Consider the following 144,179-nt stretch of genomic DNA (forward strand, 5'->3'; position numbering starts at 1 on the left):
GAAAAGTCACATGCTACATGGAGACAATCTATCTTATCCCTGGGCTTTGCCACTAACTATCCTCAATGCATTAACTATCTCTGAGCATGTCTTAGGAATAGGAGTCAATTAGATGGTTTGCTTATACTGTGAACTACAAATCCTAAACCAGTGACCCTTGAAATCTCCTATATGTCTGCAGGAGACACAGACAGAGACACATGGCCAAGGATCCCCTGGCTGGTGAAATTAGGTGTGATTTACACTGCACTGGCACCCGATGTCTCCAGATAGAGACAGCTGCTTGGGGACCTGTTGCTGTCACTCTCTTGGCCAGAGGACATAGTCCCTTGGCCTTGTTCCCATCCTGAATGTTGCCACCTGTTATTTTTTTGAGGGGATGGAGGGTGAGGGATAGAGGGGGAGTGACCCATGGCAGGAGGGGGAGGAATGAAAAAAGATGAAAGTCTGTTATGGCCTGAAGGTGGTGATGAAGGCTAACTTGTCCAGGAGAACTAGGCTAGGAGAAGATGCTTTCTTTCTGGAGAGCCTATTGGGTCAAATTTCCTCCTCCTTTTCTATGTCAGGTCTCTCAGTAGCCTGTCCCTGGTCACTGGACTCAAGCTCAGATGGCCCATTTCTTTACTGTCTCCTACTTGGAGGTAACAAATCCCTTCAGAACCTTATCTCTGAAGGAGTCAAAGGTAAGAAGCGTCTACTAATCATATGCTAAGGGTCATTAGTGCCCTAGAGGCCAGCTAAAGATGACACTGAATCACTCAGCCAAACCAATGGGTGAAGGTGGGGAAAAAAAAACAAAACAACTGCAGCAGTCCATTGAAGAGAGCCCAAACATGTCAGTGGGTTTTTTTTTAAACTAGCAGAGACATCAAATCTTGAGAGGAGCCCAATGGGCTGCCTGGTACTGTCTGGCAGCACCTGCCCAGGGGTAGGCCAGCTTATCTGGTGAGTGCAGAAGTGGACAGATCTAATGAGAATCAAGAACAGCACCTGGGTGACCTGCTTGGACCAGTCCAGCAGTAAACTGTTGCATTCATGCCCTTCCATCCCTCACTGATGCTATGCCCTGCAGCACATTTTGTGTGGACTCTTTAGAGAAAGAAAGGACATGGAGACCATGCAGATCCAGAGTTGTCAGGTCCCATGGCCATGGGCATTCCCTACATTTGTAGCTCACACCTTCCCTCTCCCCAGCCCATGTGTATTTGCAGGACAGTGCATCCCTGGTGTTGGGGGAAATGGGAATGCTTTGTAACTTTTGTTCTTGCTGTTATCATTTGAGTAAATGCCTTCACTGAAGAACCCTCTGTCCTGGCTGATTGTTAAGGGGATAGCTGCGAGTTCTTTGTGATAGTGTTACAATAGCCACACATAGGGTTACCTCTAGAACCCCAGAAGTAGAAGCAATTATCCTTCTGAGGACCCAACCTTTCATCCTGAATGGGGATTAGTCCACTGAGCCCAAAGAAGAGTGCTGCATAGGCAAATGGGAAGAGTTTCTATAGACATTGGCCACCATTAATCCCTTCCTCCTTGGAAAAGTACTAATGGCATGGGTTACTCCACAAATAACCATTCTGTCTTGGGATAGGCCAGTTTTTGGTAGTGTTGACCTCTTACCTTATTTACTCTGAAGGTGTCCCCAGAGTGGTACACAGCTTTCAAATCTAGTTCCTGCCAACACATGCTCTTCTGCCGCTTGTGATATGGTAGAAAGAACACTAGATTTGTTGTTAGGAGACCTGTGTTAAATCCTGACTTTGCTACTGACTGTGCATCCCTCTGCCATTTTAAGCAAGTTTTCTTCCCAATTTGGGCCTCAGTTTCCTCATTTTTAAAATGAGGGGGTAAACTCTAGATGTTCTCTAAGGTCCCATCCAGCTCTAAGCCTTAGAATTCTTAAGGTATTAGGGCTCTGAGAATTAAATGCACAACAAACTGCAATACTTTACAATCATAAAATCTTAGAATTCTAGAATTCTAGACCTGGGAAGAACCTTTCAGATAATTTCCAAAGGTGTTAAACTTGCAGCCTGAGGATTGCTTTCAGCCTTAAAAAACTCTGAAAGTTATTGGAAGATGTTTAACAAAATAAAGAAAAATTCAATACAACATAGATAATGTTAATTTGTGGTTTTCTAAGTCAATATGTGGCTCCCAGGGATCTATTTCTATTTGTGTTTGACTCTACTGATTTAGACCAACCTTTCATCCCATTTTAAAAATAAGGAAACTGAAGGCCAAAGAAAGTATTAAATGATTTACTCAAGGTCACATGGTTAGTGGCAGAGTGAGAAGTAGAAATTAGGCTTCTTGACTTTTGGTTTAATGTACTTTTGCCAACTGGGAATTCATGAAAATTGGCCTTGTTACATACACACCTTATCCTAAGTAATCTTGTTTCTCTCCCTGCTTCTGAATGAGATAACCTTCATCTTCTACCTCTATGAAGATGATTTTTACCAGTCTAGGACTCTCTCATTGCAACTTAGAGAGATATGTAATTAGAAGAAGCTAGTCTGAGAAAGTGGATTCTGTTCCAACGAACCCGTGGCCTCGAGGCCACATGTGGCCCTCTAATTCCTCAAGTGTGGTTCTTTGACTGAATTCAAACTTCACAGAACAAATCCCCTTAATCAAAGGATTTGTTCTGTAAAACTTAGACTCATTCAAAAGGCCTCACCCAAGGACTTAGAAGGCCACATGTGGCCTGGAGGCCAAAGGTTCCCACCCCCATCATCTAGGCTATTTCCCAGAGCACAAGTCTAGTATGGCCTCTAATTGCCATCTTCCCTCTCTGTCACACACAATGTCATAGATCCTACCATGCAAATGAGAACTGAATGTGCCCCAAAATAACTGCTCTGTTTGTAGCATATCATAAAGAACATACCCTGTGGTTTTATGATGCTTAATTAATAAGCTTATTATTAATCCCCAAACACATGCCATTATAAAAATCTGCTAAGATGACATTACAGTCATAATCTTGCCAAATAGTCCCTCTCTTATCCCAGCTCAGATTCTGCCCAGATTTCTTAGGGTGGAGGGAACTAGCTGCATTGGTGATTCCTTTATGAACCTTAGTCCCTTCCCTGGGGCCATCTCCAGTTGTCCTGATCTATATCTCACCGCAGGATCCAGATGGCTCCCGAGGAGAAAGTGAGGCTGGTGACCTTGCATAGCCCTCCCTCACTTAAATCCAATTCACTTGCAAGTCATGGCATCACCTTCCTGATGTCATGGTCCTCTTCGAGAATGAAGGACAAACAACAATAGTCCCTTTCCATTCTGTTCCTATTCTTTCGGGACCCCTTGGGGACTGTTGCTAATTCTATATTTTCTGAGGATAATTTGTTTCTGGTTGTGGAAAAATGTGTGTGTGTATGTGTGTGTGTGTGTGACAGAGAGAGAGAGACACACACACACACACATACACACACAGAGACAGAGAGACAGATAGAAAGAGAAAGAGACAGAGACAGAGACAGAAAGAGGAACTTGAGCTAGTGAGTGAATGAGAGAATGAGAGAGCACAAGAATGAAAGCTCTCTTATTCTTCTCCCTTGTCTCTACTGTCTGTAGCAGCTGTTGGGGCAGCCTAGTGTCAGGAATGCTAAAGCTCAGAATGAGCTTGGGCTGTCAAGGAATGCTAAGGACAAAAAAGGTATATATACACACACACACACACACACACACATATATACATACATATACATATATATATTTAAAGAAAGTTATTTGGGGAAGAAGAAAGATCAAAGAAAAGATGAGACTGCTGATTGGGATGGGCCAAAGATAACAAATGGTAGATAGAAGGTAAAACTATTCAACTTTTGTTTCACTTCTGTTTTTTCTGCTAAGGAGAATGACCTTTGTGCTAAAAAAAGTGGCTAATAGGGAGTCAAAACTCAAGATAAATCATGAGACACCTAGCTGCTTTGATGAGTTCAAGTCAGGCCCAGACAGATTGCAGCTCATTGTACTGGTGGGTGCAATTGCTGAGCCATTGGTAATGATGTTGGAAAGACTTTGGAGACTGGGAGAGGTGCCATAGGTCTGGAAATATACAACTGTCCTGGTTTTCAAATAAAGAAGAGAGTGGAGGCTATACATTTTAAGTTGGTGAGCTTGATTTTGATTACTGGAAAAATTCTAGAACACAGTATTATGGGGATGGTTAGTAAACATTTAGAAAAGAAGTGTTAATCTAGAAGATGGGTGATGAGTTAAACTTCATATTCAAGACCCCCACTGCGCATTTGCAGAAATCACTGGGAAAACAGAGAAGACTATAAGTGAACCTTGATTTTGTTTACTTTTTGTTTATGTATGCACACACACATGGAAACTCACATCAGTATTTTCTGCTTGGTCAAGGGTCACTTTGGTTCTAGAAAACATATTCATGTGGAACTGGAGGCTCATTCATCTGTCGAACTCCCAGTAGCTACCTTGGGTTCAGTGTTGGTATTCTGAGTGATTCTTAATTACACAAACATGGCTTGAACCTCTATTTTTGTGCATATTCTATTCAAAGAACATTCAGCAGCCATAAATCAAATAGAAGAGTATTTAATTAAGAGCATCAAGGTAACTCATACAGGAAAATAGACAACAGAATCATTATGATTCTTCCCTCCTCTCTCCTTTCTCCTACTATAAACAAAACAGATATAACTTCCTACTGGCTCCCATGCAGGTAGGGGAATAACTAACTTCTGGGGAAATGAGCAAACATGCTATTGGTGGTAAAATTTAGATTCCAGGGCCATCATTAAAATAGGCTATAGCCCCTTAGGTTCAGGAATTTCCCTTGATTCTGGCACTGTATTAGCTACTCCTTCCACATTGAGTTGATCTCCTGGGTTTCCATCCTTCACAGTTTCTAAGTCTTGAAATCATTAACTGTGGACTATAAAGGCACCATCCTAGACTCACAAATGACATCCTTTGGCTCCATCTCTCCACAATCTTTAGTATTCTTTCCATGGTTAGCAAGAAAGCTGTGTTGCCATCAGCATGTCCCTTTCCTTTGACTGTCTCCTTCTTTGTCAGCTCAACCTGTACCTCCTGACAAAATTCCTATTTCCAGGCATAAGTCCAGTGGGTTTCCTTCCTTCTCTCTCTCTCTCTCTCTCTCTCTCTCTCTCTCTCTCTCTCTCTCTCTCTCTCTCTCTCTCTCTCTCTCTCTCTCTCCCTCTCCCTCTCATTTTCTTTCTTTCTGGCTGTTTCCCATGTGTGAAATTCTGCCTCCCTCCAACTACTGACTTCCCTGGCTTCCTTTAAGTGCCAACTAAAATCCCACCTTTTGCAGGAAGCCTTTCCTAGCCCCTCTTAATTCTAGTGCTTTCCTTCTTTTAATTATTTCCTATTTATCCTGAATATAGCTTGTTTCATATATATTTGTTTGCATGTTCTCTCCCTCATTAGATAGTAAGCTCCTTGAGGGCAGGTACTGTATTTTGCTAACTCTAGTGCTTAGCACAGTGGGCATAAGAGGCACTTAATAAGTATTTATTGATTGATTGAGATGGTATCTCCTTAATATCTCTTTGCTTTAGTTTTCTCAACTGAAAAATGAGGATAGTAATAACATCTGCCTCCCAGGTTGTTGAGAGGATAAAATGAGATAACATTTGTAAAGTAGTACAATTCCTGGCATGTAGTAGATCCTTAATAAATGTTTGTTCTCTTCTGCCTCTTTTTCCCCTATGGAATATCTCTCTTTTTAAATTATTATTTATTTAGTCCAATGGGTTTTTGATACCCTGGGAATTGACATAATGAAAGGTAGTTTCCTTACTTCATACACACAATAAGGTGACATAGAAGTCAGCCAGTATGGACCAGCAATGAGTCCCTATTACATATGCTTTTAACATGAAGTGCCAATGCCTCTACTAGAATACTAGGTTTGGGCAAAACTAGACCTTGCAATTCTGAGAATCTGAGATTAAGCTGTGTCTAATGTACCTTACTTTACCACAGAAGGTTAAGCCATTTAACAATAAAGAACTTCTATATGTTCTTACTGATTCAAATTATATTCTTGAATACCCATCACTGGGTACTATGAAATATAGAAACATAAATAAAACTTAGTTCCTGCTCTCAGCACTTACAAAAAACACTTCCCCATTCTCATCCTCCTTACCAATCTACTATTTAGAATAATAATAATAGCCCCTATTTATTTAACAGTTTAAGGTTTGTAAGTGGATTTTCTCACAACCACCCTGTGGGATAGAAAAAACACCTAGGATGCCACAGGTCATGCTGGAGTCTGCTGATTGGGATGGAAAGATGTGGGCTAGATGACAGTATAGTTACGTGGATTCATAAATGATTAAATGACTGGACTCAAGCAGTAACCATTAATGGGGCAATGCCAACTTGGAAGCAGTTCATGCCTCCCTGACCTGGGCATCATAGGTATAGTCCTTACCTGTTTTAACCTCTGGATATTTCAATTTCATGTACTTCCTTCACTTATCAATAAGCTTTTCTGGGTTTTCATTCTTGGTGTCCTTCTCACCACATCTGGTAAAAAAATATGGTAGACTAATATTTCTAGGAAAAGCACGATGGAAAGGGAGGAGAAATTTAGTAAAAATCAGGTAAAAGCCAATAGGTGATGAAGGTCACAAATTTTCAATTAATGAAAGCCTCATTTGGGAAGTCATATAGGGAATGGAATGTCATATTTGAGGTTGAGTGTGGTTGGCACATAATCCCAGTTACTGGGGGAGGCTGAGGGCAGTATATCACTTGAGCTCAGGAGTTCTGTGCTGTGTAATATGAAAGCCAGTTAGGTATTAGGTAAGTCCAGCATCAATGTGGTGAGCTTCTGAGAATGTGATGAGCTTCAGCTGCTTAAGGTGAGGTAAACCAGCCCAAGTCAGAAATGGAGCTGTTTAAAACTTTTGTGTTGATTAGCAGTGGAGTTGGGTCCATGCCCCTGTATATCCAGCCTGAGCAAGATAGGGAAAGGAGGCAAAAAAGGAAGAGGAGGAGACAGAAGAGGCTGATTGGGATGGAAAGATGTGGCCTAGATGACAGTATAGTTACATGGATTCAGAAATGGTTAAATGACTGGACTCAAGGAGTAGTTATTAATGGGTCGATGCCAACTTGGAAGCAGGCCTCTAGTGGATTTCCTCAATTATCTGCTCTTGGTCCTACACTGTTAAACATTGTTATTAGTGACTTGGATGAAAGAAGGCATAGCTAGTTTACTTATACCTATATGATACAAAACTGTGAGGAGATAGCTAATGCATTGGATGACAGGATTCAAACAGATCTCAGTAGGCTAGAACTATGCAAAACCTAATAAGATGAAATTTCGTAGTGATAAATATCAAATACTTCATTTAGGTTAAAAAAATCAGCTCAAGGAAAGCATGGTAGACAGCAGTTTGTCCGAAAAAGATTTGAGTTCTTAATGGGCAGCAAGTTTAATACAAATCAATAGTTCTATATGGCAATCAAAATAGCTAATGCAATCTTGAGCTACATTGAAAAGCATAATGCCCTGAACAATGGAGCTGTTAGTTCTCATTTACTATGCACTGGGACCTCTCAGTGAGACTTCTCTGATCTGCATACACTTTTTTTTTTTACACATATTCCAGAAATCTAGTAACTTGGTATCTTTTGGCTTGGGCAACAGTGTTTCAGAAGACGATCTAGAATGTATGTTTTCATAAATCTGTCTTTGAAAACGAGAGTAAGTATATTAAAAGTGAATAGAATGAAAGTGCATATAATAATATTGGGGAAATGTTAGCTTCATTGGATCACAGATTTAGAACTGAAAGAGACCTTAAAGGTCATCTAGTCCAATCCCCTCATTTTACAGATGAGGAAAATAAGGCTTAGAGAGGTCAAAATGAAATATTTGCCCAGGACTTACAGGTTGCAAATAGTAGACTTGTAGACCTAGAAACAGGTCCTCTGACTCTAAATTTCAACCTTTTTATTTTTTTGAAAATTTATATATATATCTATCCAATTACATATAAAACAATTTTAACATTTTTTAAAAATTAAGTTTCAAATTCTCTCCCCCCTCCTTGAGAAGCAGTTTCATATAGATTATACATCTATAGTCATGCAAACCATATTTCCATATTAGCCATGTTGCAAAAGAAAACACAGACCAAAAAAACCAAAACCCCTCCCAAACAAGAAAAACAAACAAAAAGAATGCTTCAGTCTGTATTCAGACTCCATCAGTTTTTTCTCCAGAGGTGGACAGCATTCTTTATCATGAGTCCTTCGGAATTGTCTTAGATCATTGTATTTCTGTGAATAGCTAAGTCATTCACAGTTCCTCATCATATAATATTGCTGTTACTCTGTACAACGTTCTCCTGGTTCTGCTCACTTCATTCTGCATTGGTTCATGTAGGTCTTTACAGCTTTTTCTGAAAGCGTACTGCTAGTCATTTCTTATAACACGATAGCATTCAATTACAATCATAATGTCATACTTTTTCATAACAAGATGCTACTTTCTGCATATAACTATGCAAATCATTGTTCATCAAAATAAACACTGACTCAATCAGGTTGTAACAGGTAATCAGCTTTTTATTAGAAACTTAGCTTTAACAACTTCTAATAGTAAATCAATAATCAGGCAAAGAAGATCTATACATACAGGGGAGAAGAACAGGGCTAAGGTTCATGAGAAGGGAAAGACCTCATAGGATGGATCATAGCCTTAGACCTAGAAAAGACCTCAGAGGCCATTTAGTTCAATCATTATTTTTGATGGAGGACCATTCTACAGATGAGAAAGCAGAGGCCTAGAGTCACACATGAGTGACTTCTGAGTCAGTGTCTTGTCCTTGTGTGCCCTTGCTAATATTGGAGAGAGGTGGAGGTTGCAGCATGCAGTGATAACTCCCAAGAAAGAAGAAGAAGAAAAGCCCATGTGACATCTTCTGGCTGTTCTTGGTGACATGTGTTGGATTTCCTGGTTCAGCAGAAAAAGCAAGAAAGTTTCTGAGCCTCTTAAACCTCAGAGAAAATGGGAGTTCTCTGAGAAGAGGCCAGGAAGGGTGAAAGTGACTTCAGAGCTCTTCTTCAATCCAGAGAGAAAGATTAGAAACACACACACACACACACACACACACACACACACACACACACACACACACACACACACACACCCCTCCATCCCTAAAAAGAAGCAAGATAGATAGATAGATAGAGAGAACTATGAGAATATAGAAAACTGCATAATGCCTAGACATCCTTGCTGAAAAGGCGTTTATTAAAGTGTTTTTTGTTTTGATCTATAAGACCATCTTAGTCAATCTCCCTTTCTATTTCAGTTTGTCTTGACTCACAAGCATTTGTTATTTCTTTACATACGCAAGTTAAATCTCTCCACTAAATAACATTAAAGAACAAGTAATGGACTTCTTCAAAGACTGGCCTAATTTATTCTGGAGTTAGGTTGGGACTGTTGGTGAACATACGTGGGGGTCTGAAAATTTTAAGCTAGGGATTTTGTGGGGCTTTTTTGCCCCTGGGTCTAGTTTCTTTTAATATGGTTTTTGTCCTAGGTAAAGTGCTTCCAGAACTATCAATTCATTCAATAGTTCCTCTCAATAATTGGCCTGTGGTCAACCAGATGAAAGCTGCTCCTTTCAAGGGAGGGAAAACAGTGGGATCTTCACCTTTGTGAAATGCCTTCTTGAATCCAGCTCATTGATCCTATGCACCCACCTGGGACTAACTCAGCAGTCAGATGTGCCACATGGACCCATTAACATAGCATCATTATATGATCCATAAGCACTCTAGTAAGTCTGAGACATTGGTCAGACCCTTGGACAGGAATGCTGGGTTTGTTCCTATGTGTCTCATTTTTAGGAAGGGCACATATACAATGATCCAAAGTGCCTAGATGATGACAACCAGTATGGTGAGGAAGGTTCTTGATATCACGTAATATGGTGACTGGTTGAAGAACTGAGAATATTTACCCTGGGTAAGAGAAAGCTTAAAGGGGACCACTGCATTGTATCCCCTTATGGGATGGAATGGAGCCAGGAAGAACATTGTAGGGCTAGGGAAATGATTTGGTGACCACATGAGAAGACTGAGAGACCCAGAAAAATCTCCGTCCTTAAAGGAATTTTGAGGATCTCAGTTCCAGAAGAAGGCTGGAAACCAGAAGCTCCTAGTGATTATAAAGTGCTTTAAAATTGTTTTATTCTATTTTGTTATTTTCTCATCACACTCCCAGGAGATTTGTCGATGGAAAAATTATAGTTCACAGTGAGATGTTCCTTGGCCCAGCACTGAAAGACAGAGCTAGAATTAGAACTCAAGACTTCTGGCTTTTTGAACTGTGATTGTGCCAGCTGTAGGAAGTTGGGACTAATGTGAAAGTGGCAGGTGGGAAGGACTGTGGGCAGAGAAGGTCAGGAAGATCACAGTTCCTAATACCTCCAGTGAGCTGAATATGATAGAGCCTGAGAAAGGCTAGAATGAAAACCCTTTCATCCAATAAGAAAGAGAATGGGAGACAAAGAGGTTGGTACATGGCTCTAATACAGGATATATGTGACAGTAACTACAGTACCTGCTTATAGCCTGCCTTAGCACCTTCCTCTAGCCAGTTTTATTAATACATTACGGAATGCTCAATATGGAACTAGCATCTTTCCTTTCTCATTTGTTACACTAGTGACTTTTCTGTTCAGCTATGTCTTCCTTCCCCACATCTCCAATCTTGGCTTGCCTCCTTTCTTCTCTAATGTCTTCAATGAGCCCTTTCTCCATTCTGCCTTGTTTTTTCCCCTCTGTTGCCAGTTTTCCATTGCCTCTCTTTTTCTTTCATTTTTCAGGAGTTCTTCCAGTCCTCCCCTCATATCCTTTCTCCTTCCCTCTCCTTTCTACCCTACTTTTCATCATCATTGCCCTCCTTATCCCCATAGCAATAGATGTAGGTGTAACATAATAGCACAGTCTGAATTAGTCTATTTGAGACGATTCTTTAAAGAGGTGGCCATGAGATGGGCTACAGTTTCCTTCACTTCCCCCTAGGTCTTGTAAGAATGCTATATCATGACGAGGCAGAAGAATGCCCATTTGGCTTTGGCTATGGAGTTACTAGAGTCTGCAAATGGAGATGAACTGCCATAGAAAAAAGTGAGTCCTATATACAATAACTATAACAATATAAAAGGAAAGAAAAACAACACACCAAAATCAAAAGTAAATGCAACAAAATTATGAAGATCAAGTGGGACTTGAATGAAGAGATGTGAGAGGGTGTCTCCAACATACCCCTTCATTGAGGTGGATGGTCCAAAGGTGTTTTACATTGCATATTATTTTGGACTTTCTCAATATATTGATCAGTTTGCTGACCTCCCTTCTTAAAAAAAAAACCCTGCTATTTCTCAAAAGGGGTAGTTTCTAGGGGAGGGGGAAAAGGAGGGATAATGGGATACTATGGTGATGTAAGAAACAGATGATATCAATAAAGAGTAAATTAAAAAAACTTAAAGAAAAGAAAATATATTCATTGCGAAGAGTGGAGCTTTATCAGAAGTGGGTGTGTGGTATCCATACATGTTAAACTTGTGAGCATCCGCAGATGAATGTATTCACAACTCAGTAAACATGTGTAAGCTGGGCAGATATATGGAGAAGCAAATCACATCTCTGACACTGCAAAGCTATCATGCTTTAGAATGACAACTTTACGTTGTTCTCCATTGGTGTTGCTTTCCACTTTATCTGGTCATTAAATCTGCCTATTTTCAGTGTTTTCTATTGTCTAGTGCAATATTCACTATGGATTGTATGGTTTCCAGCTCTTTTACTAGCTCTTTTAGCCACCTCTACTGGGGCTGTTGTGGTTAATAAGCCTCTCTCCTAGAGAAGAGAGGCTATAGCTCTTTTCATCTACTGACGGCTTTCTCTTTCAGATCTCTTCTGAATCTCAGCTATGCTCCTTAACTAAGCTGCTATCTTCAGTCCCATCTGTACCTTAGTCCTTCATCTAGTGAAGATGCTGTGATGAGTAATTTTCTCCCAAGTAGAGAGTACTATAGCTCTTCTCCACAGTCAGCAATCTCAGCCAATAGCTTTGAAGCTCTCTTTAATTGCCTTGACCAAGATTCTAAATTAATTATTGTGAAGCTCTCTTCTCTTTAGACAGGCTGCACCAAGAGGTATAGATGCCTAGGCTGAGATTGTGTCTTCCCTGTGAACTTTTCTGTTAACTGCTTCTCTGTCCTTATTTTTCTGAACTGAACTGAACTGAACTTCTTTGCCCTCTACTATCTTCCTTGAACCTCCCTGTTCAATTGTCACCTAGCTTATTGTGAAAAACAAACAAACAAACAAACTTTTTAGTTCTTAGGTCTTATCATATCTCTTTACTGAAATAAATCTTACAAGGACTCTTCTTTCTCAGTGGAAAATGGATTGAGAGGCACTGTGGTGATGAAACTGTTTTTACCATCACTACAGCAATCCATCTTTTCTATGTAAATAGCAATGTCTGTGCTGGTTAGAGAATTCTGAAAAGCTATTGATTTTTGTCCCATTTTCTCCCAGCAACACATCACAACTTGGTCTTTCTCAGCCCTCTCTACAACAATTAAAGATATTCCCCAGTAGAATGGAATGCCAAAGGAGACAATGAGTTTCCCTTTACTAAAAGGTCTTCCAGTGAAGGCTGGATTACCACTTTGTCAGTTATTATTATAGAGGGGATTTCCTCGTCGTGAAAGAGTTGGATTAAATGGTCTCTGAGGTAACTTCCAACTCTAACATTCTAAAGTGCTGTGATTCTGTGACCTTGCTTGAGCTTTGGAGTGGGCACCTTTATGTTTTGATCCCCAACTGTTGTTCCATTCTGGGGTCAGACTGCTGCAGTCAGTCAGCCAACGGTATTCACTGTGTCCTTTACATAAAAAGTTCTGTATTGGGAGATATGTAGAAGAAGCATGGACAGCTGACAATGTTGAGGAGAATGATGATGGGAAGGGACTAGAAATCAGGCAGTATGAAGATCAGTTGAAGTAACTATTGATAGCTTGAGAATGAAAAGATTTGTTATGCTATATCATGTTTGCCTTTCAAAATCCTTATCCTTCAAGGCTCAACTGAGGTATCATGTCTTTGGTAAACCTTCCCTGATCCCTAACTCTGTTCTCTTCCTAGCTGAATGTGCTCTCTCTTCCCCCTACCCCCTGCCCCTTTGGGGCCATTTGTCTCATTCTCTCCTTTGTGCCCACTACTCTCTACCTTGTCTTATATTTATCTAAGCAAGTGGAATATATCTCCAGCAGAATCAAGCTTATTGAGATCAGGGACCCTATGTATATATATATATATATATATATATATATATATATATATATATATATATATATATATATATATATATATATATATATATATATATATGTGTGTGTGTGTGTGTGTGTGTGTGTGTGTGTGTACATATGTATGTATATTTTAATCATATATATGTATGTATATATATGGTTAAAATATATACATATATATGTATTTTAACCTTTGTGTCCCCAGGACCCTAAACAATATTTCTACCCTGGTAGGTATTTATTAAATGCATATCAAATTTGAAAAATGTGGTATATAATTCCTGTCCTCAGCAGATTATACTCTAACTAGAGAACTCAAACCGTTTTGGAAGGAAGGTAACATAGTGGATAGCTCTCTGAATCAGGAGTCAGGAAGACCTGATTTCAAATCCAACCTCAGACACTTAACGAGCTCTATGACCCTGGGCAAGTCACTTAACCTATGTTGACCTCAGTTTCTTCATTTGTAAAATGGGAATAATCAAGCACCTACCTTCCAGGGTTCTTTTGAGGACCAAATGAGATAATATTTGTAAAGTATTTTGCAAAACTTAAAGACCTATATAAACGCTAGCTATAACAATAATCATTAATAACAATAAATGATTTATGGACACTCCAGAGAGGCCTGTAACATTTTTCTTGTGACCTTTGTGAAGGGCAATGTTTGCATTTGGCAAGAGGAAAAGGATTGAATATGACTTGAGACTCAAATCTCTGCTTTGTGGTCTATCATCTTGGATTCATTTCAGGTTATCCCATGTTATCTCTTTTTTTCCCCCCCGCATTCCTACCTCTTATTGTCAGAGTAGGAAGCTCTGATCTAGATTCTGTACCTTTTACTCCACTGGTAATAGACCCCAGGTCCAGCTGTACTCCCAGGCCCTCTGACAGATGAGGCAAAGGCAGAGCCCCTCAGAGAAGAACTGGTGGCTTGTGGAGGGTGGTGGGTGGAGGATGGCTTGAATGTTGTCATACCTCTCTCCCACCCCCCAGCCATTAGCTGGCAGGCTATGGAAGAGACGAGTGGGATCCAGAATCCCACAAGTGTAGCATCAGGACTACCAGATTAACAGTGCATGTCATGAGCATGTCAGACTCATCACACCCATGAGTCACAGGCAACTCGTGCTACTGAGTGTGCATCTAAAAGGCCAAGGTGAGAAAGCAGCTAAAGACAATGAGTTGGGATTTCCTCTTACCACATGGCCAATGCACTGTTGTCCCCATTATTCCCAAAGCTTCATCCCTACCCCCAGTAAACTATGCCCCTGTGCAGACACAGACACACACACACACACATACACACACACACATACATACACACACACACACACACACACACACTCTCATTTGCATTTGTGTGTGCACTTTCCCCCCCTCTCTTACTGCTTTTGTCTTTGCATCTCTAGCACACTGACTGGCACATCTATAGGTGTCTAGCAATGCTTGAATTGATAAGTATGACTATGTGTGAGAGTAACACTGAACATGTGAAACCATGTGTTCCCAAATGCATGTGAAATCTGTGGGTACACAATTTTGTGTGTACTGTGTACATGCAAACTTGCTGTCTTTGTCTATCCATGTGTGAGTTTGTATGTGAGAGAATGTGTGAACGGGTCTTGGGTGCGAGCATTTCCTGAGGCTGAGGGCAAATGTTTGTCCTGGACTCTGCCTGGAGGGTGAGTTTGGATCTGTCTTCCTCATTCCAGGTCAATGGCATTGATCCAAGGGGAGGGAAGAATCAATTGTAATTTGGTTGAAGGGCCCCTTGCCAGAGTGTGAGAGAGTAATTAGAGGGACAGGAGCCGATGCCTAGAGCTGGGTGCCCAGCCCTTGTTAGGAAATGGCAGGACGGGACCGGTGGGGCACAAAGGGGAGGCAATGGAGGGGGTAGGGTTGGAGGGGGCTGAAGTTCATTTAAGGAGGCACAAGGAATGCTTTTTTAACCATTGCCCTGAGCTCTCTCCTTCCGCTCCTCTGCTCAGGATAAACCCTTGAAGAGATATGACAACATCTCAGGCCAGAGAAGTGGGAAATTGTAGGGAGAAGCCAGTTCCCAGATCTGTATTACTGGGTTGAATTTTCACTGTGGGGACAGGATGGAGTCAGGTCTTTGGCAGGCTGAAAAAACTATCTCCAAGGCAGGCTGGGAAAATGTGCCTGATACTTAGGTCTCCAGTAGCTGGAAAGGAACAAACATTTATTAAGTACCTGCTATGCGCTAGACACTGTGCTATGCCTAAGAGGCAGATGGAAGTGAAGGACTTGTCCAGTGTCTGAGACCAGATTTGAACTAGGTCTTCCTCATTCCAGGTCTGCTATTCTTTCCATTGCACCACCTAGCTGCAGTTCCAATCCTGTAGAAAAATGCGAGAGGTCAAGGTTACCTTACAAATCACTAAGCAAATGTTGTAGGATCATAGATGAAATACTTAAAGGGATTTAGAGGTCATCTAATCCAACCCCTTCATTTAGATGAGCATGAGGAAGCTGAGGTCCAGACAAGTGACTTGCTCCAGGTAACGTAGGTAATAAGTATCAGAGGCAGCTTTTGAACCCAGGCCCTCTGACTCCAGGCCTGTCTTGCACATTCATCTTGCTCCAGGCAGACTTCATCTATGCCCACCTTATCTCCTTAAGGCTTACCTTGCCTGGGCCCTGCCTTGGAGCTCCAGGCAGGTACCATCTGTGGCCACCTACAGCTCTTCAGAACTTATCTGCCCAGGTACCCTCCACTCAGTCCACCTGGCCCCCTTCCAGTTACACATAGCTGGCTGGTGCCTTGGGACAACTTTAACCAAGGAATAACCTTTGTGGGCAATAATAATCTACTTGAATGCTTTCCTCAATGGTTAACATGCTTCCACCCCATCATAGGCGGCTAGGTGGTGCAGTGGATAGAGCACCCAGCCTAGAGTCAGGAAGATCTGCTTTCATATTTGGCCTCAGGCACTTACTAGCTGGGTTACCCTGGACAAATCACTTAACCCTGTTTGCCTCAGTTTCCTCTTCTGTAAAATGAGCTGGAGAAGGAAATGGCAAACCACTCAAGTAACTTTATCAAGAAAACCCCAAGTGGGGTCATGAAGAGTCGGATAGGACTGAAACTACTGAACAGCAGCAATGCCCTGTCATACCTAGACCATTTAAGGAATTCTGGATGCCAAGGTACCATTGTTCAAACCCCTCTTCCTTGACGGCTCTGTTTTTCCATCCCCCTCAAAGTAACAGTCCTTTCTCTTCCTAATCTCCCACTCTAAAGCTACCATACGGTCTGCTCTCTGGAATGCCTGCTCTATAGCAAACACACTAGATTTTATCTTAAAACTTTTTCTTTCTTCTCCCTCCATTTTCTTATATTCACTGAAACCTGGTTCCCTACTGGAGAATTCCTCTCTGTCTCTCTGGCTACTCTTCCTATCACTGGTTACATTCTCATTTTCCCAGATTCACTGGTCATGGTGGGGGAGTGGATTACTCTTTGCTTCTCATTTCTATTTCCATACATTACCATTACTCAGTAACCTCTCCTCTTTTTAATTTCACTCAATACATATTTATCACCCAATTAAGATTTTGGTAGCTGCATTCTGCAGACCTCCAAAAGCCAGTCAGTCAGTCAGTCAGTCAACAAACATTTGTTAAGCATGTACTATATGCCAGACATTGTGCTAAATGTTGGGGATACAAAAAGAGACGTAAAAGATAGTTTCTGTTCTCAAGGAGCTCACAGAGAAATATAATAAGCAAACAAATATGTACAAACAAACTATATGTAGGATAAATGGGAAATAATGGAAATAATTGAGAGGGAAGACACTAGAATTAAGAGGGGTTGGGACTTTATATAGAAGAGGAATTTTAGTTGGAACCTGAAGGAAGACAGAGGAACCTGGAAGCAGAGATGAGGAGTGAGAGATTTCCAAGAATGAGGGACAGCCAGGAAAAAATACCTAGAGCTGAGAGATGAGTGTTTTCTTAGTGGAACAGCCAGAACGCTGTTGTAACTGGATCAAAGAATATGTGGCAGGGAGTAAGATACAAGAAGACTGGAAATGAATGGGGAAGGCAGGTTATGAAGGGCTTTGAATGCCAAACAGAGGATCTGGTATCTGTTCTTGGAGATGATAGGGAGCCACTTGGAGTTGATTGAGTAGGGAGATGACATGGTCAGACCTTTCCTTTAGAAAAAATCACTTTGGCAACTGAGTGGAGGATGGATTGGAGTGTGGAAAGATTTGTGGCCCACAGACTCACCAGTAGACTATTGCAGTAGTTCCAAGTTTGAAGTGAAGAGGGCTTGTACCAGGGTGGTGGCTATTAATCAGAGAAGGGGGAGTATTTGAGAGATGTTGCAAAGCTGAAATCAAAAGGCCTTGGAAAAAAAATGGATATGGGGGGGGTGAGAGATAGTGAAAAGTCAAGGGTGCTTTCCTCTGAGATCACTCCCAATTGATTCCATATGTATATAGTTGTTTGCATGTTGTCTCCTCTGTTAGACTGAGTGCCTCAAGAATAAGGAATGGTTTTTGCCTTTCTTTTTATCCCCAGTGCCTAGCACAGTGTCTGGCACATAATAGACACTTAATAAAATGCGTGTAGATTGATTAGCTGACTCTAGAATCAGTGTTATTTCAACTGTAGTAGATGCAGGACTCGGGATCATTAATTAGGATCTGGATCTTAGAAGCATTAATTTAGAGCTGGAAGGGACCTCAGGGGTCACCTAACACAACACTTTCATGTTATAGATAAGAAAACTGAGGCTCAGAGAAGTTGCCCAAGGCACACAGGTGGTAGATATCAGAGACAGAATTTGAACCCACGTTTTCTCATTCCAAATTCAGCACCCTTCCAATATGTCATGCTGCCCTTCCAATGGACTGGGAGGGAGAGTATATCTTAGTCTGATGTATGTTCTCTTCACATCCCTCCCCCCCAGTAGTTCTTTCCTTTGTTGTTGTTCAGTTATATCTGACTCTTCGTGGCCCCATTTGGAGTTTTCTTGGCAAAGATGTTGGAGTGGTTTGCCATTTCCTTCTCCAGCTCATTTTATGGATGAAGAAATGGAGGCAAACAGGGTTAAGTGACTTGCCCAGGGTCACACAGCTAGTAAGTGTCTGAGGCCAGATTTGAACTGTACCACCCAGCTGCCTTTCCCTTATACCTCCCATTAGCCTATGAATACTAACTATATTTTACAATGAAATAAATATACCTTACAATCATTTGCATGGGGCTTTTAACTTTTCAATGAACATTCATATTTTTATTTCTTTTCTCATTTAATTCTCAAAACAGCCCTGTGAAATTGGTATAGTGCAGTATCTTCATTTTATAGATGAGGAAATGAAGGCTTAGAGAGTTAAATGACTAGCTCATGTGATGAGCTAGATGCATTCTGGGACTAGAAGGCAAATCTTCTGACTCCTAGTCTAACATTCTCTCCCCTGTGTCACACTACTCCTGCATGTTGGGGTCCACGATAACCTTGGGACTGTAGCTGGGAGAGGGAAGGAGGTAATCACTTTGGCAGAAGTTCCAAGTGGGGGATGGGCAGTGGTAAGCAGGATTGAAGGAATGTGAAGTAAAAAGCATGGAGAGGGGTGAGAAAGAAGTATGTTAGGTTGAGATAGATAGAAGGGATAGAGAAAAGGGGAGTAGGTGACCTTAGTAGGTATGAGTGTGTGTGTGTGTGTGTGTGTGTGATTATGTAGACTCAGGCAGTTCTTATTTAGCTGAAATTCTCTTATGACCTCCCTCCCCAAACATGGATGAATTTTCTTCAAAATTCTGAGCAAGGAACTTGAGGGTGCTACTCAGAAGGTTAGGCAGAAGAATTACTTCCTTTTAAAAGAGTTGATGTGTGTGTATGAGACTGGGGTAATGGAAAAGGGGGCAAATAAAAGGTTGGGGAGGAGTCTTCAGATGCCTTCACTTCACTGCTAATAGTGACAGATGAGCTGAAATTTCTATTAAATGGATGGATTCATTTTGCTGGCTTAAGGGGAGTGTAGAGTGAGTCTTATCCTAATGAATTCATCAAGGCAGAGGGAGAAGGAAAGAGTATAAGTTTGCTATATATACGGAAGGTAAAATGGCTGGCAGTCCTTAGAGAGAGAAGAGGAATTGATAGAAAGCCGGAGGCAGATACAATGCAGTGAGGGCAAAGAAGATCCTCACTTCCTCCTAGGGATCACTCAGTTCCATCCAATAGAGGTATGGGGAAGGAGCTTGAAAATGAGATGATTTCTTTCAAGAGATATGGCCACCACCCACTGGACTGGGAAAAGCCTACCCTTGAAGTCAGGATAACAGCTCTGGTAGGTAGTCTGGCAGGGCACAAGGCCATTTCAGAATAAGTCAGGCCTAGGGATAGTGGGAGTGTCTTATGACCTTGTACATAGAATCCTAAACAGAATTTCCTTATTTGGACCACACACAGTTGGAATTCATACCCTAGTCATCATCTCTTACAGCCTAGACTTGTTCTAGTCCAGACCTTTTATATTGTTTGACTTTATATTGGGGACCTTTTATATTGCTTGACCACCTCCCTAAAGTTTGATGATTATTCCCATAAAACTTGGGTAGTACCCTCAAGTCCCTTGCTCAGAGTTTTGAAGAAAATTCATCCATGTTTGGGGAGGGAGGTAGTGAGAGAATTTCAGCTGAATAGGAACTGCCTGAGTCTACATAATCACATAAAACCCTATCAATCTGTATGCTTCTAAAGAGTCTTCCTTCATATTTGTGGGCAATTCTGTGATTCTCACTAATTGACTGTGTGATGGAGCACTGGATTTGGAGTCAGGGGACAAGCATTCAAATGTCACCTCTGTCACCTACTACTCATATAACCTGGGACAAGTCACTTAACCTCAATGGGCCTCAGTTTTCTCATATAAAAAGTAGGGGAATGAATTAGATGATCTCTTATCATCTCTTCCAACTCAGAATCACAGAATTTCAGCGTTAATAGAGACCTCAGAGGCCATCATTTCCAATGTGTATCTGAAAAACCTTTCCCTCAATGACATGTCTGCTAAACTCTCATTCAGCCCTCACTTAAAGACCTCAGGTGAGGGACAAACTACTCCCTCCCAAAGCATAGTATTCTCATTTCAGACAGCTCTAATTGTTAGGAAGTTTTTCCTCACACAAAGTCCAAATTTCCTCCTTTGCAATTCAGCCCTTTGGGGGCAAGAGAACAAGTATAATCCCTTTTCAGATGACAGCCCTCCAAATACTTGAAGACAGTTATCATGTACCCCATTATATTTTTTTCTTCCCTCGGCTAAGTACCCCCCAGTTTCTTCAACTGAGTCTCTCTAAATCTATGGCACTACGGCCTTAGAATATTTATGACTATGATCTGGATTCATAACCAATGCATTTATGCCATTGCTCTCCATATGAGGGTTTTTTTTTTTTTACTAATTGTCAGAAGAGACTGACTATGCCTTGGGACCAATAAGGTATCATTATGTCAGCCGGCAGATAGAAGTCAGCCAGATTACTAGGAAAAGTATGGAATTCTCTGAATGTGATAACCACCCTGTGTCTCCCCCATAGCTATATGGGCCATGAATGTAATAGGATCCTTCCTAAGGGATGGAGGAAGAATCAACACGATTCTTTAACCATTTCAAGAACATTTGATTTTTGGCTTCTTAATTTCCTCCAAAGCAGAATGTAAGTTTTTTGAGGACAGATAATGTTCTGTTTTCTTTTTCCTTGTCCCTAGAAACTAGCACATTATTGATGCTTAATAAATGTTTGAATTGAAATGAGGGAAGTAGACAAATAATGCAAGAGAGCTCACTGATGTCCTTCCTTTACAGCCCGTCTTCTGACTTTTCCATATGATAATAGTTAACATTTTATAGCACTTTTATCATTCTGTATGTAGCAAAGCACTTTGCATATATGATCTCATTTGAGTCTCACAACCCTCTGAGGTACGTTGTGTAATTATTCTCATTTTACAGAGTGGGACACTGAGGCAGGTTAAGTTACTTCCCCAGGGTCACACAGTTAGTGTGCATTTGAGTCAGGATCCAAATCCAGATCTTCTTAACTTCAATTTCAACACTATCATCTATGCCACCTAGCTGCCACATGCTATACCAGAATCAGACAATATTATTTCCCTATTTTGATTCCTGTGTCTTTTGGCACCCATTTCCTCTCTTTATAACAATCCTTACCCTCAATCCTCATGGAACTGCTCATAACAAGAGCCAAACTAGACTACATACTTAACATTTCTATAGCACTTTAAAATTCCTGCAATTACTTTCACATGTACTAGCTAATTTAATGCTCACAATTCTGTAATGTACACAGAGCAGGTATTACTGTCCCCACTTTACAGTTGAAGAAACTGAGTTTCTTTTGGATCTGGAATTCAGTACTTTACCTAGTCTACCAATGCCTCATTCCCCAAATCAATTGCTGTTCTTGACTCCAGTTGCTCATAACAGGACATAACACTTAGGACTTAGGACACAAGGTAGACATGGAAGACTAAAGGTCCCTTTGAATAGTCAGGTACGTGACCAGTGATTTGTGATAACAACCTGAATTTTCTGCTCTTTCCTGGAATAACTAGTGCCAGAACATTTGGGAACTGTCTTGTGGACTGGCAGCCTCAGGACCTGTTGACCCATTTTGAGGGCATTGTCTCATTCTGGGACAGAGCCAGAAGCTGGGGTGTGAAGCTGAAGTTTTGTCTCTTAAGTGACTGGAATAAAGGAGCTGTCCATGGTTCTTAAGCTACTCAACGAAGTCGTGAGCTCCCCGGCTACTCTATTCACACTCCTGGGAGTAGGAGGAACTTAGAATCCACCAGACTATCTCTTTGCTCACCAATAATCCTCTGGTTCTGCTTCTATTACCCCTGAATTAAAGATAAAAACTATCTTATACTGTGTCCTAGATCTCTCTCTGACTCCATGAGATTCAGAGTTACTGTACTGGATAGCAGACTCTCTTCTTTCTCCAGTTAGCCTCCCTCTCCCTCTCCTGGGGAGTTTGAGGGCATTTACAAGAGAAGTACACAACTTGGGTGTGCATGTGCCAATGTATGTGTCTTTGTTGAATAGATATGTATCGCTGATTCTTCACTGAGCTTGTATATATGTGTGAGAGTGCGTGGGTGTGCAGGTCTGGACTTGGCGGGGAGAGCACCTGCCTGTGTGGGTGGTGTAAGAAAGAGTGTGTGTGTCCCTGGAGTATGTGTGGGAGGAGGCTAATGACTGTGGGCTATGCAGGGCTGATGCTACAGTGGTTGTGAGGAGTCACAGTTCTCCCTCTACTTCATCTTCACTCTCTCAGACACACACACACACACACACACACACACAGATATAGACACACACACATCTTCCCTCAATTTGCATAAATTTGACAATTCTGTATCTGCTGATACACTAGCACTCACTGATATATGCACATATGTACTTATTTCTGAATATGCTGTATCTGCCCACACAAACACATATGCACACAGACAGGCATAAACCCCTGACATATGCCAATGAAGCTAGTCTGACTGGTCATCTCCTTATTTCTTCCTCCTTTGTCATATCCCTATTGGGAACTGCTTGCCTTAGTCTAGAGCTTCTTGAAGATCCATTTCTAGGCATATACCCTTAAAAATTGGGGATAAGCTGTGGGTGTGTGTTGGGGGGGGGGGAAGGCATGGCTGATTTTCCTCTCCAGATTTATTAATTTGTCTTTGTTAATAGAACTCCTGGTTAATAGGCTCCTGCTGGTGCCACCTGCTGGTTGCCGGCATTTAGTGTTAGGAATGGGGGGGTTGCAGAGTGACCTAAGGGTCCCCACTTGAGGAACAGGATTTGGGGTTGGAACCCTGGACAATCCGGACAGTGAGCTCTAGGTTGTTGAGCAAGATCATGATGAAATTCCTGAAGGGTTTCAAATAAGCATCACTTACAAAAGAAAGTGGAGAGCATTCTGGGAACATGCCAGGTAGACAGATGTGTGTATGTGTATCTGTATGCATATACCTGTGGGTTGTGTGCATACATGCATATGTGTTTGTGTGATTTGTGGTGCAAGTACAAGTGGTATATTTATACCCTCATGAAAGAACATGTCCAGTCTATGTGACTATGTATTCTGCATATATTATGACATGCATGAAATATGTGGATGTGAGTGTTATCTGTATATTTGTGGGTACATGTGTATCCTATGTGTCTTTATGTGGATTAGCATTCCCTGTACAAGTGCATTCATATTTTGTGTATGTGTATGTGTGTGTGTCCCTGTGTACATGAACCTTTGTAGAGATGTGGGTGGGGTCTCAGTTATATTGGCAGATGCACATGTAAAAACATATCCATATGGTGAGAGCTTTTGAGTTCTGGACCACACCATTTCTTTCACTAAAGAGATGAGTTGGGGGAGGTGTGAGAAGGTGTCATCTCTCCTCTACAATGGAAAGCCCTGACCTTCCCCCCCCACTTCATTTTCAAGAACTATCAATTTAATATTTATCCCTCAGCCCTCTCAGAAACCTAGATTTCCCTCCTCTTATCTTCCCCTCTCTCCTAATACCCAGAAGCCAGGTGAAAAGTTTCCTGGCAGAAAGTTATTTGCAGAGGTTCCCCTAACTCATTCCACTTTGAGCTTCTAGAGGCCAGACTTCTGTCTCTGTTTCCTGTTTGCTAGGGATGGGCTGTATATTCTGCCATGAAGTCTCTGCCATGAAGTGATGAATGACAAATCTCCTTTTCTGTTCTCCTACCCCCATCTTTATCCCACTACCTCCCCCCTTTTCCAGGGCTCATGCCTCAAAGAACCTCCACAAAAGAGCTGAAGCCTGGAAGAGAGAAAGGGCCCTTCTCCCCACAGAAAATGCTCTTTTCAAATGAGTCTCCCTCCTCTCCAAATGGCACAGAGTCTGCTCGGTGCCCCTCAAATAACCTTGGGAAATTGCCAGGAGAGCAGCAGCCGTGGCAGCTTTCCTCCCCCCACCCCCAACCCATCCTCCTCCCCTCACTTCTTCCTTCTATTGCTTCATTGTCTCCAATCCCTCATGAGATTCTTCTTTCAGTGACTGAACTGATTCCTGCCCTCTGGGCTGGAGCCCTCAAGGGGCTTTTGGGAAGTGGTGGCAGGCAATTTGGCAGCAGTACTCTTGACCAGGCAAGTTTGCCCACTTTCAATCCCACAAACATTTGTCTTTATATGTGGGTTTACTTGGAGGATGGGAAGGGAATTGGGAGAATAGGAAGAGGTTGGGTTCTCAATCTACCTGAAACCAGGGATCCAGAATGGTTCCCCTACTTTTCTTACTGCTAACTCTTTCTGACATGCCCTAGTATCTTCTAGCCATATAAGCTTTCCTGGCCCTTTCCTCTTCCCTCCTCCTCAGTCTCTCATGTAGACAAGTTTTCAAGGTCCTTATTTCTTCATATTGCCCAAATCCTAAGAAGATGAGACTCTGGATAAGCAGGGCTCAGGCTCTTTTGGAATTAGAGAATGAGCATTGAGTCTTGTTTCCTAATTCAGAGACATAGCTGCATCATCTTTATTAGAATATGGAAGCCAGGCTGTGTTCCTTTCTCTGGGTCTCTGGAATAATCTGTGATTCTAAGATTGTAGGAGGTCCTCTAGCCTTGCTATAGGGCCAAACACCATGGAAACCTGCTGCTATGGAATTCCCTAGAGTTGTACCATCCTATCTCCAAGACCAAACTCAGGCTTGTCTCCAAGGTCCTCCTCACTGCTCTAAAAAACTATTAGAAGGAGAAATATCAAGTGACAAAGTCAGAGGAAAGGAAAGAAAACCAAAGAGAAGGGGAGGGAAGAGAAAAGGGAAAGAAAAAAGAAAAAAAGAAATGGGGGGGCAAGGAGAAAAAAAGGAAGAGGAGGAGTGAGAGATGAAAAGAGCCAAGAGAGAAAGAAAAGGAGAAGCAGAGGGTGCACTGACATTTCCATATGACCTCTAACTTCTGCCCCATTCTTTCTCCTCCCCTTCCCACTTCCTGCACCTGGTGGGATGGTACTCATGCCAAGACTCTGGGGAGTTGGTGGGGGGGGGGAGATAGGGACAGAGATGCATTTGGCATCTCTTGGTTTCTTCCTGCACAAGGCCCTTCTGTGTGGAGACCAAGAACTGGGCCTGGATGGGGCCTGGAGACAAGGGGATCTAGAGGCTGGATGTATGCCACAAATAGACCCCATTTCAACTCTTCCAGCTGTGGTCCCAGTGCCTGTCCCCTTCCCCCATCCCCAGCCCCTCCAGCTGTGGACCCTGAAGTTTGGCCTCTTCCTTACACCCTTCCCCTATCTTCTCACTTCTTCCTCTTGTCTCCGCACACCCATGATTCTGCCTCTCTGAGATAGGAATGATCTTTTCTTCTCAGGATCTTCTTAGGAATAGATACCCATATTTCTTGTATCCTCCTGTGCCTCATATGCAACCAACTCCCTGTTCATCTTTATCCCTCTACTTTCACTCAGTTCATTCTATTCTCATTCCTTCTCTTCAACTTTATCCTCCATTACTTCCAAACGTGTATACCCTCCCCCCTTCCCCTTTTGAGAAAGATTTGTCTCTTAATATCACAGAATTTTAGAATTGAAATGGATCTTAGAGGTCATATAGTTCAACCTTTGACCTGGCATATAGATGCCCTCTTCCTTGTCCTATGAAAATGTCACATTCATTCCTATTCCTATCTCTACTTTGCCAACGTTGTTCCCCTTGTGCAGAATGCTTTCCTATCTCCCCTTCACCTACCCTATCCAAATCTATGACATCCTTCAAGGCCTAATTTAAATCTTGCTTCCTCCATGAATCCTTCTGGCATACCTGAGCCCTTCCCTTTGAGAAACTAGGTCTCTTATGGTCTGCACCATGCAATTTATAATTTGAATATAGACTGTCCTGTATTTTTCGATGTTACATATGTTTTTGTCTCCTCTACAAGATTGCAAGCTCCCTGAAGGCAGAGAACATGACTTATGCTTCTCTATCCCTTCAGATGCCTAGTACATTAAACATACAGTGGAAAGAAAGCAGGATTTGGAATCCAAAGACCTATGTTTGAATCAGCTCAGCTGTTACTTCATGTTACTTCAACTCTGTGGGCTTTAGTTTCCTCATCTGTAAAACGAAGGAGTTGGATTAGATGCCTTCTAAGGTTTCTTCCAGCTCTGATCCTACCATCCTATGATACTTGCTGATTAATTGATTTCTACTTTCCTTATCTTTCAGTATCTGGGTCTCATTCTTCCCCTTTTCCCCCTCTCCCACCTGCTGCTTTGAACTTTCACTATGGTTCATACCTCCCTGATTCCTGCTAGGTAGAACACTAGGCCTGGATTCAGGAGACCTAAATTCAAATCTGGCCTCAGACACTTACTAGTTATGTGATGCTGGGTAAAGTCACTTAACCTCTGTTTGCCTCAGTTTCCTCAGTTGCAAAATGGGGATAATAACAGCATCTACCTTATAGGGTTGCTGTGAGAATCAAATGACATAATGTTTGTAAAGCACTTAGTATAATGCCTGGCACATAGTAGCCACTGTGTAAATACTTCTTCCCTTATTTTCTCCCCTGTCCCTACTTCTTTGATTCCATTAACCCCAGGGACAGATATGCTTGTTTCCAACTCCCCAGGGACCTTGGGACAGGGGCTAGGAAGCCCTGCATCCTTTTACTCACCACTGTAAGAACTCTAATCCCAATGGACACCTGCACAGTTTGGCTCTCCAAGAATTTTGTAGTAATGATGTAATTTCTACTCATAGGAAGGGCTAGGCACAAATCTTTCCATTTGAGATGGAGAAATCAAGGTATTGAATGGGGCTATAGCTCACACTAGGCAATTCTGGGAATCTGCTATCATTAAAATTTTCAGCACCATCGCCCCTCCTGCAGATGGGGATACTGAAGCTCAGACAGAAGGGACTTAGTTCTCTCCCTACTGAATTCCTAATCTCCTTTCAAAACCTTCTCAAATGGCCTCTTCTATTTTGTAGCCTTCTCTGATCCCCCTGTTGATAATGGCCTTCTCTCTCCCTTCTCAGATCTCCCATAGCAATTTGTTCCTCACCTCTCACGCAATCATTACTTTGTATTTTAATTATCTGTGTTTATGTCTTGTCCATTGACTTGACTGTAAGCTCCATGAGACACAAGTATCTCTTATTTATACTTTCTCCAGAAGATAGCAATGTTTGGTAAATAGTAGGTTCTGGAAAAATGACTGTTGAATGAATAAAATGTCCACTACCTTCAAGCTTCCCAAGGCTAGAGCTAGGACAGTCTCCTGAAATTCTGTCTTCTGACTTCTTAAATTCCCAAATACCAAGAAAAAGTTCAGCTGAACAAAGGCCGAAGAGTGGCAGGGTGAGGTCATAGCTGTCACTTTACCTCATTTCTGGCCTGACTAGCAATAGTATGTCCTTTACCTAGGGAAAGAGGAACTTAAGGTTCAAATCTCTAGCCAGAGATGCTAGAAGAACCTGAAGTTTGATGTCCCTTTAAGGGACCTTCATGGATGGGGCACCATAAGATGAGGTTTTCATTCAGGCAGCTGAACTCCCCTGGACCTTTAGAGCATGGATTAGAGTAAGGGAGCCATCTCTAAAGCCCCTCCAACTTAAAAAAAATCATGGAAATTTTAAACAAAACAAAAATAACCCTAGATTCTTAAAAAAGACACCTGCTCTGAGCTAGCCTCTACAGAATATATAACAGGAGGGAGGATTAATGTGGTTATCAGACCATAAGATCATAGATTAATATTTGGAAAGGACCTTAGAGGTCATGTAATCCAACCCCTTTATTTTACATGTGAGGAAACTGAGACCCAAAGAGGTTCAGTGTCATATAGACAGCAAGTGTCTAAGGCTAGATATAGACCCAGGTCTTCTTGACTCCAGGTCCGTTGCTGGGATGGGGTGGGGTAGAGTAGTGGTGATGGTGGTTATGTATACATAGGTTCCCAGTGTTTCCTTCCTAAAAGTACCATCCACTTTCTTCCATGAAAGAGAAACCATTTCCCTTTCTAGTCAAGTTCCTGTTCTGGATGGGACTGACACTGGGGGAATCCTTGACAAATTTTCTGGGAAATGGCCTTGGTAATAATAAATATTTCTGAATTCAGATGTCAAAAAAGCATCACTAATGGTGTTACCTTTGGGAAAAGCCTATAAAGAGGAAACTCACTTTGGGCTTAGTGTTGCAAAAATTTCATTCTAAATATATGTGCACTGAAGTAAGCATGTAATCAATATACATAAATGCACATGAACACACACACACACACACACACACACACACCACCACCACCACCACCATTTTAACATTTATTCTTGTTAGTTTTAAGAGGAGCTTCCTCTTCTGCTCAGGGTAGCTCTTCTCTAGCACTTATCTGACCCTCAGGCCTATCTTTCTACAAAAGACACCTCCTCCCTCCAGACCCTCATAACTTAGGGTGAAAATCCAAAGAAGAGAGTCAGCTTTTGTGTCTGTCTTGCTCAGTGTATCTAGAGTGGAGTAATAATGACATTCACATCTATCCCTTGGGCTCCTATCACTCACCTTTTCTCCCTCTTTCAGAGATCCAAAGGCCAGGGTCTCAGCCTCCATTGAAGGGAGGTGGCAAGTGATCCAAAATGATACTACTTTGTTTAGACAAATCTGGAATATTGTGTTACCATGGTTGAACACCTCTATGATGTTAATAAGGTTTTCCCAGGTATTCTTGGGATGAATCCATGAGCTCATTACTTTTGCTGACTTAGTACACAAGGGAGCAACTCATCTTCCTGGCTCTATATGTGGAACCAAAATTCCTGATGCCCCATGTACAGTTGACTCATTGTCCAGTGAAGAGGAGAGTCATTGCTTTGCTTATGTTTTTAGGTGGGAAAACATAAAATAACTCTCTTTGCTACCAATTATGTACCCTTTTCCTACAGGGGTTTGCATATGTCTTGCTTGCTACATGGTTCTGGCCTGGAAGAGATTTTAAAAGGTCATCCAATCCAGTGCCCTCATTTTATAGAGAAGGAAACTGGGGCCCAGAGAAGTTAAATGAATTGCCCGGGGTCAGAGTATCTGAGTCTAGTTTCTATGCCCAGGAGGTGGGGAGAGGAAGATGAGTTCACAAGGAAGATATCTATCATTCTTTCTATTTTCAACTTATCCTACATCTCTTGTTCCTCCTTTCCTCTCTTTATCCATTTCCATATGTGTTCTCTTTACTTCCTGTCTCTATCCTTTTCTAATACTCTCATCCAAGAGATAGTTATCCTCTCTCCCCCAACATAGCCCCTTCTAGCCCTAACACCTTCTAAAACCAAAGCCTCTTCCCACAAAGTCTTCTCCTCCACCCCAACAACTTCATTTCTTAGTGGTGACTACCATCTGGGTAGGATAAAGTGGATGACTAAGCAAACCCAACCAAGATGGATGATAAAAGCCACTTTGTCCCTTCATCACCATTGCTATGTTTTTCTGCTGCCTAGATACCCTCTCAGTCTCGCTGTTTTCTGGCTAAAATAAAGAAAGGGAGTAGTAAGGGTCTGAGGGCAATGTGTGGGTGATCCCTGCATTCCTCTACAAATTACCATCACATCCCTAAGAACTATTGAAAGAGAGGGACCCTGACTGAATCAACACTTTATCAAAGGACTCATTAAATGATTTATAGCCTCCAAACCCTGGGGGTGAGGAGTGGATAGGGTTTGGGAAGGGAGAGTTTGCATAGCCAGGAATTTCTGAGTCTTTGAGATCTGGATGCAGTAATGATTAGCCTGGGGGCCTACAGTTCTGGTGCAACTTAGGGCATCTCTGGTTGTGGGTATGAATTGTGACTGAAAGGGAGATAAATTAAAGCAATGGCTCAGTTTGAGATTTCCCCTCTAAGTTGGTGGAAAGGGATGAACACCCTCCACACAAAAAAATTTCTGTTTTTTTGTGTTTCTATTGCACCTCTAGAATTTGGGCCTTCTCTGGCTGGAAATGAGTTATATCCCACTATCCTCAAAGTCCAAATCATCTTCCACCTCGCTTGTAAGGTGCCCAGCTACTAGTCACCTTGACTGGCTCAACTAGACCCAGAGACTTGGGGGAAGCTATTCCTCTGGGTTTCTAAGTCCACACTGCCCTCCGATTCTATGTTTCTGTCTCTGTCTCTTTCTCAGGAAATCTTTAGCAGAGGATACCCCCCCATCTTTCCTCTCTCTCTGCACCACTGTTCTCCTCTGTCCCCTAGCATTCCATTCTGGTTAGTTGTGAGTCTCTCCCTGCTGCTGCTCCTTAAAAGAGGGAACACATCTTTACTGCAGCCTCAAAATGCCAGCATGAGGTGACTTCTTGCAGTTGATGTTTCCATGACACTCATTTAGTCCTTCTGCAAATATCTTTGTTGGGTGTAGGTGAGGAGTATTGAAGACCCTTCAGTCTACTTAACTGCTTTGCTTGGTGGGGTGATTTCTTCCTTCCCTCCTGCCCACCAAGTGCTCTAGGACTCCCCATCAGGGTTCCAATGCCAAGAAAACCCTTTCTTTCTTCTCTTTCCCCTCTCATTCTCATGCTGACCTGATGAAGCTAGGCTAAGGTGGGTGGAGCAGAATAGGAGTCTTGTACATGCAGCTCCATTTAGGAGGAAAACTTTTTTGTTGCTCAAAGTTAAGATTGAGGAGTAATGTTTAGTGAACATGGTCTGGGGTAAGGGGTGGGGTGTGTGTGTGTGTGTGTGTGTGTGTGTGTGTGTGTGTGTATGTGTGTGTTAGAAGTCAGGGGCCTGTGACACTGACACTCTTAGGTGAGTCAATCTGAATCCTAGGGATCACAGAGGTCATTTTGTCAATTCCCCTGCCTTTGGACTGGATAAAGCCTACCCATTCCAGGCTTCTGGGGACAAGAAGGTGGGATTGGAAAAAGCTAGGTGGGGACAGACTCTCTTCTGTTTGGAAAGCTATCCAGAGAAGGAAATTCCCTTCATCCCTAGGCTGCCTGTTCCTGGGTCTCCCCATTACTGAATCAGCATCCTCCCTCCTCCCGGGAGCTGCTGTCCGCAGAATTGACGACAAAATGTCTGACTCTCTGGGATGGATGGGTGTGGGCCTCTCCCGTTTCACAGTCATCCAGGACAGGTGAGACCGGGGGAGGGGGTCCCAGCAGCAGCCCCGAAGAGCTCCCATCTCTCCTTCCAGAAACTTGCCATGCAGTGTGAGCAAGGAGCAGAGCAGAGACGCTAAAACGCCTTCTCCCTGGCAATGCGCATGATTCTGCGGCTCTGTGCTCTCCACACTTCAACGCACCTTGAAACGGGGCTCGCCTCCTTCGCACGGGGACGGGCAGCATTCTGAGCCAATCACCCTCCACTCCCCCGGGAGACAACCAATGGGCAGGAGATAGGGGCGGCCCTAGCGGCTTGGGGCCCACGCTAGGCTTCACCATAGCATTGGCTCAGCTCTGCCTTTGCTTGTAGTGCAGGTGCTGCTGCCGCTGCCTCGTTAAGGGTAGAGAGAGGGGCTGTGATAGGAAAGGAGGGATGGAGAGAGTGGAGGAAAGGCAGCAAGAAGAAAGGAGCAGGACGTGAGAGAGGGCACCTGTCGGGGCTCCTTGATATCGCTTTGGGGCTGGGGCATGATAAGTCTGCAGAAAGAGGAGCACTTTTGAGATATGATGACGCTCTTTGCTGGCGGGCGGTAGTACTATGATTTGGTATGTGGCCACTTTGATAGCAAGTGTGATCAGCACCAGAGGTCTTGCAGCTCAAGGTGAGTTGAAGTACAGCGTGTCTGCTCTGCCCCCATTCCTGTCACCACCTCTCGGTCCCCTCCCTTCCCCCTCAATCCCCCCCAGCTCGCCGGGCTTCCCTTTCCCTGGGCTCCCCCGTTCTCTGCTTCCCGAGGCTGAGGGAGAGATTTCACTGCTCGCCCGGCATCCGTGACTTGCCGCGGGAGAGAGTCCCCCGACTCTGGTGACTCGCACTCAGACGAACTACCTACCAGGGAAGGGAAGAAAACTTGCTCATCCATCCCATCCATTCTGGCATCTGGAGGGGCTGGAGGCAGCAGGGGGAGAACGTGCTTGAGACCCCCGGGGCTGAACCGGCATCTGAAAGAGAATGCTCCCTATAGATCCGTGGTTATCCCCCTCCTCTCCCCGCAACTCCCCCATCTCCACTTCTCTAGACTTTTCCTTTGGCGAAGATTTGTTCGTAAGACGGAGTGCTTCTCCCCAGCGAAGCGACAACCCAAGGCTTCGAGAGGGCTTGCTCTCAACTCTGGTTAGCGAGGCAGTCAGTTTGCAGGTTATTTAGTGGGGGTGTCCCCTGCATCCCCCATAATGAATCTCTTCGCATCTAGACCACTCATCGGAGCGGGGTACTTGGCTTGCTATCCGAATGGGGAAGAAGGACCCGAGGAGGCCACACACACACACACACACACACACACACACACACACACACACACACACACACACACACTCTGCAGCCACGCAGGCAGTAGACGGCCCCCTCCCCGCAGCTGGCAGCTTAAGGTCAGATCACCTTGCTGTCTCGGCAAGGTGGACACCAAACAGAGGTGCTTGGGCGCTCTCCATCAGGACTCCAGAAGGATCCGGCTTCCATCCTGTGCCTTGAGTGCCCTCGATAGCCTCCCCGATGGCCTTGGGGTGTTTGCCATCCTTGCCCGCAGCTCTCCCCAAGCCGGGCACAAACTTCCCAGGGAAGTACTGAGCAGTGGAGGTAGACTTCCCCCAGGTCCAAAGCAAAGCGGAAAGGGGAAATTCCCTGCGGCTCCTCAGATCGGAACCTCAGCGGGATCCCCTCTTTTTATTTATTTCTCCCCAAACTGGGGATGGGGTGGGGGAAGCATGAAGAAAGGAAGCCCAGTAAAAGCGGGACCGGGGGGTGGGTGCGTGTGCTAGCTCTGGCTTGGGAGGTGGAAAACTGGGGAAAGGGATCTATCTGCTCGGCTCGGTGTGGCACCCCTGACTTGTAAGGAGTCCTTGTAAGGAAGTCAGAGTAGAGGAGGCCAAGTGGGTGCCAGGGCACCGAGCTCATGGTCCCTCGGTCCCAGCCGAAGATCTGGCTGCGGGGCAAGTGCATAAAGGCTGGCAGAGACCGCTGCCAGAAGGGAACGATCGGGCGGGGCTGGGGATTCGTGGATGGATGTCAACCCTAAAGAGAGACGCCCCTCTAACTGAGTGGGGGAAGGGGTGGGCAGGGCAGTCATTCTCCCCCCCCCATCCCCGCGGTGCAAGGGCAGTGCAGATCAGCAGGAGGCGCCCTTAGCAGAGATCGCACAAAATTGGAGGGGGACCTGGAGTGAAGTGGCCACCCTCCCCTCCCCCGCCCTCGGCCTTCTTTGGGGGAGGAGGGGCCCTGGAGGATGATAGGGGGAAGAATAGTATATTGCTAGGGTCTCACAACTCATTTTAGATGGGGAAACTGAGTCACGATGCAAAAACTTGCAGAGAAGGAAGACGTTAGATCTGAGTAGGGTTTGTGTTTGAACATCCTAGGCTTCCTGGCCTCTTCCCTGTCAGTTTTTCTCCCATTTCCTTGCCCACCTTCAATTACCCTTATCGAATTTAGTCTAGTTTACTGCTCTGGGACGGTTAGTGAAAGGGCAAAAGGAATAGCAGAATGAACCCAATTTACCCTAGGAAAGAGAAGCTGAGAGAGAGCTGAGTAATATTCAGATCTTGGAGGGAGGGTGGTGGGGAGAGGTTTTATGAAGGGAAAACTGCTGTTCTACCACTTGGCTAAGGATTGGGTAGGGGAAAGTGAATTTTTCACTGTAGCAAAAGAGAGAATGGTTAGATATTAAGAACTTCTAAATAGGGATTTTTTGTCACGGTACTTGGCTTCCCCAAGAAAGTTATTCATTTTTTTCCTTTAAAATTTGAAGAAATGTCCATCTGTTTTAAATGAGTTAATGTTATCATCTTGCCTGGAAGAAGGGGGCTGATTTTGTTGACCTTTGGGGGTACCTTTATAGCATGCGGTGTCTCTGGGTTCCTGGAGCCCCTATTTGCATTTGCCTTCATTTACTACCTTCTTCCATAGACCATATACTTTGGAATTCAGTGTATATTAATAAAAAAATTTTGGAGAAATTTTGGTGTCACTGTCAAGTGTTGGAAAAGTGCTAAGAACCTCTTCTTAGGTTACAGTAGGCTGGGGAACTTCTTTTGAGACTCTGCTTCCCAGGTATCCATGGGGAACGAGCTTGGGCATTAGCTGTTTAAATTCCATTGGAGGGGCTGAAGAGCCAGAGCCTTGTCAGAGCCCAGAAAGGGTTGTGTGAAGGACACATAGGGCTGCCACTTCACTTGCCCTCTTGGTGGAAAGGAGATGAGAACTGTTCATTGTCTCCTAGCTCTTTAGAGGGAGGGGAGAGGGTTGGATGGGGCTGGGAGAGATCTGCCAGTGTATGAGAATGAGTGAGTCCATGTGTGGGAGTATGTCTGTGTGTCTATGAGTGTGCCTCTATGTGTATGTCTAGGTCTGAGTGTGTCTCTTGTGTGTGAATGTGCTTACAGAATGTTCTCTATTCCATGACTCCCCAAAGGCAGAGATGACTTTTCCAGAATTCTCTGCAAGCTGACATCAGGGATCAAGATCAGATGTGGGATTAAGTTGACTAATACTAGGGATGCTCTAGTTATTAAACTTTAGCAGAAAGGTAGAGGAGGACATGGTCTTAAGGGAGGCAAAGGTTGGTCTCACCCAAAAAGCAACTTGGAATTTGCAAAGGGGAAAGTGTACCTGTGGGTAGAATTTCACCTTTGGAATTTTGCAGGTGGGAGTTGAAGAGATAACCTTAGTAGGCCTATAGGCTTTAGAGCTGGAAGGGATCTTAAAGAACATTTTGGCCAACTTCCCCATTTTATAGAGGACAAAACTAAGACCAAGAAAGATTCAGTGACTTGACTGTGATCCCACAGGTTAATTGAACCAGGTCTTTTGACACCAAATTCATGCTCTTTCCCCTGTGCTATTCAGCCTCTTGTCCCTGTAGCCTTGAAAAGTCTGCTTAGAGGCCTGAAATCCTGGGGATGTGGCCAATTTGCCTTGAAGCGGTTGGATCCAGTCAATGTCAGTCAATAAGCATTTATTAAGCTCTTACTATGTGCCAGGCACTGTGCTAAGCACTATCAAGGACATGTATCATGGTTGCTAAGAATCAGAACATCAGAATTAGAACCTTGGAGGTCTGTAAGTACAACTGCCTACACAAATTGTGAATCTTCACTACAATACCTCAATTCATCCAGCCCCAGATGTATCAGCAGCAACAAGGAACTCATCACCTCATGAGGTATTCTTGGATAGCTTGAATTTTTAAGGTCAGTTCTTACTTGTTTTCTGCCTATATGTGTTTCCCTGCAATTTCTACCTATCAGCCCTAGTTGTCCCCTTGAGCTGTGAAGAATTATTTTAGTCTTTCTTCCATGTAACTGAGGGAAATCATAAATGCTTTTTTTAACATTCATTTTTTAAAATTTTGAGTTCCAAATTCTTTCTCCTTCAGGCCCTTCCCCAACTATGAGTAGGCAAGCATCATGATATCCATATCATGCAAAACATATTTCAGAAATGTTAATGGGAGGAAGAGGCAGCCTCTCATATAAAGAACTATCCTTACTTGCCCAGAAACCATGACTTATGACTCTTACTCAGGGTGGATCCATTAGATTGTGAGCTTCTTGAGGGCAGAGGACTGTCTTTTGCTTGGCACATAATAGGTGCTTCTTAACTGTTTATTGACCGAATGACTATAGCTGCCACTGAAAGAAATGGTGTCTAGGAACAGAGTGAGACACCAAGGACTGGATGAAGCTGTGAGCTGGTGTCCTAGCTGTTATGGGCACTGTTAGGAGCAAGAGGGTTGGGCTAGGGCTTCAGACAGACCTCTTACCTCACCTCCTTGAATAGGGGATTGTGAAGGGCAATGTACTGAGGGTATTGGTCAGCTGTTCTGCAGTGAAGTAGCCTTCTACAACCTAGATTCTATGAGTCTAAACCAGTCTGTGGTTATAGAAAGGTACCTTAAAGAAATGTAGGTCAATAGGTAGGTGTTCTCTTTCTAGGCTTGTGGAACTGGAAGCCTTAATACTTTCCCTCCTGACCCTTCCTATTTTTCCCCTGCCTAGGTTCTTTGGTTATGATCACTGCAGTTCCCTAGCTCTCCATGCCTCCTAGACCCTCATTCTTCCCATCTCCTTGCTTTCACTCAAGTATATTCCTACATGATCTATATCAGATAGTTCTGCTCCTTGCAGAATAAAGAAGGATATTTCTTTCCCTCCCTGCCTCTTCTTTGGGGTGGTTAGAAGGGTCTGGAAGGCTGCAGTACTCCTGCAAGGACCCTGAGCATACTTTCGTGGCAGGACTTGGTTTGGGAAATGGCCAAAGTGGACATGTGCTGCAGAAAGGCATGTCTGTCCACTAGCTTGTGCCCTGAAAGATGTTGGGGAGAAGGAAGACTTGAAATGGGTTGTCCAGGGGCCACTGGGAGGCATCAGCTTTCAGCTGCCAGCATGTTGTGTGACACATGGCTAGTGTGGGGAATCAGTGGGTCCTAGACCCTAGATGGTTTCATGTTTGCAACTCTGAGACAGAAACACTGGATCCAGTTACCCAAGTTGCTATAGCTGCCCAGGCAGGGTGATTCTGAGACTCGGCATCCTCTTGAGTTTCCATCACTGTCCATCCCTTCTCTTTCAGTACTTTTCCTATTCCTTCCTGTTTTGCTTAGGCTTATTTCCCCTGGTTTCCATGCTTGCTCTACAAGGCTCCTCAAGCCCTTCCTTCCTGTTCCCTCCCAATGCCCACTGTCTCCCTATATGAGTTTTCCTAGTGCCATCATGCTAAGCGCTCGCTTCCCTTTTTCCTGTCCTTGCCCTCTTCATGGGTACTTTCTCTCTGTGTTGTCTACATTTGCATTCCCTGCTCCTAATCATAGCTATTCTCCTTTGCCTGGTGAGATGCATGGGAATGGGAAGCTGTGCCTTGAAATTCATCATATTGTTCCTTTCTTTCTCGTCTATCTTCCTGTCCCCCTTCCCATTGGCCTCAGGCTCTTCCATATTCCTACCCTGCTCCAAAAGATATTATCATCATTCATCCCCCTCCCTGGCCCTCCAACCCTCCTCCCCCCAAATCCATGGCTACCACAATGTCTGCACAAGGCCTTGGTGATGGTTGAATAAGGCTTATTCTCCATGTGCTTCTGAGAGTAGTCTGGGCAGCTCATTAGGGCTACTGGATCTGATTAGTGAAAAGAGCTCTAATTGGTGAGAATGCCCAATTGTGTGTGTGTGTGTGTGTGTGTGTGTGTGTGTGTGTGTGTGTGTGTGTGTGTAGAAGGAGGAGGAGGAAGAGAAGGAGGGGTTAGATGAAGGTAGTGGTAGGCAGAGAAATAGGGTGAGGGGAGAGGGGAAAAAATCTGGTTAACCTCAGTTGGAGAGGGTGATCTGAAGGTAGGTTTTAGAGTCCCCCTAAATGCACTCTTTTGGCACTTGGCCTGTGCTCTGTAGAGAGAGCAGCCATGGTTTCAGAGAGTTTGGAAGATGTACTCTAGGGGATGGGACTGGTAGGTAGTGTGGCCAGTGGCTTGACTGAAAGGGTTTAGGGAGTCCGCTTTGTGAAAGGGCAGTAAGGGTGGTCTGGGGGAAGCCAGGGGAGAAGCTCGGAAGGGACACTTTGGAAAAACCTTTTTCCTTCTCCACTGGAACCCAAGGGGAGAGGGTAGATCTTTGGTATGGGTGATGGCAGGGGGTGGAAGGAAGGGAGAAAGGGAGGGTGCAGGGAAGGGAGAGGGAGAAAACTGCTCATGCTCTGGTCTTCTCCAGGGCACTGCCCATGGGCACAGACCCTGCCTTCTAGAGGCAACTGACCTATTTTTTCTTTCTGAATCTTCTGCTCTTTTGCTTTTTCGCATGAACAAGCAGGAGACTGGTGGATAGGGTGGGGGCCAGGGGCCTCCATGAGGAACTCAGGGGAGGAATTCTATGAGTGATAGTGATGGGAGGGAGACACTTGTCAGCCTTCAGAGGAGTGGGTCATGGGAAAAAATTCACTCTGAGATAGTCTTCTCTCATCCTTTCCCCCTCCCCCCAACTCCCTTATTGGTCTCTCCTGGGACGAGAAATATTATATATACATGAGACCATGTTGCATACAAGTTGCAACCCAGCCTCCTCTTCATATACTGCACAAGGTGAGTGATTGCCCTCATTTTCTAGCTTCAAAGTAAAAAAAGAGCCAGAGTTTTATAGGTGAGTAAATACTGTATTTGTATTTCATACTTCCCTAGGGACATGCCATCCATAAGGTCTGCCTCCCTCCTATCAACCTGAGCGTTGAAGAAGGGGGCCATGGCTATACTGTTTTTCCAGGTCCCAGAAGGCACTCCTGTCCCTTTTGTCTTAAATCTGGACCTAGGAATCAGTGTACCCACACTTCTGCATGTGTGTGTGTGTGTGACCATGTGGGGGTTCCAGAACTTGAGTGCACCTTGGAGAGGAGAGGAATTCTTGGGTGTGGGCAGGCGTGGTTTTGCTTTTCTGCTGAGAAGCCATTAACAAAGACTGGAGATTGAATTACTGACTTCCTTCCTGTCAGCGGGTCTTTGGGGGAAAGGGCTCCTGGAGATATAATCTAGTAGAGAGCAAATTAAAGTTGCTAATATATCCCTGCCTCATAGGCTGCAGTGGGGAATCGGGAGCTGGATGAGGGTAAAGACATACCCATTGGCAGAGGAAGGGAGCTTTCTGACTCTCAGCCCTTTGAGTCCCCTGCTGCTCTGTTGGCTAGAAAGTTTCCCCCTTCCTGGGGAAATCTGGTGGGGTTTGGCTGACATAGCCCCAGTCTGAGAGGTTGGAGATGCTGTAGGTCAGGGTAAGAACCAGGAGAGTGAAGGAACACAGAGGATAAGGCCAGGAGGGGTGCCTTACAGCATCCTTTCTCTGAAGCAACATTTTCCCTGAAGGTCTTTTGGAGAAGGAGAGACCACTTGCCTTTGATGTTGGAGGGGTAAGGGGGAGGTTCAGCTTGGAGAGAAACAAAAGATTAAGGTGCCATCCATCACCAGTGCAAGTGTGGGCAGGACACCTGTCTCATTACATGACACAGGTTTTTCTTCCTTCCTTCTATGGCCCCTTTTAGGGTCATATTAACTTTGGTGAGGGGCGGTATTGTTCCTCTCTAGACTTTTGGTTCTTGAAGTGCCTCCCTAGTGGACTAAATTGTGACAAGAAAGGGTAGGCAGAGTCAGCAGGAGTTATATTTAGGGATGAAAGATGGAGGTGGTAGTGGTGGCATCTTGTCCTTTGTATTACTAGGTGTGAGTGCAAATGGGGGATGGATGGTGCTGATGAGGACCACTGCTGGTGAATGTCTCACCCATGCTAGTGACCAGACTGCCTTCTAGGATGCCAGGTAATAGAGCAGAGTGCCTAAGGATTTAGGCCACCATTGCTCCCTCTTCTGCTTGAAAAGCACAGAGTGAAGGCCAATGAACATGTTTCACTGTCCTTAGTGGAAGTTCCATTTTTACTTCTTTTGTTGGTTTCAGGGATTTGGTCATGAACTAGAGAGGTCTTGCCAGTGAGACTGGGAAACAGTGAGCTAAAATGTAGACTCATCTAAGGAAAGATCATATTGTCATAGATTTAGAGTTAGAGGGGACCTTAGAGGTCATTTGGTCCAATCCCCTCACTTGATAGATTTGGAAACAAGCCTAGTGCTTGCCCAAGAGTTGTAGAAGTGAGAAGTGACAGATCAAAGATTTGAATCCCAGCCCTATCATCTTTGTGACCTTGGGCAGATTACTGAAGCCTCTAGGCCATAGTTTTCTTATCTGTAAAATGATGTGATTAGACCTGATGACTTCCAAGGTTACTTCTAACTCTAGAGTTTTTATTTTGTAACTCCAGATCCACTTCCCATCTCACTACCCCTGGGGTATATGAGGTTGTGTGGACCCCTTCTTTCTTCTGTTCCCCAATTTGTAATAAATGATTTTGCCTTTGGTTGGCTAGTCTATGATTCAAGATCATGAGATTGTAGGGAAAGAAAGTTTGAGTAACAATAAAAGGCCCCCATCTGTCCTGATTGCCTTTCCCCATCTATCCTCCTTGATATCTGTGGCATTAGAGGCCAAAGGTGGAGGACCAGGGGACTGGAGAGTCTGTGGCCTCATTCTCTGGGATCCTCCCAACCTCTAATTATATTCTTGGCAGGGAAGCTCCAGGTTGGAGGTGGAGGCTGTGCCAGCCTCTGGTGGGGGTGTGATTATTTTGTGTTGACCAGGGGATGCCAACAACAGTCTTTGACCTAGCTGCCTGCTGATTACCACCTGGCCTTGAGAGTTTGAGATTTGTACCTCATGGGCTACCCAAAAGGTCAGCCAGATCTCAGAGGGGTAGAATGGCCATTTTAAAACTGTCTGGGCAAATCCTATGATGCTGGCTTACTAAGCAAATTGTCCAAGGCCGCTGTTGCTCCCTTCCCCTCAAAAGAAAGAAAGAAGTAAACATAAGTTGCAGTGTTCTTCACTACCACTCTCAACCCTTAAACTTAGGAGTTAGTTATTCAGTAGGGAGGTATGTGAGGGCCCACCAAATTTCCTGACCTCTTTTCCTAGGTTCCTGTGATGGAGGGGACAGTGGTCAGTTTTTTTCTTACACACAAGAGATCTTTCCTCTGATTTACTGGCCATTTCCCATTTCCCTATCAGGCCCAGACAAGAGTTATCTTTCCTAGTTAGCTTTGGCCTCATGATTCCTCTTTAAACTGGTCTACCAATTCAGCCTCACCTTTCTCCGTTAGACTGTAAAGTCCTTGAGGGTAAAGATCATTTTTTCCTAAATTGCATTTCTACAACCTACCACAGCATCTTGTATATAGTAGGCATTTAATAAATGTTTGTTGAATTGAGTCGAATTCTTCCTTTTTCATTCTTGACTTGGGCAGTTGTGTGTGATCCTCTAAAGGTTTTGGTTTCTATGTTTCCATTACTGACTTCTCTTTCTTTTGCATTGTCACTGTCTCTCTGAGTCTCTTAATGGATTCATTCATTCATTCATTCATTCATTCATTCATTCAAAAACCAAACATTTATTAAGTGCCTACTATGAATATTACGATAAGGGTCAGGGGAGATCCGTACAGTGCTGCATGCTTTTACTGGGTCTCTGTCCCCACCACTTCTAAATTCTTTCTTTCATGGTCCACTCCTCCATGACTTTCTTGTTTTTATATCCTCTTTCTAGGCTTCCTAGACAATCTAGAGAATGTGGGGGGTAAGTGCCTTTAGGTCTTACCTCATTGTGTTTAGCTGAGCTGAGGAGAGGCAAGGGAGGCAGGGTATCTAAACCTGGAGCTATCCCTCAACAATTTGGGGAGCAGGAAGAGGTATAGGTAAACAGAGAGATACATTTGGGGTTAAAATTTGCTGAAACATAATTTTTTAGAATAAGTTCCAAAGGAGGAGAATGATAGGCTCCAAGACAGTGGGAGCTATGGGCAAGAGAGAGAGAAAAGACTGTTTCCTCTGTTTGTGTGTGTGTGTGTGTGTGTGTGTGTGTGTGTGTGCATGTCTATGTCTGTGTCTGTATGTATATTTAGTGCTATAAAGGAAAAAAGATAGGTAAATATTTCAGGATACAGGAGGGATTGGAGTGTGAAGGCAGTTCCCCACTGGGACAGGGGCTCTGAATCCCCTACCTAATTTCTAGGCAATTTCATCTCTGTTTTGTTCATTAGCTTTGATCATATACTCTTTCCTCCTCTTCCTCTCTCCCCCAACACACATATGTCCTAATCCCCTCTAAGAACGAGCAAATTGTATGGAAAAAGCACTAAGTGACTTGTAATCAGAAATCATGAGTTGGAGTCTGGACTCTGCTGCTAACTAGCTGTGTGACCTTGGGTAAGCCAATTAAACACTCTGGGACTAGGATGGTTATTAAAGTTCCTTTCAGTTTTGACTCTGATTCTATCAAGTAGAAACACCAGTATTATGAGAACTCATGTCATGGGAGGCATCTGGGGAAAGGAAAAATGGACTAGGAAGTGTGGTGGTGCCTCTCCCCAAACCATATGGAGTGGAGAGAAACACTTGGGGCTCACCCCAAGTACCATCAGTGCCATAAGCTTTGGATACCAGCTATCATATGCAGTAGGATATTCAGGATTGTGAGTTGGATTGTTCTTCCTAGAGGACAAAGAAAAGGTGGTGCTAGAAAGGGAAATTTGAGTGATAACAGAATCTGAACTCAGCCTGGCTTTTTCCTTTCCTGATTATCTATGGCATTAAAAGCCTAAAGCTGAACCATGGGAGGTTCTCTGGCTCCATTCTCAGGGCTCCCCCTCCTAATTTTCCATTTGGTAGATGAGCTCTGGGTTGTGAGTAGGTCAGAGGTGGGATCAGTGCCAGGCTGGTGGCTGAGTGGCTCTTTTCCTATGTGCCAGCAATGCCCAGTGTCAGTTGCTAGAATAAGGAGGATGGTAAAGAAAGAGGTCAAGGAGTGGCTCACTGCTTTCTGGGGGCTGGCTAGGAGGCAGCTGGAAGCCCAGAAGCTTTCTCCAGCCAGAGGAGGTGTGAAACCACCAGCTTCTTTGGTAGATGCAGTGAAAATCAGGCAAAGAGAGGTGCAAATGAGCAGCCAGAGCTGTGAGAACAGCCAAGGCAGGAGTGGGTCCCCAAGCTAAGATACCCCTTTCCCCAATATGTCTTCTGAATGTTTCCTACCCAAAGTCCTACATTCCTGAGTGGGGCTTCACAAAAAGGACTTCAGCATAGAAAGCTAACCATCAGCCCATCATTGTTAAATTGTTTTCTGGGGCCCTTTCTTCATCTCACCATAGGGTAAGAGGCTCCATCCATCCAAAGGATATCTTCCATTCTGGACAAACTACAACATACCCAGCCCCCCCTCTTTGGAGTGGCTCTGTCTCCTTACTCTGCTTTCTCATTGTGGTTTCCTTGCAGATCCACACTCCAGAGATACACACAAACATCTCTGTCTGCATGCATTCACTCTTACTGAGGTTCTACAAATACCCATGCCTCATGTCCCTTGAGATGCTTGCTATCCCTTTACTGGGCTCCCTTCCCCCAATTCCTCACCTTGGGAATCAGGGGGTTGAGGGAGGGAAGAGGGAGATTCTCTAGCCTTCCTGAAATGCCTAGCATTGCCTAAATTCTCTGACTGGGGAGGAGGGAGTCACTGCAACTGCATACCTCCCCGTTCCTTCATAGAGGGGCTAGAGGTGCAACATAGATTGGGATTGGGGGAGGGGGCTGGAGAACCTGCTGGGGCCACTAGCAGGTGAGTGCAGTGCTGTGCTCTGCTCCAAAAATATCCAGTGATCTTAGCTCCTTCTCTAGAAAACAGTGATGTCACCTGCAGCCAATCAGCTTCAAGAAGGGTTTGCCTCCTCCTCCTTCAGCAAGTTGCAGAGAGTCAGGATGCTGCTCTCCTCCTGGGCTCCCTGCTCAGCACCAGGCCCCACAACTGCAGTGGGAGTAGGATGGGAGGGGGGAGCAGAGGGAGGCAGCACTCATATAGCAAAGGGTCAAGCAGCTAATATTTTGGGGCTGCTAGCCTAGTACAGCGAGAAGCCCCATACTTCTTCTGCTTCTTCCTTCATAAGAGTTGGGGGTGGGTGGGTGATAATCTTGGGGTGCTAAGGCAATGTTAGCATGGTAAGGTTGAAGCTTGTGGAGATGTGAGCAATTTGGACTAGTGATGGGGAGCTAGTAGCATTTGGGGAGGGACTTCTTCATTTCCCCCTCTCTTATAAGGACCTCCACTGAACAAGGTGACCTTGTGACCTTGCTAGAAGGAAGTTTAGAATGAAAGAAGAGGTATTTTTTTTTAGAGGGCAGTGGGAATGGAGGTGTTAAAAAGATTTTAGCCTTGCTTGAGGGATTGGGGAGAGTATGGTGGAGTAGCAGGAATCTGTGGTAGTTTGGTAGTGCATGGGTTAATTGAATTCTTTTGCTTTTTCTGTCTTGGTGAGGGGGGTACATAAGAGTATTTGTCCCCTAGCTCTTTGAATAAGGGCTGCCTCACTCTATAACCAGCCATAGTTAGGGGGTCTAAGAATTCAGATGATTGCTTAATTTCCCTTCAGCATTGAAATAATTATTTCTACCAGTAGAACAATAAGGTATAGTGAAGTTAGCCCCATAAATCTCTCTCCCCTTTCCATTTCTCTGCCATCCCAGTGATGGTGCCTGGTAAATCACCAATGGTCAAGGATAGATTCTTAGATTATGAACTTGAATGGAAATTTAAAACATTAAATGTAATTAGTTTCCTTTGTGTATTGTATGCATCTGAAAACATCTGAGAGGGGTTCATAGATTTCACCAGAATGCCAAAGGACTCCATGACACAAAAAGGTTAAGAACCTCTGGATTAGAAACTGGATGATCAGATGACAGTGAGGTCCCTCCCACCAACCAGCCCTCCCCATTCTGCGGCAGCCAGAAAGGAATGGAGGGAGTGGGGGTGGGCAGGGGAGAGACTGGCCAATTAGCTTATTTCACCAGTGGTGCCCCAAACCGCCTCTGCTTTGTCAGGGATTCCCCTAGTGCTTCCCAGAGTCTCCCCCCTCTTTTTTTGGTGCTAGCATCTGTCAGTGCCCAGATGAGGGTGGGAGGGTGGTTGTGTCTGCAGTTTTGGTTCTAAACTCTGATTGTGGAGCCTTAGATGGAAATGTGTGTGTATAATAGCTAGCTACAGCTGGCAAGGGGGCTCCACAGAGAGGGGGCGGGAGTCCTTTTGTGTGTGTGTGTGTGTGTGTGTGTGTGTGTGTGTGTGTGTGTGTGTGTGTGTGTGTCTTATGGAGAGTAGGGCAGACAGGGCAGAGAGGTGCTTATGACCCCAATGCACTTTATCCTGAGAGGGAAATTCTGGCTTTTAGTGAGCTACTCTTTCTTTAGCTCCATCATCTCTCCCTCCCCTTCCTCCCAAGGCTGGGATGTTTTAGGGTTTCCTCAGGCAGAGGGAAGATGCAGCCATCAGGATTAATAGATCTGGGGGATGGAGGAAATCCTTTGCAAAAGGTGGTGCTCTACTGTGGAATAGGGTATTCCTGTGTTCTAGTCTTCTGGGGAAGGAATGATAGTCTGGTGAATGGAGATCAAGTCAGGGATGGTGGTCTATCCCTTCTTGGAAGATAAGATATTTCTGAGGAGTGGGAGTTAACCCTTTGGGGCCAGGAAGACTGTTTCTGAGGTGAGTGGTCTTGGATGAGGGTATGTTAGGGAGGTGAGAGGATCTGTCAGTCAGTCAGCATTGATTAAAACTGGCTGTGTGCCAAACACTGTGCTAAGTAGGTGCTGGGGATGCAAAGAAAGGCAAAAACAGCCCCTGTCCTCCAGGAGTTTACATTCTACTAAGGAAAACAACATGTAAATAACTAAGTACATATAAGATACATACAGACTAGATCAAGTCAGTCTGAGAGGGGAAGGCATTAGCTTCTGGGGGACAAGAAAAGATTTGTAGAAGTTGGGATTTGAGCTAAGTTCTGAAGAAAACCAAGGGAATCCAGAGATGGGACTGAGGGAACAGAGCATTCTGAGCATGAGGGACAGTCAGTACAGACAAGTGAAGAAGAGATGGGAGCCTGTCTCTGGGAGTGGATACCTCTTTCCTACCCTCATTACCTATTTAAACTATACTGTGGCTACTAGGTGCCCACGGCCTTCGGGAGGAGCCTGAGTTTGTGACTGCAAGGGCTGGCGAGGGCGTTATTCTGAGATGCGATGTGATCCACCCTGTGACGGGACAACCTCCCCCCTACGTGGTCGAATGGTTCAAGTTTGGGGTTCCCATCCCCATATTCATCAAGTTTGGCTACTATCCCCCTCACGTGGATCCTGAGTATGCAGGTAAGGTTGGGGTGGTGGTGGTGTTCATGGTGTCCCTTGTACCTTGGTTCAAATCCCAAAGTTACCACCAACTTGCTGAGGGACCTGCCTTTGAATCCCAGCTAAAGTGCCATCTTTCACGGGAAGCCTTTTCCAGCCCCTCTTAATTCTGCTGCTTTTCCTCTGTTAATTATTTCCTATTTATCTGATATGTAGCTTGTTTGTACATATTTATTTGTCGTCTCTCCTATTAGATTGTGAGCTCACTGGGGGCAGAAACTGTCTTTTGCCTCTTTTTGTATCCTCAAAAGCCTCTGACAGCTCCCTGGCCTCCTCAGCTCTCAGGAGTCAGCCAATAAGCATTTATTAAGTGCTTACTATGTTCTAGGTGCTGTGCCTTCTAAACACTGAGGATACAAAAAGAGGCAAAAGATAGTCCCTGCCTCAAGGAGCTTAGAATCCAATGCCTGTCTGAAGTTCCTTCTTGTCCTGTCTTTTTCTCTCCATGTTGGTTTCTATTTATTCTTGTCCTGCTTTTTGTCTCAATGTATTTTTGTGTCTGTCTCTTTCCTCCCTGTTGGCTCTGGTTGGTTTTAATTGAATAGGAGGGAGGGAATGGGAATGGAGGCAGGAGGGGGGTGAGCTACAGATGCTGGGGATATGACATTGTCCTTCTGCCAAGAACAGCCTTTGGATACTGGATGGAGAGATGGAGAAACAATAAGGACTGGAGGTGGGGAGGGAGAGAAAGGGAAAGAAGGGAGACTGATAGCAAAAGGCAGATGTGACACAGAGGGACAGAGCTGAGGCGGGGCAGTGGAGTAGGAGTCAGTTTCTATGTAGGGAGGAAGTTGAGTCAGAAAGGACCCTTTTGATGGAACTCCTCCGCTTCAATTCCAGGTGGCTTTACAGCAGCTGTAGAATTAGTCCTGTCTAGCCTCACCCACTCCCTCCCCCTGGGTTCAGAAGGTGGAGCCTCTCTTCTTTCTGGAGCGCGCGTGCGTGCGTGCGTGAGTGCGTGTGCGTGTGTGTGTGTGTGTGTGTGTGTGTGTGTGTGTGTGTGTGTGTGTGTGTGTGTGTGTGTGTGTATGTGCCAGTGAGTCTACTGTTTGTTTACTGTCCTCCTACCTTCGGGTGCTCTGCCCGAAGGAATATAAATTTTGATAGCTGAAACCTCGAAAGATATCTTGGGGTTTATGGGCTAAATTTCTTTTTTTAAGGACCATGCTTTAAACCCAAATCACTATGGCTCTTATTGATTGGCCAACAGTAGGTCCTGGCCCAAGCCTCATTTGCTCACTCTTTGGACTCTGATGAGTCAGAGTGAGTGTAAATTTTGGCCAGAAACTCTGAGGGTCTTCTCCTCCCAGACGGATTTTTTCTTTTTTTGCACTAGGTAAAAGAGGCCATTCTTTGCCTTATTTCTTACCTGGCCTTAATCACTGAATGGACATTGCCTCAGTCAAACTGAGATGTGGGTAAGACCTTAGTTTAAAAAGGCCAAGGTCTCCCACTGCATCTGGGGCCATATCCAGTTGTCTTGATCTATATCTTGCCATTGGACCCAGATTGCTTCAGAGGAGAGAGTGAGGCTGATGACTTTGCACAGCCCAGCCTTGCTTAAATCCAATTCACTTGCAAGTCATGGCATCACCTTTCTGATGGCATGGTCCTCTTTGAGAACAAAGGACAAACAAAACAGCCCCCTCTGTCTGTACCACCCTGCATCATCAGAGCTGTTGGCAGAGGCCTGGGCTTCCTCTTGAAGCCCCTCCTGATACATCTTCCACTCCTCCTGGCCCCATTTTCATCTTGCTCTGCAATTATTCCTGCCAGCAGTGGCCTCCCTGTCTGTGACTCATTGCCAGTCAGCCACCCGCCTGCCAGGGCTATTTGTGTGTGTGCGTGTGTGTATGCTCGTGCATTTTGGGGAGTTTGGAGGAAAGGAGGCTAGTGGAATAAGAGAAGAGTTTGCCTGGCTACAGTCTTCTGGATTTTTGACTTCTGCATCCTAAATTCCAAAGCCTTTCCCTGAGTATTCCACTTTTTCCAGTTCCCCCTGACTTTTGTCTCTGTTTATTCCATAGGAACCTCTGTAGAGCAGCAGCCCCTATCCCAGGTGACAGTATTAGCTGGCAAGGAGGCAGGGGAAGGAAGCAGAATAAGCTATGGGGTAGCCCTGGAGTTGAGGGATGGATTTGATGGTGGCAGAAATGGAGACCAGAAAGCGTGGGCACCGTTGTGTCATTTTAGTGGCCCAGGACAGGGTGAGACAGCTAGACTGCTCCTGTCCAGCTAGTATATCCCTGCTATCAGGAAAAGGAGTCCAAGGCAGTAGAGAGAGAAAAGCTTCTGAGGGAAAACTGGACCTCCCAATGGGGCCTCTGCTTAGCTCCCCTCTCTTCTCTTTGCTCTGAGTTCAGTAACTATACCTATCTGCACTCATATACATAGATACTTTCATCATCGAGCACCCTTGCTTTTGTAGAGTTAGAAAAGGTGGCAAGGCTGGGAATGGGACCTTAGCATCCAACCAGTGACATTTCTTCTCTCTATTATGGAACCCAGGCAGAAATGGGAGGTTATGGGGGCATAGCAAAGTCCTTTGGACTGAGATGGGCTGGCAGAAAAGAGAGACAGTATGCCATAGTAAAGACAGCAATGGAATCAAAAGATCTGAATTTGAATTCTGGCTACTACCTCTGTGATGATTTTCTTGGGAAAATCATCTAAACTCTTCAGGCCTCAGTTTCCTGATAATAAATGATCAAAAGTTCTAAATTCTATCATAGATTGCAGTTCTAAATTCCATCATAGATTGCTGGGCTGGGACCCCCTCAATCCTGCCTGTTTGTTTCTTTCTGTCTTAGTTTTTTCTTTCATATTTCTTCCAAATTTCTGTTCTGCATCTGTCAAGCCTTTCCTTGCCCCTTGGAACTCTGGGAAAGAGTGGGGATGTAGTCTAGGGAACCAAGGCCCCTTTCTCTGCCAAGCATCTTGAATGATGACTTCCCCCTGAAGTCTGGGGCTAGGCCAGCATGGGTCTAGGGTGGGGGCGGGATGCCTGGAGTTTTTTTTTTTACTTCTTTCTCCACCCGCCACCATCTGCTGTTGGTGGTGTCTGTGTTGGGGGCCTTGGCATAGGGTTTCCCATTTCTTGGCATGGAATGAGAGATGGGTTTCCCATTCTCTCCTTCCTGTATCTTAGCAGGTGGGGGTGGGGGTGGGAAATTACAAGCTGGGCCCATGATATGACTGCCTTTACCTAATGATGTCTGAGAGACCTCCCCTTCTTCTATACTCCGTTCAGGCCGGGCCAGTCTTCACGATAAGGCATCCCTTCGGCTGGAGCAGGTACGCTCAGAAGACCAGGGCTGGTACGAGTGCAAAGTGCTCATGCTGGACCAACAATACGACACCTTCCACAATGGCAGCTGGGTGCATCTCACCATCAATGGTAAATATCTGATATCCCTTCCCCCGTTCCCCCACTGATCAGTTCAGGGATACTGTCTTCAGTGGTTTTGCTTCAAACACTGCAGGTGGATCCTTCTTTTTTCTCCTTTCTCCCTCTCTTGTGGCTTCTTTATTTTGGCCCTCCCCCACAATCCCTGATTCCTTTTGGGGAGGTCTATGTGCCAATCTAGTCTAGGCCTACTTGGCCTCACTGCCTACTCTCCCCAATTCATGATAAGTATTATACCTTGGGAACCAAGGGTATGGGATTTTGGAGCTGGGGTGAGGTCTCTCTTGGGGTGTCTGGTTGTTATAGAAATGAGATGCTAAGACTATTGTTCTGTATAGATAAAGTAAGCAACCCCCTATGTAGCAAGACATCAGGGCCTCCAGGAATTACCTTTTGCTGTCTGATGCCTGAAATTTAAAAAACTTTATTCCTGGAGTTCAAGGTTTTGATCCCATGTTAAAGTGTAAATGTTTGTCAGCAATCAGTTGTACTTTACTCATTCCCCAGACGCCTAGTGTCCTCAGTAAACTAAAGGAGAAACTTACTCATCATTAAACTCACTCAAGAGAAGTGCAGAAAGGGATGACTAGGGGTGCAGGAGAGAAACTTCATTTATTTCACCATTTTTCCCAGGGTAAGTCGTGAGATAGGTTTGTGGATATGAAGCTGACAAGGATTGTATTTGCGTGTGTGTGTGTGTGTGTGTGTGTGTGTGTGTGTGTGTGTGTGTGTGTGAGAGAGAGAGAGAGAGAGAGAGAGAGAGAGAGAGAGAGAGACAGAGACAGAGAGAGACAGAGACAGAGAAGGAGGAAGGTGGGGAGGGAGGGACTAGAGAAGAGGAAGAGAGGGAGAGAGAGGGAAAGGAAGGGGGAGAGATAGAGAGACAGAGAGAGATAGAGAAAAATCTCCTCTTGAGAGGAGTTGCCTTGATTGAGCTAGAAAGAGGATGCTTTACTCTTGGACTATGGGGACAGGTCCTGTGCATACTTTACTGATCCTTGGAGATCTGGGCACTGACTATAGGTGGGAGGAGCTCCTGGGACTGTGATGTGATTTGAGGTTTAGGTTAGGAGTGTCCTGTGAAGAATGGTGACTGTGGGCATCTTACAGGTTGCTCTTTCTAGGGGCATGTCAGCTCTAAGCACTTTGAGTCCCAGCGCTCTGGCCAGGTTGAAGCAGGGGTGAATCTAAGTCTCTAGTTTAGCGGACCAACCTCTAGGGAGTTAATCCTGCAGTCAAAGATGACAACTTGATCCAGGCATCTTGATGCCAGCCTCTAGCACTAATTACATGAGGTTCTCAGTTACTCACATGTGCCTGATTCGCGGCAAATTTTAAATCTGAGCCAGGCTTCCCCTGGCACTCAACATGCTCTTGAGTCATCTCCCCCTGCTACCAGCTGCTGTGTGTTCAGGGAATGAAAATTCATTTTAATATTAGCTCAAGCAAAACATAATTAGGAAGGTAAATCTGCTACTAAAAGAATCATATAATGTATGCCAATGCCAAGAGTACTAAAGCCATTTCATCTGCTATGTGCAACATCTCTTCCCAGTTAGATCATAAATACTCCTTAAAGGCTGGGGCTGGATTTTTTCGGTTTCTTTTGTATCCTCCCTTCAACAGTGTCCAGTCTAGTGCTTTGCAATCAATCATGCAAGCAAGCATTTATTATTATATAATATCATATTATATTAATCGTTTGCATATATTATATTAGATAATATATATATTTATTTATTAAGCACCTACTATGTGCCAGGTACAGTATTAGGTGTTGGCAACGCAAAGACAAAACTGAAATGGCCCCTGCCTTCCAGGAGATTACATTAGACTATAGGTACTGTGTTATAAGGTAGTGTGTTATAGTGGAAACTCACTGTACTCAAAATTGGAACATCTGGGTTCAAATCCAGCTCTTAGTATAGTGCCTGACGCATAGTAGGTGCTTAATAAGTGTTGATTGATTGAAATCCCCATTTTGTGACTTCAATTCCACAAATAAACATTTATTATCTTTTTCATGCAAGGCATAGGAAATGCAAAGACAATAATGAAACAGCTCTTGTCCTCGAAGTGTTTATATTCTGCTGGAACTTACATATTATTTACTACTTGTGTCACTTTGGACAAGTCACTTGATTTTTCTTGTCCTCAGTTTCCTCATTTGTAAAATGAGAGGATGGGTCTACATGAGGAGTTCTGTCAGGTTCTTTGTTATATTTTGGTGGCTTGAGAGTTTCAGTAGGTGGGCTATAAAATTGAAATGTTATGTTATTGTAGATAAAAGAAAACATGTAAATAATTTTAATGTAAGTTTTACTTACCCAGCGTATTTTAGCATGGTGAATGTAGTATTTAGAGAATAAATTACTTATTACTCATACATACCAACCTCAAAACACGTTGGATTTGTTCTGTGAAGTTTGGATTCAGTCAAAGAGCCACACCTGAGGACCTAGAAGGCCACACGTGGCCTCCAGGCCACAGGCTCCCCACCCCTGGTCTAGAATGATCTCCAGGTTCCTTCCACTTATAATTTATGATTTTGTGATGAGCCTCTGCTTGATGAACCTTGACTATACCATGCTTCCTTAACTGCCTTTAAATTTGTTGACTCTTGTTCCCTTCCCCTAAGTAAAGCAAGGAAAAAATAGAATGAAATTGTAAAAGGAAAAATGAGTGTTAGGTTAGACTCAGTGAAGGACTTTCTGATTGGAAGAGACAGAGGAGATATCAATTTCTTTCCTGGTAGGTCTTTTGGAGCCAATTGGTTGACTAATATTAGCCATATTCATGGCCATGTGCTCACTACTATGGAAGACATAGAGTAGTGAAATACCATTAGTGCTTGAAGACAGCTTACACTCTACCTAGAGGAACAGAATAAGTATCTCTCAAGGTGAGGCAATAAACAACCATCCTACCTGAAAACAGGGAGCTGGCTATGACCACCTCAGCCCCTGAAGACTCTTCTCTTCTACTCCTTCCCGTGATTCAAGGAGAAATTTCCAAACCCCTGTATTCCAATTGAAAAAACTAGCTTATCTGACAAAAGGTATTCTTTGATGGAAATCATTTTTCTAAAATGAAAGGCCAGTGAAAAATTACAACGACAGATTCATTCTCCTTTGGCATTTTCTTTGAAGACCAGCTGGTCGGAAACAAACCCAATTATTTCTTTATCAGTCATAAAATACCTGAAAAGCCTCAGCCTTGTTTTAGGTCTGTGAATTACTTCCAAGAGAGGCCAACCTATTACTAACCTGCACTATTAATTATAGGGCACTTGTAGAAAAAGAATTAAGCCAGGAAATGCATCTGCCAAAGTAGTACCTAATTCAGTAAATAATCGAGAGTCAAACCATTATTTTCCTGAAAACTGGAAATTGCTCAAAGTACTTTTCTGATTAGCACCTAAATAATAAAGTAATTGTATAATTAGTAATTAATTTGTCACTTCAGGACATAATTTAATTTATTATCTTTCTTTTGAGCCTGCCACTAGAAGTAATAGATGCTGTAGTTGTATTTCAAAGGGCAGAAATGCTGAGGCTCACTTGGGGACCTGGGAATTAGACTGCATGGGTCCCACTTCTAAAAGATGGGATAATTTTTTTCATTAATACTAGATATATTCTTAAATATTAAACAAGGATTGTTTTCTCATGTAAAAATGTGGCCCAGTTCAGCTTATTTCAACTAGCATTTATTAAGTATTTACTGTATGCAAGGTATTGTGGCAGGCACTGGGAATACAAAGGCAAAAATGAAAGAAAACTTTTCCTTAAGGACATTATGTCCTACTAAGATGTACAAAGATGATACAAAGTAAATATAAAAAATTGTGTGTGTGTGTATGTGTATATGTGTGTACATGTATGTATGGAGACTATTGACAACTGGTGTGTGTGGTGTGTGTGTGTGTGTGTGTGTGTGTGTTTGTGTAGATAGACCAACAACTGGGGTGTGTGTGTGGGGAGAGGAGTGATAATCAGAAAAGGCCTCATGTAGGAGGTGGCCCCTGAGCTGAGTTTTGAAAGGAGCCTGGGATTCTTTTTTTTTTTTTTATTAAACATGTGTTTTTGAAACTTTGGGTTCCAAATTTTCTCCCTTCCTCCACCCCATCCACTCTCATTGAAAAGGCAAGCAAGTCAATACAGGCCATACATGTGCAGTTATGCAAAACATTTCCATAGTAGACATGTTGTGAAAAACTAACTCTTTTTCCCTTAATCCTATCCTGCCCCCCCCATTTATTCTATTCTTTCTTTTGACCCTGTCCCTCCTCAGAAGTACTTCCTTCTGATTACCCCTTTCCCAAACTGCCCTTCTCTCTATCACCTCCCTGCTCTCTTGTCCCCTTCCTCCTCTATTTTCCTGTAGGGTAAGACAGATTTCTATACCCAATTGAATGTGTGTGTTATTCCCTCCTTAAGCCAAATCCTATGAGAATAAGATTCCCTCATTTTTCTCATCTTACCCTGTTTCCCTTCCACTGTAAGAACCCCATTCTACCTCTCCCTTTCTCCTACTAGTATAATCCTTTCACCCCTTAATTTTATTCTCCAGATATCACCCCTTCATCTTCAACTCACCCTGTGACCTCTATCTATCTATCTATCTATCTATCTATCTATCTATCTATCTATCTATTATACATATAATTTTTCCCCTCCCCCTACTTTGTCAATACTGACAAAGATCTCATGAGTTATAAATATCATCTTTCCATGCAGGAATGTAAACAGTTCAGCCTTAATAAGTCTCTTATGATTTCTCTTTCCTGTTTACCTCTTCATGTTCCACTTGAGTCTTGTATTTGAAAGTCAAATTTTCTATTCAGCTCTGGTCTTTTCATCAAGAATGCTTGAAAGTCCTCTATTTCACTGAATATCCATTTTTTCCCCTGAAGGATTATACTCAAGTTTTACCGGGTAGGTGATTCTTGGTTGTAATCCTATCTTCTTTGCCCTCCGGAATATTATATTCCATGCCCTGTGGTCCCTTAATGTAGAAGCTGCTAAATCTTGTGTTATCCTGATTGTGTTTCCACCATACTTGAATTGTTTCTTTCTGGCTGCTTGCAATATTTTCTCCTTGACCTGGGAACTCTGGAATTTGGCTACAATATTCCTAGGAGTTTTCCTTTGGGGATCTCTTTCAGGGGGAGATTGGTGGATGCTTTCAATTTCTGTTTTGCTTCTCTGGTTCTAAAATATCAGGGCACTTTTCCTTGATAATTTCTTTTCTTTTTCTTTTTTCATTTTTTTTCCACGTGCTTTTGAGTTGAAAATTTTTCTCCCTTTTCCTCCCCCCCACCCTCCCCAAGATGGCACACAATCTGATATAGGCTTTACATTTACATACCCATTAAACATATTTTCACATTAGTGAAGTTGTAAGTCAAAATTAAAACCAATAGGAGGAACCATCAGAAAGATGAAACAAAACTCAACAGAAGGTAAAAATAAGTGATAGCGATTTGATTTCCATAGTTCTTTGGATGTGGACAGCATTTTCCATCCCGAGGCCTCTGGAGATGTCTTAGATCCTTGTAATGCTGAAAAGGGTTCAGTTTAACATTCTGAGTCATTGCATAACATGGCTGTTATTGTGTACAAAGTCCTCTTGGTTCTGCTCACTTCACTCAGCATCAGACCATATAAGTCTTTCCAGGTTTTTCTGAAGTCAGCCTGTTCATCATTTCTTATAGCACAATAGTATTCCATTACATTCATATACCACAACTTGCTCAGTCATTCCCCAATTGATGGGCATCCTCTCAATTTCCAATTCTTTGCCACCACAAAAAGAGCTGCTATGAATATTTTTGTACATGTGGGTCCTTTTGATAATTTCTTGAAAGATGATGTCTAGGCTCTTTTTTTGATCATGACTTTCAGATAGTCCAATAATTTTTAAATTCTCTCTCCTGGATCTATTTTCCAGGTCACTTGTTTTTCCAATGAGATATTTCACATTGTTTTCTAATTTTTCATTCTTTGGATTTGTTCTACTGTGTCGTGATTTCTCATAAAGTCACTATCTTCCAATTGCTCTATTCTAATTTTTAAGGAAGTATTTTCTTCGATAAGCTTTTGGAATTCCTTTTCCATTTGGCCAATTTTGCTTTTTAGGGCATTCTTCTCATTGGCTTTTTGGATCTCTTTTGCCATTTGGGTTAGGCTGTTTTTTAAGGTGTTATTTTCTTCAGTATTTTTTTGGGTCTCCTTTAGCAAGCTGTTGACTTGTTTTTCATGATTTTCTTGCATCACTTTCATTTCTCTTCCCAGTTTTTCCTCTACTTCTCTTACTTGCTTCTCAAAATCCCTTTTGAGCTCTTTCAAGGCCTGGGACAGATTCATATTTTTCTTGGAGGCTTTGGATGTGGGAGCTTTGACTTTGTTGTCTTCTTCTGGTTGTGTGTTTTGATCTTCTTTGTCACCAAAGTAAGATAATGTAGTCTGACTCTTTTTGTGAGGTTTGCTCATGATCCCAGCCAACTACTTGAGTTTTAAACTCTTTGTTAAGGTAAAAGTCTGCTTCCAATGTGGAGAATGTACTGTCCCAAGTTTCAGGGGTTTGTATAGCTGTTTTCAGAGATACTTCTAGGGACCTGTAAATTTTCAGTTCTTCCAAGGTGGTGTGATAAGGGTCGAGGTGTTTACTCTTTTCCTAGCCTGAGCTCTGGTCTTTGAGTGATCAGCCACAAGCAGTCTTTTCTCTCTTGGAACTGTGAGGAGGGTTTCCTCTCCACCGCCACTACAAGCTCCACCGTGCCAGTGCTCCTCCTCACCCCAGGACCACCACCCAGAACTGTGACCCAGATCCAAGCATGGGCAAAGCAAGAGATGCCTGTCACAACACCAGCAAAGAGATCCCTGCAGTCCCCTCTGATCAGCCACTTGATTCCCCCTCAGTCTGTGGGCCAGAAGCTCAGGACACAGCCACCGCCCCGGCACCCACGCTCTGCACTCTGGAACTTGCTCTGACCTAGCTCTTCTCTCACCGCAAAAAAAGATCTTTTCCACTGACCTTCTAAGTTGTCTTTGGGGTTTGTGGATTGAGGAGTTTGGAAGGCACCACAGCTGCCTGTGATTTGGTCCTCTGAGGCCTGCTCCAGGTTTGCTGCGGCTTGCGCGCCCATGCCGAACTGCACTCTTCTACCCGCCCAGCACGATATGCCTTTCTGATCAACCATCCAGGCTGTCTTGGGCTGGAAATTTGTTTTACTCTTTCTTTTTGTGGGTTCTGCTGCTTTAGAATTTGTTTAGAGCCATTTTCTTATGGGTATTTGGAGGGGTTTGGGGGAGAGCTCAAGCAAGTCACTGCTTTCATGCTGTCATCTTGGCTCCATCCCCCGAGCCTGGGATTCTAAGAGGCAAAAGGGAAGAAGGGGTAGGTGGGAGGTACTCTAGACATGGAGGGCAGCCTGTGCAAAGTAAAGGAGGTGGGAGATGGAGTTCATGGAGACGTAACAGCAATGATGGCAAAGGGCGCAGGATGGAGAGGAATGTGAAATCAGTCTGCGAAGACAGATGGGCTGGAGACAGACTGTGAAGGACTTTCAGTGCCAAGCAGATCACTAGAAGGTGATAGGGAACCACTGAAGTAGGGGAGTAACATGGTAACATGGTTAGATTGTGCTTTAGAACTATGTATTTGGCCTGTATGAAGAATGGACTAGAGACGGGAGAGCCTAGAGCAGGAGTGGGGAATCTGCGGCTTTGAGGTCACATGTGTCCCTCTAGGTCCTCAAGTGCAGCCTTTTGACTGAATCTAAACTTCTGTTTGCTCTGTGAAGTTTGGCTTCAGTCGAAGGGCCGCACTTGAGGACCTAGAGGGCCACATAGGGCCATATGTGGCCTTGAGGCTGCATGTTCCCACCCCTGACCTAGAGGCAGGGTCCAAATAGGAAGCTATTGCAATAGTCCAGGAAAGGGGTGATAAGGGTCTGAACTAGGTAACAGTGATGTGACTAGAGAGAAGGTGATAAATCAGAGACATACCATAGATGTAGCATTGAAGTGGCCTGGCGGCTTATTGGCTATGAAGGTTGAAGGAGAGCACTAATTAAGTGCTTCCTGTTTACCCAGCATTGTGGCAGGTGCTTTGAGACCTAAAGAAGAACTGGAAACTATGTCCTTTGACTTTGCTTACACAGTTGTGAGTGTAGACAGAATTTCAAGTCCTTAAGAGGCAGTGTTGCATAATGGATAGAGGGGCAGGCCTTAGAGCCAGGAAGATGTGAGCTCATTTTCTATCTCTGACACATCCTGACTGTGTGCAAGTCACTTAGCCTCTTGCTGCCCTAGGCAACTCTTAAGACTTTGTGTGGCAGAGGAGCCAACTGGTGTCTGTTAGAAGAGGGAGTTTCCTCCTTTGGGGGTTCCTTATGCTAGTGAAGTCACAGATGTAGTCCCTCTCCCCACTAAACTCTTTCAGATCAGTGCCTGCTTTATTTTCAACTTTGATTCCCCAGGACCTAGCACAAAGCAGGATGTCTAATAAATGCTTGTTGTTTGATTGAATGTGCATGAGAACATATTCTCTACCTATGGAAGGCCAATGAGGAAAGAATGTTATCATAGATGTCCAGGGAACAGCTTCAGAGGATGCCTAGTAGAGGTCTCTGGGCCTAGTGGATCCTGATTTTAGGCACTGTGGTCTTGACTTTTATGAGTTTGTCCCAAACTGGTGCCACGTGGTTGGCTACCCGTGGGGCCAACTTTTTCTTGTTGGCAAGTTCAGTAGCTGGAGAAATGTGGCCCAAGCACCATTCCCTTGGGGCTGCTAGTCAGGGGTGGCGGCTATGCAGATCTCCTCAGAAAGGGGCTGGTCAGATAGCCTAATGGTTTGCGATTGACTGGATTACTGTTTCAAGCAGCTCAGGCAAATGAGACTGAGTCTCTCAAAAGCGGGATTATCCAAACAGGATGGAGTTTTCATCAAAATTGAAAAGTAAAGGAGGAGGAGGGGATACTGAGAGCAGGATCTGGAGCGATCAGAGAATTTGTAAGGGGCAAAGGGTCATCTTAGACAGTGGAGTCTCTACCTCTGTGGTGGCAGCTAGAGAGGGAAAGAGACATGTGTTGTCTTTTGAACACCATGGTTGGAACGTAGCCCCTCACCTGTGCTTTAAGGAGATGGAGATCTGTTTCAGGGCCTTCCAGATTGGAAGTGTGAGGGTATCATTGATCTAGGGATATCTAGGGGGTGGGTGTGGGTGAGAGGGGTGGCTGGAGTCAGCTTATACCAGCTTAGGAGAGCCGATCATTAAATTTTCAGTGTGATCACTTATACCTCAGACATCAATAAACAGTATACATCAGGGCTTGATTTATTGTTTTGATGTTTGTTCAGACAAGGGAAGGGAGAGAGAACAAGCATTTATTAAATGCCTACTATGTGTTAGACATAGTAGGCATTTAATATATGTAAGTACATACATTAAAATGCATGTAAATGATTTACAAATGTTTTCTCATTTGATTTTCACAATAACCCTGGGAAGTAGATGTTATTATTATCCGCATTTTACAGTTGAGGAAACTGATGTGCCCAGGGTCATCCGGCTAGTAAGTGTCTGAGGCTAGATGTTCACTTAGCTCTTTCTGACTCCAGGCCCAGCGCTCTTTCTTCTGCATTGCTTAGCTGCCTCAAGAAGGTGATGGAGAAAATGTTAATAACGCAGACATTTTCCTTCCCCAGAAAGCTGGTTGTTAAACATTTGCCAGACTATCCCTAGTTATGAATATGTACATATTATGAGATTCAGTTTTAGAGAGGTAGCTGAATTTGAATCCTGCCTCTGCTCTGTGACCTTGGACGTATATGTCACTTACCTTTTCTCAACCTCAACTTCTTTATTTCTAAAATGCATTTTTGTTGTCATTCAGTCACTTTAATCATGTCTGACCCTCCATAACCTAATTTGAGATTTTCTTGGCATTTCCTTCCCCTCCAGACATTCTATAGATGAGGAAACTGAGGCAAACAGGGTTAAGTGACTTGCCCAGGGTCACACAGCTAGTAAGCACCTGAGGCCTGATTTGAATTCAGGAAGATGAGTCCCCCTGACTTCAGGGCCTGCACTCTGTCCACTGCGCCACCTGGCTGACTTTACTGCATTTTGGAAGATCAAATATGATAATATACATAAAACCCTTTGCAAATCTTAAAGCACTATGCAAGTATTAGCTATTCATTATTATAGGGGAAAAGGCTTTTGATTATATGCGACATCTGAATAAAGCATGTCGTAGTAGTCTGGGTGCTTATTACCTTGACTTTGGACAAGACATTTCATATCCTTAGGACTTAGTTTACTCATCTGTAAAATGAGGAGTTAGACTAGATGGCTGCCAAGGCCTTTCCAGTTTTGGATCTATGATTCTTTATATAATTATGGACAGGAATCATGATCTGTGCTAAGCTTCTCTCATGGCATGGGGTTGGAAGGACTCTGCAAGTGTATCTCATTTTGTCCCTCCTTCCTTTGTCTCCCTTTCAGCACCCCCTACCTTCACGGAGACACCCCCTCAGTACATCGAGGCTAAGGAAGGTGGCAGCATCACCTTGACTTGCACAGCCTTTGGGAACCCAAAGCCCATTGTCACTTGGCTCAAGGAAGGGACCCTCCTTGGGGCCAGTGGGAAATTCCAGGTAAGTGGTAACTTCTGGGTTGACAGCTACATGAAACCGCAGCTCTTTTACCACAGTGAACCAACAATCATCCGACTCATTCTGTGTCTGAGTGTGTAACCTTGCAGTCTTTCATTCAAGGACTCAATCAGCCTAGTTCTGAGCTCAAAGCATCTCACTGTACTTCAGACTTCTCAGCAACTATCCCTAGACTTTGAAATTTGTCCCTCTGTGTCTGTCCTAAACCCCAAGTTACAATTGATTTTAGCTAGAATTTTGACTTATCAAAGGATTTTAGGATTTAGAGCTGAAAGGGACCTTAGAGATCATCTCATCCATCCCCCTTATTTTACAGAGAAGGAAACTGAGGCATCTGAAAGTGAAATGAATTGCTCAAAGTCACAGATAATAAGCAACAGAACTGTAATTTGAACCCAGGATCTCTTTCTCCAAATTTCATATTCACAAAGGAGGAATAAAAACTTCTCTTTATTTATTATGTAAATTTATATAAGTTCATGAATTTATAATTCATTTATTATATAAATATATGTGCCATACATATCCATATACCACTATACATGGTTCTTTCTCTCCCTCTGTGTGTATGTACACATACATAATATATGTATATTATATGTACATACACACACACACATATGAACAAAATTCTCAAGAGTACCTTAAGTTTACATAACTAGTAAAACCTTTCTAATTTTTATAGGCTAACTTTCTGTGTTTTGAATTATCTCTGGGACTCAGCCATGGGACCCCAGGACAGGCAGTAACCATTTTGGATGGACATAATCTAGGATAGCTGTCCTCTTTCCATCAGGCAGGCCTCTTTCCAGGCTCTTCTTTCTCTCAGACTCATACATCCCTTTCTCTTCCCCTTCTGACACACCCTTCCCTGGGAAGAACAATCAATGATTGGTTTACATCCTTAATATAATTGGCCTATCCATGAGTCATCAAAGATCTACTGCCCATGTCCTGAGGAAAAAATACAAATCCTGTCCTAATGGGATTTTCCCACTATAAATACTTTTCAAATCTCATTTTATCAGAGATCCAAGTTGGCCAAGTTGAAGTCAGCCTGCCTGCTCTGTGTTTTCCTATGTATTTTTTTGTAGGCAATTGAGGGTTAAGTGACTTATACAGGGTCACACAGCTAGCACATGTCTGAGGCCAGATTTGAACTCAGATCCTCCTGACTCCAGGGCCAGCGCTCTATCCACTGCACCACCTAGCTGCCCTGTTTCCCTATGTATTTTGCTCTCAGAGACAGTCTCTTGTTCTGCCCAATTTAGGTGTAGCTGCTGGAGAATATGCAGATTAAAGAGATGGTCAGTCAGAGAAGGTTCCTGGAGGAGGGGGATTTTAAGCTGGGTTGTAAAGGTAGAGGAGGAATAATGGTTTTCATAGAAGAAAGTGGAGGGCAGCTCTGGAGAGTAAGGAGAAATAAGGAAACTTGCTACTCTGGCCCACAACAATAACTCATGTTCACAGATAATGCTTTAAAACTTCTATAGGAATTACAGGGGCAGTGTGGCACAGAGGGCTGGGAGCTGCCATCAAAGCCAGGAAGACTTGAGTTCAAGTTCCATATCAGACATGTCTGGCTGTGTGACACTGGGCATGTCACTTGACCTCAAAATGTTTTACATAACTCTCTGAGTATAAGTTGCAGAAAAGGAGATGATTTACGTCGTTAGAGGGAATTTCCTCACCCTGCTGTTTCCTATTCTAATAAAATACCAGGATTAGCTTATATCTCTATTCCCTTTACTTACAACAACTTTGTGAACTAATTGAAAATATTACTAAACCCATTTACAGATGTGGATACTGAGGCTCAGGAAGGTTAAATAATTTGCTCAAGGTTGCACAGTTATTAAGTACTGGGGAGTAGATTTGAATCTGGCTCCCTTGGCTCTAAGACTAGAATGCCATGACTGTCACCCTTTGTTGTTGTTCAGTAATTTCAGTCATGCCCTACTCTTTGTGTCCCTATTTGGGGTTTTCTTGGCAGAGATACTGGGAGTGGTTTGCCATTTCCTTCTCTATCTCATTTTACGGATGAGGAAACTGAGGCAAACAGGGTGAAGTGACTTGTCCAGGGTCACACAGCTAGTAAGTGTTTGAGGCTGGGTTTGAACTCAGAAAGATGAGTCTTCCTGACTCCAGGCCTGGTGCTCTGTGCATTGCATCAGCTAGCTGCCCCTCATGTCACCCTGGGACCGCCCAAACTGTAGCCAGCTGATGCTGTGGTCTCTCTATGGGCAGATTCTAAACTCTGTCTGTTCTTTCTCCCTTTCCCCTTTCCCTCCTTCAGGTGAGTGATGGGAGCCTGACAGTGACATCTGTCAGTCGGGATGACAGAGGTGCTTACACCTGTCGAGCATATAGCATACAAGGAGAAGCTGTCCATACCACCCACCTGCTTGTCCAAGGTAAGAGATATTTTTGTAGATATTTTCCCATATCTTCTTCTTGGTCACCCCCAGGGTAAATACTAGCTAGAACATGAGTAGAAAGGCCAGGGTGGAGGGGTGGTGGTAGGTATATGACTCAGGATGAGCTGGGCAGAGGATACCTGGACCCCTAGTCAGAACACTCATAGTGACATATAGGGCAGTATGCCAGCCTCAGACCCCTGTGGGTATCATATAGGTATAGTAATAATAATCATAATAACAATAACAACTAACATATTCCATAGTGCTTACTATGTGCCAGGCACTATGCTAAGTGCTTTACAATTGTTATCTCATTAGATCCTCACAACAACCCTGGGAGGTAGATTTTATTATTATCCCCATTTTACAGATGATAAGATGGAGGCAAAACAGAGATTAAACGACTTGCCCAAGGTTACATAGCTCATAAGTGTCTGAGGTGGGATTTGAACTCAGATCATCCCAGTGCTCTCTCTACTGTGCCTCATGCATGGAAGGAAAGTCTTTGCTGCATCTCTGTCTTAGTCTATGGATAACAGAGTCCCTCCCCAGGAGAGGAGACCTCCTTCAGGCCATCCATTAGTGATGATGTCAATAAATAAAGATAGGAATTTGATCCAAACCCCAGACATTTAAATAACATTAAGGGCATTTGGCCCAGCCGGAGTCTGCAGAGTCAGGACTAGAATTTTCTGTTTCTTCCTGAACAGGGACTGAGGGCACCCCAGTAGGGCGCCTGGCACACAGTAGACACTTAAAAATGCTTGTTGATTGATTGTCCAAGAGGGGTGTGTGTGTGGGGGGGGCAGGGGTAGAAGTGGAGGGTCAGGACAGTTCTCATCTTATCCTCATTAAATGCCCCTGTCTGCCACCACGGTCTGTGCTGCCACAGCAGACCTGGGACTGGGTGAAAGGAACTACCAAGGCTGCTTCTCTTCCTGCTTCATGTCTTAGAGCGGATCTCCTGGGAGATACAATATTGATCTGCGGAGAAGGGTTGGAGGTCCCTTTGCATCTCTGATGAACGTGTCCCCCTTCTCTGGGGAGGAGAAAGTCAGCTAACTGACTGAGGTCTTTGTGCTTACTGAAAGTAGGAAGGTCAGGCAGGGACTTGGCTAGGCTGGAGTTTGATGGGCTTTCTTCTCTCTGATTTTTCTCCCCACCTCCTTCTTTTTAATTTTGCTCCCGCCCCCCCCCCCCACTGAACAGCTGGTTGAAGAGAAGCAAAAGCTTCTTAGTCTTCCAGAAGCAAGCTTATTCCTTGCTCCAGTTTTAAAGAGTGCTTTTTCTCTTTCCCAGCCCTCTCCTCTGACTCTAAGGGCTCAGCTGGGGAGGAGGGACTGTCCAGAAGGGGACTGAGATGCAGATGGTTGTCAAGTCAAGTCAGCATGCATTTATTAAGTGCTTACTACATGCCAGGCAGATTGGTGCAATAGAGACTGCCTACTGGTGAAAAAAAAATAGTCTATTTGGGACTGAGTCATTGGGGTTGGAGTAATTGGGGTAGTCTCCAGGATGCTTCCTGAGCCCTTTCCTTTCTCTGAGACCTGGTGAGGGAGTAAGAGCCTAACCATACAGAAGCATCTTCCAGAATCTCCGTGGCAACCATCAAACTGTGGGATTCTGTCCCTTGGGTATAGGACATCAGTCTCTCATAGAGCTCAGGATAGCCTTTCCTGAGGAGCTGGGCTTCCTCTGTAGCCTCTGTCCCTCGGTCTCTCCCTGAAGGTGAAGTAATTGTTTGTTTCTTCTACTCCCATAGGACCTCCCTTCATTGTTTCCCCTCCAGAGAACATCACTGTCAACATATCCCAGGATGCATTGCTCACCTGCCGGGCTGAGGCGTATCCCGGCAACCTAACCTACACCTGGTACTGGCAGGATGAAAACGTCTACTTCCAGAAGTGAGTGTACCTGACTGGCATTGCCACTGTCCCTGCCTGCCTCCCTGGCCTGCCCACTCTATTTACTCATACAAGGGTTATCCCCTAGGTAGTGAATCACTAGGGTCCCCATGTCGAGTCTGCCTGGCAGTGTCCTGGGAGCTTTGGCTATTCTTCATTCTTTTACTCAGAGAGACTCTGATATTGAGGGGTGGGTACTACCATCCCTGTGAGCTGAAACAAGAGGTGGGGATGTCCAGTGTCTTATGCTGGGGGGAGCAGAGAAGCCTTACTAGAGTTGAAAGAGCATCTATTTTAAGATGCCTTGTATTCCATGCTATGGGATGGTCCTAGGTTTCTTGTTCATGCTTGCTAGGACAGGGTCACTATAACTCTTTTCTGGGTCACATGGAGGCTCCACAAACTCTATGTTCTAACAAGGTTCCCATCTTTCTTTGCTTCCCTACATGTCCCACAGTGACCTAAAGCTCAGAGTACGAATCCTAATTGATGGAACATTGATCATCTTCCGGGTGAAGCCAGAGGATGCGGGAAAGTATACCTGTGTCCCTAGCAACAGTCTGGGCCGTTCCCCCTCAGCCTCAGCTTACCTGACAGTGCAGTGTGAGTAGAGGTGGAAGAAGGGGAGCTGAGGTCGGGGTAAAAAGGATGACTGGGTTTCTTTCTGCCCAGGGATTTTGTGGATGTTTTGGTGATAGATGACAGTCAGACCTGAGGTCAGAAGGATCATAGGATTATAGCTTTAGAGTCTAGCCTCTCATTTTATTTTATTTTATTTTTTTTAGGCAGTTGGGGTTGAGTGACTTGCCCAGGGTCACATAGCTAGTAAGTGTCAAGTGTTTGGTCTGAGGCCGGATTTGAACTCAGGGCCTCCTGACTTCAAGGTCGGTGCTCTATCCACTATATCACCTAGTTGCCTCTAGCCTCTCATTTTACAGATGAGAAAACTGAGTGCTCACTTGAGAGGTGAGTGACTTGAAAAGTTATCAGGGATCAAATTGGAATCTTATGTAGGAATGATAAGGCAGGTCAAGAACTGAGAAATCAGAACTCAAGGAGAGGTAAACTGTCCCTGATCTCTCCTTACACTGGAGTCCTTCACTCAAGTGAGAGGCAACCTCATAGATGGACTTTCCCAAGATCACGAAGGATTTGAACCCAGGTCTTCGTGATTCCAGAGCCAATTAGGACTGTCCTTGGTACTTTACTTACCACTTTTCATTGAGATGAGCCTTTTCCTAGTGCTGGGTGAGCTTCCCCAGGAACCTGGCTGGATAATGGCCAAACCTGAGAAGGACTTAAGGAGAAACAAGGCCCCACTCCACTCCAGCCCACAACCTAGGCCTTGCTGGCATTGAGACAACTTCCCTGGAATTGTGTGCCAACTGGCACCTCTCCACCTTGAACATGTTGCCATTTTGATGCTTCTTACAGAAGGTTTGGCCTCAGGTCTCTGAGGGAGTGTAGGATCAGAACTTAGGACATCTCTTTATTACCTTCTGCCAACCATGTCCTTTGTTTTACCCATGACTGTCAACTAAGATTTCCTTAAGCCAGAAAGTAGGGTGGTGAGGGGAGAAAAATCTTCCCAAAGATGAATCTACCTCAGCTCCTCTCTGTTTTTTCCCCTAGGCTGTTTGTATCTAGGCCATGAGCTGCTCCCCCTCTCCCAGGCCAGAACAGTCTAGTGTTGCTGTTCAGTATTTTTTTTTTCATCAATGACTTGGATATAGATGACATGCTCCAAAACTTCACAGATGAGACAAAGTTGGGAGTCACGGCCAGCAAGCTGGATGATAATCAGTATCTAGAAAGATCTTGACAGTTCTGAACTTTGGGCTAAATCCAATAAATAGAAATTTAATTGGATTAAATATAAAGTATTAAATTTGGGTTCATAAAACCTTTTCCATGAGTAGGAAATTAGGAAGGTACATCTAGATGGTAGTTTGTCTGAAAAAGATGTAGGATTTTTAGTGGACTGAAAGCTCAATGAATCAACAGTGTGATAAAGAGAGGCCTAGTGTCCTTAATGAGGAAGTTAGGTCATAGAGAACTAGAAATGCCCTCAGACTCAATCCATATTAACTTCTCCATTTTACAAATGAGGAGAATGAGGTCCAATGAGGTTAAGTGACTTTCCCAAGGTCAAGCAGGATTTAAACCCAGGTATTTCTTTTTTTTTTTTTTTTTGCTGGGCAATGGGTTTAAGTGACTTGCCCAGGGTCACATGGTTAGTAAGCGTTATGTGTCTGAGGCCTGATTTGAACTCAGGTTCTCCTGAATCCAGGGCCGGTGCTCTATTTACTGTGCTACCTAGCTGCCCCAAACCCAGATGTTCTTGACTCCCCAGGCAGTTAGCTCTATAGTCTCACCATACTCTGCCACGGTCAGATCACAATTGGTCTATTGCCTTCAATTCCTGGCATCACATTTGTTGTCTCTCTGATTAGAATGTGAGCTTCCTGAGGTCAGGGCCTCTTTTCACCTTTCTTTGTATCCCTAGCACTTAGCACAATGCTTGGCTTGTCGTAAGTGCTTAATAAGCATTTATTGACTGACTATATGTTAGGAAGGGCATTGATAAGCTAGAGGGCCCACAAAAAAAAGGTCATTATGATGGAGAATGGCCTCAAGATCATGCTACTTGAGAATGGGTAAAGGAAATAGAACCCTGTTTGGCTTAGAGTAGTTGCTGTTGTTTGTCCTTTGCTCTCAAAGAGGACCAATGACGTCATGGGGGTTATGTCTTCACTCCTGCATGAATTGGATTTAAGAGAGGTAGAGTTGCACAAAGTCATCAGCCTCACTGTCTCTTCTAGAGTCATCAAAGTCCAGTGAAGACACCAGTCAGGATGACTGGGCATGTCTTGGGGTGCAGCGGATGACCAAGCTCTGCTTTGGCCATGCCCTTGGAACAAATTGTTCTCATCTCCCCATGGGGGGAGGGGAGAAGTTGTCACATGCTTGGGTTAGACATCTTCCTAACTCACTGATGGATTTGAGTGCCGTCAATTACCCTCAACCTGGGTTAGCCTGTCTGCCAGGATGGTTTTACATGGGTGTGGCAGCTGCTCACGCTGCAGCTTCTTTGGAGAGGAGCTGGGGAAAAAGGCTGAGTACAATAACTACCTTCAAGTATTTGAAAAGCCCTCATATGGAAGAAGAATAAACTACATGGCTCCAGAGGGTAGAACTAAAACATCGAGGGCAGAGGGAGACAGAATTTAACTCTATGTAAGAAAAGACTTGCTAACAATTAGAGCTATCCAGAAGTGGAATGGACTGCTTTGGGAGGTAGTTAAACCTCACTCAAGGCTTTCAAGTGAAGGTTGGGTGACCCACTTGCTGCAGATGCTATGGAGAAGCTTCTGGCTCAGATGGCTTTTGAGGACTCTTCTCACTCTGAGATTCTCTGCCTCTGTGAGTCCTGTGAGGTGGATGATAACTCAGCATGCTAGTAGGCAATGATTCAGTGGCTTATTGTCATTACCTTCTCCCCCCTCTGGCAAGCTGGGACTGTGAAAAGGGAAGAGAATAATGACTAATGAGGATTAATTCCTTCCTTTTGACTTGTGCAAGTCCCCGTCACAAGACAGGCAACAAAAGCTCTGCCATATTGTTGTCGCTGGTGGCAAAATCTGTTTCTTGCTGACTGTCTTGGGGAATGGCTCACACCTTAGAAAGCCAGATTGGATTGGTGGTGGTGGTGGTGGTGGTGGTGTGGTGTGAAACCGTGATGTTAGGAATGGGATCTGGAGATGGGGAAAACAGGCAGTGACAAAATCTCTGTTCTGCTGGGTGTTCAGTATTCTGTTTTTCCCATTCTATTGTCCTCAGTGGGACTCCCAACTCTCCCTGATAGGATCCCCAACTTGACATTCTAACTGTCTTTAGTTCTGGGATGCTTATGTTGAGGGAGGAGGGGCCCTATTACTCCTTTATCTTTGCTGCATAAGAAAACTTGTGTTACAGTAGCGACTCTGGATTACCGTAGGCATATTAGGAAAGATTCCCAGACTTTAAAAGATCTGAGAGGCTCAGGGGAAAGTAAGTAGTGGTGGAGGTCATCAGAGGTCTTCCACTGAAAATCTATGGTAGACCAAGTCAGGCCAACAAATCATTTATATAAAGTAGTTACTATACGCCCAGCACAGAGGTCCTTTGGAGGATACAATTGAAGTAGAAGACAGGATGTTTCACAGTGCTTACAGTATGGTTGGGGTGATAGAGATACATAATAACAATAATGATAGCTAGTATTTATAGAGTGTTTTGAGTCTTACTGAGTACTTTATAGATATTATTTCACTGTATTCTCACAACAACCTTGGGAGGTAGGTGCTATTATTATCCCCATTTTTATAGAGGAGGAAACTGAGGCAGATAGCTAATAGTTAAGTGATTTACCCAGTTACTCAATGTCTGAGGCTGGATTTGAATTCAGGTCTTCCTGACTCCAGGACTTAGTGCACCTACTTTGCCGCCTAGTTGTATATAAAGAACTAGAAACCTAGAACAGAGTACTGTCATTCCCTAAAATAGTAGAGATTCTTAGACAATTCTAAAGGGGAAAAAAAATGAAACAACTCTGGGAAGTTGGTGCAGCCCAGCCCCCAGAGGTGTTCTTCATTCCTAATGGTCCCACCCCAATTCAATAGGAAATGAATGAATGGGAGTTCTTCATTCAGGAGGAAATTGCTTCCACTCACAACTGAGTGTGTCACCTGGGTGTCCTCTAGGTGATGACCAAGACAGCTATGACCACTTGCCATTAAGGGGATTCCTGTACAGGGTCAGGTTGGACCAATGATCTCTTCCAACCCTGAGTATGTAAGATTTCTCTGAAAAAATGTCTTTTAAAGTCCCCATCCTCCGACCTTCAGGCATTGCTCAACTCAGAGCTAACTTCTTCCTCCCACCTCTCCACTGGCCCCAGTCTTTGCTTGTATTTCTTTCCTCTTCCGGGCTTCAGAGAAAATCTAGGGAATTGAGATTTATGGGTGGGTGAGACAAGGATCTTTATTTCTGCTAAATGGCAGTATTCAGAGTACTTTCCCATTCATAAGTCCTTTTGAAAACCTTGAAGAGAGAAAAAAACCACCTATCATATAAAAGTAGGAATCTACCTCTAAATCTGTAACTTGGCCTGGTATTTATGTAATGCTGCTTGTCTGAAGGGCTCAGAGCACATTGAAGATGCCAGCTCATTGATCTTTACTGCCTACCCAGGAATGAAGGCTTGTTCTTCCCAGCTTTTCTTTTGGGGCACATTAAGAGGGCAGTGACTCACCCTGTACCATAGAGAGTATCAGATTAAATCTCTCTCCCCAAGGATGTAGCTGAATCTCTGTTGTCATCTCATGCTGTCTGTCTTGTGTTTTTTTTCAATAGAAGAGCCATAAAAGCTTATTCTATGCGGGCACCTGCTGTGGCATGGGTAGACTGAGTCACACAGATGTTAGGAAGCTGAGAGGGGTGGAAGAGGAGAAAGCATAGATGAGTTCTTGGGCACTGATACTTTATAGCTAGAATAGGCTTTCCACCTGGGTGTCACTCTTTTTGCTTAGAGGGGAAGATGTGAACTTGGAAAACATTTATGGTCAGGGATAGAGAAGGTCATAGTTAAGTTATGATAAGCTGCAGGGCTCTGAAAGCAAGAGGAGAATCGTCTCGGAAGACCAGTGCTTCTTTCTGGTCGAGGTTATTTCTGGGGGACCCTGGCTGCAATGGAGGTGGGAAGGGAAGAAGGAACAAGAATACCATGATTTTCAGTTATTTGGGTTCCTACCTTTATTGTTTCCCTCCCCTCTCTCTCTCCCTCTCCTTCCTGCCCCTATACAGACCCAGCCCGTGTCCTCAACATGCCACCAGTTATATATGTGCCGGTGGGAATACACGGTTACATCCGCTGCCCCGTAGATGCTGAGCCACCTGCCACCCTGGTCAAATGGAATAAAGATGGCCGTCCCTTGCAGATTGAGAAGGTAACAGGAAGCTTCCCTGGGAAGGGATCCATAAACTTCCATATCGTGCTTGGCTTGGGTCTGTTGGTCTCTGTCTTCCCATCATTCTGCTTTCTGTGGATGAGGACAAGCAGGAAGTATTGATCTCTTCCAGGGCATGGATTCCGTCTTCTGTTTCTCTTTTATCCCCTTATAGATCCTAGGCCAGTAGTCTGGAAACAGCAGACTTTCGATACTTAGTTTGACTGCTCATCTTCTGCCCTTGAGCCAAGGATGAGAACCTGGACAAAGACTTAGGGGGCTGAGTGATTGTTGGCCTGGCTCTCCATTGATCCTCTTGTTTATGCTTTGATAGAACCTGGGTTGGACCCTGATGGAGGATGGCTCTATCCGCATTGAAGAGGCAACGGAGGAGGCTCTCGGCACTTATACCTGTGTGCCTTACAACACCTTGGGGACAATGGGCCAGTCTGCTCCTGCGCGGCTTGTCCTGAAGGTGAGGTACCAGGCAGAGAACTGTATGCAGAACATGTCTTTGCACATATGTGTGCGTTTATATGTAGGAGTATGCTTCTCTGGGTGAATACGTGCTCATGTATATATGCACTTTTCTTCTAAGGATCCCCCCTACTTTACGGTGCTACCAGGCTGGGAATATAGGCAGGAGGCTGGCAGGGAGTTGCTCATTCCCTGTGCTGCAGCAGGAGACCCCTTCCCTGTCATCACCTGGAGAAAGGTACTTCCAGTGTCCAGGGAACCGTATTTGGGGGAGATTGACTTGGCCTTACAGGGAGGCTCAGTATCCTAGCATATAATCTATGAAATTGACAACTCTTAATTACATAGATTCTTAGTTGGAGTGGGCAGGAGACAAGAGGCAGGGGTCCTGGCATGTCTTGTGTCTTGGGTACTCTTGTAGGGAGCAAGGGAGGTATATAGGGTGGGTCTTTAGGTACTAGCCGTTGTGTGCCTTCATGGGCTCCTGAGATGTTGGTGGCTTCTTTCCACCTTCCCTATTTTTCCTCCTCCCTTTGCCCTTCTCCTTGCCCCCTTGTTTGCCCAAGGTAGGGAAACCCAGCAGAAGCAAGCACAATGCCCTGCCCAGTGGGAGTCTTCAATTCCGTGCCCTGAGCAAGGAGGACCATGGAGAGTGGGAGTGCATTGCCACCAATGTGGTCACCAGCATCACTGCCAGTACACACCTCACAGTCATTGGTACGCCTGGGAGATGTGGCAACGGGGCATTGGGGTGGGGCAGGGGTAGAGCAGAAAATAGAAAACAGCCTGAAGAGAAGCCCAAGAGAAGTTTTAACATTTACATTCTCCATTCCTTATTTGCTGTACGGAGCAAGTTACCTAGATCTGATCTCTGCCCTCTGGGGGCCCTGTGATCTAGGTCAGGGCCATACCTTGTGCTGAGGGCTCCGTGCGTTCTGTTGGACTCTGCTGAAGAATGAGGAGAGATTGGATATAGACATTTATGCAGTTCTTCAGGGCTACGTACTTAAGCACTGAAAGGGGAAATTGAAGTGATTGGAATAACTGATATTAGTTTAAAAAGGCACTGGAGGAAAAGAGTGCTCAGTTAAGGTTTGAAGGGTCCAGCCTAAGAGGCAGGTTGAAAAAGAGAAGATGACATGATGGAGAGTGTTGAGGGTGAAGGAATCAGGAAAAGGAGAAGAAGGCAGCAGGTAGCCACTTTTCACCTTGAGTGTTCATATCTGCAGAACCTCGGGTCCCTGCATCAGTGTTGCTCTGACTCTTTGGGGGTTTACTGGGTTAGAGGCTTATATAATGACAGAATGTATCTATTTAGCCCACATGGGAGGCCAGACAACCCCTCCCAGAGGAGTGACATTTTCTTTACAGGTCACCAGCATCTGTGAAATGCAATAGCCCTCTGGCCCTGGCTATAGCCCTGTTTTAAGGGGACGCTTCCTCTATCTTCTCTAACTTAGCTCACAGGGAGTTCATCTGAGAGCTAAGCGTTTTGTTCTGCTCCAACTTGTGATATCCTGTCTCTTGTCTCCATAGTGCCTCCTGCAGGCAATGGATGGTACTTTACTCTTGGGGACCCTCGGTTTGCCCATCCTCTTAGGCTAATCAGTAAGGTTATGAGGCAGGAAGATGTGCTCCGCTCAGCTACTGTACTTTTCAACCTCTTTTGGGTTTTGGGGGGAGCTTCCCTATCTTGAGGGCCAGCCCAATCTGTTTCAGATCATTTCAGCTGTGGGTTTTCTTTTGCATTTTGTCTTCAGGCACCAGCCCTCATGCCCCCAGCAGTGTTCGGGTCCTTGTCTCCATGACGACTGCCAATGTGTCCTGGGAGCCAGGCTATGATGGCGGCTACGATCAGACATTCTCAGTTTGGTACGGCCCTCTGTGAGTCACCCCCGCATGCTTTGCTCTGCTTTTCCCTCCTGACTTCAACCATTACCCTGGGGTGGATAGTGAATAGCAAAACAAGGGGAGGGAATCTTTGGACTGAGAGCCCCCAAGGTGGTGAAGAGGGTGGGGTAAACAAGTGGGATGAATCTTGGGGGCTGAGACAGATACTAAGAGCATCCCTTAAGCTCTACTCTTTGGGGTTGGAGGGACCTTGGGGGGATACATTTAGACTTTAGCATGAATTGCCCAGAAGATCATCTTTGCTGCGAACTCCCTGGCTCATCTTACTACCTATTCTCCCTTCTTGGCTCTCTTTCCTTTCAGGCATCTGTCCCACTGACTGGGGGTGGGTGGGTAGGACATGGCACCACCAGAGATGCTTAGGACTTTGGGGAGATGACCAAGCCCAAGGCATAGAGCCTGATTCCTATTCTGCCCCTTTCTGAGTAGCTCTAGGAGAGGTGACTGTCACCTTCCTGGCTTCAGATTTAGGCCTGTTTTTTTTTTTCTGGGTCCTTGGTATTTCACACCTTTGTTTTTTGTCTCTTCACTGAACTTCACCAGATGCAGGGATGTAGACAACCTAGTTATGGTGGGTGGGTGGGTAGATGGATGGGTAGGGATGGAACGGAGAGCAAAACATCACTAGCAATGGACCTTTTTCTCCCTCATTGACTACCTCCTTTCCACCCTATTCTCCCTTCCACCCATCCTGTGTGAAGAGCCCCAGAAACTTGCATGGATGGTATCTTTGAACAGGAAGAGCAAAGCCTCCCTGCTTTCTTTTGCTTGGACATGTTTCACCTTAGTGAAAACTACCAATGCCTTCTTTTCCATGCCTGGCTTGGATATAGGCAGGAACTGGTGGAGGGGAGTCTGGGTAGGGCAAAGAAAAATCCTTTGATGCTTCCTGGTAAAAAGAGAAAGAGACAGCTGGTAATATGACTTGATGGAAACTCCCCAGACTCTATTTCTATTCGTTTGCAAGGTTGCCTGGTTCTCCAATTCCTCTGCTTCTACCAAGTGGGCCATTGCTATCACCAGTGTATCAAGGACCCACTTACTCCTGATACTGGTTAACAGGCACTGTGTTCTTTTATTTCCTTCCTTCTGATTTGGGTATTCCCTCCACTTGGATTCAAGGTTTGGGATACCAGCACCTTTCATTCTTTGTCACGGTTCCTATCTGTACTTTTGTTTTAAGTGGTGGCAGTGGGGAGAATAGTTAACAGGATAGCATTCCCCCTTCCAACCTCTAGGAGCTTATGAAACCAGTTATATTACAATGGAGGATAAATATTGACATCTGGTGAGCTCAGTGGAGGCCTCCTTCCTGCTGAACCTCACTTGCTAACCTATAACTCTGGCTGCCCAAGAGGGCCCTAGAGGTCTCAGGGAAGGCAGGGGGTACGGACAGGGTCTGTTAATAAACCAAACCCTATTTCTCTGTTCCATACGTCTTCTTGGCCCTAGCTTGTCCCCTGCCCCATTAAGTATTATTTGGAATATGATCAGCTTGGAAGGGCAGGGCCGTTTTGGGATTTTTTTGCTTCCTTGCCTCTTCCACAGCCTGCTGGAGAAACTAAAAGGAATTACAGTAATTGGAGGTAGGTCAAAAGTTAAGGCCGGGACTATTTTGTGTTGTCTTTGTGGTCCCCTGAAATAATGATGATGATAATGATAATAATGCTATTTACATAATGCTTTAGAGTTTGCAAAGCACTTTGCATGTTTACTCAATTGATCTTCACAATAACCCTGAAGGTAGTGGCTTTTAGGGAGGGGGTAAACCATCCTTTGGCGAATATTCTTTTTTTTTTTTTTGGCTAGGCAATGGGGTTAAGTGACTTGCCCAGGGTCACACAGCTAATAAGTGTTATATGTCTGAGGCCAAAGTTGAACTCAGCTCCTCCTGAATCAAGGGCTGGTGCTCTATCCACTGCGCCACCTAGCTGCCCCTATGGTGAATAGTCTTAAAGGGGAAGAAGCAGCAAAGGCTGAATCTTCTGGGAACTGCTTAGTGACATCTGCAAAGTCACAGAACTATTGAGATTGTGGGTCTAGGGAAGAAGCTGTTAGTTGGCCTGGCTTCTGTACCTAGTAATGAAGATACAGGGTGATGGGGGAAACTCTGGGAATGCCTTGGGGGGGGGTCCCCTTGCTGCTTGTAGCTCTGCTCCATGTACTTTCTGCCATTCTAACGTGCTTCGGTGCCCTGGGTGAGCGGGAGGTAGAGCGCACCTCTCCTTTCTCTCTTCCACCCTAGCGTTCCCCTCCTTCTTCCCCACCTTGTGCCATCACCCCCCATTGCTTGTATGCCCTTGTTTGAACACTTAGGGCATCTTTCTTCCTGTCTTTTTTTCAAAATGCCATTGCCCACCTTTGCCAGGAAGGATGGGTAGTAGTTCCTTTGGTCCAGAAGGGCACTCTGATGTAGTTTGCCTTCTACAAGCCAATTTGCAGACAAAACTCAGCCTTTAGTTGAGTGGGACAATGCCTCCTCCTTGTGGTGATATGATCACACCGCACTTTTAGACTTTGAATGTAAACTAGGCAGAGAGACAGCAGAAAGAAGACAAAAGTCCAGAAGAACAGGAGAGAAAGCCAGTCCTCCAACTCCTCCCCCATCCCCTCCTCAGCATCAGCATTTTGTATGCAATCCATGCCTTTTCTCAGAATCAATGCCTCTGTGGGAGAACCCACGGATATCTCTGCCACAGTTGGGGGTGGCGTGAGATGTTGAAGAGTAATCCTTACTTGGGAGCCTTGGTTGGAAACACTAACCCAAGAGTTCTTAACTTTTTCTATGTCATGGAACCCTTTGGCCATCTGGTGAAGTCTATGGACCCCCATCTCAGAATAATGTTCTTCTGTGACAAAAATTAAACACATAGGATTAGAAAGGAAACCAATAATATTGATATAAAGATGTCTTTTTTGGGGTATCTTACCCAAGGCCATGCACCCTTTGACATTTATAGACTATGGAGTCCAGGTTAAGAATTGCTGTAGTCCTTGAGTGAATCTAAGCCTAGGTTTCCCTTCTTTTCCTGTGAGGGAGATTGGCCTGATTGCAAAGGGGCAAGGAACTAGGGTCCCTGGGTCCCCTGGTTCAGTAACTTCTCATCCTTATTGTTCTTTCCTCCACTTAGATGCTTTTCCTGTTCCATATAGCCCACCCTCCTTTCCCTAAAGGCAAAGCCTGAGAAAATCGGTGTTGTTTACTCTTACCACACCCATGATGGGCCACCGTATCACCAGGGTGAAATTGTGTACCCTACTCCTCACCCCACTCCCAGGATCTGGGCCTTTGACCAGTGACTCATGGACCAAATTGCTCTTTGAAATCTTTTCCATTGGAAAGTAGAACATCAATGGCTCTTAACCTCTGGAAGCTGCCTTGTGATCAGACATCATGAGGACTGGCTCAGCTTTCACTGGCCAAATCATCCCACCCTGGCCATTATCTCTTTTTGTGCTTAGGTAATGCAGGCCCACCCACTGCCACTTGCTTGAGAACTCTCCCAGGAGCCACCAGGTCCAGTGTAATCAGCCTTTTCCTTTATCCCCTCCCTATATTTCCTTCCTTTCCTTCTCTTTGACCAGGATGAAGAGGGCCCAGTTTGGGCCTCATGACTGGCTGTCACTACCAGTACCGCCTGGACCAAGCTGGCTACTGGTGGACACTTTGGAACCTGAGACAGCATACCAGTTCAGTGTCCTGGCACAAAACAAGTTGGGCACTAGCTCATTCAGCGAGGTGGTCACTGTGAACACTTTAGGTGAGCAGCTCCTGGAAACTGGGGACAGTGACAAAAACAGCCTGAGCTACAAGGTCTTTATACCATCCTTCAGGTTTTGCATTGTGTGAGTGGCCTGTGGTGCATATAACCAATTTGTGACCCAAAGGCCTATTGCTTCTTAGAAACAAACTTCTGGAGAACCTCATATTAGATGGGAAGGAAAGGGGTGGAGCTTGATTCCTTCCTCTTAGGTCACAGGTCCACGGTCACCTTTGGCTTCAGAGGCGAGAGGAGAAATCTGCCCTTTTTTTTCTTCCTCCTCTCCCAACATAATGCTACTCCTCTGACCATGTTTTTTGGCTCTAGGGACTGCTTGTTGAGTAGCTGGGGCCAGTCCTCTCTTTGGGGTCACCCCAAAAAATGTCAACATGAAGGATGACCCCTTCCCAGGCAGGGCCAGTTGCTGCCTTCTTCCTCCATGCCTGAAATTGGAGGGATGCTTTCTTTCTCTCTCTCTCCCCTGGAAGCCAAAAAGGAGCTGAGAGTGATCCTATTCTCTTCTGCTGGGGGTGGGGCAGGTGGTTCAGATCATTCCGAGAGATGTCCTCACCCCCAGAGGACTTCATTATCCTGCCAGTAGGAAGGACGGAAGCTAAGGGGATAGGATGCTTGCCTATCCTTTACTTGCCTAGAGCTCTGAATAGCTCTTCTCTCTGGGTCTCCTTCTCTCCATCTGTACCAAGAAAGGTCTGAACCCATGAGGCTCACAAGAGAATGTTAGGAACTCTTTTTGTCTCTCTGGGAGAAAACCAAAAAAACAAAACAAAACATTTTCATTAGGACTAGCTCTCTCCCTATTTCTTCTCACAAATGCTGGTTACATTTTTCCTCCTGGTATAATATTTTTTCAAATGGAACCTCCAGAGCAATATGAAAGTGCGATATTTTAAGTTTCAGAACCCTTAAGGTACAGCTGTGGTCCTGACAAGATTCTTCCTTTATATAAAGGAAATATTTGCAGTGAAGTTCCCCTGTTTCCCCAAAACCAATTTATGTAATTTTGGGGACTTTAATATTCAGGGATATTAGAAGTCTTTAGATTTACTTTGATACTATGACCCCTATGGGATATAAACATTGTTGAAAGGTACCGAGAGGAATTCGGGTGAGAGAGCGCTAACCTCTCAGTATTTCCTATGACCCTTTCCCTTGCCTTTCTTTGCCTTCTATTCTAGCATTCCCTATCACAACTCCAGAACCCCTGGTGCTGGTTACCCCACCAAGGTGCCTCACAGCCAATCGGACCCAGCAGGGTGTACTCCTATCCTGGCTCCCACCCGCTAACCACAGCTTTCCCATTGACCACTACATCATGGAGTTCCGAATTGGAGAGCGCTGGGAGATCTTGGATGATGCGATTCTGGGTACTGATGGAGACTTTTTTGCTAAAGACTTGTCACAGGTGAGACTAGTCCAAGGCCTGGCAGTGGGGATGCTAACATAACCTGGAGCTCCTCTTTGTCCATATTCTGGTGGAGTTGACATGTGCTTTCTCAGAAACATTGGTAGCTTTGTTTGACCCAACTTGGAAGCTGTAGTTTCAGGATTACATAGTTACTTTATTCTCTCTGAGTCAGTTCCCTAAATCTTGAACTAAAGAGGTGGCAACTGAAGTTCTGGGCAGTCAACTTTCATCTGGTCCATAGAGGAACTTGGGAGGAGGTTGCCTTGAAGGAAGTTAGTTTAGAGTCTGCTAGAGAGGCCAGCACATATGAATCTGGGGAGTTGTATTCCCAATCTGGTATGGAGTTGGAAATATTCCAAACAATGGAATCCACTTCCTTGCTGTGAGCCTGACCTGGGATGAGCATAGACAACTGGGGGAAGCGCTTTGTACCCTCTTTAATTTATTGAGTTTGCCTTTGGAATCATGCTCATGTAACAAGGTGAAGGGCTGGGAGAACTCTTGAGTCAAACCTTCTGGCCTGTTTCCTTTAAAGCTTTACTTCTCTCTAGCTGAGAAGCAAAGCTTGGCTGTTTGGATACAACTCCCCCCTTTTTCCTTCTCTCCCTCTCTTCTCTCTATCTCTGTTAATCCCAACCCCCTTGTTCCATGACGGGTCAGAGGCAGGGTTAGCAGTGGCCAACCAGCTGACAAGGTATTGTCCTTTGGGGGGGCGCTTTAGGACACTTGGTACGAGTTCCGAGTTCTGGCTGTCATGCAGGATTTGATCAGTGAGCCCAGCAACATTGCCGGCGTCTCCAGCACAGGTAGGTTGAGAGGGGAGTGTCCTTCCCCCACACATACACACAAGGACCTCAGCACCAGAGCAAACTCAGGGGTCACTGAGTACCCAAAACAGTGAGACAGGCTGGGTGGGAGAGTGAGGAAGAGCCCAAAATGAAACAACAAAAACTATTACATCCCCTGAGGCCATTGAAATCCATTTAGCTTCCATCCCGGATTGTACCTTAACACAACCTAAATAGATGGGTGTCTGACTTATTCTTCATGACACCCACAAAAAGAATTGCAACCACTTCCCTCATTACAGAATCTAATAATGTTAATTGGTGTTTAAATTAAGTCTTGCTTGCTTCAATTTAAGTCTCTTTTCCCTTTTAAGACTAATGATGGGGAAAAAGTTTTTCAGCAACTCAAGAAATATTTATTGAGTGCCATATATTGTATGTCTCTTTTTAAGAGATAATTATGCTTGTTTTGCAAGGAAGTGTTCATAATCATTGTTCTCTTCCTCTTTCATTACCCCACTTATCTTCAGGCTAAATAATCCCAATTCTTCAGGTTTTTATTTATGTCTATTGTTTGCCTCTGGCCTGCTTTTGCCCCCCTCTCTGTAACCACGGATCCTGAAACATTGGAATTACCTCGTCCTCACCCTTTCCCTCCCCTAAAATGGAGAGAAAAGACCTTCAAGGTAACCAAACTGAGTACCCAGTACCTTGAACTGTAGTACCATCCCTACAGCTTCCCCTAGGGCTAGATAGGGGAGGGAGCCCAGGCACTGCAATCATTTGTGCATGGGCTGGGATAGAATACAACCCCCCTGTCTCATCTATTACAACTGTCTAATTAAGGCTCCAGCCTTAGCTGTCAGAACACAGCTTACCTCCTTCTTGGCTCAGCCCCAGGGAGAGGAGGCCTAGGGAGATGGGGCAGTGGGGAGTAGGCATGCTGCCAAGGCTGGAATAGATAGATGACTTGAGGTCTGATGGTTGGTCTCAGAATTGCTCTGTACTGAGCGAGCTTAGATGTGGCTCACGGGGCATGAGCCCTTCTGCTCCTCCACACAATGAAGGACCTCTACCTAACCAACCAATATGATTGTTTTTAATATTTTATTGTATGGCCGAGAAGTTTTGTCTAGTAGATCAAATTTCCAATCTCCCCCCTCTAATTTCTAGAGTTCATTAGTATACTTGTCATGCAATCAAGATATGTTATGTCAATAGTAAATGCTTTATACTGCTATAAGGAGAAGCAGGATGTAGCAGACAGAGAGAGACAGCCTTTAAGGCAGGGAGACCTGGGTTCAAGTTCTGTCCTTGGCACATACTGGCTGTTTGGCCATGCCCATCTCACTTAACCTCTCAGTGATCTAGGCAACTCTTTAAGACTATAAATTGCAGAGAAGGTGCCAACCTGCACTGATAGAGGGAGTTTCCTCACCTGGGAGTCCCCTATGTCAATGAAATCTCAGGTCCAGTCCCTTTTCCCATACTGCTATAAACTAATCTGAGTAAAATAATCTGACAACTCCTTGCATTACCACAGTGTTTTTACTCCCAAAGATAGAGGCCCAGGTACATTTATATTTCTTGTCCCCCAAATGCAGGGACAGCTAGGTGGTGCAGCGGATAGAGTGCTGGGCCTAGAGTCAGGAAGACTCATCTTCCTGAGCTCAAATCTGGCCTTGGACATTTACTAGCTATGTGACACTGGGCAAATCACTTAACCCTCTTTGCCTCAGTTTCCTCATCTGTAAAAGGAGGTGGAGAAGGAAATGGCAAACCGCTCTAGTATCTCTGCCAAGAAAACCCCAAATGGGGTCATGAAGAGTTAGACATGACTGAAAAACGACTCAGCATTCATTTGCAGCCATTGGTAAACTTCTATTGGCTATTCATTCTGATCCTTTGGAAACCCACACATTCATTCGCACAGAATAAAGAAGAGAAGACAGGAATCATTTGTTCATTCACTAAACTTATTAAACTCCTACAATGGGCATCAATACTTCCTATATGCAAATGTACCTTACAAGTGGTTAGAGGAGATATAGAGATGATTAAGCACAGCATAGATTCAGAGTTGGAAGGGACCTTTGAGGAAACTGAGATCCAGAGATGTTAAACAATGTTCCCAAGGTTACACTGTTAGTGGTAGAAGCCAAAACTAGAGCCCACATTAGATTTAGTGCTGGCGGGGACATTTTGAAGTCATGGCATCTTACCCCATTATATTACAGACAACTCTCTCATTTTGTAAATGAGAAAACTGATGACCACAGAGGTCAAGTGGTTTGCTTAAGGTCACACAGGTGACTACATGGCAAAGCTGGAATTTGAATCCGGGTAATCTTGGGTTCAAATCTAGCATTCCTGTATCACATGGCTTCCCAGTGCAATACTGTTTGCACTGGACTATAATGTGCCGTGTCCTCATTGTAATAGTGAAAATATAACTAATAGCATGTAGGGGTCCTAGTCTAAAACAATGCCATCATGGCGAATCCTGGTTTTCCCCTTTCTTAAGATACTTGCATACTCAAAGAATCACAAAATTTTAGAGCTGGGAAGGACCTTAAAATGAAAAATCTTCACGTCTGGTGCCCTTATTTTGCATGGTTTCTTTTGAGATTGACATGATTTCTTACAGTACCTGGGCCTATGAGGCCAAAGTGATTTGTATGGCTGTTGGAGTGTGTCAAGTCTATTGTGAAAAAATTTTCACAATGATTAGAAGGAAAATGTTTTGAAACATAAGATTATAATCTAACTATCCTGACTTCTGTGAGGCAGTCTGATATGTTCATTTTGTATCCCTCATCCTTGTTTTTTTCTTTTGTGAGTTAAAGGATTTTTTTCTTCATGAATCCATGCCTTTCCTCTTGTCCCCAGAGTACCTCCCTGCCCCAAAATCCAGAATCCCCTAAAAATGAACAAACAAACAAAACCCATACTCCTCTGATCTTCAGCCTTCTTGGTGTGGACCACAGATCCTCAGAGATCTTGAGGAAGTTGACTTTTAAGATTTTAAGACTATTGTTCTCAAGGAGTATACAGTGTAGTAGAATTCATAAAATAAGTAAACAAATCAGTGCAATTAATACAAGTTATCACAACTCAAGTTAGAATAAATAAATGAGAGAAGTTAAAAGTTCTGTCCCAGAAAGCCTAGCTTCTCAAAAGGCTGAACTAGGAAAAATGCACAGATAAGCAGAGAGGCAGATGACTGCTCCATAAAGGTAAAGACTTCCTAGTGGGTGGAACTGTTGGAATGGGCTACCTTAGGAGAGAGTGAGATGTCCATCCTTGGAAGTAGATGAGTACTTCTTAGGGAAGTTGTGAAGGAAAAAAAATCCTGTGTGGAGACCAAACTAGATAATAGCTGAGGTTTCTTCCAACTCAGATTCTGTTAAGTGCTTTGAGATCAGATGACTAAGAAATCACTTTCAGATAGGAGTGTGAGGAAATGCTTCACATGGAAAGTGTCATTTGACCTGGGCTTTGAAGGATAGATGGGATGGCAATAGATGGAGATGTGGAGAGCATTCCTGATACAGAATATGAGAGCAAAATAGGGTTTGTTTGGATGACAATAAGCAAATGGTCTAATTTGGTTGGAGTATAGTTTATGTGGTGGGAAACGGCATCAGACAAATCTTAACATTCAGCCCTACTGTTATTTCCTGTAAAGGTAGGGAAGATTGACTAACCCTGGCTAGGGGAAGGTGTAGAAGGTTGGAGACTCATGAGTTTCTTCTGTCCCTGGCAGACATCTTCCCACCGCCTGACCTGACGGACGAAGGGCTGGCCCGCCCAGTGTTGGCTGGCATTGTGGCAACAATCTGCTTCCTGGCAGCAGCCATCCTTTTCAGCACGTTGGCCGCCTGCTTTGTCAACAAACAGCGGAAGCGCAAGCTCAAACGCAAAAAAGGTGAGTGCTCTGTTGGCCTCCCAGGCCTGGCACCCCCATTGGGCCTGGTTCAGGGACTCCCCTCCACTATATCTCCTGGGGAGGTTGACCCTTCATCATGGTCTCTATAATGGGCAGGCCTGACTCAGGACAGTACAGCTGTGGTTTAGATATGGGATTGACACAAAATGAGGCACATGGAAGTAATTCAACAATCAATCAATAAACAGTTATTAAGTGCCTACTATGTAGTACACACTGTGCCAGGTGCTAATGAAGTTTACTTAGCTATAAGGCAGAAAAGATATTCAATAAAGATACCTCAGCACTTGGCTTGGGGAGACGTGGCCCTCTTTGCCTCTATATGGAAATGTGTCTGGTGGGCAGGGGAGGATATGGTGACTAGAGTAGTTTTGGGATAACCTTCTTTGGAAAGAGCAGAGTCTATTGAAGTGGAAGGCTTGATAGTAAAGTGTCAGGTAATTTGAAATGTTGGGAATAAGGAAGCAGGGAAGATAGGAAGGGCCAGTAGGGAAAGGGTCAGTGGTGGAAGTGGAGTTAGAGGCGGTGGAGTAAAGTCTTCTTGTGGAGGTAGAGTCAGGTAACCTGGGAAAGAGGCCTACTTCAATTTTCTGGCCTTTCTCTGGTGGGGACTGAGATCTGTAAGCCACAGGAGAGGTGCCAATGATGGCAAGAGCTGCCTCCTTGTACTATGGCTCTCCCTTCTTGAAGTCTCTTTCCCTTTGCCAACAGGAAGTGGAACTGTGGCTTATGGCTTCTGTCTTTTGTGTCTCTCAGACCTCAACATGTTCTCTCATTTCCTTCCAGATCCTCCACTCTCCATCACTCATTGCAGGAAGAGCCTGGAGTCTCCGTGAGTATCTCCATGAAGTATGAAAAGGGTTTGGGGTGGAGGGTACCAGTGAGAAAGTAGTATGTTCCTTCTTGTCCTCACTCTTAGGGCTTAGAAAGTACTACCTTGGAATTTGGGAGCCATTTTAGATATCTTTCCCCCAGCATTTTAGCATCAGGACTCACCTGGCCTCAATGCCCCTAACTCAGTTTCTGAGCTGTTAGCTCTTAATTTATCAACATGATTCTTGTCATGGTTTCCAGTCATCCAGTACCTGGAACATAGTAGGCATTTAGCGTAAATGTTTGTTGAAGGAATGAATGAATGAATAAATGGCTACAGTTAACATTAAGCAACCTACTCTAATGGAACAGAGCAGTGGTTTAGATAATCCAAATTAGCAGATAATCTAAAAACCGTTTCTCTTTGGCCATGGGAATGCATGCATTAGTGTAATTTTAACACCCCCCCCCCCACCTAACAGATGTACTGTTTTGTACCAGTTGACAGTGTGTATGTATATTTGTCTGGAGGGAAAGGGGATAGACCAAAAGCGTATGCCAAGTCTGGGGGCAGAAATTAGCCAATGATTAGACATTTGCAGTTATTATCTAAAAAAAAAATGAGAGTCAGCCTGGTATGGTGGATAGAGAGCTGTAGGTTAGGAAGACCTAGGTTCAAGTCTTGCCTGTGACACATACTGACTGTGTGACCCTGAGCAACTTACTTACCTTCCCAGTGTCACAGGCAACTCTCTAAGACTATGACAAAGTTGTTGTGGTCGAAACTGGTAGAGGGAGTTTCTTTACTGGGAACTGCCCACCTCCATGAATGATAGGTCTGAACTTAAAAAAGTAAAATAAAAAGAACCTAATATTCATACAGAAGGTGGAGATGATGATGGTACCTCCTCCTTTCTCTTTCAGTATCCCTGCCATAGATGCTATTGTGTTGGATGGGACTAGATTAGCTTGAAAAGATAAAATGGTGAATCCTGGACTAAGGATGTCCTATTCTACTTCCTCTCTTCCTCATTGTCTCCTTTGTCTCTTTGCCCAGTTTATCCTCTGGAAAAGCGAGTCCTGAGAGTATCAGGACACTAAGAGCCCCATCAGAATCCTCCGATGACCAGGGCCAGCCAGCAGCTAAGAGGATGCTGAGCCCCAGCCGTGAGAAGGAGCTGTCCTTATACAAGAAGACCAAGCGGGCCATCAGCAGCAAAAAGTACAGCGTAGCCAAAGCTGAGGCTGAGGCTGAGGCCACCACGCCTATCGAGCTTATCAGCCGGGGCCCTGATGGACGGTTCGTGATGGATCCCTCTGAGATGGAGCCCTCGCTTAAGAGCCGGCGCATTGAAGGCTTTCCCTTTGCAGAAGAGACTGACATGTACCCCGAGTTCCGACAATCAGATGAGGAAAATGATGACCCACTAGTAGTGCCCACCTCGGTGGCTGCCCTCAAGTCTCAGCTGACCCCTCTGTCATCTAGCCAAGAGTCCTACCTGCCGCCACCAGCATACAGTCCCCGGTTCCAGCCCCGGGGGCTGGAGGGTCCCAGTGGTCTGGAAGGTCGGCTCCAGGCCACAGGCCAGGCCCGGCCCCCAGGCCCCCGGCCCTTCCACCACGGCCAGTACTACGGTTACCTCAGCAGCAGCAGCCCTGGGGAAGTGGAGCCCCCACCGTTCTACATGCCTGAAGTGGGCAGCCCCCTGAGCTCCGTCATGTCATCCCCACCCCTGCACCCTGAGGGGCCTTTCGGTCACCCCACCATCCCCGAGGAGAACGGCGAGAATAACTCCAACAGCACGCTGCCCCTTACTCAGACACCTACGGGAGGCCGCTCCCCAGAGCCCTGGGGCCGACCTGAATTTCCTTTCGGTGGGCTGGAGTCCCCAGCCATGATGTTCCCCCACCAGCTGCACCCTTGCGATGTGGCAGAGAGCCTGCAGCCAAAGGCCTGCCTCCCCCGGGGACTGCCCCCCACCTCCCTCCAGGTGCCCGCAGCCTACCCGGGTATCCTGTCTTTGGAGGCACCAAAGAGTTGGGCAGGCAAGTCACCTGGCAGAGGTCCAGTCGCAGTGCCCACCGCCACCAAGTGGCAGGACAAACCTATGCAACCTCTGGTGAGCCAAGGGCAGCTCAGACATACCAGCCAAGGTATGGGCATACCGGTGTTGCCTTACCCCGAGTCGGCCGAGCCCGCGGGTCATGGCGGCCCAAGCACATTCAGCCTGGACACCCGGTGGTATGAGCCCCAGCCTCGGCCCAGGCCCAGCCCCCGGCAGGGCAGGCGAGCCGAGCCCAGTTTACATCAAGTGGTGCTACAGCCCTCGCGGCTCTCGCCTCTGACCCAAAGTCCCCTAAGCTCCCGAACCGGCTCGCCGGAGCTCGCGGCCCGGGCAAGGCCCCGCCCTGGCCTCTTGCAGCAGGCAGAGATGTCGGAGATAACCCTACAGCCACCCGCCGCAGTCAGCTTCTCCCGCAAGTCCACGCCATCCACTGGTTCCCCTTCCCAGAGCAGTCGGGGTGATAGCCCCAGTTATCGGCCGGCCATGGGCTTCACCACCCTGGCCACCGGCTATCCCTCCCCGCCCCAGGGCCCTGCTGGGCCTTCGGACAACCTGGATGTGTTCGGACAGACACCCTCCCCTAGGAGGATGGGGGAGGAGCTGCTCAGACCAGAGCCCCCACCAACAACCTTATCCACTTCAGGGTGAGTATGCTGTGGCTGCCCCCTCCCCTCCTCACCTGGTCTACTTCCTTCCCCCCATTCCTTGCGCCTCCACTCCTCTCATCAACCCAAATAACAGGGCTCGTTTGGACATGCTGCAGCATCCCTTTGGGAGACGAGTTCTGATTGGCAGAGGTCAGGGTGTGGCCATTAGCCATTGGCGGAGGGAGGTGGTCGCCTGTCCAGGTGCTCAGCCAGTGGCATGAGGGATCTCCTTTACCCACCTATCCCACCAGAGCTTTAGGAGGCATTTAAGGTGACTGGGAGTGATGGTGGGAGTAGTTGGGGGTAGAGGAAGGAGTGGAATTAGTACTGGTACATTAGAGTGAGAGACCTATGTGTGTGTGTGGGTACTCAGTCACTTTCTCTTGGAGTCAAGGGTTCTTCCCCTCCCTGTGAATCTACGTGGTCCTGGCATTGGGGGCGGGTGGTGGGTCCAGGGGAAGCCCAGAGAGTGTCTCCACATTCCTTTTCTTCCTGGCCCTTCCTCCCTTGCGAAGCAGGACCCCGGAGCGTGACTTTCCTGGATCACCAGGGCAGGGGCCTCCTGTCCCCAACCTCCTGCCCCTTAGCAGCCCTAGCGCGCACCGGTCTCCAGTCCCTGTCCCTACGGCCTCTCCGAAAGGGATGCTGCGGCCATCAGGCTTGGGGGCTGGGAGGAAACACTCAGGCCCTGTCAACGGCATGCCAGGAGCCACACACCCCACCCCCACCCGCGCGCCTCGCAGGAAGCTGCAGAAAGACAGACAGACAAACAAGCTCCCGCGATCGGCCCGGCAGAAAGAGCACACCCTATACTCTAGCGGCTGGTATTCCAGGTACCAGAGTCACCCCCAGACACCTGTCTTTATCCATCTTCTTCCTCTTTTGCCTTTTCCTTCCCTGGCCCTCCTTTCTTCTCCTTTTTTCTTCCTCTTCCCTTCCTCTCCCCCACTCTTAGTCTGTCTCCTCTCTCTGTCGCTCTCTTCCTCTCTTTCCATCTTCTTTGGGCTGGTCTGATTTGTCCAGAGCAGCCTGCTGAGTCTCTGTAGTGTCTTTCTTAATCCCTCTCCCTCTCTTCCTCCCCCCCCCTTTCTCTCTCTCTTTCTTTCTCTCTCGCTCTTTTTCTCTCTTTCTCCCTCTGGTTCCGTCCTTTGGTCTCTTTTCTTGAAGTAGTCGCCCGTTGGAGGGGAGCCGGATTGTGCCCTGCCCAGCCCAGAGGAGGCTGGGATGATAGTAGGAAAGACAGAGAGGTGGTTGAGGAGGGGAGGCCAGCTCTCTCCTACCTCCCTACACATAGGGACCCATGTTTCACTCCCACCCTCTGGTACCTGGAAGTCTCAAGCCTTACCTCCCACCCTCAGCATCATGCCTGGCTGCTGCTGGTGGGAGGAGAAGGGAGTGTTGGGGGTTCAGGGAGAGGTGGGGGAGAGCCTGTAACTGGGCTGACCACATGTAACTTCCTGTGGCTTTGGAACCCCTGTTATCTAGAGATGCGCACCCCCACCCCGCCTGTCTCCGGTCGCAGGAGATGCTGTGCGTCGCAGCTGTCGTCTGTGCTTTGTGCAAGCCTGTTCATCTGCTTCGTTCCATCTCTCCCCGTTTGGTTCTCTGTCTCTCTCCCTTCCTCTCCTGTCCCCCATTCCCATCTTTGGCCTACCTTATTGGTTCTCGGCTCCCCGTGCTCCTCTTCCCCTTCCCTCTGGGCATGTGGGGTGGTCCCCCGCTGCGCTGCTGGTGTTGATAACTGCTTTGTTTCTGATTGATCTCAGCTATCTGGGCAGTGTTGTCGAGACAAGCCTCTCCTCAGCTCAATAGGTAAGGGAGCTCCGCGGCCACCCGGCTGGGGCCGGGGCGGGGGCTGGGGGGAGCGAGCGGGAGGATGGACAGACTGACTTACGGGGCTTTGCCAGGGCCATCGCTTCCTTTAAAGGGGAATTAGAGGGGAAATGCCTAACCAGATCCCCTCTGGTTACCCCCGTCTTTGGGAAGGTAACTTTGACTCCTTCTGCCTCCCTCCTCCCTACTCCCTTACCCCACCTGCCCCTGGCTTCTGAGTTCTTCACTCAGAACTGCCTCAACAAGCCTGCCAGGTGGAAGGAACTCTAGGGCTACCTCAGTGTTGCTTTTGACCTTCCCACCTTCTACACAGCAGCCTCTTCCCAAAGCTTCCTGGAGAGATTCCCCGATTCTAGGTACTACTTTCCTCACACACCACATAACCTGCCCACAGCATGTGAAAGTGGTCCCTTGGGAGCCTGGATGTACCATTTAGGTCTAGATTGCATGGGATCTGTTTTGCATCTCTCCATTCTCAGAAAACTCTGGGGCCACTGAGGCCCCTTGGTTAATCCTTTGTCCAAGTTTCCAAAGAAACATTAGGTATGGCTCCTGGAAGACTTGGCTCCTCCCCTGAAGCTCTTCCCCTTTCAGGCTCCTTACTGAAATGCCATTGGTACCATCCCCTTTAATTTGGGCTCTCTGGGCCTAGAGCTGTCTCAGCTCTTTGCCATTAGTGACAGGCCCTGGCAGGGATACTTGTAGGCATACCTGGCTGACAGCAGGGCAATATTCCCACTTCATTTTGTCGTGTTCCTTTCCTCTACTAGCCTACTCTCAGTCATGTATATGTGCCTTTCCCCTTACTGGGCAGTTATGTTTGCAGGTGCCCATAGCCACAGGGCAGGAGTGCTATTCACTTCAAACCCCTCAGTAGAGAGCTCTGTGGAGGGGGCCTTGTGGGTGCTCCATAAGATAGGACCAACCAGAGAGAATTTTGGGGGGGAGCAGGCTGTGGGGCTGCCTGATTTGGGGCTTTCTTCTTTCTGGTGATTAGCAGGAGCTCTCAATCTTCTGCTCCTGATCTGGATTTACTCCTCCAAATAGGGGCTTCAGGGCTTAGGTCACTTGAAAGGATCTGGAGATGCCAGCGAGCTCCCCTCTTTACCAGCCACAGAAGAAATCTCTTCTGGTCATGGGCTCCCTTCTTTCCAACCTTAGGCAAGAGTTAGAGAGCATCCCTTGTGATCCAGATGAAGGAAGCCTGAATTTCCCTTTTGCCCAGCGTTAGTAAGGGTGAGTGATTATCTCCAATCAGAGAGGACTGAGGGATGCTAAATCCCTTTCAGTAATAAGAGTCATCTCTCATAAAGTGGAAAGCCTTGCCATTTCTTTATGATCTGGGGCTATAAAATTGTCAGCGACCGAGGGTGCTTGAAATTGTGTGTGGGGCCAACTGGGTATTATACTGCAGTCATTAACACTAGGGGAGGATACTGAAGAACTAGTGGAGTGCTTTATGAGCTCACCTGCCCCAGGGGCCTTCTGCCAGCCTTGTGTACCAGAGCTTTAGAGTGAGTGATTGAGCTGTCACCCCTTCACCCCTCTATCCCCTGTGACCCCTTAGTTTTCTTGCTCCAGAGCATCTATTGGGATGTGGGAGCCTCTAGGGACCGGCTCAGCTCTCACTACAATTTCCCAAGAGTGGTTCAGCTCTGCCATTATTCCAAGTGATACAAGGAGCTTGACTATCCCTTTACGGCCCCATTTCCTGACTTTCCCCATTATTTCCTGCCATGCCCTCCTCAGACCATGCTGATCTGAGACAGCTGAGATGCCACCTCACTGTAGTGGCAAATTTAGAAATGGGGTTTGTGAGCATGCCTATGCTTTCTCCCTTCCCCCTCCACTCACCCACTGACCTGTCTTCTTCACCCAGGAGACACTGCCAGCCTAGGACAGCCTCTTTGCCACCTTCCCAAGCTAGATACCTCATGATTCTGGGGGGGTGGGGTGGCAGAAGCCAAGCTTACTCTCCTACTTGCTGAGACTCCTCTGGGTTGTGGTAGCTGCTGGGGCCATTTGTTAGTCTCTAGGTTCTCCTTTCAAGCTGTCTTCATGCTGTGCATGTGTTTCCACTTGGTCTTGCTTAGAAGAAGTTGTGACACCTCTTGTCTACGTTTGTTCTCTCTCTCTCCCTCTTTCTTCCTCCTCCCCAGCCTTGTGGTTGTTTTCTCCATCTTTGCTCCTTTCCCTTTCCCTTTCCTTTCTCTCCCTCTTTGCAACTCCTATCTCCAAATGGGGAGTTGGGAGTTGTGTATTGTGGATCAGCCATTTTTACAGACTTGTAGAAGTCCATGCTGTTTTCTCAGCTCATTCTCTGTTACCAGTGGCACCCTCCCCCCAACTCCCAGCCTCCCTTCCACTAATTCCTGTGTCAGTTAATCATGACCATGGTGTTGTCATGTCCTAGCGGTGGGGACTAAGCAGATATGTGAGCTCTTTCTCTACAACCAGGGTCCCCTTACATTGTTCAGTAAGCCACACAAAAGACCTGTCCTGGCTGAACCTTTCATGCTATAGCATCCTGGCCATCTCCATCCTGGCTCCCAGGGCTGGGTGTAGGGATAGTTGTAAATGTTACCCTATCCCTCAGGCTCCCTTCAGTTTGACCTCTCATTTAGAAAGAAGCCAGAAGCTATAAGCTGTTCCTCTGAATCCTGTGGCTGAGTCTTTGCTTTTGGTATCAAGAAATTCTGTTTTTCTGAATTCTGTAGCCAAGTAATTGATTTTGGGATCAGGAACTTCTTCTCTTTGGTCCTATCACACACACACACACACACACACACACACACACACACACACACCACCCCAGATGGATACGACTTTGTGGTTATGCAAAGGGCTATACACCTGAACACTTGATTTCCTTTTTTGGCCTTTATTTTGAACGATTTCATTTTCTCTGCTTTAGTTTCCCTGTCTATAAAACCAAGCTGTTAGGTTAGCGTCTAAGTTGTTTGGGAACCATAAAAAAAGTCAGTATCGAATATCAATGTTCTTTAGTTTCTTCTTGTTTTGGTGTTGGGGGAGACCAAAAAGATAGTTTGTGTCATGTTGACTTGGCCTTGAGCCCTTGAAAAAGTTCTCATTGGCCTAAGTGGCATTCAGCTTTGCTTTCCTAACTTTTAAAGCCCATCTCAGCTACTTTAGGAGGGTTTGGAGAGAGGGCAGCTGAAAATATTAACTTCTTTGAAGCTGTAGGAAGAGTGAGGAAAAAGTTGCAAATGAAGCTCTGGGGCCTTCACTCTATTGCTTGTGGATCTAATTTCAAAAAGCTCCGTAGTCTGGATGGGTTAGAAGTTCACGCGGACTAGATTTCTTGGAAGATCAGGAAAAATTCAAGATGTAGGAACCTTCTTCTGTGTGTCAGGACTACCTTTGTTCTATGAAAAGAAGAAGTTTCCCAGATATTGTGAAGACCTCAGGCTACTTGAAGCCAGAAATAAAGCATTGGAGAAGCCAGATTTGAAATCCATTTTGACTGGACTCACTCATTGAGGTCACATCTCTTGGATAGTTTTGGTCCTAGAGTAGGATCTTGCTTACCCAAAGTTCCTTAAAATGTCTGTCTTCTAGATGTTTCAGGAATTGAAAGCTTCTTCATTTGTGAGTCTGTAAGCTCTTTGGGAGAAAGGATTGTGCTTTGTTTCTCCTTTGGATACCTACCACTGAACACAGTAATCGGCATGGAGTAGAAAATGAATAAATTCTTGTTAAACATACTTTTCAATTCAACCTCTCTAGATTTCTCTCGGTAGAGCTGAGCTGGGCACCTAGGAAGTAGTCTCAAGGAAAAGCTGTACTTGGCTTACTGATTTCTAAAGGCATTCCAATGCTTCAGGCAGATGCTTCTGCAGGGCAGCTGGTTTTGGCCAGGACACATTTCTTTAGTCTTTTCTGTACAATTTGTCATTATTTTGGGTAGATACTTTATCTCTCCCCCTCTCTAAACTCTCCATGTTTGCGTTTTCTCTCACAATGAGACTATGTCAGTGGGCCCAAAGAATCTTATCCTGTTATACTTTGGTATTTGAGCCCAGGATCAAGAGAGAAATGTAGATAGCAGGCATCCTTGAATGGTTCAAGTTTGGCTGTCTCACAAGTGAGAACAGGCTTGCCCCTCAGTGTATTACTATCACTCAGAACTGTTTGTTTGTAGATAGAACCTCAGCCAATTTTCCGTCTCCCTGGGGATACTTTCTGTTGCCACATAAGTGTTTTCTGTAACTTAGGTCATGTGTCGAACACAATATGAAGGCACTCAGGTCAGATTGTTCTCTATTGAAGCGTGTGACCTCTTTTCTCTTAGTAGAATCAGCATTTGAATTTGATGGGGGAAATAGTTTGAAAAGGGATTCAATTTAATCTGAAAAATGGTGAATGTTTGTTGAATTGAAGAACTGATGGTTAATCTTTTAGTGTGGCCCATTTGGAAAAATCTATAGTAATTGTGGATGGACCTCTTTATTAGTTTCCATTATGGCATTGTGACTCACTATCATTTAGATCTGGAGAATACTATGCACAGAACTATTCCAGTTCTTGTCATTTGCCTAATCAGACCATGTGATCTTCTAATTTGAAGACTGCTTTCAGGGCTGGGAAACATTACAGGTGGAAAGGGAAGGGCTTTCTAATTCTTCTCCTTCAGAGGCAGTAGTAATGTCGGTTGGGGATGGACATTTGGCCTACGTTTAGGTTCCAATTTATCTCCATCCCCTATACCTCTTCTAAAATGGCCTGATTCCCTTTTCAGTTAGGGCTGTATGAGAACTTAGGGGACCACCCAAACTAAGAAAGAGTTGGAATCATAGTAGGGTGAATAGTCAAGGCTGTGGAGAGAATAGACAATAATAATAAAAAATAATAATAATAATAATAGCTAGCATTTATGTAGCACCTATTATGTGCCAGGCACTGTGCCAAGCACTTTACACATATTATCTCATTTGATCCTTACAGCAGCCTGGGGAGGTAAGTGCTATTATTATCTCCATTTTACAGATGAAAAGACTAAAACAGACAGTGGATATGTGACGTGGCCAGGGTCACACAGTTAATAAATATACCTGAGGCCAGATTTGAACTCAGGTTTTCCGGACTCCAGACCCAGTGCTCTATCCGCTGTACCACCTAGCTGTTGGATGTCAGGTCATTATTGTGGAAGATGGTAAACTCATCTCTCCACCTCCTAGCCAAAGGTTTGTGAAAGGGGGTGGGGGAGCAAAATTGCCTCCTTCTAATAGAATATCTGGGCCTACTGGATACATGTGTGCACATGCCACATGTGCACATTGGTATCGCTGCTGGCCTCAGGGGGTGGTATAGCAGGGTCCTGACTATGATGGAGCACGAAAAGTCTTGAACCAGCAGTAGGAAATCTCATGTTTAGGCTGAGCTTTGTCACAGATTTACAGGGCCATGTTGGGCTAGCTACTATATTTCCATGATTTGGACCTTAGTTTCCTTATCTATAAAAATGAGGCTAGGCGCTGTCCAAAGCACCCTCAAGTTCTGTGATTCTCTGCCCACCATGCATCTGTTCTCTTCTTGGTGACCAGGAAGCTGTTCCATGACTCAGGAAAGTAGCCATCAAGGAAGATGCTATGTGGTGCAGGGGAAAGAAGGGCAGATTTGACATCAGATGGTCAGGGTTCAAGTCTCTGCTGTGAAACCTTGGGTGGGTCATTTAACATCTCTTGGCCTCAGTTTCCTCATCTGTAAAATGAGGGAGCCTCGAAGGTCCCTTCTAGCTGCAAATCTATGATCCCAAGATCATAGATTATTATATTAAGGAAAAAAAAGACCAAAGTCATAGACAGTAGGGAAATGTAAGCTTTTTGAGGGCAGAGGAACTGTTTTATCATGGTCAGTATATCTTCACCCCCTCACTAAGGCCTTCTACATCTCATACTTCATAAATGCTCATTGAATTGGATCAATAAGTTCCTAAAGGAACTCCATGCCTTCCCTTTAAGCAAAGCAGGTAGAATTGTTCCTCCCCAATTTAATACACACTCATCTAGCTCCTATTATGATACTGTGTCTGCCTTTTCTCTTTTAGACTGCTTTTGATGTTCATTTTAACCAGATTTCACCTGTAGAAAAATTGTTATGGAGAGATATAGTAGGCACACACTATGGCTCTTAGGGATGACTGTCATTGGATAGCATTACTGGACCAGATGACCTCTAAGGACTCTTCCATTTCTATACTTTTCTGAGAAGATGAATTTTTCCCTAGCCCATTACTATCAGTAGAAAACTGCCTTCCCCCATTTGTGGAACATTTTTCTTCAATCCCTCGGTTGATTTCCTCCTAAATGAAATAGCAATAGTTTCTTTCTTACAACCTCTGGGTAGACTAAACATGCTTTAGCAGACCCTCATCTCTATTCCCTTTGGCCATTGTATCATCTTGAGTTACATAGATTCCAATTAGACCAAGGCCTTTCTCTAACTATGAAGTAAGTCACAGAACCCCTGGGCCCATGGATGTGAAAGAGAGAGGACAGAAAAACACCCTTTCTCACTCCCACCATATTCCCTGACCTAGATGTAACCATTATCGATTGGGTATTCATTGAGTATTGACACTGATATGAGATGCCAAGGGGTTTGCTTAAGTTTCCAGGAAGGCAAGTGATTTCATACAGCAGAGCTCAATAGCAGAGCTTAATAGACACCTGCCGATGGCTGTGGACTGAATGAATTGGGAACACTTTGGTTAAAAAACAGAAATAATGTAGTGGAGAGGATGCTGTTCTTGGATTCAGGAGACATGGATTTAAATTCCATTAATAACTATATGACCTTGGGCTAGTCACTTACTTTCTCAGAGCCTCAGTTTCCTCTTCTGTTAGATGGGGTTAATGATATGCTAACGTCCTACTCTAGAGGGTTATGGTGAAGAACAGAGCTTTGCGAAATCGTCAAATGCTATATTAAGTGAGTTGTCTGCTGTATGTTGTTGTATTGTTGGACTTTACCTGTGTGAGTTACTGTTGTATTGTTAGCCCTTATATGTGTGAACTACTGTAGTTTGTTGTCATATTGTTGGCCCTACCTATGTGAGTTATTGTTGCATATGTGTGACTTATTGTAGTTTGTTGTTGTCTTGTTGGCCCTATATCTGTTAGTTTTTGTTGTTTGTGGTTACTCTTGATCCCTTCCCCTCACCCAGCTCCCTGAGTCATGAACAGGACTTCCAGAGACCTCTGGTTCATATACTCCATTCCCACCGTTTTCCCCCTTTAATGTGGACCTCTAGCTGTGGCCAGCAGAGGGTTAAGGGGATCCCCTTACTGAGAAATGTTGGCATTTAATAGATGATTTCTGCCTCTGGCTGCTCGCCTCTGCCCTGCAGTCAGATGGACGTGAAGAAGTCTTGTGGGATGGGGCCTTGGAAGCCCATGGCTTCTTTTGGATGTGACGTCTCTCCCTTAGCCTTGGGGCTGCCCTTCTTTGGAGGCTGGGGGAAGGAGGAGCACAGTGCTGCATGCCAGTCATCTGAGCTGGGGTTACCTGCCATCCACCTCACCACGCCTCTTGCCTTTTCTCTTAGAGGACTTTTCCTGCCAGGTATTCCAGGAACTTCAGACGTCGGAGTTGCCTCCCTCTCTGACCTCACGGCTTATGGGCAGTGCTGAAGGGGCGCTCATTGTGCCAAAGCCAAGGTTTCTACTTTTCAGGACCTTCTGATTCTCCCACAGATTGGTTTCCCTCTACAGGAACTTGCCGGAGTTGGGATTCAGGAATAGCTGGCACTCGTTGCAGAATTCTCTACCTTCCTTGAGCACAGGAAGGGAGGGAGGAGGTGCACATGGCCATGGTGGTGGGGAGGTCTTTTTGGTGGAAAGACTGAAGTCTGGGAGATAGAAGGAGAATCCAGCCTCCACAGAACTGCTCTCTGCTTCCAGATGGGACGGCCAATCAACTTCACTCCTTGAGGGAAAAGTCAGTCATGCTGACCGGCATTTATCTGTCTTTCCTCCTTTCCAGAACACATCCATCTGCACCCGGGAATTCTGCTGCACCTGAGAGGCTTGAAGCTCTGAAATACCAACGGATAAAGAAGCCCAAAAAGTCAACCAAGGGCTCCTCGAAATCCAAAAAGCGATCCGGTGAGTTGTGGGGAAGAGCCCTGTTCTTTCACTTGCTGGCTCTGTGGGCCTTTAGCCAGGAAAAGCAGAAGTTAAGGGGTCAAGAGACCTGTGTTCTCATTTTTGAAAGGCTGTCTTCTGGAAGAGGGGGATGAGACTTACTCTGCTTGGCCCGAGTGAGCAGCACCAGGAGGGGTGGGTACAAGTTGTTAAAACAAAAAAGACACATTTAGGCTAAGACATCAGGAAAAACTCCCTAACAAATTAGAGCTATTAGATGGAATTAGATGGAATGGGCTGCCTTGGAGGTGGAGGTCTCCTTCTCCTTGGGGGTCTTCAAGCAAAGGCTAGATGACCACTTGTTAGGTGTGTTAGTGAAGATTCCTTTTAGGCATTAAAAACAATAATAAGATTGATAATGATGGTAACTAGCCTTTCAGGTTTGCAAAATGCTTTTACATAATTAAGTCATTTTGTCATATCAACTCTGTGAAGTAGATGCTATTATCATTCCCATTTTACAGGTGAGGAAACTGAGACAGGCAGAAATGAAGTGACTTGTCCAGAGTCACACAGCTAGTAAGTATCTGAGGCTGGATTAGAACTCAAGTCCTCCTGACTCCAGGGCTGGCACTCTATCCACTGTGCCACCTAGCTGCCCCTCTATCTACTGTGCCACCTAAGAATAGACTAGATAGATGGTGTCTGAGTCTTTTTTTCTTTCTTACTTTTCTTTCTTTCCTTCTTTCTTTTAATAAATATTTTATTTTTTCTAATTACATGTAAAAACAATTTTTAACATTTGTTTTTTAAAATATTTAGTTCCAAATTCTCCCCTTCTCTCTTTTCTCCCTCCCTTGAGAAGGTAAACAATTTGATATAGGTTATACATGCACAGTTATATAAAACACATTTCCATATTAATCATGTTGTAAAAGAAAATACAGACAAAAAACCCCCTAAAACAACCCAAATCCAAGAAAAATAAAGTAAATAAAAAAAGTAGTCCTTAATCTGCATTCAGACTCCATCAGTTCTTTCTCTGGAGGTGGGTAGCATTTTTTCATCATAAGACCTCTGAATTGTCTTGGATCGTTGTATAGGTGAGAATAGCTAAGTCATTCACAGTTAATCATTGTACAGTATTGCTGTTACTATATACACCATTCTCCTGGTTTTGCTCACTTCAGTTTGCATCAGTTCATGTAAGTCTTTCCAGGTTTTTCTGAAAGCATCTTGCTTATCATTTTTTTATAGCACATTAGTCTTTCATCATGACCACAGCACCACAAATGGTTCAGCCATTCCCCAATTGATGGATATCCCCTCAATTTTGAATTCTTTGCCACCACGAAAAGAACTGAGCTGCTATAAATATTTTTGTACATATAGGTCCTTTTCTTATCTTTTTTTTGTACTTTCTTTGGGATACAGACCTAGTGGAGGTATTGCTGGGTCAAAGGGTATGTATGATTTTATAGCCTTTTAGGCTATAAATTGCTCTCTAGAATGGTTGGATCAGTTCATAACTCCATGAGGTCTCTTTCAATTCTTTCCCACTGTCCAGTCTGTCTGTCTTGAAACCCTCTCCTGGCTTTTATGTCACTGTGAATTCTGCTGTTAGAGTCTCTCAGAACTGAATTCTCCAGGTTTCCCCCCATCCTAAGCTTTGGGCATTTTCTCTGGCTGTCCCCCATGCTTGGAATACTCTCCCTCCTCACCTCTGCCTCCTAATGTCCTGCAAATCTTGGCCAAAATCCCAGCTTCTACCAGAAGACTTCCCCAATTCCAGTACTTTCTCTCTGTTACTTATTTCCTGCTTATTCTGTGTGTTTTGCATATAGTTGTTTGCATGTTGTTTTCCCCATTAGACTGTGAACTCCTTGAGGGCAGGGGCTGTCCTGTCCCCCTCTTTGTATTCCCAGCATTTAGCAGAGTGCTTCATAAATGCTTATTGACTTAACTGACCCTGTTTTGACAATATAGTTGCCCTGTACTTTCCTTTCCTAGCATTTTGTTACTTCCAATGTTAATATGGGAATTGGTACAAGTCTTTTTGATCTTTGGGGTAATATTATGAAATAGATTCAACTTCACTCTCCCTGATACATATCATTTCAGAGGGGTTGCTCTTCTTTGTTCCATGGTGTCTTCTCTTAGCCCAGACATTAATACCTTTGTTGGATTGTGGTCCATGTTTACCCAGTAACACTGGGAGAATGCCAGATGGAGGTCAAAAGCAATCAGAAGTGTAGCCTTAGACCAACAGATCTAGCTACCTTTTGGGACTTTAAAAATGCTACTTCAACATTTACCAACCAGTTTAGTTTTTCCAATGACTTTTGATAAACTAGGATGGCTTGCTAAGGAAGACTGTGGATCAATATCTATTTATTTAGACCAGGGTTTCTTAACCTGGAGTCCATGAGCTTTTTTAAAAATATATTTTGATAACTATACCTCTCTGACTTCCTTTAAGTCTCAACTAAAAATTCATCTTCTACAGGAAGCTTTCCCTAACCCCTCTTAATTGAAGAGCTTTCCTTCTTTTAAAATTTCCTATTTGTCCTTTATATAGCTTGCTTTGTATATGTTTGCTTGCATGTTGTCTCCCCTATAGACTGTAAACACCTTAAGGGCAGTGACTATCTTTTGCTTCTTTTTGTATCCTCAGCACTTAGCACAGTGCCTGGCACATAGGAGGTGCTTAATAAATGTTTATTGAATTGAACTGAATTTCAATATAATTTGTTTCCCTTAAAGTCTTCTGTATTTTATTTTATGCATTTAGAAAGGTTTTTTTTCTAAGAAAGTGTCCATAGTCTTTACTAGATTGCCAAAGAGTCATAACACAAAAGATTAAGAATCTCTGCATTAGAACTTGAAAGAATCATGCCCTTAAACCTATGGGATGGGTTAGGCAAAGTATTCCTTTGAGTGAGGGTGATAAACCAAGCCATCTTCAGGGGGAACCATCTGTCTTGAGAAGTCTGTGACTAATTCTCTTTCATACAGGTTTCCTGTTAGTGTAGTCACACCTATTCAACAGATGAAGCTTAGAAAGGGGAAGTTATTTCTCTAAAATCCCATAGATATCAAAGTGGTAATTATGGAACTCAACCCCATGTGTTGAGGATTAGTTGAAGGAAATGGGAATAGTTAGATTGGAGAGGAAAAGTTTTAGGGGGGGGGACACATGATTGCATTATTCAGATATTTGAGGAGTTGTCATAGACAAGAGGGATTAGATTTAATCTGCTTGGTGGATTTCAGAAAAACCTGGAAGGACTTATATGAACTGATGCTAAGAGAAATGAGCAGAACTAGGAGAACATTGTACACAGTAACAGTAACATTGTAGGACTACCCATATAACCTATATCAAATTGCTTGCCTTCTCAATGGGGAAGGGGGATGAGGAGGAGGAAAGGAGAGAATTTGGAACTCAAAAGTCTTAAAAACGAATGTTAAAGATTGTTTTTACATGTAACTGGGGAGAATAAAACACTAAAAAAAAAACCCCACCCCAAACCCAGTAACATTGTGCAATGATCAGCTATGATTGACTTAGCTCTTCTCAATAATATAACAATCCAAGACAATTCTGAAAGATTCATGATGGAGAATACTATCTACATCCAGAGGAAGAATTGATGGAGTCTGAATGCAGATTGAAGCATACTATTTTCACTTTTTTGTTTTTTTTCATGTTTTTCCCCTTTTTTCTGTTTCTTCTTTTACTAACTAACGTGGAAATATGTTTTACATGATTGCACGTGTATAATCTATATGAGATTGCTTGCCATCTTTGGGGAGAAGGGAAGGGGAGAGAGGGAGGGAGAAAAATTTGGAACTCAAAATCTTTCAAAATTTGAATGTTGAAAATTGTCTTTATGTGTAATTGAAAAAATAAAATACTATTAATTAAAAAAAAAGACTTAATGTGCCTGGTCCCAGAGGATAGAACTACAAATCAAATGTTATGTTACAGGGATGTAGATTTTGGCTTCAAAACAAAGAACTTTCTAACAATTAAAGCTGTCCAGAAATGAAATCAGTTGCTTTATAGGGTTGTGAGTTCCCTGCCTCTGGCAGTGTTAACTTGGAAGCTAGACTCAGTTCCAGCCTAACAGATAGTGAAGAGCATTGTGCCAGGTTCTGGGTTAGATACAATGTTTAGATAAGACTTGGTGCTTGCCTTCCTGCAGTTTAGGCTGAATAATCGTTTGTTAGGAATTTTGTAGAGAACATTAATGGTTCATGAGTCACAACTGCACTAGATAATCTTTGAGATTTCTTTTTAATTCTAAGATTCCATACTTCTATGATTCATAGAACAACATGGAGCGAGCAGGAGTTTGCCTAAATAACCTCTTAGGTTAACCATATTAGGTTAACCATAAGCTTTAAAGTACTTATGATTCATGGATTTGGGGTGAAAAAATCAGTATTTCATGTGTCAAATCTAATGCTTAGTTCTTAGCATTGCCTTCTTAGAAATTTCTGATTCAAGATGCTTATATTCCTTCTGGGTATAGAACTGATTGTTTCAAATGTTCTTGTCACCTGGATTAACAGAGGCTGTAAACTGGGGAAAATGTTTCCTATATTTTCATATCATCTGGCTTGTATTAGTGGGTAGGACTACTGGTTGTCTGAGTCAGAGAAGAAAAGCTCTGTGTTACAGAAATCTCTGGCTTTCTCAAACTCTCATTTGATCCTCTTGTTCCCATGCCAGAAGTCTGGGGTAAGTGTGTGATATTACTTCCCACATCCCTACCAACCATGCTTCTATGTTTTGTTTTCCTCTTCTCCCCAGACGGTTCTGCTTCCCAGGTTCAGCAACTTCCTAACTCTCAGGTACTGTGGCCCGATGAAGCTGTCTGCCTCCGAAAGAAGAAGAGACACTCTCGTCCTGATCCCTTTGCCCGCCTCTCAGACCTGTGTCATCGCCAGCTTGCTGAGGACCAGACGGCCATTCTCAACAGTGTGGACCATGATGACTCAGGCCATGCCACCTTGTTGTAGCTTAGCGCCAACTGTAAAGGTTCTAAGGGCAAGAGAATTGGTTAGGGGGATGGGGAGCAGAGGGGAGAAAGTGATCTATAAGAAATATATGTTGGGGGGTGGGGGGATGGTTAGAGTGGGTTTGACTGACACGGCATGGGGGTAAATTTGCTTCTTCCATCAGTAAATGGCTTGCCTTGAATTTTTGTTGTGGGAATTGTGCAAATCTTTACTCCAGTCTGGACCATTTCCTTCCTCTTCTCCTTTTGGAATAGTCTTTGAATGAAATCCTCAATCCCTTGGCCAGTTGGTCTCACTCACAGGGCAGAGGGAGGGAGGTATAAGCTGTGAGTGCAGGGTCGTGGGAAGTAATTTGAGAGCAGGGAAAAAGCTCCCTAGACAGACTTTTCTCATCTCCTCCAGCTACCTTTGGGAGGGTTGAGGAAGAAGAGGAAGCCAAATGTCTCCATTTCTCTCTTCTTTTTCAGTTTTTCAAATCCTGGAAGATGGATGGGTTTCCCATCCTCCACCCCCTTCAAGCTTACATATGTATAGATACAGATACATATCTATATAATGTGTGTGTTTCTGTATGTATATATCTGTTCAGATTGGTGGGTCATGCAGATTTAAGTGCTACATGTCTTTCTGTGGTGTATGAAGGGAGAAGAAGGGGGAAAGACAGCAGACAACTGGGTATCTGTGGGTAGGATGAACATGGGGGTTATTGGGATGCCCCAGTGTCTGTCTCAGGATTATTCCTCCTTTCAATGAAATCCACATGTTCCTGGCAGAATCTACCATTTGTCTTTGCTACTTTCTCTCATGCAGAGGAAGTATGGACCATTGCTATGTTTGCCAACCATCATCCCCACCTCCTCCCTTGCTACTTTTCCTAGCCCCTAGGTAAAGGAGATATGTTATGGCAAGGGGCCTGGCTGGCATCTTCCTTCCATCCACAGTCCAGCCAAGGCTCCTGAGGCTCAGGCAGGAAGGCCTCTGGGTACAAACTCCATCTCATTCTTCACTCTCTCCTTGGTCATTCCAGGGCTTGGAGCCCTATGGCTGAAGGGGTCCCTTGCTCGACAGCCTGTCTACTGTGCTGAGTGCCAGGTTGCCTCAGCTCTATTTATATCCTGTTTCCAGCATGGTAGCACCCTCCCAAGTGCTACTTTAGACCAGCTGGTAGGATTCTTTCTCCCCTTCTGTGGGAGACAAAAAACCCCAGACTGACTGATCTCCACTCGTGCAGCACTTCCAAGTGCGCACCCGATGATCTTCCTCTGCCTCGTGGTAAAACTTCCTCCCCAACCTCTGGCTCAGACGGAATAACATCAGGTTAATCCTGAAGGCTTGAGGTTTCTTGGCTTTTGTGGAGTGGGGGGAGTCACCTGACTTCCCCCCTCTTATTTCTTTTCTGCTGGAGCTGGACCCTTGCCATCCTAGCCCTAGGGAGTAACATGTTCTCTGATCTACCTTTTGCCAAAATATTGTGTGTCCAGACTGTTAGTTTCTGGCAGTTTTTGTGGAGTCATCTTGGGGTTGCTTACAGTGTATCACTTCCAAAATGGTAAGCTGCTAGCCAAGAGTAAGACAGGATGCTCTGATGGTGGTGAAGGTGGGTGATGGTGGGATGATTTCTTTCTCCTTTTGGCATAGAAGGAGATTGTTACCCTGCCTTAGCAGAAAGACCACCGGGCATCTTCTTGGTGCTGTTGTCTTGGTGCACTTTAGGGTCCCAGCTTCTCCTCTGACTCCTACTTGGATGCCAAGTTCTGGAGCAGTAAAATTACCGGGTCTCACTCCACCTGGTTCAACGACAGTTGCCAATAGCTGGGCCCTAGAGCGTAACCCTGTCCATCTGGATGGGTCCTCCCAGAGCCGGGCAGTTCCATCTGCCCTGGGGCTTTTAAATTGGAGGGGAATTTGTCTCCCCCACCATTGTGACAGGCCCCTGGTGCTTCTGCTTCCCAGCCTAGTGAGCCAGGGATCAACCTTGCCTTTGGATGGGGTTCCCCTGAAGCAATTCAAGCCACCACAATTCATTTCTAACCAAGACAAGCCTGGAATGAAAGGGATGGGGAGAAGGTATGGTTCTCCCACGCTGGATATTTCTGGTCTCCACTGTCTGAGACATTTGTATTTTTGTTTGGCAACTGGGATTCTGGATGATGCTTCCATCTTGCTTCATCCAAATCCTTTCTACCCCTGGCTGTCAGGGGAGCTAGTCTTCCCCAGTGAGGTCCTAGGGAAAACAGAGGAGAGAAAACTGGGTGACCCTGTGTCTTCTGTCTTGAGGCAGTTGCACCTCTGCCACTGTGCCATGCTGTGTCCTTTATTTTAGTGTCCGTACTGGTCAATCTCAGGACGTGAGCATCACTGATGTATTAAGGAGCAGGCATAGCATTATGTCTTAGTTAAGGTTGGGTGAAGCCCTTGCTTGCATTCTGCCTGTACATACTTGCTTTTCTAGGAGTAGGAAGCCTAGATTACCCTTCTGCAAACTTGGAGCTTTGGGCCCAGAACACCAATATTGATGAGATCAAAATTTCCTGGCCACTTATTTTTTGAAACTTCAAAAAAGACATTTAGATTCTGAACAACAAAGCCATCCAAGGAAAGGAAGGGGTTAAAACTGGGCCCAAGGGAGAGGTAATATGGGAAAGAACAAATAAATGATAGGAAACTTAGGTGAATGGGCAAAGATGAGAAACCTGAAGGATGAACCTTGCTGTACTCCCTGGAGTTCAGCTAAGTCTGTCCTGTAAACTCCAGATCCTGGTAGTTAGCTGAATATCTCTCTGGAAGATGGTCTCTTTTTTTGGGCATGATTGGCAAGTAGTAGACCATCCTTAGATACACTGCTAAGACTTGTGCTGCAGGGAAGCCTCCGGTAGCACCAGCAGTGGGCCTGTCAAAACCCTATCCTGCCCCTAGTATATCGGAGGCCTATTTCTTGGACCGTCCTAGCAAAAGGTCCTTTTCTGATCGGAAATGTGTGAACTTCAGGAATTTATTGATTTCTAGTATGCCTATCTCCTGTGGAAGAAGCAGTGGCTGGGGTATTTGTAGCTACAAAGCTGCAGGTGCCTTTGAGCTGTAGGGCTGAAGAGGACCCTGGGCAGCATCTGGAGGATGTAGTCAGACTCACTGGGCTGGGGGTAGGTTCTTTGGGAGCCTATGACTTCCTGCTGCTGTGTGGCAATATCTTGCTTGTGTGCAGGCCTGGCTTGGGGCTGAAGAGTCCTTAAGGCTCTGTTGGACTCCCTTGTCTGGCTGAGTCAAGCGGAGCCTGGGAATCATTGGGAGAGGAAAGGTGAGCAGTTACTTGACAAGCTACTGAGTACCAGTTTCCTTTGGGATCTCTTGAGGTGATCTTGGAGGCTGATTAAAAAAAAAAAGCAGAAATATGCTTGATTTAGAAGGCTTTGGTTTTCTTAGGTATGATTTGGGGTAGAAGAAATGAATGCTTCATGGTGTTGGACCTCTAAAATGAGCCTGTGAGCTTTATTTTTTTTTTGGCAGGAAGTTATGTGTGCATAAACATAAAAGCATGCACACGCACACATACATATACAAATCTGTTCATCGTGTTCTTCTGAGGAAAGCTTGGCCAGCAAGTTATGCCCCTCGATCCTTACAAAGGTGCTGATCCCACCTCTTCTTCCTGCTGGCAAATGCCTCTTCCCCTAGCACATCAGGCCAGACAGGGTTGGATGTTGTGCTCTGTGCCAGTCGCTAGATTTTGTCTGTGCTTTAGTATCTCTATGACCAGGGAAAAAACACAGGGCCGGTCTGTGCTACCTTTCCAGGGGAGGAAAGTTTTATAGGATGGGCATGTTTTCCCCTCTTTGGAGAGTTTCCTCAAGGGCAGGCAACTTTGGGTCTTCCTTCAAGAGGCTGAACTGGGGTGGCTAGGCAAGGATGCTTTTGCCTGATATGATGCAAAGCGGAGATTTTGCTGACATTTTTAGTTGGAGTATGTGTATGTGTGTGTGTGTGTGTGTGTGTGTGTGTGTGTGTCCATGTATAAGCATGTCTATCTCCAAACCTCCCTTCATGTCCTTTTCTTTGTCCCTGAACAATTAAAGTAGCACTAGAATTCCCAGTATATCCAAAATCCTACTCTCCTTTATCCAAAATCCTACTCTACTTGAGATACCAAACCCCTGGCTGCCATCCTGTGGGGTCTGATTGATTGCTTTTCAGGGTAGAGGCTGCTTTGCGGGGGGAGTCCTCCCTGAGTCCCAAACGTTGATCTTTCTTCTTTCTTTTTCTTTATAATACCGCTAACTTCCACTGTCTCACTTTGATTGTTGAAGGGGATTGAAGCTGGGGAAAGAATAAAATGGATCCCAAGAGATCCTAAAGCAGTAAGCATAGGAGAGTAGGTCTGAACCCCCTTATGTTTAGGGATAGGAAATAGCAATTGAAGAGGAGGTGGCAAAACCCAGTATCATCCCAGCCTTGATCCTCATTTATTGATTACCAGATGAGGTTGGATTTGTGGTCATAAGGCCTTGGGGTCCTGTGGCAAGGAAACATGGCTCTATGCCCCATATGGGTGCTAGAACATTGGCCTCATAGGTAGGGCTGTGAGTACTGAGATACCATTTCCATAACTGAGGAGTGCCTTGATTCCAGTAAATTAACTGGGTTAGTGCCCCCTTCCATTGAGGAGAGAATGGTCCCATAGGTATGGTCTGGGAAGGATAGGACAGCTTTACTATGAGAAGGCTGGTGGGGATTTTGGGTGTTTCCCTATCCTCTATCCTATGTTGACATTTTCAATTTGGTATCCTCTGACATGGAGTTAGTTTCTGTGCTATCTCTTAACTCTCTTCGTTTCTAGGGGAAAGAGGGTAGGGGGTTTCAGGTTTTTGGTACTGGTACATGTGTTCAAAACAGTGGCTTCTCAAAAGGAAGGAATGAATGTAGGGGGCAGCAATTTAGGCTTCTTGACACCTTCCAGGATTCAAACCTGGGGCTGAGGTTTGTTGTCCTGGTTGGGGGCAAATTCCTTCTGGTCTTTTTAGGAAGAACTTTTTTAGGGTGGGGTGGGGTGGGGTGGGGTGGGTAGGGGTGGGAGAGGAACTGTATATAAGATGTTCAATAAACCTGTAGAGAAACAGGAGAAGAAAAGCTAGCAATTTGTCATGGCTTGATCTATTTGCATGTAAAGGAACTTTGGGGGAGTTCCAGGGAGAGCTAGTTAGAAGCTAAGGAACGGGAAGGGAGATGGTTGAGGAGTTGGAAGGAGCTAGAAAGATCCCTTTTAAGACAACTTCTCATAATTCCATCTGGAGGTAAGGGCTTCCACCAATCAGCATTCCTAGGCCCAGCTTAGACATTGTATTTCTGTAGAAAACGAGAAATGGTATTGCGTTGAGAACTGGAGCCATGTTGCTAAGTGACCCTTGGGAAGGGGGTCCAGAATGTTTCTAATGGCCTATCCTAGATGGAGGGACCCAAGTGGCATTAGGAACTGGGATATAGGGAGGGAATAAAATTTAGTTGCAAAGAATACATTGGAACATAGAAAGCTATGGAGTGTCGGGTAGAGGATATCTTGAGATGTGGAAAAGAGGCTGGGATCAGAGGATGAGGCAGAAGGTGGAGGGGACAAGGGACTGTCATTCTACTTCAGACATTTTTAGATGCCCTACCAGTCCTCCTAAAAGGAGCTAGAGTTTAGTGTCCCAGAACTTTGACCATCTAGGGAAATGCAAAAGGGTTAGGAGTAATCATCCTGGATAATAGGTGAACTGGTTTTTGGAACCAAGGAACATGATAGAAGGATGAGATTGTGGTTGAAGGAAAATTGAGGAACAGCTTGGATTTTTGGCAATTGAGGTTTTTCTTATTTATTTTGAGACCTATTACTATGAGAGTAAGCTCCAATGCAAAGTGTTCAAGCCAGAGATTTCTCCTTGGAGATTCCTTTTGGGGTACAGACTAACTTTATCCATATTCTCTTCTGGGGCTACTTAAGTTTTGATCTGAAAGACTGTTCTTTCCTCTTTCTATCACCAGCCATTCACTGGTGGGTGATAAACTCCCTGTGACCATTTTTTTAGAAGGAGAAATGTCCAGACAGTCTTTTCTTATTGTCCTGTTGGCCAGCGAACATCCTAGGGTATTTGTGAGGTGTCAGAGAAGTCTGGGGAAGGGAGATGGGGCAGATCTTCCTATCTCATAAACACTATTCTTCTCTCTTAAGGAGCAGGTACCTTGCTTCAGGCCAAGAAATCCCTCCTTGACCTTGAGCCTGGGGCTTCTGCCTTCACCTTGCCCCTTCTGGACAGTCACTGATAGTCACTGCCTCTGTGTAGCAAGGCAGGGTGGACTGAAAGTGGCCTTAAGACAGATTCTAGCCCAATGACAGACCCTCCTTTCTCCCCTGTCTTCCAATTCTGCCTCCTCCACAGTCTTGAGGTAGAATTATGAGCTTTTCTGCTTAGGAAGAAATCCAGAAATAAAGGTGAGGTCCAGGTTCAAGTTTTACAATCTCTCTTCCTCATTGTCTCAGATCCACGTGGCCATTCCTTTACTCAGCTAAACCAGCCCCCTGCTACTGAACCCCAACTTTGATACTTACAAAGGGATTTTAACAAATCTTCAGATGGCCTGGGTGTTGGATTATGGAGGAGTGGGATTATGGCAGTGAACCCCATTTGGAGCTGATGGATGTAATTTTTAGTGTAAACTAGTGACTGGTTTGAAAAGTACCCCCTTCATTTCCCAGGGGTTTTATGAGAAGGCTTTCTCTAGGGGGAGGAGAAATTGCTACATACTGAAAATAACATTAGTGGTTTATCATGCTTCATAGACAGCAGAGTCAGTGCAATAGGCATTTCAGATCACTGTGCAGACCATTAATAGGAAGTGAGTTGAAATCCATTTTGTTTAATGTTTGTCATTGTTTTCTTGTATGGACCCATAGTAAGCCAGGGTTCTGAATAGGGTTAGGGGGAGTAGTTCCCTGCTTTGAGCCATCTGTCAGGGAAAGGGAGAGGAAATGAAATAAAGGGGTGGTGTTATCTCAGTTTCCATCTCCTTCGCTCTTCAACTTATGTCTACCTCATGGTCCCTAGTGATTATTTGAGTTTTAGTGGGACCTGTTGAGCTTCCTGTTCTTTGAGGCACACCCCTCTTCCCCTCCCTCCTAGTATTCCTGGTTGTCCTGGATTTGGTTCAGGAAAGAGGCAACCCCCACCCCCTCCACAGCCTTCTCTCTTCTTCTCCATCCCCTATTTTTTCTTGGCTCCAGGGGTTCTGAACTTGTGCATGGCTTAGGTGGTGTGGGGGTGGGGAAGGGCAATCAGGGAGGGTCAGTGGGTTGGTTTGGGGTTGGGACATTTGAATTATTCAGCCTTAGAGATGTTGCAAGCATGCTTTCTGGTGATGTTTTCACATAAGTAAGTGGAAGGGGCAAATGCTTCCCTACACTTTCATATCTGGGATGATGGCTCGGGGCTTTAGCTTCTTTTTACCTTAGGGTACTTGTGAGAGTTCATTTCCACTAGAAATAAACCTCTCTATGGGCCAGCCACCTGGCAATCCTGGGTGAGTAAATTGCTAATCAACAAATATTTATTGAACCTACACCATGCAAGTCATTTGGGGAGGTCTATCATTAGATAGACTGGGTACTAACTGCGTGTGGGGAGGTGAGATGGTCCCAATGTAAAAAAAATCTCTTCCTTTTCCCCAGGGGCTACACAACCTCCATCCACCTTTGTAGACATTCAGGGGCTGCCTTTTCTCTTTGGGGTTTGGGAGCAGAATGATGTCCTGGATCTCTCTGCCTGAGATCTGCTTTATGTGGTTCTTTTCCGGTTTCAGGAAGGGTCTACTTATGTGTGAATATGTGTGTGTGTGTGTGTGTGTGTGTGTGTGAGAGAGAGAGAAAGAGAGAGAGAGAGAGAGAGAGAGAGAGAGAGAGAGAGAGAGAGAGAGAGAGAGAGAGAGAGAATAAACATGGAGATATGAGAGGCAAGATTTTGAATCTGCCCTAAGGGGAGCCAAGCTCCCAGTTCCCCATTCCCATTTTTCCTGAGAAATATCAGGCATAAGATACCCTCCCTTCCTGTTGACTCCCAGACAGACAATTTTTGTTTTGGCAGGAGGATTACAGAGGAAATCTTCCATCTTCAATGTATTTTTATGAAGATTGTACATAAAATTATATAAATATATAATTTGTTCTATTTTAAAGAGAGAGGGGAACTTATGTAAAGGTGGGGTGGGTGGGATAAGGCACAATGAGAAAATTCCACAGCAGTAACTAGTCAGCTGCCAGCAAATGCTACATTTGGGAGGGGTAGAGTGTGGGAGGGCATGAGATTAGAGCAGGACAAGAGGAGTGGGAGAAAAGTTTTTCTTGAGCTGCATTCAGAGTCCTCCACCTCTGCATTCATATATATATTATATGTACAAAAATATAATATATATATGAAACCTATATAAAGACTATATATTATCTCTATATCTATCTATCTATATATGAAGTCATAGTTCTCTTTATTTTTGTACCTGTGCTTTGAGATGCTTCAGACACAACCACCTAGCCCAGGTAGTCTGGGATCCTTGCTCACTTCCTAATGCCACCTCTCTTCTTTTCCTTGCCCCTTCCTTCCTATCCTCCTCCCTTTCTTTTCCCAGTTGCTCGGGTCTGTCAGAAATACAAAAAAGGAAAACTGAACAAAAGGAAAAGCCTCTCGGATGCTTGCAAAGAGAGTAGAGAGAAATGAGAGAAGGGGGAAGCCATGGGGTCTTATTTCAGCTCCCATGTGATTTCTTGTGATGTGTGGGGGTGTGTGTGTGTGGGGGAATTGTGACCCTGGTTCTCCCTACCCAATCGCATGGTGGATGACACCAGGGGAGGGCACCATGGGAAAGAGCCGACAGGAGGGGATGCTCTGTGAGTGATTCCCTACAATGCTCTGGCCAGGCCTCTAGTCTTCTTAAAGGTGTCCAGCTCAACCATGAGAATGTTAGAGATGATGAGATCAGGAACAGCCAGAAAGCTAGCAGGCGACCCACAATGATACCTGTCTTATATTATGGCATCTCTGCTTAAATAACCAATGAGAGACTGAGAGGCCCCGGGCATGGATCCAGGTGGTACTATCAGCAGTGCCAGGAGAAAAGAGACTCTGGCTTTGCAATGCTTCAGGTTCTTAGAACCAGTGGAATCTGGTGTTTAGTATGAATATAAATATAAAATTATATATATATATATATATATATATACATATATATATATATACATATATATATATAATATTTTTCCAATTGTTATATTCTTTAGTGGAAAAACAAAATGCAGTTTGAAATGGAATGGCACAGCCCTGGGGGCATTGAGGGAGTGAGGGAAGGGGATGGGAGGGTGGGAACTGGGGAGCAAGCTCTCTGGGTATGATTGGAATGGGGGAATTGGGTGGGTGCCCAGTGTATGGGCTTTTGCAGAAGCCAGAGTACCGAATTGTATGCTAGATGTAAAGAATTTGCTATAAAATGGGCCCCTCCTGTAGTTTAGTAGAAAACCTTTTGTTGGGTGAGTAGGAGTTTTCCTGGGTCCTCCACTGCAAGGATCGTATACCTTGTAACCTCAGCACTTGTCTCTTGGGTAGTGTGTCTTCCTTTTTCACTTTCTAGGAGATCAGTTTGATATGTGGCTGTCACTTGGTTCGAGGGTACAGAAAGGCAGGGGAGGCTAAGCTTGGCTTCTTGCTTTCATTCCTGTTCTTCACCTAGAAAAAGCAGTATTCATTCCCAGAGCCAAATGGGTTGCTCCTGTGTTGGGCTGTTTGAGGAGAAGGGAAGCCAGAATGCCTCAGTTCCTTGAAAGGGATTTTTGCAAACTTCTCTGGGCATTATTTGAAGAACAGGTAGGTGTAGAAATTGAACGTGATTTTTGAATCCTTGAATTCCTGGGGCACCTCTCTCTGGGTTCTGTTAGATTGGTTGCTCAGAGGGAACCTTACATCTAACTTTGGAGCTCAGTGGGCCTAGCCCATACGGGAACAAAGGGGACTTCAGTAGTATGTGCAGCAAGCAAGTCCTGTTAGGCCTTTGATCCCATCATGGGCCTTCTCACGAAGTCAAATAAAGACAGGTATGGATTACAAGAGAAGGGTCCCCGGGAAAAGGTTTTGATAGGAACCAGGTCACTTTACAGGAGACCAGGGGTTTTAGGACTAGGTGACCTAGCCTAACAAAATCCCCAAACAAAAGGGGGGCCCCCAGTGCCAGAAGACATTTTATGGTTTTCCTCCTTACACTACTCACCATCACTGCTTGCACTCTTGGGGAGAGAGATTTTCCATTTCCTAGGCCCCATTCCATTCCTAGGACATCCAGTCATTGGGATACCAGGAGACTCATAAGATGAATCTCTCCCTGAAAGGACCAGGGAAGATCAGGATACCAATCTCCTTCTTCCCTGCCAAGCTACTTGTGGACAGAGATAGAATTTCTAACTCTGTGTCCCTCCTCTCAATCCTCAACAAACCATTTTTGAGGTTTTCAGTTTGAGGGGAATGAAGAGACACATGATTCAAAGGAAGATGTTCCCTCCCTCTCTTAGACAACTGGATCTCAGAGGGATAGTAGCCTCACCCCAGCCATCTCCTGCTCCCACCATTTAGGGCTCTGGCCCTGGGCCATCCCTATGAATGATGGTAGCAGAAAGAGAAGGAAAGGAAACCCAGCACAGCTATCCCATTTTTCCATCCTTCCAACCATATCTCATTCACACTTCAGGGGACTAAAGTGGGGCATTTGGAAAGGTGCCTACCCCAAGGATACCTGTCTCCCTGCTTCCTAGACACGGGGACTCAGAAGACTGGGTTTGTTCTAGCTGAGCAACCCTGTAGCAGAGACCATCTGCCACATTTCCAGCAGGGCCGACTTTCCCCACCCTTATTCAGTGTAAGGGGTTTTTGGTGCTTTGCTTTTCTAGGATGGGTCCATTGTGTACTTACTTGTCTTTGCTGCCTAGGATCCTCAGAACCTGGCTAAAGAGGAACAGCTGTGGTTTCTGACCTGCTCTCCTGCCTCGCTCTGGTCTTCTATTTGGTTGGGAGCAGAAGGGGTTCTGCATGCTCTTTGGGGGCAGATTTTCAGCAAAGTTATTCTCTTAGGAAAGAATAAAAAGAGGAGCTGGCAAGGAAGCTGTGGAAAGCTGTTTCACAAAGCACACTTTCTGCCTGTAAATGATTAACCCTCTAGATGCCAAATAGTCTGAAGCCAGGGTGAGGGAGCATTTCCTCCATCATCCCCTGCTTGACTCCCTTGCCCAGGGCCTCACAGAGAGGATGCCCTGTGGACATTGCCTTGATCCTTGGCCCTGTCAACTCCACTGGAGTTGAGAGTGTCTGGTTTCGAGTAGGGTAGAGTATTTCAGTCACAAATGTCTTTTCAACATGGGAGGCCAATCTAAAATCCTCTGAGGGACTGATTTTTCTGATTTCCATGTTGGAAGCCACGGACAAAGGGTAGGTAGCAGGGAGGGTATGTCAACTACATGCTTGTCCTAAATGCCCTTTCTCTACTATAGGCACTAGTTTGGAAGGTCACTGTCCTACATCACCCTAGTTGGCTCCTTTTCTTCCACAGGGAAAAGTTCTGTTGTTCAGCATATAATCCTTTTACCCCATACCCTGTGAGCATTTTTAATTAAAATGTCCTTTTTTTTCCTTCCACCCTACAGTCTGTAGGCAAATTAAGTCAGAGAGGAAGAAGCAGTAAGGTCACCTAAATGCCACCTTCTCCTGAGAGCCCTTAGAACCTTCTGTACCTCGGGCCCAGTAGCCATTCGCATCCCTTCTAGTCCTCTTCTGATGAGTCTGGGGAGTCTGGGCAATGCTCTCTTTCATCTTGGGATCTCTCTGTCTCTGCCTCTCTCATTTCTAGCTCTTCCTTTTCTTCTTCTTTGACTTACTTTGGGGGGTCACCACCCTTCCATGCCAGATGGCTCTCTTGTGAAGAACATTTAAACCTCGTTTCCATTTCTTGAATGTCTAGTATTACGACGTACTGCGCTAGGGTGCTTTATGGTGCTGTTTCCGAAGAGGCCAGCTGGATGGAATCACCTTCGTTCTGCTGGCTCCTTAACTTGTTGTATTTTGTCTTTTTTCTTTTTTTGGGGAATAGGGTGGGAGATGAGGGAGTGGGAAGGAGGGAGGGAGGGAGGGAAAGGGGAAGGGCTTTTATTGTTTCTCTTTTTTTGGGGTGGGGGGTGGGGGTCAAATTAGTTGCAATGGGTGGCGACTTCATGGTATTGGTTACTGACTGGTGCACGTTGATTAAAATTTATAGATAAAAACCAACAAATTGCACAGCCGCACACAGCAGAACACCATAAAATGTGAGTCTGAATGGCAACTAGAGGGTTAACTTTTGAACTTCGGGTATGTAACTCAAAAGTAAATTGAAAAAAAAAAGAAACCACTATTTTTTCAGTAAGCTTTTTTTTTTCTTCTGTAAAACAAACTTAGAAATACAAACTACCAGAACACGAACTCGGTGCTGTACCAAAGCCTTATATGAACTTATTCCACGCTCTGTATAACCTGTCTCTATTGAGATCCTTGCTCTCCTGTTACCCCTTCTCAAAAGCCTGGGAATGCCAGTGGTGCCCAGCCTGGGATCAGGACTTGGGAACCTGTGGGGCTGGCCACGGGGGGAGCCGTCGCTGGATAAGGGAGCAGGTGGGGATGAGAGAGGAGTGTTCTGCTCCTGGGGTTGGATGTGAAAGGGGTGTGTGTGTATGTGTGTGTGTGTGTGTGTGTGTGTGTGTGTGTGTGTGTCTGTGTGTGTGTGTGTCTGTGTGTATGCACATCACCCCATGGGTGCTAGCTGACTTATTGTGGGTCTAAAGGAGTGGCCTCAGTTATGGGGGTTGGAGTGGGGAGAAGACGGAAGTGTAGTTCTCATAATTTCCCTGCCTTTCTCCTCCATATGGGAATGGAGGTGGGCTGGGAACAGCCAGTCTGGTTATCCCTAGAAACTCCAAACAAAGACACTCCCAACCACCAAATCACAAAATTCCAGGCCTAGAAATGAATGAACTTCAGGGCTCATTCTAACCATTTCTTCCCCCCAATTCCAGACCCCTGCAGCTTCCATCCCATTCTTAAAACTTTCTAGGGAAGGAGATAACATAGTTGTTCTCAGCTGTCTTTTCTAGCCTCTGGGCCAATTCCACTTGTCTACCCATCCAGGTGGAACCCCTGTGTCCTGACCATCAAGGAAGAGCTAGCCTAATTGGCAATTACTAGAGGCAGCTCCTAAGCCACGCCTGGCTCCGTGGCCCTAAGCAATAAAGCCAGCTCTGGCTGCCAAGGACAGTAATTCCTTTGGCCTTAGACTGTTGCCAGTTAAAAACCAACAAGTGAATTCCCTAAATAAAGCTGGTAGAGAGAAGTCGTAGCCCTGCCTTAACTCAGGCCACATGTCCCAGGCTCCACTTGCTGATATTTTCAGGCTTGCTGAGTACTAACCAACTCATCACCAGTAACACTGCATGTTCATAGACTGGATTAAAAAAAAAAGACAAAAAAATGCAGACACATAAAGCAAATCAAACAGTAGTAGGTGTGCCCAGTGAAGGAACTCTGGGAGAGTTGCAGCTTTCATGTTGCTGTGGGTGAGCTAGTAGTCTATGGAACTGATTTAAAAAAAAAAAGTTTAGCATTGAATTGCTCCTCATGTAACATTACTCTGCTTTAGAAATGTTTTGTATTTTGATATAAATAAAACATTTGCTAAAAAAAATAAGCTTCTGTTTTTATTTCTGTTAATGGCTGGAAGGGATTTTCTGAGCTCATTTAATCTAGTCCTCTAGACTGGACCAGGTGTGAACCACCTCGAAGTACACCCAAACCAGATTAAAATGTGTTTGGTGGGGTGGTGCAGCTAGGTGGTACAGTGAATAGAGAACTGACCCTGGAGTCAGGAGAGCCTGTATTCAAATCTGGCCTCAGACACTTACTAGTTGTGTGACCCTGGGTAAGTCACTTAACCCCAATTGCCTCTAAAACAAACAAAAAACTCCCAACAAAATGTAATTGGGAAATATTTAACAAAATAAATAAAAACACAATAAAACATAGATGATAATACATTTTAAAACTAAGTCCATATGTGGCCCACAGGATCCTTATGAACGTATTTGTTGTTGAGTCATGTCTGACTCTTTGTGACCATACTGTCTGTGGGGTTTTGTTGGCAAAGATGCTGAAGTGGTTTGCTCTTTTCCTTCTTTGGTGGATTATGACGAATGGAGGTTAAGTGACTTGCCCAGAGTCACATAGCTAGTAAGTGTCTGAGGCCAGATTTGAACTCAGGTCTTCTGACTCTAGTCCCAGCACTCTATCCACTGAACTATCTAGCTGCCTCCTTATGAACATATTAGAGGCCCCCATTTCTATTTGAGTTTGATACCACTGTTTTAACTGACGTAGGCAGATGGTCTAACCCACTAACCTGCCCCCCCTCCCCCATATCAATCCACTTTCTTTGAGGCTGTTTTTTTTGGAGACTTTATTTTTAAAAATCATAAAAGCACATGTTCAGTCTGGATTAGGATTACTTTTAATGTAAGAGGTGAATGTAAGTTCATGTATTTCATTACATCCATGTGTCAAATTGCTCTGTAGATGAGTTCCCAACTGCAGTTAGATGATAATCTTAGTGACATCTTAGGATCAGCTCTTGGCAAAATTGGAAAATAGAAGTTTTTCTTTGGATCTTCTATCTCTATGCAGAAGTGAAGGAGATGTGGGTACAACACTCATTTGACTGACAGGTTTGATTTAGGTGATATGGCTTGATTTAATAGGTATCCCTTTCACTCTCCTTTGTACATCCTGCCTGGATCCCTGTAACCAATTCAGGAAAATGAACTTTTCCCATCCTCATCCACTGTGCCCAAGGCACTGGATTCCTTCATGCTACCTGCTAGCTGGCTAAAGACTCCCTCTACTGAGCACCATACTCCTTTCCAATTTGCTTGTCTCTTGTCCTCTTCACCTACCCCTCACCCCAAATCAAAACTTCCATTCTCTACCTATTTGGCCTATAAAGCAAGCACCAAAGATTAATATCCCCATTTATACTTAGAACGACAAAGACAAAAAAAATGCACCTTTACAAGTATTTAACTAGGATAGCCAAAGAAGGAACATGATAGGAATGTTATGTCATGCCACCCTATGTGCCTGCAACTTGCTCTCTCTCTTCATTTTCCTATTCTTTTATCTTCTTTTTCTGTTTTAATTTTTTTTAACCAAGTACCTATCACTAACAAGGCACTGGGCATTGGCTTCATTGGTTGAGCTGTAAAATGAAAGTATATTTTTTATTTGTTGTATACACAAGAAAGAATTTTGTGTTTCTTATTATCTAGGGGTTGTCTGGGGGCAGCAAAGGCCAGGCCTTCACTAGAAAGACTTCAGCTATGGGCCCAGCCTGGGAATGGACTGCATTTCTTTTGTTAGAGAACCAGTTTAGCTAAGTTCAGAGATGCACTCCCTTGGATGGCAGCTGGCATCAGGTTTATTCCTTTTGTAGCCATAGTAGTCTTGAAGAACATTTACTACATTACAAAAGTTTATAATCACTGGTGGTGATTATATTATAATTATAACCACTGGTGGTGGACAGGGTATCCATATAGTAAAATTACAATTCCTTTGAGTATTAAAAAAATTCTTCATTTAAAAAGTATTTTCCTCAAAAAAATGAATAGTATTGCCCTTCGGTTATGTAGATCTGGATTTTTTCCTGTTAGTTTGTACCCTTCATTAAAAAAAAGTTTCCTTTGCATCTAATTAAACTCATTAACACTATAGTGGCAAACCCTAATCTTCCCATAAGTGTTGTCTTTTAAAAGGGGAATTGGTTTGGTACTGCAGCAAAATGAAAAAAAAATGTTTCAGGCAGTGTTGAATAAATGAAGGAAAGAAAAAGCATATAAATAATTACTATGTGGTAGGCATTGTGCTAAGGTCTGCAGATACAAATACAAAAAGTAAGACAGTCTCTGCCCTCAAGGACCTTACATTCTGTGAGGGGAAACAATGTGCATATAGGAATGGTAGCCAGGGAAGAAAGTCTTGGTCTGGGAAAATCATTGGGATGCTGAGCTGATCCATAGGGCAGTCAGTTGGTATGCATGCTTTAGAATAGGGTGTATGGATGTTCAGGCAGGACTAGCTCCTCTGGTGTGAGGGCTTGCTGAGCCCTTTTCGGGGCTGCTCATCCACCTTTGGTGTCCACCTGGCATTGAACTCTTACCTGTGGTTCCAAGAAGCTGTAGTGTATGCAGTGGCCACACCCCAGCAAACTGTAAACCATCTTGACAGATGGGCTAACCCAGGTTGAGGGTAACTGATAGGCCTCAAACCTATTGGTGAGTTAGGGGTTGTCTACCCCAAGCCTGTGAAGACTTTTCCTGGCAGAATGGGCAGATGATAACAATTTATTCCAATGGTCATGAAGGTGGCTGAAACAGGCCCTATGAGTTCTTAGAATTTGGTCAGATATCAAAGATGCCAAGGTCATTCCATTGCATCCTGGGCCATTGCCAGTCATCCTGATTTTTGTCTTGCCACTGGACTTTGCTGTCTCTGGAAGAGAGAATGAGGCTTATGACTTTGCGCAATTCTTCATCACCTGAATCCAATTCATGAAGGAGTCAAGACATCACCCTGTGATGTCATTGGTCCTCTTTGAAAAACAAAAGTGTCCAGAGGAGGAGGTGGAAAATAGAAATGGGTAGGTGTTGTACCTCAGGGCAGATAGCAGAATGACAGGAGTGGACATCTAGATGGACTATGAAGCATGATCTGGTCTGTTGAAGCTAGATATAGTGGACTAGCCAAGCTTGCACTCACTGAATCACTTAGCCCCAGGATGAGAATTCCAAAACTGAGTGGATTAACTAACCCAGGGATTTGGTCATTATGGGTTCTTGAAGTAGGGTTGGAGAATGCTGGTGCAGGTAAGGAGAAGCAGGGTAGGCAAGTAGGGAAGATGGCAAGGTGGTTTAAGAGAATGATTGGATGGGATTAGTCAAAGAAATAGTTTGAAGTATGGAGGAACTCCTCTCTGTTGAATTTAATGCTGATCCTGAACTTATATTTGCATACATTTCCCCAATAAATATTTGTTTTCACATTTGTTATCTTACTTGATCTTCACAATAACAGATATGAAGTGGGCATGAGAGGATTTTATTATCTCCATTTTAGAGATGGATCAACTGAGGTTCAGGGAAGTCATTACTTGCCAATACCACATAACAATTTAGTAGTGAACCTAGGATTTCTGACTCCAATTTCAGTGTTTGGTGGCTGCACCTGCAACCACAATATACTGCCTCTTTTTCACATTTATTTTATTTTTAATTGATGGAATAAAACAAGCATTTCTGTAACATAGTATAATAAAAAAGGTGATTGCACATGAAACTGCAAATCTGTTATGTACAACTTGCTATTCCTTTTAAATACAATGAAGTTATCACGTAAATTTCTTTTTTTTCCCTTTTTTCCACTCTCCCCCCCCTCCATAGAGATGGCTACCATTACACACAAATAGGTATGTATATATGTAAAATTATTCCATGAATACTTCTACTTACCAGTTCTTTCTCTGGCTTATGATTTGTACGCTATAGGACCTCTGGGTCCTCCTTCAGCTTTAGGAGCTCTCTGCAATCACGCCTACTCTTAGGAAGCAATCTGACATTAGTTCTTTATACCTCAGAGCAGTGATTCTCAACTGTTTTGACCTAAGGGCCCCTTTACAATTTTAAAAATTATTGAGAATTCCAAAGAGCTTTTGTTTATGTGGATTATATTTATTCATATTTATCATAGTAGAAATTAAAACTGATAAAAAATTTAAAATATTTATTAATTTAAAATAATAACAAACCCATTACATATTAACATAATTTTGAACAAAAACTATATTTTTGAAAGCAAAAAATAGTGAGAATGGCATCATTTTACATATTTTTATAAATTTCTTTAATATCTGGCTTAAGAAGACATCTGAGTTTTCATATCTGCTCTTGCTTTCAATCTGTTGTGATATTGTGTTTTGGTTGAAGTATATGCAGAGGATCTGGCCTCACACAGATATATAGCTGGAAAAAGGATTGTTCTAATAGGCAAATAATATCTTAGTGTTATTATGAAAATGGTTTTGTCCTCATGGACCCCATGAAAGGATCCTGGGGGGCCTCAAAGGCTTATAGACCACACTTTGAGAACTGCTGCTTTAGAGCAAATGAATCCTGTACTTCTTTCTCCCACTAGCAATGTGATAATGGAATATTAGAGGTGAAAGGGACCTTAGAGATTAATTATCTAGTCCTACACCTCATTTTATAGATGAAGAAACTATGTTGTCAAGTGGTCACTTTGTTTCTTATAAAGACTGTCCATTTGTAAAGGGACTTCATATACAAGCAAATGTGTGCCTTTAATATATTCTTTGGACAACTGGGCCCTTTCCCTTCTCCTGAGATCACAGGCAGGTGGTTGCCTATTTCACATAAGCATAAAGGCAATTTTTTTCTTTTCCACTCTATCCATTTAAACACCCATTGTGTTCTAGTTGAACTGTGTACCCTGATTTAAGGGTTTGAGGCCTTTGAAATAAATTCCTATTCAATTTAGATTAAACAGGTATTTCTTTAGCACTTGCTATGTGCCAGTCATTAAGGTAGGCATTGAGGATAGGAAGACAAAAACTAATAGTTTCAGCCCTGAAGGAGCTCTCAGGAATGATATAGTTACAGCCTCTTGCATCCAGCATTAAGATATTTGCCAGCAAGTCAAATCAGAGCTATTAGATTAGTGTAAAGATTTAGCCTGAAAGGATACTGGGTTATCTGTCTAATTTACACATGTGTGTTGCTTTCCTAGAATCCTAGATTTCAGGGCCCAAGTCAGAGTTCAGCATTTTAATTTATGGTGGATGAAAGCTGACACTATGAAATTGTGTAACTGAAAGAGTAACTCAAAGAAACTCCTCTTGTTACATCACCTTCTCCCACACCCCCTCCCCCATGTTCATTTTAGGATAAACAGTCTAAAAACATAGTCTTATGAGATCAGCCATGAAAATAAGTACTGGCCCTTGTCCCAGGACCTGGAAGCAGTTGGGAATGGTTGGGAAGGGAGGCAGAGGAGAAACATGGTACATCCTATTTTGAGTTACTTGCATGGCAAGCACTAATGGGAGAGTACAGACATATGCATGTGAACAAAATGGAGTGATTCTCAAAATGAAGATGCTCTGAATCCACAGAACAAAACATGGTGGCTGATGGGACATTATTTCTCTTTCATTCTCATACCTCATGTATCAGAAGTTCTACTTTACAAGTACTTACTGAATTTTAAATATAAAACTCACTGGGGCAACTGAATGTCAAACCAGTCAATTTTACTCACTCACCAGAAAGTGTACCTGGCAGCTACTCTCAGTCAACAGATGTGGAATCTTAAAATAAATTGTGATTGAGTCAAATTTTATTGATGGCTTTAAATCAAAAGAAGTCTGATTTTCTTATTCTGAGTGGTTCATTTTCCCAGACCGGAAAGCTAAATGACTTATATGGTCAGTAGTAAATGGAACCACTGGGGACAAAAAGAAATAAAAACCTGTTTAACTCTAATGGCAAGAGGCCAAGCTGTGAGAAGGGCCAAGTCAGGCAGGATTATGCTCTTTTTCTGTGCTTTTAATGTTGAGATCAAAGTGTTGGGGTAGGAATGAACACACCTGAGTTCAGATCTAGGCTCCATTATTTATTACGTGTGTGACCTTGATTAAAATCCACTAACCTCTCTGGGTTTCAGTGTCCTCATCTGTTAAATGAGTATGGACTAGGTGACCTCTAAGGTCCTTTGCAACAGCAAATTCTATGATGGTGAAAGACATGGGAAAGTAGTCCCATGGTGGAACTAACTGCTGTAAGGTCAACAAAGTGGCTTGTAGGATAACTATATATTTTACACTTTTCTAAGTATGGCTCAGGAAGGAAGCAATTGGGTGTCCGGAACTCTTAGAAACTATTTTTTGGAAGTTATTCCCACATCAGCCTTCTCTTTACTGCTCTGCCAGCAAGCAGACATTACAGAGGAAATAGAAGGACCAGAATGCCCCTTTTTGTATGTGTTTTGTCCCAAGAAACTTCAGGATAATTTCAGAGGAATTGTTCTCCATTCCCTTTATGTTAGATTTTTGTCTGCATGTTCCAAGATATCTCTTGGGAATAATCAATTGCACTTGTCCCCTAAGCTTAGGCACAGACATGAGTACAGCCCTTGAGATCAACTTTGACCTGATTGGCTCTTCCATCCATATATAACTTAGTTTATAAAATCACACTCCTCCCAGGAGATTGGTTGATCCTTTTTTTTTTTAAACTCCCTTTGGGTACCCTTCCATGATGTCTCCCCTAAGTCCCAAGTGGTTATATCTTATTCTATTGGCAGCCTCCTCCAGATTCTTATCTGAAACGTACTCTAAGCTAAACTAAAACAAGAAAACTTTTAGAGTACCACTTGGTACTCTAAATCTAAATTTAGATCCCTTGCCCTGGAATATCACTCCTCTCCCTTTCACTCAGGAGAACAAGAGCAGCCATTGTCACATCATCAGTGGCTAGCCAATCAGACTGGAGTTTTGCCACAATATCCCTGCCCCTGTTGCCCTGTGGGAGTTCCAAGGTTGCTCCTATGGAAGGAGGGAGCTGAGGAGGAGGCCTGGCCTGAGCCAAAGGATGATTATTACAACATGGATTGTGTACATAATGGCCCGGAAAAAAATGGGATATTGCTTCCCACCAAAAGCCAGTTCGGTAGGTGAGATTGCTTGTGGTAAAACTTCCAGGGAGTAATTATTGAATGTGCCTTTTAAAATAGGCAAAAGAAGATGAGCATGGGCTGTTGGGGATTGAGTGGGACCTAACTTTGCCCAATCTCTTCTAGGACATTGAAGTTGTGGAAAGCCAGGCAGTATCAGTGGTACAACACTGGCTGAAAAAGGTTAGGAAGCTCTCTGAATGGGTATCCCCATTTAAAAAAGGTAGAAACCAACTAGGGAGGGGTCTACAGTGGGGTCAGGGATCTATGCTTCTCTGTGTGAGCCACCAAGAGACTGAACTTCAACATTTAACTGCAATTGGGCTCTGCTCATCAAGAAGACTAGAGCTGAGATCTAACCACCAAATTTCTTAGGAAACTTCTGGGAGTGGAAGAGCGTTAGCTAAGATTCTCAAGCATGTTGAGATAAGAGTTTAGCTATACCCTCTTTCAGTTCACTAATGTCTTAAGGAACTGTTTGGGGAATTCCCTAAAAGAGCATCTTCAAGAGATATTCCTGGGGATTTGATGGGGCTCTTGAAGCCTCAGAGAGGATATGCTTATGTTTCAGACTGAAGAAGAGGCTTCCCAAGGTATCAAACAAAAGATGTCAAACTGTCCTCCAACTCATGGCCAAGAAGTACATGTGACAAGAGATGTATGTGGTAACAGGGGCAAGAGTTGGAGGGTGGGAGAAGATCAGGCCAAGAAAAGAGGCTGTACCTAAACACTAATAATGCCCCTCCCTTAACTGTGGATGGCTAAAGAGAGGGCATGAGTTTCTATGTGGCTCAATCATACATTCTCAGGGAACAAACTTACCAGGGGATTTCATTAAGACTGATTGGTAAGGGGAGAGTGGGGGTGACTGAGAGATAGTTTCTCTAGAGCACATTGACAAAGACCTTGGGAGGATGAATGGGGCAGGGAACAAACTTACCAGGGGATTTCATTAAGACTGATTGGTAAGGGGAGAGTGGGGGTGACTGAGAGATAGTTTCTCTAGAGCACATTGACAAAGACCTTGGGAGGATGAATGGGGCATCTATTTGTAGAGAAATGAGGAAGAGAGCTTGGTTTGACTCTTTGTTCCATGCCCTGAGAAGAAATCAGGAAGGTTCTCATCTGGGTTTTCTAGGTGAAACATCGTGTTTCAAAATCTGAGTTATCATTAAATCGGAGCCAAGAGGTCCTTGAGGAGAGAACAAGGATCCAGTTCATAAGATGGAGGTAAAACATTCCCACTTGCCCTTAGGAGACAAAATCCTATAGTAATGGTAGCGGGTGCTTGCATTTGGCCACAACAAAGATATTTCCCTCTGAATTCTATACTAGTTCACATTCCCAGGGACCTTCTTTTTCTTCTCTGCTTTCCAGAAAAGTGTCCTTTGGATTGGAAGTTTTTCTGCATTTGTTCCATCTCTAGGGGTTATTTTTTTCTAAGCTTTCAAATGATTCATGGGGAAAAAGTCCCTCCCCCCACCTTTTATGCTTTCAAAGCAATTTCAAATTTTTCTTATTTTTGCACCTGAATTGTTCAGAAGTCATTGGACTTTAAAAGCTAAAGGAAAATAAGCTCTTAAAATGCAAAAGTCAAAGCCTTCATCTTCGACAGAGATGAAAAGAGGTTTCTTAGTGCCTGAGGCTAGAATTCTCCATTCTACTTTCCCCATGTCTTTGCAATATTGTCTTGAAGTCTGTCAGCCCTCAAACTGAATCTCCATAACCTCCCCCAAACATTCCCATCCATTTCCCTGGCCTACAGACCAGTGTCCCTCAAGGCTGAGCTCTCAGGCCTCTCTAATACACACACACACACACACACACACACACACACACACACACATATATATATATATATATATACATGCTTGTATGATATATAATTATATATGTGTTCCATATTTATAAAATATAGTTTGTATTATTTATAGGATCTCTGATTTAGAGCTAGAAAAAAAACTAAAGATCATCTACTTCCATCTCACTTCAGAGATGCAGATGAAGAAAGTTGAGGCCTAGAGAAGTTAAACAACTTGCCTAAGATCTCACAGATGGTCACCATCAAATGTGAGATTTGAATTTCAGGTCTTCTGACTCTAAAACCAATGCTTTTTCCACTGTACCACTCTGTAAGGTCAAGATTCAAACTAAGAAATGCAAAATCTCAACATTCTTGTCTCTAATAATACCTAAAAGAAAGGCATTCATGCACAAGTATCAATGTTGTCAATCTAGCTATTAACCTGCACTCCTACCACACAATCAACTCACTTCCTTTTCCAACCATACCATACTTTTCTGGTACCCTAAAAACACTTATCGAGAATAATTAGTTAAAATAGGAAGCACCAAAACAGCTTTTTCTGTTAGGCTGGGATGAGATGTGGCAACATGGTATTCCATATTCTCTGCCCCTGGGGCGAGGCATGTCCCACAGGGTGATCTCTCTACTCCCCTAACCACAACATACATAGTACAGTGGCTGCAGTTCCTTCCACCTCATTCCATATGGACTGGAGCAGAGTTTGTGGTGCCAGCCTATGAACAAAAAGTCCTAGTTACAGATCTACCAAAGAATGGAAACCATGAATGACATTACTATCTAGAAATGTGATACAGAAGACCTCAGTTACAACTGATCTATGTGCTTACTTTCTCATTTGTTTAAAAAAAACTTTATGAGAATTGCCTACATGTATTTTGAAGGTAACCTTGATGAAAATATGAGAGTATGATAAATGGCATTTAAGAATTCAAGAAGAATGGATGGAAAAGACCAAGTACACATAATTTGTGTGTATACCATAGACAAATCGATTTTCTACACAATCATAAGGTTAATCTAATATTGTAGAAAGTACAATCTCACTTTTCATTGCTTGTTGACTATAAAAAAATTTGACTCAGTAAATAAAATACTATTTTAAAGAATTGCCTCCAATAAAGAATCCTGTTTACTTTGATTATCAAGACATAGTGAAAAATAAAATAAAGATGTATTAAGTATGTTAAACAAGGGTGTTTACCACTATTATGGAAAGCATCCTGTACAGGGTCTAAATGAAAGAGAAATTATCTGTCAATGGTGATATTCCTGTTGGTGAATAGCATTGTATGAAATGTGTCAAACCAAGAACATTAAAGAGCCTTCTCATTGAGATACATGGTTCTTCAAAATGAGTTTAAAAATCCAAGAAAAATCAGAAGGATTAAAAATGCCTATTGTCTACCAGGGGTAGGGAACCTGCAGCCTGGAGGCCTTATGTGGTCCCCTAGGTCCTCAAGTTTGGCCTTTTGACTGAATCCAAACTTCACAGAGCAAATCCCCTTAATAAAAGGATTTGTTCTGGAAAACTTGGACTCAGTCAAAAGGCCACATCCAAGGACCTAGAAGGCCACATGTGGCCTTGAGGACACAGGTTCCCCACCCCTGGCCTAACTAGCACATTCAGTTGAAAGGCCAGTCCCTTGAGTTGGTAAAGTGGTACCTTTAAGACAAATATTGCAGATGAGCAATGGTCTAGAGAAATGGTTGGAGTGCATTTGGGAAATTGGGCAAACAGTGCAAAACCCCCCCACTTTTTCATACAGATGTCATCATGGTAATATTGTATGTCTCCACATCTTGGAATACCACAAACTCCATTGACCCTGGGGCAATGGACAGGCAGATGGTGTGTATAAGTAGACTGAAACATATTCCAAACAATGACCTATGCTTAAGAAGTCATATTAGGATTTAGGGCAAGTGGCATTAGGGTACTAGAAGAGAAGGATATGATTAGAAAAGGAAGTTGATTATGTGGTAGGAGTGCAGGTTAATAGCCAGATTTATACATTGGAACTTCTGATACATAAAGACCTAGAAGGAAGACTCTAGCCCTTCAGGGAGATCTTCTTTGGAGGATCTATGGAAGAACAAGAGTGGTACCAGATTCAAAGGTGCTGATGGGGGTCATGAGCTATGGCAATGGAGGGAGTATCTACATCAAAGATTTGATTCATCATAATTCCTGAAGTGTCAAAGGCTTTCTGAGACCTCTAAATTACAGCTTTAGATAACTGCTTACTACATCCCTAGGTGAGGCCGACTCTCTTGCGCATGGATACCTTTCTTTTAGGTATTATTAGAGATAGGGATGATGAGATTTTGCATTTCTTAGTCTGAATCATGACCATTACAGAGTGGTATTGGTTTTGGAGTCAGGAGACCTGAATTCAAATCTCACATTTGATGCTGATCATCTGTGAGATCTTGGGCAAGTTGTTTAACTTCTCTGGGCCTCAACTTTCTTCATCTGCATCTCTGAAGTGAGATGGAAGTAGACAATCTTTAGTTTTTTCCCTAGCTCTAAATCAGAGACTCTATAAGTTAGATAATCTGTAAATATATCTAATAAACATGTATATTACATGATATATAGCTATATATTATAAAATATATAAGCATACATATAAATTATATACTTATAAACTATAAATTATCCATAGGCAGTCTTTCCTTATCCATGGCAATTTAAAAAAACTCAGACTGGCTTTACTCATTTAGGGTTTACTAACTTACTTTAATATTCATCTGGCAAAATATTCATTAAATATCTATTAATTTATACAGTGCTATGCTAGATACCATATGGAATATAAAGATATATAAAAAGAAAAAGATCCTTTCCTCAAGGAGCTTGTAATATGTGTCAGATACATGAAAAATTAAATAAGAAGATATCAGAAGAATAGTCTAGGATAAGTGAAAAATGAGATAATTTGTATTATTAATTCAGAAGAGAGATGTAACTTTGCCTGAGGGTGGTTGAGGGAAGTTTCATGGCAGATACAGCTGGGTCTTAAAGGATGGATTGGAGTTGGATATGCAAAGAGGAGAAAGTGGGGAGTTCCTTGAAGGTTGGTAGAACAATTTGAGCAAAGTTAGGGAGGCAGAAAGTGTACGCAGGGGTGGAGAATCTGTGGCTTCGAGGCCATATGTGGCCTTGTAGGTCCTCAAGTGCAACCCTTTGGAAATCAGGCCCTTTGATTTTCAAAGGCCACTCTTAAGGACCTAGAGGCTGCAGATTCACCACCCCTAGATTGTGTTAGGTAGATAGCCAACTGTAGACTGGTGAATAGCCATCAACTTGGAAGCTTTATGAGAGAGGCTTAGGAAAATAAGCACATCATAATAGGACCAATTGGCTTCTGTTGTTTCAAAAAATAACCAGTGATACTATAAGAAAATAAAATCTCAATGAGTTGTGTATTACCTGTGATGTTGGATTTTCTCTGTCACCACTACTAAATATTGCCACAAGAAATTGACGTTCGACAGATTTCATGCCCTGAGATTTCTAAGGCTTTATTTGAATTGTAAGGATCATAGACATTTATTTTGATTTTGGGGAGAACATTTATTTTTATTTGAATGCTTGAATTTCTTTTTGCTGTATCACTTCTCTACTATGAAACCTGGGGAAATACAAGACCTCTGGTTTCTGTATCATAATAGAAAATGGGAAAATATGATGGAGCAATTTACTCAATCTATCTTGAGCCATTTGATAAGCTGATAAGCTGGGTATATTTCGCCACTCAGGGAAACTAGTTTTGAGTTTTGTGTGGTTTAAAGATTCTTAATCTGGGGTTCTTGAACTTATTAAAAATATTTCAATAACATTTCAATATATTTGATATCCTTTGTAATTGTATGTGTTATTTGATGCATTTAAAAAACATTCTTCTGAGAAAGGGTCCATGAAGGAGGTATCATCTTTAAGGGGACCAAGGGAACAGGTTTTTATAATCCTGTACTCCCCTTGGGTGGTGTGCAATAGAAAAAACTTGAAAACCAAAATGCTTGAATGACATTTTGCAGCCACACCCGTATCTTCCAAGTCCCAAGCGATGTGAGAGATGAGGCCATGCGGGAGAGGATAGAGCAGGTGAGAAGAAGGTGAGACTCTTTTCAAGAAGGCTTTTCTGGTTTCCTGGTTTGGGGATAGGAATGTTCAGAGTGCAATCCAAAAGGCTAAGCTTTAGATTTGGTGTCCTTGCCTAAAAGACATGGGTCTCTTTAGTCACTGCCCAATTAGCCTAAAAACAGGATATTTATATAAGCCTCTTAGGCTGCTGCCTGGTGAATTCTACATTCAGTGAAAACAGCTCAATTGACCTCCATTTTCCTTTCCCACTCCATGAATTCTCCCATCCAAACCCATGTCCTGGGTCCATCTTCCTGCTGTGTAAGTAGGCATAGGCACTCAGATCACTAGGAAGCCCCAAGCCAAGTACCTGGCCATTGTGACTCCCTTAAAGTCTCCTGCCCCATGGGGCCCTGGGTGACTGCAGTTATTTCATACCATCTTTCTCTTGTCCAGCGTGTCTCAAGTTATGGTTGAATGTGCCCCCAGTGTTCAAGACTCTTTCTCAGACTGCTAGGATCAGCAGGTGAGACAAATAATAAAGCAGGTCAGTTTGGATGGAGTGGAGGGGGTAGGCGAGGGTGGAGAAAAGGGAGGCTAGAGCTAGTAGGGATAGAAGTGGGTAATAAAGAAGCAGGTGTGGGGGGCAGACTAGCTCTGCCTTTGGTTTGCCTGAGAAATAGCCCTTGTGAGAAGGCTACTCCATTTATCTTGTTATTCATCTCTCTGGTTCCAGTAAGAACTCTAAAGCAAAATCCATGTAAGTGTCTTTGATTCTATAGTTGTAATGTAGTAGAAAGACTTTTCTAATACCACCTGTTTAAAAGCCCAAAGGTCAGAAGGATCATGAGGCCCTGCTTTTAAGGAAAAAAACTTACTGAAAATCAAGATCACAGAAGCTTTTGTTCCCTGGACTAGGAGTCAGGAGACCTGGGTTCTAATCTCAGCTCTGCTACTAACCAGGTGTGTAACCTTGGATAAATAATTCTCATGGCTTCAATTTCAATCGCTCCTATAACTTCACACAAATATAGTTGTACATGAAATAGTGAGGGACAGCTGTGTGGCAGTACTTTGACAAAAATGAACTAAAGTATCTTATAAAATATAAGGTCAAAATTAAAATTATTATAGAGCATTCATTCAACAAATATTTATAAGCACTCACTGGATATCTTCAAACAGTATCTGCATGACTGGTTCCCTTGTTATATGTCAAGAAACAGAATTAATTTTGTAGAGAGAATTATGCATTGGATAAGATAGTATTTGTGTACCTTCCAACTCTAGGACTCTTTGTTTCTGTGATTCTCTTTAATGTGCAAACACTGAGCCAGCCATTGGAGAGAATATAAAGATTAATTAGATAGTTTGTGCCCTTTAGGAGCTTGAGTTCTAGTACAGAAAGTAAGACATGTACAGATATACAACTAGGCTTTCCCTACAACTTTCTCTTAAGAGTGAGATGCAGGATTTGGGAGACAACAGGGTGAAGAGTAGAGAGATCTGCCCATCCCCATGGTGTGGTCATTCCCCCAATTCTGTGCTCACTATTGTGTCTATTTCTCTGCTTCTGGCCTCCAGGTTGGTGTCCTTTCTGGTTCACATTTGAGGTCCTCCTGCTCCCCCTGACCTGGATGTTTGACCAGTGTGGCATGTCCTGGGGAAAGAATATCCATCTGATGAATCCATAACCTTGACAGTGGTGACATTTGCATCTTCCCACTAAACTACTAAATAAAGAGACATGCTATTTAAGAACCATCTTCCTGTGTGCCTGTGGTTGCACTTCCAATATCCTTCAATCACCTTTGATTTGGGGGATGTGGAGAGAGAAATGTCTTTGCCATTGTTCCAGCTCAGAGATCTTCAGTCTAAGGGAAGAAGGAAAGTCTGCGACCCCCTTGGATAAGCAAAAATGGTTTCATAGGCCATATTGCTAGTTGCCACCAGATGGTACTATTTCTCCACAGAAGAAGTGATTATGTCAAAATGGGAGAGGTGTCTCTCAATCAAGTGTGCTGCAGGGATTGAGTGATCAGGTTTGGAGAGATCTCTGTGCAGTGCTAGGCATTATTGGGGGAGCCATAAGAGATTATCTAAGACATGGTATCTATCTTTGAGGAACTTTGAAGTCTAGTCCTCTAGAGTGCACACACATTTACAGGTACTCAATTGAGAACATTTACAAAGAAATATAGAAACAAGTTACAATTAAAATACAGTACAAAATGACTCAATATAGGCTGACAGAGCCCAAGAGAAAGAAGTCAAGATTTATAGGAAGCTAAGCACAGTAAATAGGACATTGGCCTTGGATGTAAAAAGACCTGGTCCAAAATCTAGTCTCAGACTAGTGTGCACCTGGGCAAGTCATTTAATCTCTGCTTCAGTTTTCTTATCTATAAAATGGGCTAAATAATAGTGCTTATCTCTCAGTGATTATGAGGTTAAAATGAGCTTTTCTGAAGCACTTTAAATACTCTAAAGTGTTATATAAATGCTATTTACTTGGGATTACTCAGGAAAGGCTTTTGAGAATAGGTGATGTATGCACAGGGTTTCTCGGTATTTGGAAAAGAGGCCTTTGAGGCCTCTGACTGAGCAACTAAGTGATACCTATTGCTTGTTACTTTTGGAATTTATTGTGATATAGGACATGTATGTATATAAGTACACGTGTGTGAGTACATGCAGTCATCTAGTATTGTAGGAAGAGATAATAATATGGCCACAACAACTTCAAACCTTGGATGGAAATGAAATCATTAAGTGGCTCAAATGGAGTTTTGTTCTGTGCATGATTAACCCCACGAGGAGAGTTTGGGAACAAATATGCTGCCTCTACCTGTGTTACACAGGGGACTGAGCCATGGTGAATTAAAAGAAAATCACTGGCAAATTTGGGACCAGTCAGCTGTGACCAAGCCATTTGTGTAGCTAAATGGAGCTGAAAGAACTAATAAAGGCTTTGTGGGTCATAGATCCAAAAGGAGAGGAGTGAGAGAGACAAGGAGGAGGAAAAGGAGGAAGGAGGAGGAGGAGGAGGAGGAGGAGAACGAGGAGGGAGAGAAAGAGAAACGTGTGGGGACCATTGAAGGATATCACTGAGAGATTTTTGATGGTGGTAGTGTGGTAATCTGCCTTTGTGTGCCAAGTGTCATGTATATCTTCATTCTTAACATTAAGTTCCTAAATGTGGGTGGCATCTTGTAGGGTATTGTAGAAAGAGAATCATCTAGCCAGAGCCTTTGTCCTCTGGGAGCTTGTGATCTTAAGATTCACTGATATAGGTAAAAGAAGAGGGTATACAGAAAGAACAAACACATTAAGGAAACACAAGACATGAATATTTAAATTATGTGCAGGTTAAGAGTAGATGTATTGACATGGGAAAGGAGGGGGTAGCTGGAGTAGCTACTAGAATTCCAGTTGAGATCAGAGGGAACAAGGTGTAAATTGTCAAGTTATTTTCTGGCCAAACAATCAATCCAGGCAAGTTTTATGCATGAGATGAAGAACTTGAAAGACACTTGAATGATGAGAACAAGATTGTTTGGTAGGCTGAGGAAAGCTGAATATTTAGGCAGACTAGAAACAACGAGAATAACAACGAGAGCACTGTGACATAGTAAATAGAGATGGCCTTGGAGTCAGGAAGACCTGGATTCAAGACCTGCTTCTGGTACATACTTGCTATATGACATAGGCAAGTCATTTAACCTCTCAGTGCCCCTGGCCACTTTCTAAGCCTGGAAGTTGCAGAGGAGGTGCCTCATTTGGGTTGGTAGATGAAGTCCCTCACCAGGAGCTTCCCAAACTGATGAAATCACAGGTCCAGTAAAAGTAACAACAATCATAACCAACACCTATAATATTATTAATGGAGCAGAGACTGAATGCCTATTTGTAGGGGGGATTCTTACTTTGAGTAAGGGTTGAACTAGGTGAGTTTTGAGGTCTCACCTCTGCAGTTACCTTATTCAACAAGTTCAACTAAATCTAACAAACATTTATTAAGTAACTACTATATACTATAACATACTGTAGTAGAAATGGGGGTAGTGGTACAACTTTCATATAAAGCCTGGTCCCAGTCCTCATAGAACTTACATGTTAGTAGAAGAATGACACATACACAAACAACTAAAAAATAATAGTATTTATATTGGGTTTTAAGGGTTGCAAGGCACTTTCTATAGATGATTTCATTTGATCCTCGTAACAATATTATGAGGCAGGTACTATTATCCACATTTTACAGATGAGGAAACTGAATTTGAGAAAGGTTAAGCATCTTATCTAAGGTTACACAGCTAATAAAAGTGTCTGAGGTAGGATTTGAACTCAGGTCTTTCTTACTCCAAGGCCAGGGCTCTATTGTAACCATCTAAACATCTTCAGTGTGAAAATGCCTTTAATACATAAATTACATAAGTGTACTAAATAGGTGCAAAACAAATTGCTCTATGATTTCAGAAGGGTTATGTACAGAAAGTGAAGGTTTCATGGAGGAGATGACATTTGAGGGGAGGTGGGGGTAATTGGTATTTATTTCTTTGAGAGTGGCTCAGGATGGGGTGAAATTTGAGGGTGGGTTGTTGCAGATTGTGAGATAGAAGGCTAGGATTAGAAGGTATAAATAATTGGAGTGGAATATAGGATTCTGAAGTTGTGTCCCTGACTGGGATGGAGCGATGGGCGTAGGGCGGTAAAGTAGTGGCAGATGGAGGGAGTCAGCTTGGGGAACAGGAGGGTGAGTTTTGAATGATAGTTTAGGGACTCAGATGGAAAGCAGAGCCCAGAGCAGTAGGTGGTGCTGGAGAGAGCTGTCCTATAGGTCTGAGACAGTGAGGGCACAGAGAGAACTCTGGAGGACAGGCTGAAGGTCGGAGCTTCTGCCAGCGCCAAATCACGAGTCTGTAGAGAGGTCTTTGGAAAGGCCAAAGTTCAGGACCAGGGCAGGGGGCGGGAAATCATTCACTAGCTGGGAACTAGGGAAAAACACTAGCTTTAGGTTTTGAAATACCGTCACCAGTGCCCACAACTAGGTAAGAGCCTTTGAGATGGAAGCCTCGGATGGCTGCCAGAGGCTGACTCTGCCGCCTGAGGCACAGTTGCAACATGTCGGTGAATTATTGATCGGTGTTAACATTACAGCTCTGACAACACCATTACTGACTTTGACTTCATGTTTAAATCATCACTCCAACAGCTCTGAAATACAGTATATTTTATTTAATATGTAACGAACAGCTCTCCTTTCTGTTCCAGTTCCCTTTGCTGATTCTCCGTGGCAGTGCTCGCGGAGGAAAGAAGAGAATTGGCTTTCAGAAAAGAGGGAGCAGGAAGGGGCCGTGAAGAGCAAGCGTTCTGGGTAGTATGACACTCGGGCTCAGTCTGGGAATAATGGCAGGGGCACGGAGCAGGGAAGGGCACGGGTAGGACAGAATAGAGTGAAAGGAGAAGGGGGAATTCAGGGTAGATCAAAGAAGATATTCTAGACAGAATAAAATCTTTAAGAAAAGAAGAGCTCAAATGGCAAACAAAACGGATAGAGAAGGGAGTCATTTGGGGTGTGAAATAATAAGTCTCTTCGGAAATCAAACAACGTCGAAAAGAACGCCGGGATTTGGAATCAAAGTATTTAGATTCTAATTCTAGCCCCACTAGCTGTGTGCCCTTGGGCTTCAGTATCACCTGTAAAATGAGGTGATTGGAATAAATGATTTTCAGTCCCCCTTCGCTCTAAATCCCAGGATCCTAGGAGAATGAGGGTCTCTGAGTTATCCAAGGACTTCAGCTGCGCTTTGCATTCTGCTGTGAACTTTGAGAAAGTGGAGGGGGCAGTAAGAGAGACGGTCCCCCAGGGAGATGTTCCCAGGAATGAAATATAGTGAAGGAAAATGGAGATGATGCCTTTAAGAAAAACCCTAAGCAAGCTCTCTCCATTTCCTCCCTCCTTTCTTCAGTGAAATGTAAGAGGAACCTGAGTGTAAGACCAAGGGCTCCGCGTGGAGTTGATTAACCAGCAGCCAGAAAGCGGGCAAAGTGGAATTGATATTTCACAGAAAATCGGAGGAAGAAAAAAAAAGAAAGAAATCCAGCCTCCACCAACCAACCAAACAAATTGTTCAACATGTTTTCCAATTACTTGGCAGGCTCCAGAGCGATGCTTGAAATTCATTTTCCATCCTGAGAGGGGGAAAACAAAGGGGAGAGAAAGCAGCAGTTGTTCTTTACAAGTTTGGGAAACTTTGCTCCAAGCCAGACAGATCCGAGCGGATGGGGGTAATGTGGTGGAAAGCGGCTTTGAATTCATTAGAGGTTTTTCTCTCGCTTTCCAATGCTTCTGCCACCCCCACCTTTTTACACACACAATTTGTTTTTTCCTTTGCCTGTTTATTGTGTGATTGGGATGGGAAGAGAAGGGATTAGATATTTTGTAAAGCTTTGCCTCAAAGTCTGTGACAGGAGAGGGTGAGGAGCTAGATAATGACCTGCTCAGGGACTTAAGGGACACACTTAGAAGCTGCTGTCCTGCAGGTAGATTTTTGAGGTTTGGTAGGGGTGCATTAGAAAGGAAAAGGAGGATAAAGAGTATGTTTAAATATGTTTGGGGCATTCATTGTACAAATGACATGCAAAGTAGTGGGTAAAAAAGAACCTTTTTATTTTTTACTCAAAGAGAGGAGTGAAACTCCTGGATTTTGTTACTATCCTCATATATCACCAATTTGCTGGATGAGATAGAACCTTCAGTTTTAATTATTTATAGTAATTTATGAAACACCCCCCCTCCCAAGTCCTACCCCAATTCCTTGTTGTGGCATGGTGGTCCTACATTTCACCAGAATGAGAGCAGTGAAGCAACCCAGATGGATTCTGAGATGGCCAGGTCCCAGGGAGGGATCAAGGTAGGCAAGACAAGGAGGGAAGGGCATCCCCACTGCTGACAGTTCTTCCTGTCCATTCTAGGTGTGTTTTGTACATAGCCTTCAACAATCCAGGGTCTCCTATTGATTGGACAATGGCTAAACTAATTTACATGAATTAATATCACTGTCCTTTAGGAAATGGTGAATACAGAGAAGCGTGGGAAATCTTATGTGACCTAATGCAAAGTGAAATAGGCTTTGAAAGTAAATTATATTGCTATCTTTTGTTTTTATATCACCTACATTCTCCAATATATCCTCCTCTGCCAGAGAGTTTCCCTTATAACTATTTTTTAAAAAAGAGGGAAAAGCAGTTCAGCAAAACTAACCAATAATACAGGTGTGAATTGAATATGAAGGTATGAAATGTAAAAATTAAAATTAAGGGGTGAGAAGAATGTACTGGGAGAAAGAGAAATGGAGAGGTAGAATGGGATAAATTATTTCACACCAATGAGGCAAGAAAAAACTTTTACAGTGGAGAAGAGGGGAGAGGTGAAGGGAGTGAGTGAACCTTACTCTTATCAGAACTGGCTCAAAGAGGGAATAACATACACACTCAACTGGTTATAGAAATCCATCTTACCTTGTTGGAAAGTAGGGAGGAAGAGAATAAGGGAAGGGGGGGTATGATAAAAGGGAGGACAGATTGGTGGAGGGGGTAGTCAGAAGCAAAATGCTTTTGAGAAGAGAATAGAATAAATAGCAGGGATAGGGTGGAGGGAAATACAGTTAGTCTCTCACAACATGACTATTATGGAAGTATTTTGTGTGACTACACATATATAACCTATATCTAGTTACTTGCTTTCTCAATTGGGGAGGGTGCAGAGGGAGGAAGGGAGAGAACTTGGAAATCAAAGTTTTAAAAATGAATGTTAAAATTGTTTTCACTTTTAACTGGGAAAAAATAAAATACTAGATAAAAGAGGAAAAAAAAACCTAATCAATAATGCAAAAAGTTTGATGTTTGTAGTGTTCCACAGGTATAGTCCTCCACCTAGCCTTTTTTGAGGGACTAGCTTTGCTCATTATACCTTGAAGTGTTCAGTTTTAATTTTCATTGTTCTTTTCATTTGCATTGATGTAGTCATTATCTATTGCTTTTGTATTTTTGCCTACTTCATTTTACATTAGGTTACATAAGTCTTCCCATGATTCTCTGTATTCACCATTTCTTCTTTTTTTTGAGGGGGGAATTTTTTTTATTAATTTATTTTTAGTTTTCAACATTCACTTTCATAAGTTTTTGAAAATTCCCTCCTCTCCCCACTTCCCTCCCCAAGATGGCACACAATCTGATATAGGCTCTACATGTACATTCTTATTAAACATATTTTTCACATTAGTCATGTAAAGAAGAATTAGAACCAATAGGAAGAACCACAAGAAAGAAGAAACAAAACAAAACAGAAGAAAAAAAAAGAGCAAATAGAATACTCCAATCTGCGTTCAAACTCCATAGTTCTTTCTCTGGATGTGGATAGCATTTTCCATCATGAGACTTTTGGAGATGTCTTAGATCCTTGCATTGCTGAGAAGAGCTAAGTCTATCAAAGTTAGTCATTGCACACCATGGCTGTTATTGTGTACAACATTCTCCTGGTTCTGCTCTTTTCACTCTGCATCAGTCCATAAAAGTCTTCCCAGGTTTTTCTGAAATCTGCTTGCTCATTATTTCTTATAGCAGAATAGTATTCCATTACATTCATGTAAATTTGTTTAGCCATTGTCCAATCAATAGGAGACCCTGGATTGCTGAAGTCTATGACAAAACCCATCTGGAATGGACAGGAAGAATTGTCAACAGTGGGGATGCCCTTTCCTCCTTGTCTTCTCCACTTTGAATCCTCCCTCAGGGTTGGCCATCCCAGAATCCATCTGGGCTTCTTCACTGCTCATATGACTTGGATGAGATGAGAGTTACAACTCTGTTTCTTCTGGTGAAATGTAGGACTACCAGGCCTTCCCATCTGCCTTGATTCATAAGGTCTCCCAGGTCTTACTATAGGCATCTCCAACTCATTATGTCCTCTATGTCCTGCAGATCCCTGGTGCTGAAACATAACATACTGATGTAACCTTGCCATATGTTTCCCCTCCCCCCCAACAGTATCCTGAAGACTTCTGGGGCTTTTCATCTACCTTAAAGCTGAACTCTCTTTTATATTTGGTTTCTCTCATTTAGAATATGAGCTCCCTGAGAGCAGAGCTTTTTATATTTGCTTCTCCTTCATTTAGCTCAATGATTGGCACATAGTAAGCACCAAATAAATGCTTCTTATTTATGACTTATTATTTTCACTTATTTATTCATTTATGAATGAAATTAATGAAAGAAGAAACTACCAAATGATTTCTGTAGTGAAGGTGACAGAATAGTAGAACAGAATGCAGAGAGTGCTAAGAATTGGATCTCTGAATTCATTAACTTAATTGTTGGTACTCTAAATGTGAGTTTCTTGCCCAGAAACCAATGGATAGACATACTATGGGAGGAACTGGGTCATATTCATGTTAAAGTTCTCATTGTAAATGAAACCAGAAGACAGAAGGAAATTTCAGCTAAATGGAAGGGTGATTTAACTCCTTATTAGTCCTATTAGTCCAAATTAGCTCTCCTTGAAGAGGCAAATACAGGAATTGGTTTTAATGTATGTCTAAAGCCAACAAGGAACACAATTTCACAGGACATTTGATTATTTCATATTTTAGTTCTCATCATGAGCATCTGTACAAAAAGTACCATAAAGATAATTGCAGCTTAGGCTACATTTGTTGCAGAGGATGAAGAGGTAGAAAAATTCTATGAAGAGCCTAATAAGACCCTCCAAATTAAGTAAACATCTTTAATACTTATTGACTTCAGCATAAATATAGGTGTAGAAGAGGATAAGGAAAAATATCTCCTGTAATAAAAAAAAACCCCAAAATCTTGGAGATAATACAGAAGCTTCAAGCCTATGTACTATGAGTACTTTTTTTTTTAAAGAAGAGAATTGGGAGACACTCTATTTGGAAATCACTGAATAACATCACAAAAACCAAAGTTGGTTAATGGATAGAGTGGTAGGGGTGAAGTCAAGAAGACCTAGGTTCAAATCCCACTTCTGACACTGATTAGTCACATAATACTGGATGGGTCACCTCTCCTCAGTCTCATCCTGGTCATGCCCACTAAAGATGTCCTCCAAAGGATGTCACCAAAAAGTGAGCTTGTTCTGGGCTCTCCTTTTCTCTCCTTTATACTGCCTAGATGATCTCAGTTCCTATGGGTACAATTATCATCTCTATGCAGATGATTCTTATATCTACATATATCCATCCCATGTCTCCCTCCTGAGATTCAGTCCAGATCACCCTCTCTCTGTCCATTACAGATTTCTAAGTGGATGTTCACTAGGCATCTCTAACTTAACATGTCCAAAGCAGTACAATAAAAAAATTGTTATCTTCTGGTGAATTGGAGGACACAGAGCACCATGGGAGGCTATTAATGTAGGTAAAATTTTTATCTTGTGCTTAGCTGATTCTGTTATATGATCACTCTACTAGCTCAAAGGGAGTCTCTGTAATGCCACCTCTGATACCAAATTGTTTGGGAATTCTCTTGGGAAAGGCATACCCATCAGCATGAGGATCTGATGACTCTGGGTCAAAGATAGGAGGTCAAATAGAAAGCAAAGAGATTTATTAGCAAGCTAAGGAATCTGTTTTCATTGATAACAAATTCAGATTCCTGGGGTACAGATTTGCTTTTTCATAACCTTTCAGCCCTGCTTAGAGTACACAGCCAATCAGCATCATTCTGGGGTAACTTAGGATAGAAAAGAAAGGCATTTCATAGGTGACAGAGGGGTATCGAAAGAGGGGGATCATTCAAGAGAGGTTAGAGTATTTGGAATGCAGATTTGTTTGGCAGGATTTATTATTAATAAGAAAATGTTCCTTGTTGAAGGGCAGGCACTTTTACAATTGTAAAAGCTGTCCTTTTCCACAAAACTGTAGGATCTTTTATCCAAGGATAGCAAGTAGTTTCAATAGCAGATAAAATCATTTGCTTTACCGTGTCCTTTCATGGGGGCTAGGGATTTGCTAATATTAGGTCACCAGGTGGTTGGGGGATTTCAACATTGTTAGTTCATCAAGATGTTGAAAATAATTGTGGTTCCTACTTTCCCCTACACTACTTTCATAACATCTCCTTCTCTCCATTCTCAATGCCATAATGCTTGTGATGCCTCCATCACAACATACCCTGATTATTGCCATAGCCTTGTAATTAGTCTCCCTGCCTGAAATTTCTCTCTACTCCAATCCATCCTCCACTTAGCTGTCAAAGTAACTTTCCTAAAGCCCAGGACTGACTATGTTACTTCCCTACTCAATACGCTCCGGTGAGTCTGTTACCCCCAGAATCAAATACAGTGTGTCCCCAAAGTCTGAGTATGGTTATAAAGTATCAAAGTCAATGGCTATAAGCTATTAAAGCTTAAAACTGCACTGAAACTTTTGGGAGACCCTCTATGAATTCTTCTGATTGCCTTCCTACTTTTCCAGTCTTTTTTCTCTCTTCCACACAATCTTTGATTCAGCTTCACTGGTCTGCTTGCTGTACCTCAAATGTCACACTCCATCTTCCTATTCTGTGGTTTTTCACCGGCTGTCCCCCATGTCTAGAATGCTCTGCTCCCTAACCTTACCTCCATCTCCTGGCTGTCCTCAAGACTCAGTTTACATCTTACCTTCTGTAGGTTTTTCCCTCCACTCCCAATACCTTCCCCTCTGAGATTGCCTTTCATTTACACTGTATATATAGCGTGTATGTACATAGTTACATTTATGTTGTCTCCTTCCCATTAGAATGTGAACTCCTTGAGGACTAGTGTTTTTGCCTTTCTTTGTATCTCTATCACTTAACACAGTGCCTGGCCTGCAGTAAGTTCTTAATAAATGTTTGTTGAACTGACTGACTGAATATTTTGCTTGCTTGCAAAAAGGACTTGAGGAAGTAATACATATAAAATAATTAAACATAGATATAAAGAACCATAGTTTCTCAGCCTTTGTTATCTGAAAAAAAAAAGGAAAGGAAATTTTCTGCTGCTAGCCTCCTTGCTCTTGAGGAAAAAAATACTTTTAAAGTCTGTCAGGTCTTGCCTAAGGACAGAGAGCAATTAAAGTATTTAATTTTAAGTGGGGAGGGGCAGCTAGGTGGCAAAGTGCCCTGGAGTCAGTAAGACCTGAGTTCAAATCCATCTTCGGACACTTACTAGCTGTGTGACCCTGGCAAATCATTTAACCCCAATTGCCTCCAATTTTTTTTTTTAAGTGAGGAGAACATGGTATAGTGCAACAGAATGGAGAATTATTTTAGGACTTCTAGGGACTCATGGGAAAAAGGGTAGAGGATCCAGGTTGATCACTGTGGAAAAGAGAAGATTGAAGGAGACTTAAATAATTGTTTTCAAGTTTATAAAAGGTGATTATACAGAGGAAAGTTGCCAGTTGCTCTCAGTTTCCCCTAATACTGAAACAAAAGGAAGTGAGTATAAATGATCACTGGAGAATTTAGGTTAGGCTATGAAAAATTTTCTGGTGGTGATGGGTTTCCTAGACTTTGGAACCATTCTCCTCATCATGGGAGACAGGGTGGGGCATGACAAGAGTGGTAAAACTGAGGTCAGAACACCCGAGTTTGCATCTTTGCTCTTCTTTTACCTGTATGAACTTGAAGGAATAATTTAACCTCTGTCCATCTTTGTTTCCTCATAAAAATGAAGGTATTAGATGATCTTTAAGGTTATTTACAGTCATAAATCTATGATCTTATAATTAACTTGTTTTGATGCAGTGCTGGCCACTTAGTCCTATTCTCTTTGTCGTTATTGTTGTCCTTCATTCTCTAAGAGGACCATGACATCAGGGAGGTGATGCCATGATTTGCAAGTGAATTGGATTTAAGTGAGGGAGGGCTGTGCAAAGTCACCAGCCTCAACTTTTTCCTCCAGAGCCATTGGGGTCCAGTGGTAAGATGTAGATCAGAAGGACTGGCAATGGCCCTGGATGCAGTGGGAGACCTTGGACATTTTAAGCTAAAGTCTTCACAGGTATCAGTTTGACTGAGGCAATGCCCATTCAGTGATTAATGCTAGGTAAGAAATGAGGCAGAGAATGGCCTCTTTTACCTAGAAAAAAAAAAGCAATCTGGGAGGGGAAGACCCTCAGGGTTTCTGGCCAAAACAGAAACAATTACTATTTACATTAACTCTAAGCCAATTAGGGCCCAAACAATGACCAAGTGGGGCTTGACCTGGGATCTATTGTTGGCCAATTAATGAGAGCCAGAGTGATTTAGATTTAAGGCATGGTCTTTAAGGAAAAAAATCTAATCACGGACCCCAAGACAAAGTAGATAAGATGGGAAGATCTAAACTAGAGAGTTGGATGAACTTGGAACTTCTGAATTACTGGACCCAAAGAATAGTCATTAATAAGCTGATATCAGCAATCGAGCAAGAAGTATTTATTAAGTATCTATTATGTTTCAGGCACTGTGCTAGGCAATGTTGGTACAAATATAAGAATGAAACAATCCTTGTTCTCAATGACCTTAAATTCTAATGAAAGGCAGCAGGCACACATCAAAATATATACAAAATCGGTCCAAGGTTTGCCTGTAGTATACTACTATACAGTTGTCAGATGCCTCAAAGATGGGAGAGGTTGCTAATAGAATTCAAAAAGATCTCAATAAGGGTAGAAGGTTGGGCTAAAATCTGATAAGAAAAAATTTTGAAGGAATAAATGCAAAGTCCTATACTTGGGTTCAAAAAAATCAACTTTATGACTCTGAGAGGGAAGAGGCATATCTGTAGTAGCTTGTTTGCAAAAGATCTTGAGGTTTTTAGTGGACCACAATCTCAATATAAATTGACCCAAAAGCCCAAAAGAAAAAAAAAGCCAATTCAATATTAGGCTGCATTAAGAAGTTTGTTTCCCACAACAAGCAAAATTATAATCCCATTGGTTCTACCTTGGCAAAGCCATATCTGGTGAGTTTTATGTTCATTCCTGGAAAACACATTTTTGGAAAGACATTGATAAATTGCAGGGGAACCAGGATTTTGAATGATATTAAAATCATGCCATGGAAAAGATCAATTGATGGAATTGAGGATATTTAGCCTGTAGAAGAGAAGACAGGTTGGATTGTGATAGCAGCAGTATTTGAAGGATTACATGGAAGTGGGATTAGATTTATTCTACTTGGACATAGAGTGTAGGAGCCACAAAAAAGCAGGTTTAGGCATTATATGGCTAAATACTTCCCAACAGAGAGGCAAAATGTAGTGTCTAGTGAAAAAACTCTGAATCCCAACCCTGCTACCTACTACTTGTGCAATTTGGGGCAAATCAGTTTACCTCTCTGGCTGGTAGTTCCTGATAAGTAAAGTAAGGGGGTTGGTCAAGATAGCCTCGGAGGTCCCTTTTAGCTCAGATCTCTGATCTTATCAGATAACCTCCAAGGTCCTTTTCAGATAGAGGCAGCCAGGTGGCAAAGTGAATGAACTGCTGGGCCTTGTCTTCAAATTTAACCTTTGCACTTGAGTTCAAATTTAGTCTTAGACGCTTCCTAGCTGTATGACCCTGGGCAAGTCAAGTAAGTGGTGTCTGCCTCAATTTCCGCAACTGTAAAATGGAGATAATAATAGCATTTACTTCACAGGGTTTTTATAAGGATCAAATGAGATAATGTTTGTCAAGTGCTTCATATGGTGCCCCGGCATGCTGTAGGTGCTTATTAAATGTTTGTTCTCTTCTTTCCAGGTCTAAATTATGATCCAAATTAGAGGCATCCAAAAGTGAATGGGCTTCCCCAGTAGGTTGTAGAGACCCTATCCCCCTCAGTAGGGGTCTTCTAGCAAAGTCTGAATGACCTCTTATCCGAGATGATTTAAAGGAGATTATTATGGGAAGCCTTTTAACTCTCAGATTTTGTGATTCTCTGATTTTGAACCTCTGTGAATTTACATCAGAAAACTGTCAATTCTGATGAATACCTTAACACCAGAGACCCTAATTACTACAGTATGCATGGAAATATAGGCAAACGATTAAGAAGCATTACATAAACACAAACATATTTGTATTGTATATAAATCAAAATGAAAGGTGTTTATGGGTCAATGAACAAATTCATATGTTGCTGGAATCTCCAGCTTAATCAAAGTGAGATTCATTGCTTCTCATCTAGTTAGACAAAGAAAGCTTCACAGAAGAGGTAAGAATTTCAAGAACAAGATGTTCTAGAGAATTTCTGGAACCTCTGGAAATTTAAAAACAAAGATAGAGCTCCATCAATATGGAACAATTTTGAGGTGGCTCTCCCTGGAGCTAAGGGTGATGCTATCTTCTCTGAGAATTCCCTGATGCTTCCAAATGATCAGCAGAATATTCCTTCTAAATTTCTTTCTAGGGGAATCCATATTGCAGGTGAAGAGGGCCTTCCCACAGCATCCTATGGCCCCTGGCTTCTTATCTATTCCTATGACTCCCCTGGAATGTAGACAGTCAGGGGTACTGCATCAACAGAAGACTGATATATCTTCCTCAAACCAACAGATGGTGCTCTTGACCTGGTGTTGCCAGCAGCTGACTCTCCACCCCTTCCACAAACACCCCCTTAGTCAACCCCAAGCTGTTTGTTGATTTCTCAGATATTTTTCACCATGTGCACTGTAAACAAGCCACTAGCTTTCTCCCATTAGCATTTTTAGTCAACTCTCAACGAGTCTGCCTGCAAAGGCATGTGCTTACAGAATAAGAGCTGGATTGTACTGCTTGGGAGAGCTGGAGCTCTTTACTTGTGATTACTAGGGAGAAATGTGCTGAGGAGGTG

The 144,179-nt window shown here is 43.8% G+C and overlaps 2 protein-coding genes across 4 annotated transcripts; both read left to right on the top strand.

Annotated features, from left to right (window-relative positions):
* The first annotated feature begins 31,920 nt into the window (after positions 1-31,920).
* Positions 31,921-106,560, top strand: IGSF9B (immunoglobulin superfamily member 9B). Its single transcript, XM_078147096.1, has 21 exons — positions 31,921-32,157; positions 46,111-46,308; positions 49,598-49,744; positions 60,270-60,421; positions 62,736-62,853; positions 64,622-64,763; positions 65,221-65,366; positions 70,608-70,750; positions 71,085-71,225; positions 71,349-71,465; positions 71,794-71,944; positions 72,988-73,099; positions 76,724-76,899; positions 78,096-78,322; positions 79,047-79,131; positions 82,880-83,041; positions 83,849-83,894; positions 84,933-86,585; positions 87,107-87,421; positions 96,426-96,547; positions 101,346-106,560. The coding sequence occupies exons 1-21, from the start codon at positions 32,094-32,096 to the stop codon at positions 101,552-101,554; spliced, it is 4,626 nt and encodes a 1,541-aa protein (XP_078003222.1). The 5' UTR covers positions 31,921-32,093; the 3' UTR covers positions 101,555-106,560.
* A 15,705-nt stretch (positions 106,561-122,265) lies between these two features.
* Positions 122,266-130,103, top strand: SPATA19 (spermatogenesis associated 19). Of its 3 annotated transcripts, XR_002320194.2 has the most exons (8): positions 122,267-122,420; positions 122,551-122,607; positions 122,996-123,082; positions 123,563-123,654; positions 128,294-128,371; positions 128,796-128,865; positions 129,167-129,302; positions 129,924-130,103. XR_002320194.2 is itself a non-coding variant. In XM_020963807.2 (7 exons), exons 1-6 carry the CDS (start codon positions 122,343-122,345, stop codon positions 128,854-128,856), a joined length of 453 nt encoding a protein of 150 aa, XP_020819466.1. In that variant the 5' UTR covers positions 122,268-122,342; the 3' UTR covers positions 128,857-128,865; positions 129,924-130,103. The 3 variants fall into 3 exon arrangements, 2 of the variants coding, with proteins under 2 accessions (XP_078002608.1, XP_020819466.1); XM_020963807.2 differs by lacking the exon at positions 129,167-129,302 and having other exon boundaries at positions 122,268-122,420; XM_078146482.1 differs by lacking the exons at positions 129,167-129,302; positions 129,924-130,103 and having other exon boundaries at positions 122,266-122,420; positions 128,294-128,360; positions 128,796-128,867.
* The last annotated feature ends 14,076 nt before the right edge of the window (positions 130,104-144,179 follow it).

This window comes from Phascolarctos cinereus, unplaced genomic scaffold (assembly GCF_003287225.1).
Source record: "Phascolarctos cinereus isolate Bilbo 61053 unplaced genomic scaffold, phaCin_HiC Scaffold_726;HRSCAF=1367, whole genome shotgun sequence".
Taxonomy (NCBI): domain Eukaryota; kingdom Metazoa; phylum Chordata; class Mammalia; order Diprotodontia; family Phascolarctidae; genus Phascolarctos; species Phascolarctos cinereus.

Excerpts from the sequence above, each read along its gene's own strand:
- SPATA19 (XM_020963807.2), top strand. The coding sequence starts at position 122,343 with ATGATTATTACAACATGGATTGTGTACATAATGGCCCGGAAAAAAATG. Across the intron at positions 123,655-128,293 it reads ATCCAGTTCATAAGATGGAG|CCACACCCGTATCTTCCAAG; the intron begins GTAAAACATTCC and ends GACATTTTGCAG. Across the intron at positions 128,372-128,795 it reads ATAGAGCAGGTGAGAAGAAG|CGTGTCTCAAGTTATGGTTG; the intron begins GTGAGACTCTTT and ends TCTCTTGTCCAG.
- IGSF9B (XM_078147096.1), top strand. The coding sequence starts at position 32,094 with ATGATTTGGTATGTGGCCACTTTGATAGCAAGTGTGATCAGCACCAGA. Across the intron at positions 73,100-76,723 it reads GATCAGACATTCTCAGTTTG|GATGAAGAGGGCCCAGTTTG; the intron begins GTACGGCCCTCT and ends CTCTTTGACCAG. Across the intron at positions 83,042-83,848 it reads CAAGCTCAAACGCAAAAAAG|ATCCTCCACTCTCCATCACT; the intron begins GTGAGTGCTCTG and ends ATTTCCTTCCAG.